The following is a 141,704-nucleotide window of genomic DNA, read 5'->3' on the forward strand; positions in this document are numbered from 1 at the left end:
ATAAATATATATGATGTATTTTGGGGGTAATTAAGGGAAAGATTGTTACAAAATTTGGTGAAATTACATACTCGACGATCATTTTCTTTACTGTCAGACAGCTTAGTTATACTTTTATTCCAAACCCTTAGTTTATAAATTGAGTTAAAAATACGTCTCCATTTTAATTAATTAATTAATTAGTTTAACCAGATTTATAGATTTGCGTTAATTATCCTTGTGATGTCAGTAGAAAATGATACTTAACCGTTAACATCGATAATTAGATTGAAATAAATGTATTTTATTAATTTCTTAAGATAAATTATATTTGTAGTACCAAAATGTAAAAGTTTCACTCATTTTCATTAAAAAAAATGCATAAATCCAGGATCCATATAAAAGAATAATTTTTTTAATGTGAACTCTATTTTTTTTTTCAAATTGAGTAGTAAGAGTTTGGACATTTTAGGGTTGTATTTAGTATTACTCAATTTTTAAATCTGTAAGCTAGACATAGTTATAGGATATGCAAATCTCGTGTACTCCATTTGATAAAAATTGGAGTCTATTATTAAAAAAATAATATTTTTATATAAATTTTTTATTTATCTGATTTTTTTTCAAAAGAAATGTGTGAAGTTTATGCAGGTTGGTAAATATTATTTGTTTTTTAAATAAAGAATAATGTTAGATATAATTTTATAATGTATAAGTTATATATATATTTATTAAAGAAATAAAATTTATTATTAAAAAATAATTTTTTTATATAAATATCAAATTTATTTATTAAAATAAAGATACAAAATTTATTTTAAGAGTATGTTTGGATCTCAAATTTATTATTATAATTTTTTTAAATTTTAATATAAAATATAATAAATAATTTAATTTTTTTTAATTTTAAAATAATATAAAAAATAATATTTTAATAATATTTTATCATTTCATTGATGAACTCGAATCAATCCAATCTCTCAACGCGTAGAAATGATATTTTCTAAATAATAGAGGTGCGGACCATTGGGGTCATCCCAGAATAAGCCGGTGCTGGAACGCGCAGTTGTACAGCTCGCCACTTTGCCAGCAGGATCCACTCGTACGAGTTTTATGTCTAAGCATTTACACGGGAGGAAGTTTATTTTAATGATAAATTAAGGCCGTTTCGTTTTCCAATACCTACCTGCGACCTACGCAAGGTCTGCGAATACGTCTCAGATTTCCCCTCCCTAATTGCCCCAAAATATCCTTACCGACCCCACAATCTCTAGCCACCCTTCACCCACAACGGATACGTAATAACTACCAAAACCAATGGCATTAAAGTAAAGTAAACACCGTAATATCACTGATAGCGACCACAGCCTATGGCCCTTTTAAATTCCCCCAACACTTGTCTTGTCGGACATCTTTCCAATCCTTGTCCTTTTTGGTCTTTTCATCTGCATCTCTCTCTCTCTCTTTCCTCTGCAACTCTGCTTGCTTATTTTGTTTTTCTTCGCCCCTCGTGCTCTGTTCTGGCTCTCTCTCTCTCTCTCGAACGCCAAGACCAAAGCCATTCAAGATTTCTGCTCCAAAACCCAACTCTCAAACCGGACGGGAAAAAAAATCTGAAGTAGAGGTAAAGAAAGATCCGAGGGATATGTTTTTGTTCTTCCTCTTCTTCTAGTTCTACTTCAAGTTCCTTCGTATGGTAACGTAAAGGTTTGGCTACGAAGCTTCGTAACCGACTTCATTTATTGCATTGTTTATATATTTTTATTCATTTCTTTTGCAATTAATTTTACTTCCGGATTGGATGATCTTCCATTATTTATTGCCCGTTTCAACAAAGGAAGATTCGTAATGGGTTTTAGCAATAATAATGATAATTATTATAATATTTCTTTTCGGTTGAGAATATCTGGAATAAATAAGGGTTTTCCCAGGGTTTTAGGCGCGTTTTTCTTTTGAGGCGAAGGTTTGTGCTTTTCACATCTTTCACGACAAAGTCTATCAACGCCTCTTTATTTATGGTTCTTCCATTATTTTATGGGTACAAAACTATTTTTTCTAGAGTTTTTAATATTTCTTCATGTTTTTATTCTGTGACTCAATACTTTTCCGTTTCGATTCTTACCCAAACGAAGAGTTTTGTTCTTGTCTCTGTATCTGTTTTTTTTTTCCGTGTTTTGTGGAGTATCTTGCTTCTGTCTGTGGAGGTTCTGTTTATTCTGGATTATTTTTCTGTGGCCGAAATTTCTTGTTTCTGGTTTTGATGTTTTTTGTCTATGGGGTTTAGTTGCAGGGTCGTAGAGGTTGCCGTTCGAGGATCGTTGTGGAGTTGTTTTCGCTCTGTTTTCTTGAGCTTTAAAGTTTTCTATGAAGAGAAGTCGATAAAAATATTTTCTTCGTGCAATTTTTCGTGATACTTTTTAAGGTACGGTAAATTTCCTCGGTATTTTATGTCAACGGTTTTCATTGGTCAATATAATTTTTGGACTATGATGTTTGGACCAGCGGTCTGGTTTGTGTTGAGATTTATCTCCGGTGAGTTGCATGCCATTCTCTAAAGTGGGTTCTTGCCATTCTGGCAGCATGTGAAAGGGATTGACCAATAAGGAATATAGGAAATATATGTTTAATATATTGGGGGGTCTTACTTGCTGGTTAAAGCAATTATGCAAGTATGGGTGCATAACATAAAAAAGAAGAAACATTATTAAACAATTGGGCACTAGCTGCTGATCCTTCTTAGCTGTGTCGAAATACATGGCCATGGCATTAGCCATCATAGGGGATTGATTATATCACTAAAACGATGCTAGAAAATTGTTGGCCTAGACCCTAATGATTGGATCAAGTGGCAAGGGCCTTAGGCCTTGTTTGGATTCAGGAATCATCTCATTTAATCTAATCATTACAATTTTTCCAAATTCCTAAACAAAATACAATAAAAAATTCAACTTTTTCAAATCTCAAAACAAAAAGAATATTAAAAATTGATATTCTACCAATATTTTATTGAACTTTTAACTGTTATTTCATCTCAACTCACCATAAAAACCTCCCGTAGTCTTTGGTCCGTGCGATGTGAATGGCTCTGTAGTTTAACCAGGTAATAAACATGTTGTGTTTGCACGGCCTTCGGGGTTCCTCATCATAAAAAAAAAACTGTTGGCCTAGCATAGGGTTTGGTGCTCTAAACTGGTCATGAAATAATTTCTTGTTCTATAAGGACCGGGATAAGAAGTGGGTAGAGGATAAAGGTGCATATATAATTGTACATTTTGGTGATGAAGCTGGAGATGCATTCTCAGTTTGTTATCAGGACAACAATGCTCATGAAGGGATTTTGTGTCTGTTGCCCGTTGGATTATGGCTTCTGTGTCAAGTGCAGTGGCTCAAATCTTGACAAAACTTACTGCTACTCGTATCCAAAGGACGTGAAAACCTTTGGATTTAGAATGGTTCTGTGAAGTTTATGGGAACTGATATTTCAGCATTTTCTTTTAAAAGTGTTTTCATACTGCTTTTACATGATGGGATCTATATAGGACCCACCATGTGAGAGGGGTGGGTGTGGATATCCAAAATGGGTGCTGAAATAGCCCGTTGTGTGGTAAATAAGGTCTAGACGAGTACTCATAAAAAAGGGTCTAGATGAGTGGAAATATTTCTGCCACAGAGTACTCATGGGGCCACATTATTTTTACAAAATCATGATTGGTGAGATAAATGCTCCTATCCAGATATTCATTTTTATGGCCCCCCTCCCCTGGTCCATGGAAATTACTTGGTACCTGATCTTTTTGTCTTAAGCGTGCAAACTCTAGGAATCCTATGGGATTTCATCAGACAAATGTGACTGTTTTTTTAAATAGTTTTTTGTCGAGGAATGACTACATTTTACCATGCTCGATTGATTATGTTGGTAAATGTTTCTTTTGATCCATTTTTCGTAAAATGCATATCATATCTATATGGTGCTAGAAAATGATGAGAAAATAACCCCAAGGGCTTAGGTCTTTGTGCTATGCTCTATCTAGGTCCAAGGTTCAAATCCATGGGTGCAAACAATTTATAGGAGACACATTTCCTTAGTGAACAGCCGATGATTTATCTGATTCATATGATGGGGACACATTACATGGATCTGGGGTTTAACCGGGTTAAAAACTTGTTGTGCTTGCACGGTCTCCTGATTTCCTTGTCATAAAAAAAAATAGTGAGAAAATGGGCTCACATTTTTCATGAAATGTAGAAGAACTTATGTGCAGGTAAATAGTATCAAAGTTATGCCATGACAATCATCAAGCATGAATGAGTTAGTGATGTGAAAGAAATTTCTCAATTAGGTAGATCAACTCAAGATGATAGACTCAACTAGTCATTTTTTTTAAAGAAAAAAGAAACAACAATATTTTTGAAATTCCTTTTTCTTCTTATTGTTATTTGAAAAAAAAAAAAAGGAATCCTCACAAGAGTAAACATGTTTCCCTTACTTTCCTTTTGTTTGTATACGCTGGAACCCTTGTCCAGATAATAATTGAAGATTCCGTCAGGATTGGTAGGTAGTCATCTAGGTTTAAACTCTCGACTTTGCTGCCCTGACCAAATAAAAAGACCTATTTGACCCTTAAATCTTACAAGGGTATTTGTATATGATAAAATATTCCATGTCTGAACATTTGGACTATTTTTATGCTATGGAGGCTGTTAGGTGGACGTTGTTGGTTCTTAATATCAGGCTTGATTTGACCCAAGGATGAGTGACACAGGAGACAGGAGAAATAAAAAATAAATAGTAATCTCCTCCAAATACTTCTATTTTTTTCTATTGTATATTAGCTTCTGCAGCAATTTTTCGTTAACAACGCATGCCTCTAGTGTTCAGTTGCGCAACATTTAGACCTTTGAACCTTAAGCTTGTCTTTTGAGTGTGTCTTTGAATCTTTCCTCCCTATCTATTTCATTCTGGTCCTTCTTTTCGGTTTAATTTACTTTTTCCTGCGTCAGAATCCACTTTTCTACTCTTTTGAAAAGACTGCAAATTGGAAAATCTTGAGAAAATTCCATCCTCCATTGATGGCCTAGATCTAAGTCTAAAGCATATTACTTTACTTTTCTCTTTTGATCTGCGCCCATCATTGTCTCAAATTCATTTTGGCTACTTTAACTTTATATATTTTCATTTTCTCATTCCCTCTCTTCGTCAATTCCATCCTTTGAGACATTCTGCAGATGGATTCTGTTAAATCATTGGACGTGAATCCTGCTAAGGGTAAACTGGCACGCACCTTTGCTAAAGTTCTTCAGCTTCGAGTGGCAACTGGAGTTGCCCCGGTTGATGGAAATCTGAAGGTTAAGCCCCAAGAAAAGATCAAGAAAGACTGGAATGTTGGCAAGAGTGCAGCCCGAACGGGTAGTCGGTCTCTGCCTTTCGATAATGAAGAGGAGCTAGAGAATAAGGTGGCCTTGCAAGCTCTTCTTGCCAAACTGTTTGCTACCATTTCATCCGTTAAAGCTGCGTATGCTCAGCTACAGTATTCTCAGTCTCCTTATGATGCTGATGGGATTCAAGCTGCTGATCAAATGGTAGTCTCAGAGTTGAAGAATTTGTCGAAATTTAAGCTGAGTTACTTGAAGAGACAGTTTGATCCTTCATCAGAGACTGCAATGCTTTCAGCTGAAATTCAGGAGCAAAAGAGTGTTTTGAAAACCTATGAAATAATGGGGAAGAAATTGGATTCTCAGCTGAGGCTCAAAGATTCTGAACTTATATTTCTGAGAGAGAAATTGGAGGAAGCCACTAAACAGAACAGGTTACTTGATAAGAGATTGAACCAAAGTGGGCAGTTATATGTGCTCGACAATCTTCACCATTCAGGCTTGACTCCTACTCATCTTGTAACAGTTCTCCGGCATGCAGTTAAGTCCATTCGAAGTTTCGTCAGGCTGATGGTGGAGGAGATGAAATCTGCTGGTTGGGATATTGATGCAGCAGCAAATGCCATTGAACCGGGTGTGGTTTATCTGAAAGATGATCACAAATGCTTCGTGTTCGAGTCCTTCGTTTGTAAGCAAATGTTCGAGGCTTTCAATTATCCAAACTTCTCTCTTCCAGACAAGCCTTTGCCAGATAAAAGGCAGGAGCACCAACTGTTTTTTAGGCTGTTCATGGACATGAAATCTGGGAAACCAAAGGAGTTTCTTGAGCAGAATCCCAAGTCAAAGTTTTCAAAATTTTGTCGTGTTAAGTACTTGCAACTCGTTAATCCCAAGTTGGAATCATCTTTGTTTGGTAATTTGAATCAAAGAAACCTCGTGAAAGCCGGGGAATTTCCAAACACCACATTCTTTGCTTCATTCGCTGAAATGGCAAAGCGAGTTTGGCTGTTACACTGCCTGGCCTTCTCTTTCGAGCCCGAGGCCTCAGTCTTTCAAGTTAACAAGGGATGTCGATTTTCAGAAGTGTACATGGAAAGTGTAGCCGATGAAGCATTCCTTTCATCGGATGACACACCAGAATCCGATCCACGGGTAGCTTTCACAGTTGTTCCGGGGTTCAGGATAGATAAAACTGTTATACAATGCCAGGTCTATCTCTCTCAATTTCAAACCAAGGTACCCAAAGAGCAAGCAAAGGTTTGAGATGTTCGTCCATTAGTGTGAAATGGCATGTCTGGTAGCTGCGGGGTTGTCGGTGTTGTGGGGGCGGCGTCCGACTTGATTAACCTTCAGGCTGGTTGTCTATTTATTTTTCGTTTATTTTGGTGGCCATTTCGAAAAGGAAACCGCGTGAACCGTTGGTGTTTGAGGACGACAGCCTTTTGGAACTCTGTTAACTTTTGTAATTCAAGGACACACCCCTCCAATTTTGTTAATATTAGGCTAGAAACACGGATTGTCCAGCTGTTTCTCCATCATTACCAGACATCTCATGATGTAATATTATGTACATAATGATAAATAGGTACACGAGGTTTTCATATATTACCCAGCTTTTCAATTCTCCTGTCTCTTCTTCATTTATCTTTATAGCCATTTTCTAAAGTTTTTTCAGGATTCGACGCTTGGCCATGTATGGCAGCTGGTAAGAGATGCTTTGGATGACAGTTTTTGCAGCCAATAATTAAAAAAAAAAAAAAAAAAGTTTTTTACAGTTTTTTTAAAATGAGAGAAAGACTTGCATATAAAGTGAATTTTTTTTTTTATTATAATTTATAAGATTTGAATATATATTTTTTTTAAGGAAAATGTTGTGTAATTAAGAAAAAATTATAAAAAATTTACTTTTCTTTAATTATTAATATGTTGAAAATTATGAAATTTAAAATTTAAAATAAATTTGACAAAATAAATTTTATAAATAAAATTATAAATATATATATTCCTATTTATTTTTTTAAAAAGACCACATGATAACACCCACGAGCTAACCCTTATAGCTTTCATAAATTTGACTTTGAGGTGATAGCCTATGCTATGGGGTCATATATGATTTTAGACTAGTGATGATTTTTTTTTGTTTTTCTTTATGATAACTTGAGGATTGAGATATCGACAATCTAACTGAGCTGATGAAGGAATCATATGGAAACATTGGAAAGTATCATTTTCTTTGAAAATTGGAAGTCTGTGTTTACTGTTGTGTGTATCATTCATGAAAACTTTTTTTCATCAGTCATTATTCATTATTCCATATCCAACACTTTATGAAATACATTTACATACCCTATGATGACTACTTGGCAGAGGTTGAAAACCGCAATATATATGTGAAAATATTGCATTATTGTTTCTAATTCTATCATTTGAGAAAGGCAAGCTGAATATAAATGAATGGGTAGGAGATACATTAGACAAATACATTTTTCACTGTTTTCAAATGGCGCACTTGATTATAACAATACGTGAGGCTCGCACGCAAGAATACTCATAACGAGTTGAGATGAGATAAAAGGGAAAGTGTCGGAAATATACACGTACAAAGTATATATATCGGACCCCCCCATCATGTGGTGCTTAATTTCTCTAATAAATTCTGGCAGTGAAGGAGGGACATGCATGTGTGTGATATGGCAAATGTACAACCTTTCTTTGTAAGGAAGAAAATGAATAATATATATATATATATAATTATATATGTATGGGCAGTTGCAGCATTAATAACTGGAAGAAAGTGGTCCAGAATATATATATATGTACTGTTTGGGATGCATGCATGGTCTTGGTTACCAGTGAATTGGAGATCACTCTGCAGGGGGCAAAAGACGAGAAACAGATCAGGGGTGGTAGATTTAAATCACTATCAATGCAAAGTCTGATCTAAAGACTAGCTACTAGCTTCCAGCTTCATATATACTAGAATATTAATGTGACTTTTGAGTTTATTTGAAGTTGCAGCGCCTTTAGGACCACATGCTATATATAACATATATATATGGTAATTTTGTCATTTACGTCAGTCATATTATTTTCCTCTAGGAAAGAGAGAAAGGGTACTGTACTTTTTGCTGATGTGGCACCCTAGATTTTTTTCTCTCGAATTTAAAAGGCGAGTAGGGTTGTCGCATGGCCCAAGCCGCAAGTCCTATGGCTTTGATGGTGGTGGGGCAAGGTGGTGCTACTAGGGGTTCTGGTCAGTGCAAGACGGCGAGTTTGGAGGTACGGTTGGGGCGTGCGTATAGAGCTTCTTCTAGAATGGGTTTTGTGGATATTCTGGTGGCTCGGCCTCAAGTGCTGCCTAAGGTTGACATTTCAATCAGGGAACCACGGTTTTCAAATGGCAAGATTTTTTTCTCTTCTCCAGAGCAGAGATCAAATAGTTGGTAGAACCGTTTCGTTTCTCAGTGGTATTGAAATTCTTGTGAAGAAGGCCTTCTCTGGATCATGTGCACGGATTCATTAAAAAACGATGGGAATTGCGATTTATGTCTATCGTCGGTTAGCTGAAGAGCCCTCGGAATATTCTCGTCCGGTTATCCAATGAAGAGGATTTTATCAGTGTAATGGCTCGGGGTAATTTGGATATTGCGGGGGTTCCTTATCGAACATTTCATTGGATGTCGGAATTTGCTGAAGAGGAAAATTCACCTTTGGTTTCGGTTTGGCTATCTTTTTCGAGTTTTTCACCGAATTTTTTTCATGAGTCGATGTTGAGGACTATTGGTGAGGGTTTTGGGCGATATTTGAAGCGAGACAATACAACGGCAACGGCGTATGTGACTCATGTCAAATACTTGTCTTTATGAACAAAAATGTGTGTAACTATTATTGTATATCCAGACACCTCAACTTCCGTCGAATCTCTAGCGAAAGTTGAGAGCGTCACATATTGCTTCTTTAGAAGCATACTAATTAAATTAGTTTTATCATCCTCCTTGTTTAGCACAAGTCTTGTTAATATAAATTATATGACTAAACTCGATCTCTTTTCATCAAATAAGAATTTTGAAATAATTGATAATTTAATATGGTATCAAGATAAAAATATAGAATTTGAAACTTCATGTTGTATAGTTGAATGAATTCCTATTCCCCCGACGGGATATATATATATAGGGGGATAAAAAATAATAATAAGATTATTAGTTAAAATTAGATAAAATAAGATGAGATGAAATGAACAATTCTAATATTCCAAGTACTTCTACTTTGAGAACTAGATCAAGTCGTTCCTTATTGCATGCATGGATGATGTTTTGTACAAGTTTAAGGCTGCTGATCTCTTGAATAAAGTCAACCTTCCTTCCCCCTAAAAAGAAGAGCAATGTATCATGCCAAAAAGCGAAAAAGACGCACGTTGAAATTCTACTCATCATTTTAATTATTGTATTGTATGAGGTGATATTAAATAATTAAAAATTATTTATTATATGTTATTAATAAATTTATTATTTAATATCACATCATCAAATAATAAAAAAATAAATAATAAATACATTTTCTCTTTATTAAGACGTTGATGTTTACGTATGTTCATCTTCTAATTAAGACCTGTTTCAATCAATTCTATATATTATGCTGCTAAAATTCCATCTCATCATCCTACTAAATTTAGGTACTACGCATGTAAAATTAAGAACTCATCATTCTTAAAAGCCTATCATTAAGCTGCGTCCATGTTCCAAATTTAGCTTTATAACTTATAAGTAAGCAATTGAGCTCATCTAAATTGAATTCAAATTTAATCTTAATCCAATATTCAAACACACAACTCCCAATTCACTAAGAGCATTCTCATTTGGTTCTCTACAAATTTTTCTATAATTTAGCTAAAAATCACATTTATTAAAATTTTTTCCTGAATTTTACTCATCTTTCAAAAACTTTATACATCTATTTTCTTATTTTCTTTTCTATTCTATTAAAATAATATTTATCTATTCTTTCTTTATTACTTTTTTCTCACTTGTATTTATTAACTACTCAATATTTTTTCTTATGTTTTGAATTATTAGTTTAGTGAATATTTAAAAAAATTAAATAATTTTTTTGCAGAATGATAATATTTTTAAAATTAATTTTTTTTATATTTTTTTAATTTTTTTAATTATTTAAATTATTTTAAAAATTATTATTTAAAACTATAACAATTATGAATATGATAAAAAGTGTAGATGATTGGAAGAATAATTTATTTTATTTATTAGAATAAAATATTGATAAAAAATAATTTAGGAGATGAATAGTAATTTCCTATATTTGAGGAATTATTGTTCATTCCCTAAACCTTTCTTTAAAATAAGAATTTGTAAATATGTAAAGGGGATTTTAACCAAAACCCTAAAATTTTTCTCAAATTATAGGGAAAATGTACCTTTGTGGTACCAACTGGGAATGCTCTAAACATACTCAACTCAAGACCTATACACATGGGATCCATAATATTTTTCAACTGAACACCTCTTTACACGAGGGACCTACAAAATTTTTCAACTTTCTATAAATATATATAAACTCATTTTAACATCCAAACACATACAAATTCATTTTAGATGAACCCTACAAAACTCACTCTACCAATCTCAACTTATTACTATTTATAAAGAACTCAACTCAATATCCAAACACAACCTAATTCTCTCTCTCTCAATATATATACGTACATGGCATATCTTATTGTACACACGCACACATCTTCAATTCTTCATCATATTCTTTTATTAATACCTTGGTTAAGTGAAAATTGAAGGCTTGATATATAGCTTATAATAAATAAATAAATAACAGTTATCTTTGCATCGAGCATTAGTAGTGGACTTAACAATATTTGGCTAGAGAATTCACTTTTATAAATTTAGCTAACCAATTCTTTTCAACAACAAAAAATAGCAGACTCTCTAAATCAATCACTATTCTATTAAAATATTGATTTTGACCTTTTTATTTATTTTAGTTCTAATTATAATTTGGATATATATTCGTTATTATAAAAGTATACATTAATTTTCTAACATTCATCTTATTTCTAACGGATATAATTTTCTAACGATTTTTTTTTTTTACAATAGTCGTATTCTTTCAATTGATATATTTTTTCAACGGCTATATTTTTCCAACGGTCATATATTCACAACGGATATATTTTTTCTGCATTATTTTTGCCCAGAAGGAACAGCAAGCAGCAGGAAGAGAATGTTTATGGTGAAAAGTCAGCTGATTTTGCTAGTGAATAAACTTTAGGCTGAAATTACTGTTCATTTATTGAGTCTATTATATTGAATTTTAAGTTGAGTCTACTACCAGTACTCTTAATCAATAAAAAAATTACTTATCCTAAAATAGAAAAACTGCTTTTGCACACCCAAAATCATTTTTTGTATAAATGCTAACGGATATATTTAAATATTTTCTTCATGATTCCGCCAAGATCGGTCTCTTTTTTAGTTGGGACACAATCGATACATGAATCGGATTTTGGAGGGATTTTATTGATCAGCTATTGCAAACAAAGGATCAGCAATATATAACTGATCATGCTAGGTCTGGATGGATCAAGCCAGGAGAGTGAGTATGTATGTATATATATATATATATAATATTATAAGTCGACATTTTTTGAAGCTTAAGGATGCTGCATACTGCAGGCAGGCCAGCTGGCAGCTATTTTAATTTACTTAAAAAGGAAAAGGTTTAAGCACCATTATTGTTGACCTTTCCATCTCTGTTTTAAATTTATTTTACTCAATCTGAGATAATAACAATTAAATGGGTCTGCTCAGTCAACTTCAAATTATCGCAAAAAATTAAATAAAAAACGCAGTTAATTATTTTGCTAATACCAGGATTACCATTTTTGTGATATGTGAGATGAGATAAGATTATATGATAGATGTATTCAACATGGTACGTAATCGAACTGTCATGGTCATGATCTGATTGATCATGATGGTGTTTTTAATTTGTGGAAGTTGATTTCGGTTTTTGTTTACTTTTTCATACCGTTTCATGAGTAAATGCATGGAGATCTTTCAAGCTAGCGCAAGTAACATCCTTTTTCTTTCTGAGCAAACAATATTTCTAAGAGCAGGGAAAGTTATAATACATAATACATATGGCTAGCTATGGTATTCTTCTTCAAGATAAGCTCTAACATATGGAGAAGATCAAGAAAAGTCTCTGATTAATTGCCAATTCCAGGACTCGGAACTGACTGCGTTAATATACGATCCATGGCATGATCATGATGAGCAAAGAGCTTTTCATTGATAGCCATTAATGCATCATGATGATCAGTACTACCCTTTTCACCTGATGATGAATGTGGGCTATATCCCTTGGGAAGTGCTCCTGAAACGATGCCATCATCCAAAGAAGACACCTGATCCGGTATCGAGACACGCAAAATGTTCCGACCATCCATGGATGGCAAATGGATAACAAAAACAAAGAGGCTGATGAAGAAAATAGAGCTCAAACGAGCCATGTTGAGAGCAGGTAAAGTAGGAGGTAAGGTTGATGAAATTATGCAAAGAAGGTAGGGAAATTAGGTGTTGGATGGCAAATTGGTGGGATATGGCCTATTTATAAACATGCAAACTTGGGAGAAAAAGGGAGAGAGAGAGAGAGAGAGAGAGAGAGAGAGAGAGAAGCGTGAGGGAAAAGTTAGTCGGCCAATGCAAACATGTTTGAAACTGATATAAAGGAATATTTTTGTAGAATTTTGCAGGAAAACCTCTACTTTACAAATTAATGACTAGTGGAAGGTGTGTTAGGTACGTATGAACTAAGCCGCCGGCCTTCGTTTCATAGCATTTCCCCGCACCTTACACTGTCATCACTCCATAACTCTGCATACATGGAAGAAAGCTTACTCAAGTCCTTTAATTTCTTTCTGCATGTACGTACATTCCAAGAGCATTCAAGCACTCAACTTAGGTGGAAGACCACGATTTTGGTTTGGTCTTATAGACATGTTGTTTTCACTTGTTGGAGGAAGGTTTACTGATTCAATGGATAGCAGTGTAAGCAAACGAAAGCCTTGAAAATGACAATAAACAGTGCTACTTTTTAGTGGTGCCATTTTGTTGGTTGCGTCTGAGGTTTCACAAGTCGAGAACCCTACTCATGTTAAGTGTGACAGAAAGCATCTCAATGTTGTTCCTTTGACAGCCCTCCAGGCATCTACCCTTGATGCGACAGCAAGCATCTCATGAATGTCCTAAAATTGCATTGATTTATTAAAATTGCATGCTGTTTAGAGTTTACCAAGAATATAACAATCTTTCCCCATCCAAACTTGATGCATGTTTAGAATCTCTCGTATCAAATGAATGCAGTTCAGAAGATAAAGTCAATGACCCTCCTAATTTATGTATGATCCATATATATGATCGAATAAATAAATCACTACCCAACAAAAGAAAATAAATTTTATAAATCTGTCTGTTCAACTTATAACCAGACACTCGTATTAAGATATGATCTTTAATGTGTACTGTGACATGAGCCATCCTAGTTGGTGGAAAATAGTATTAATTGTATGGTTACCAGATTTTTAAGAAAGGATAGGACAAACAAATTAGACAGGGGCATTCGAGATCGGGTCAAACCATTAATGATCTAAGAGAAATTATAGTTGCAGTAATGAGTGTGCAAATACCGTATAATCATTTTGAAAAAAATGAATAAATACGAGACCCATATGAAAAAAATTAATTTTTTAATAGTGAATCTTATTATTTTTCAAAATGACTGTACAATACTTACATACTCCACGATTGTATGTAGCATTATACTTTATCTAAAGACTTCATGAATGTCTGAATTATATGTATATATACAGATTCAACGCACGAAGAGTGGCGCTTTTGAACTGGGACACCATTGATGCTTTTGTGCCACGTGATAGAGTACCCCATGGGAAGGGAAAAGAAAGCCACCGGAACCTTTCATGTGTTGGCTTCTATAATTTAGGACAAGTGTGATGTAACCCCAAGACCCACCACTGTATCTTTTTAATTCCCAGCTAGCTAGATATATATTATAACAATTTAATTTATTGCAAAAGGCAATGATCGATCATGCATGCTAATCTAGAGACTTTCTTGCCTGCATGTGTGATGCAAAGGAAGATAGTGGCGGGGTGCATATATAAGATGAGTAACGGTGAAAAGCCTAAAAAAGTGTTAAGTTTTTAGATCAGAGGTTGGAAATGCCAACAAAGATTTCTGGGGTTTTTGTTTTTTTCTGGGCAAGTGCCTCCGAGGATTCAATTGCACTTCGACCACAAGCCATATTTGGTATCTGGATCGCAATGGAGTTATGGGTTTGCATGTTCACTTCACTTGGATTTACAGACATCACAGGTGCAAGAAAATTTTGAGCACAGATCACCAGGAAGATTTGTTCTTTGTTGTAAAATAATGGCGAGTTCAAAAATATGGAAAAGCATCTTGGCCTAGAAACAAAAACAGAGTAAATTAAGAGGAACGATGTATGTATCTATTTCATCAAACGCATGCTGAGAAATCATAAATGGGAACCATCTAGTATCTTGGCAGAGCCGCATGGAGAAATAATCAAGACTCAAAATAATAGTATTTACATTGTATTGTAATTTCAAGTGCTACTTCAACCACAAATTCTGAGTAACTTAAGATATTTCACCGAACAAAAAGGCAGATTCTTCATTTCGTTCCAAGTCTTTTTTAACTCCAAAAACCAACCAGATTACCAATCAAATCATTTCAATCCGACCTATTCTGTAGAGTCCCCTCCTTCCCCTCCTCTCTCTCTCTCTCTCTCTCTCTCTACCCGCAAGGATATTCCCATCGCTCGTCCCAAGCCTCCCATGTACAAACATTGCAAACTTGTTCATTCAATTGCCTAAGTGAAGAAGACGAGAACGAATAAGATGATAAACAGAACCACCAAGAATAATATCATCATAAACTGGCCCTTTGCACCAGCTTTTTTCATGACCATAGCCACCTTTTTCTGCAAAGAGATGATAAAAATCACATTTTCACCTCTTATTACATAATAGTATGTTGAAATAACCAATTTGTTAAAATTTAGCAAATGAGATCATATTTAATCTGAAACTTGTTTTCAATTGACTGGTACGAATCAATCTTGCAAAAATTGAAAATAAACAATATAGTTCAGACTTATTACAGAGGCTCACCTGAACAAAATCAAGGCGATTTGATGTACTGTCCATTTCCATACCCAAATCATCTACAATTTTCTCCTGGGGCACCCAAAGACTACCATTTAGTCCAACAAATCATCAAAAAAACAAATGACACCTCAATGAGGGTGACAAAACAGTTAATTAACACGTTACTGATAGTCTGAAAAATGTCACTGTTGCATAATGTTATCTTTGACATCATTTTCTGCCAGTAAAACTGTGAAAAAATCCCTTACCTGTGCAAGAAGCTCTTCATGTATGGTAAGCCCAACACCTCCAATTCTCTGCACACTTGCACTAAGTTCATCTAATTCCTCATCCTGCTGCCTGCAATCAACAATTGACAAGGATACAAAATCAAGAACAGTCAAGATACAAAGTACATAGCATGTTTCTCGGTATATAGCACAGATCTACCCCAAGAGGTTTCTCAGTTAAAACTATCAATATCTTTTATAAAACGTACAAATATTATGAAAATAGTAACAACTAGATAGCATTAGGAATCCAAACGCATCGCCCACAGCGGAGTAAAAATGATAACAACAGACCCTTCTTCAAAAAATTCCCAAGGAATAAGCTATAAAAGCAATATCTTGATTTTGTTTTCTCCAACAACTGGCTAGTTGTGGTAACATCATCCTCACTAATTTAAGGATCAAAACTAAATGTTACATGCTAATTAGACTTTATAATATTTTGACAACCTGCTTATCAAAAAATAATATTTTGAAAACCCTAAGAAGAGTCAGAAATTTCTTATCTACGTTGTTAAATTGCAACACATAACATATATGTTCCTTATTAACCAACACACAAACAAGCCAACCGACATAAAGAATGAAGTTCTGTAAATAAAACCCCCCAAGTTTGAAAGACAACACATAGATATCAAGCTTAATATGTTAGCATGAGCCTGTGTGGGGAAGGAAAAAGAAATAAACAATAATGCTACTTTATCAGAAGCAGCTGTCTATCAGATTCTGATGATATGAGATCATCATTATCTACAGCAGTGTAGTGGTTAGATCTATCCTTCGGGTGCGAATCTGGCATCCTCATTAGTTCTCGACGCATTACACTCGCACTAGTAGTGCCAGTCCCATTTGATTCCTTCCCAGCTTCTACTGCTCTCTTCATGGAGCCCACCTAATAAGTAGTCCAATAATTTAGCCACACACACATAAAGCCAAAAGCTTGTAATGCGATACAGTATATTATCTAAACTATTCCTCTGGTTAGGAAAGGAATAAAAACCATTGCTTCTAATAAATCAACCAAGCAACTGTTTACCTTGTGATTTGTGTGAAAAAAGCATAGCCATTGTAGCTAAAGCCCAGTTTATTGGGTAATATTATAAAGAGTGCACTTGTCAATCTACAAGAATTCTTATTACTAAACACAGCATCTCCACTCCCCAACAATATAGTTCAACAGTTGATACCTGCGTACGAGCAGTGCTGGTCCATCTTCTTCGTTTTTCAAGTTCCACTTCATCAATGCCATACCAGGATGGATCCCTAGCTGCCACAGCAATTGCTTTGTCCAATTCATCCACCTTCCTATCAAGAAAGCAGGCTCTCAATAGTTGCATACTGAGGCTAATTTGATGAACAAATGCCAAAACTCATCTAAAAAGATCCGCCGTGAGTGGACTCAATAACAGACCCTTAATTGAAAATGAAATAGCAAGGGTTTAATGCAGGTTGAGATCACATCAGAATAATAAGGAAATGTGTTAAATTTATACACCATGCAATCTTCTCACTGACTCATTGCAGGGTAAATAGCATAATGGAAACATCTTGTTGATCTTTCACAGAATAATAGAAGAGGTAAAATCAGTATGTTAAATGTGGTTGTTCTAAAATTACCTGCCACTCAATGCTCTCACAACCAGCAAGCAGTTCCTTTGCGAGATGTACTTGGTCTCCAGCATCAGAAGGAATACGCTCCCATTGGTGAAAAGTAGACCGCAACTTATCAATCTAACCAGGAATGTAATCAAATAGTCAGACAACTAATATATCTTAAGAAACTCCTAATGCCACCATCTACAAAGTCCAAAACAAAAATAAAAACCAAATCTAAAAGTGATGATAAGCAACTATCTATCATTATCACAGCACTGATCAGAGGAATGAACAGCAATGCTACGAAAAATGCAATTCAAACCAACCCATGAATAAACCATAACAGTAACAACAAAAATAGAGCACCCTATTTCAACTCCAATCTTTGCTCCATCGTCCCATTGTATTTACACGCTTCTAGTAATCCACAATATGTGGTAAACACATCAAAAGTGGAGTTGAATTGGGGCAGAAGGAATATATCAGAACCACCAAAATGCGAAGTAATAGGTGGCAGATGATGTCAAATGCTATATATCATGGAAATATCAAGAAGTAGTAGTAAAAACACAAAAGTCACCAAGTGCTCACGTATACCGAATAAGACATGCTATTGACTGAAAATAAAACTTTCTTTGCTAAATGCTCCTTCAAATCATAATCAATTCACCAACAAACTTACAGATTCTTGAATCTCCTCTTTCACTACATAGAATGGATCTTGGGCAGAAGGCATCTTGTAATATATAACAGCAAATAACCTATACATGTCCATAAACAGACTTCCATCAGCAAGAATACAAATAGACATATGTATACTTTGGAATTGACCATCCATAAAGATCTTACACCCATAAGTAAAACAAATAACTAGATATAGAATAACGGAAAATTTCGTGGAAGAGGAGTGTACTGATTCTTAATCGGAGAAATGGTGGGTTTTTCCTAAAACCAAAAATTTGAGATCTCCAGCATTAAAATTTCATGTAATTTCAAAGATAGACAAGGAACTAATGAAATCGTTAGCAAGCCTATCTCGCCAAATCAGCTAAACACTGCAAGATACTGAGATTGACTGGCACAATTAGAAGCAGCCGGTCCACTTTTCAGTTATGGCTTTGAGGGCCAGATTCTTTGGAAATGCCCAAATACACACGAATAATTCGAGATCTTTGGATACCTTTAAGCCATATCAGGCTAACATATGATTTTTTTAGGCTGACAGAGAAGCAAACTTCGCAAAATTTCGAATCAGAGACCCCAAGATTGAATCTTTCGAGATCAACTACTGAGAAAAAAAATATATATTTTGAGATCTATTATTCTAAGAGTAATTAAGACAAGCATTGAAAAGTGATAAAAGAAAATCAGTAATAATAATTAGGATAAAATATCAGCGAACCAAATGACGACCAAAAGTACCGAGATCCTGTAATTTTATGAAAAGATTAGAAAATCGTAAAAAGGAAAATTAACAGTAAAATAAAAAAACGACCTGAGAGAAATGGGTTGTCCGGACTGGCCTGAAAAGTGGAGGGCTGAGGCGGAGGCGGAGTCGTCCGGGAAGAAAAAGGAAAGTTCTTCTCTCTTTTTAATTTCCCCAAAAAAAAATCTTCGGAGATGGGAATAATACTGTCGGAGCGAGAGAATGACCGACCGGTTTTCGTTAGGGAAAAAAAAATATTATTAACTGATCAAATATATTTCGATTTTATAATTTGTAATTGTTCAATCGATTTTATATCTTTTATATTCTAAAAGGCAATACCAATATGAATTATGTTATATGTCTAATCGTATTATTTATTACGTGACTACATGGAAATATTAGACTTACTATTCTTTTATTATTATTTTTTAATTTATTTCGATCGACCAATATAATCATATCATTTTATTAAAAATAAATATCTTACTAAATTTATAGAGACATTTTATAAAAATAATTTTATAAATTGATATCGTTAATACTATATTTATTTTATAATAAAAATAATTTTATAATCTAATGCACCACAATATTAATAAATCTTATTTTGTGAGATTTTATTATGAACTAAACTTTTCTCTAAAAATAATTTTAACATTACATAAATAAATTTTATTTTATTTAAAAAATGATTTAACTTATGCCTCTCTTATAATTTTTTTATAATTATATATTAAATCAAAATTTGTCAACATATTTATATTGATTGATTATAAAATGAATAATAGTAAATTCATTTACTTTTTTTTAATGATTATTCCTTACGCATCCCCTGGTCTTAAAAAAAAAAAGACTGATTCTTGGGATTAGTACACATAGGTGAGCCAAGAGGCATTAGAAAAAGTATCCCAATATTGCAAGGCCTTTGGAACCCTGAAAACCAGATAAAAAGAGCCATTGTGTTAGAAAACTAGCTAAAAATGATATCACTGTTTATCAGAGAAAACTCAGTAAAGGCAGATAAGTTGGTATAACTCTCCAATTGATTCTACTTGGATAATGGTTCCACAGACGAACTAGCATAGCCTTGAAATTTCCAAAGACAGCTAAAACTGCTATAACTATTGATACAATAGTTCAAACGGAGATTTCCATAGCTAAAACACTTCAAAAATGGAGATTTTGGGCTGCTTGCAATGAGAGATGAAATGAAAATGGAAAAGGAATTCCAACTCAGCATCTAAAGCAAACTGAGTAATCCAAGTAATGCCATTTCTCCACTGGCCAAACTTGGGATTTTGATGGCGAGATATAGCCTTGGAAAGCTTTAATACAGCATTCGAATACGCATGATGACAGAGTCACTTTGCTTCAGTGCAGCCAATTATTGAGTGGCACAAAGACATGAACTGCCAGTCTCAACGAAACTAGTCTTTATGGGATCGGGAAGCACACCTTCAATTGAACAAAATTCACTCTCAACTGTTCACAGTCTAAAATTACGTTATCACCAAAGTGTCAACAACCTTGGAGGAATTTGACAGCTTTTCTTTCTTACACGCCATCAAAACCATTATCCTCCAGGTATCTACATCAACGAGATTTCCTTTTCCCAGACTATTCAAAACAGTTAATGGCAACTCCAAATTACATTCCTGAAATAATCCATCTACGAGTTTATTAATGCTTGCACTGCGAGGTGCAAAGCCCTTGAAGATCATCTCCTCTAGAATAAACGCAGCTTCCTTAAACTGCTTCCAATGACATAGCCCATCAAAAAGTGTCCGGTATGACACCACATCAGGAGTACACCCACGTCTTGGCAAATCTTCGAGCAAATCTCTTGCTTCAATCCATTTACCCTCCTTACATAACCCACCAATTATTACATTATAACTAACAACATCCGGCTTACACCCCTTCTCCACCATCTCATCCAAGATTCTAAATGCTGATTCAAAATCCTTCTCCTTACAAAACCCATTAATCATAGCATTGTAAGTCACAGTATCAGGCTTACACCCAAGCTCTTTCATTTCCTCCAAGATCCCAAAAGCCTCTTCCTTCCTGCCAGCCTTAAAAAGCGCATTAATTAAACTAGAATAAACCACCGAATCCAATTTCAACTCATTTCTCACCATCTCCTCCTTAAGCTTAAATGCCGAACTCAATTCGTCAATCCCACAAAGCCCTCTAATCAATGATGTATACACATACGCATTAGGCTTAACACCATAAACGCACACCATATCCTCTTTCAACTGAAAAGCTTCTTTCAACCTAAAATTCATGCAGAGCTGATACATCAAAGTCCCAAACGTCACCACATTTGGAAAAACACCCCTTCTTTGCATTTCATCAAACACGTTCCACGCATCATCCAAACTGCCAATCCGACAACAAGCATGGATCAATATATTATATGTACAAGCGTCCGGGGTCCCGTCTTTATAAATACCGAGAAAAGTTTCTCTCACTTTCTCAAACTCTCCACACCTCAACAGTGCGTTCAACAGCGAATTAGCCGATTTCACGGTCCGCTTGCAACGGTAACCGGTAATTGATTCAAATGTCTGTATAGCACGGTCGGGGAGGTTGGCGCGGCCGTAGAAGGAGATGACATTGCAGAAGATGATTTCGCCGGGAGCGAAGCGGGTCTCCTGTTTAAGTTGGTGGAGTATTTGCTCCATTTCGTCGAACATCTTGGCGCGACCGAGCTTGGTGATAATGAGGTCGTAGGAAAGGAGGGAGTAGCGCAAGGGCTTCTTGGGATTAAAGTTAGGGTTAGGGTTTCGGAAGAGTTGGAGAGCGAGGGTGGGGTCCTTTTGGAGACGGAGGAGGGAGGAGAGCCTAAAGGGAGAGATGGGTTTTGGAGGCTTCATCTTCTTCGGGGGATGGGGTAAAGTGGCATATCGATATTAGTATGCGTTCGCTATGGGGTGCTCACGGGGGCAAGCAGCAATTTTTACTCTCAATAGTTTCGGGTTTCGACGCTTTTCTCTTCAATTAGATTGTTCTATCCATGGCAAGCAACTTTTACAATTTGAGATCAGCCAGCCTCGAAGGGAGAAGGAAGAAGAGAGCTGTGTTTTAAGTGGATTAATCAGTTCAGACGTAGAGCTAGAGCATGCACGGTGTGCCTCGTAGTTTGGTCAATTACATTTGACTGAGTTCACCTCAGCCCAAATTTTCTACTTTTTGAAAAGTTGCGTTCATACGTGCTACGTAGAGATTATGATTCTGTTTGGATGTTGAAGTGAGTTGAGTTGAGGTAATAAAATATTATTAGAATATTATTTTTTAATATTATTATTATTTTGAGATTTGAAAAAATTAAATTGTTAATTATATTTTGTATTGAAATTTGAAAAAGTTGTAATGATGAGTTGAGATGAGTTTGGTAACCAAACGAAGTCATATTAAAAAAAAAAATTATAAAATGATATGATTTTATGTGATTATTTAATTTTTTTTATTATAAAAATAATTTTATAAATTGATATCTCATATTAAGTTATATTATTTTGTGATTTATTTTTGTATAATTTATTTATAATTAAAATATTTTTCTTCTATTTTTTGTATGTCCCTTCGATTTGGAGGATTTAAAAATAGTCATAGATGTTGTAGAGTTTATTTGATTATGAGTAATATTAAGTATAAGTCTTAAATAAATAAATTTTACATAAGTTATTTATAAAAATGTGAATCTCACTGTGGAGTCTATTTTTTTATAAAAGCTAATTGTGTAGAATTTATATATTTGATATTTGTATAAATTATTTCTCTTTTACAAGTATATCTATTCTACTTAAGTGCCTCGAAATCCAACTTATACAATAATTTTAAGGAATAATTTTTCCGCATTTATTGTCCAATAAATCTACTCTCATCGATTGTTGGGTCTTATTGAGTCTCGACAATTTTATTTTTAATTTTTTTTCAATTGTTTTTACTTAGTAATTAATGAATCATTTTTTAATAATATTATGAATTTTAATTTTTTTTTAAACTATTTAAGGGTATAAAAATATAATTTCTTAAAAAAAAAAAAAAAATTGCTCTTATCGGGACCCATCTCGTCCAGCCATATCTGCGAGGCTCGACATTTCAACTCTCAAGATTGAGCATGGGTTTGAGTACAACCGTGCAAGACGAAAACCACGCAGAGAAACCCAGGGTCCCAGAGTAATGCTTCGTAAACCTTTTTTAGCATTAGCTAATCTAACGAGAATTTAACTATTAAGTCAGTAAATTACTCATATTAAATTAACTATATTTTAAATATTTAGAACACACTATTCATTTATCAAATCTCTTTTATATTATTTCTTTCTCTCTCTTTTTAATATCAATTATTTCTCTCTCCATTTTAAATGACAATTGAAAAAATATAATTAGAATACAATTACTAATTAATATATAATATTATGAATAGTAAAATATGATAAAATAAAATAAATTCATAATTAAAAAAATTAAAATTTTTTTCAAAATTATTAATTACTCATTACTATATAATGAATAAATAGATAATCCAATTTGGAGATTTGATATGAATAGTCAAAGTTAAATTCATCTTATATTATTTTATTGTCATATAATGAAAAAATGGCTATTCCAATGTAAAAACTTATGTGAATGTAATAGCTAAATGCTAAATTCATCTTGCATTCATAAAAAATGTACTTTAACTTTAACTAATCCAATGAGAGTGCTCTAAGGAAGTCTGGTTTAAATTCAAAATTTACCTCAATTCATTTTAATTTATTTTATCTTATTATTATAATTTTTTAAATATTTACATAAAATATAATAAACAATTCAATTTTTTTAAATTTCAAAATAATTTTTTTAAATTATCACATAAAATATAATAAACAATTTAATTTTTATTCTATTATTCACAAATCATCTCAATTTATCTCAATTCATCTCTAAATCCAAACCATTCTATCTTTTTAATATTATATAGTGTATTTAAATATTTTATTTATTATTTTCTTTTAAATATTTTTTTAATATCTTTAATTATTAAAAAAATATATTATTTTAATAATAATCAATTTCTTAATTATTAAATAAAAAAATAAAATATATAGTAAATAAGTGGTTAGAAATAATAAATTTATCGTTATTCTAATCATAAAGACTTTTGCTAGATAAGTCGGTTTGTTAAGAAAATAGGACTCATTATAACTTCAAAAAATAAAACACATTTACAAATACATTTTCTTTATAAAGCGTGGTGTAAGGGGTAAAATATCCCTAGGCACCAGCCCAGCCCACCAAATACTCATTATTAGAATAAAAAAAAAAAAAAAAAAGGAGAAGAATGAGAGATAATGAAGGGATAGGAGAGAGGAGTGTCTCAAGGGAAAAATGTGAACAGTATCGAGAGAAAATAAGAAAGGAAGAGGTAGTTAGACATGCAAAGGGAATGAGCCATATCTCACCGCTGCAGGTAGGCATGCAGAAAGAGAAATCAGATAAAAAGGAGACTTGGCTTCTTCTTTATCAGCTTCTTCAACTTGGCGAAGAAAGTTCTAGCGAGAACCATCTTCTCAAATAAGTAAATTTTCAATTTCTATTTTATAATAAGAAATAAAAGACTATAAGAGACTGTAAATTAGTTATGTTATAGTAGATTTTTTCTCTCTAAATACTCATGGACGTAGGCATTATGTTAAACTACATAAATTTGTGTTTCTCAATCTATTTATTTTTCTTACATTTGTTTTCTATACACTGTCATAGATGTATGCATCTACACCGTACGGCCGCACCAAATCATTGTCGGAGGTTCCAAACCACACTGATCGAAGCTCAAATTGTCTTAACGGTTCGAAAATGACTATTTCTACTCTATTGGCCTGTTGTGTGATTTTTTAGGCATTAATACATGGTTTAAATGATTGGTTGGATAAAAGTCTTGATCAAGAGGAAAATGAAATATTTATAATTCTTTAGTAACTTTTTTTAAATGTAAAAAAAATTAAAATTATGCTTAATAAAATAACACAATTATATCGTTAAATGAATTAGCTGAAAAATAGTTTGGGATTCGGTCTCTTTTGGAAATCTTACTATCGGAGATTGCACATTCAGTGTTTGACTAGTGGTCTCACTAAGTGTATAAATCAAGGTTACAACGATCGGAAGAAGAATTTATCTACAAAAATAAAGGCGGTTCTGCCTTTGGATCTTAAATGACACCTTTTGCGGTAAGGAGTATGGAGTCTGGACACTCAAAAAGCGCCAACGACTCTCCGGTCTGGAATTGGCAGAAAAACCCAGTCTGTATTCCCTTTTTCTAGCATGCATGCCGACCATGTCTGCTGATGGGTCGTTTTACCATTCAAACATACCGAACGCGCGACTTTATATACAATAGGGAACATGCGCATGAAACACTTGAAAAGAGAGACGAATTAATATCGATCAAAGCAAGCTTAAAATAAAGAAGAACGACAGCATATACAGTACGTGGATCCGCATGTAAGGATAGATGGTCTTCATCCATACAAGTCCTATAAGTACTACGTGCATCGCAAATCGTATAACCTAGCTCTGAGATTGGAAGAGTAAACGATCGAGCTGAACCAGAACATTTTATATATGCAACTTGTACCCCCTTCAATTCATTGCTTGGATCTTTTATCTTTTAATCCTAAGTTCAGGAATATTAGAAGGGAATAGCACGAATCTATCAGAGTCCTATAAAACAATCTGTCCAACTTTGAATTACCCAAAAGTTGGGGAGGGAATCTATTTCAAGTTTAGGTCAGACAAAAGAAGAGTGTGATCATGAGTTAGAACCGTTGATTTCAGAGACCTGCTGTATCCAGAACTTATGACGCAAAAGCAGATTCATAGCAGCAAAGCCAGACTGAAATTCGCTTTGCAGGCTAGCATATTGCAGAGTATGTCTGGCAGACATGTCATTCTAATTTCTATCCATTCATGGCTACGGGATAGTTAAAATCTCAAGACCAAGAACACAAGATTCAAATACGTATATTGATTATATTATGATGACAACAGTACAAGAACTACGGGTCAGTACTTGCAGAAATGAGAGACCCGATATATCAGAGGTTCTATTTTGATTTGAAACGTACTTTTGGGATTTGCTTTTGTTTTCTTTGGACAATTATATTTATAACTTAAGTTTGTAGATTGCTGGAATGCGTATCTCTATCTCTTTACTTACGGCGTTCGCTAAGTGGGGGATATTACACAGAGACAAAACATGGCTTTGTCGGTATAAATATCATTGATTCTGAATTTGTGAGGGTGGTACCAAGGTTGTCTTCAAGAGCACCAAAAGGCCTGAAAAAGAAAGAAAAGCATCCCGACATACATTGTCTTTAGAGTAGTACTTGATGCGTTCAATATATATATATGCAAAATCTTATCCCTAAATACAAGGAAAAAAAAAATAGAGAGAGAATAAATAAATTAAACGAAAGAGTGAGAGATCAAGGCCCCAGTTTTAACCAAAGTCAAATGCTAGTTGAAATTATAAAAGTAATCGATTGATTTTTTATTTATTTTTACTTAATAGTTAAGAAAATGAATATTAATAAATTGATATTTTTTCTTTATTTTTTAAAAATATATAAAAAAGTGTATTTACACTTATCGATTGAATTCTTCGATTGATTATCGCACTGCAGGTAGCACTATCCTTAACCAAATGCAATATTCATTAGATAAAAAGGAAGAAGAAAAGGAGAAAATATATAATTAGCAACGCACACGTACAAATTAGGCACAATTGCCCTATATATAGTGGAGGAAAGTACTTACAAAATTGAAACAAAATATGCGTGTCCTCCATGCCTTCTTTGCATTCTTCAGTTTTGAGAATATCACATCTTTGGAACATATTTTAGCTGGTGCTTCGACCAAAAACACCCTACGCTGTATTGGAGGAGACCACAAACCACTCTTCTCATAATCAAAGTCATATTGCGATGCATCAAAGAACTTCCCTAGCAGCCTCTCGGATACTGATTTCGAAACCATTTGAACACTACTCGGACTTGATGTGGAGGAAGTTTCCTTCAGAGACGAAGCTGGAGAAGAGCCTTCAAAGATGGTCATTGATAGACCTCGAGGAACACAATGGAGAGACGATAAGGGGCCGAGATCAGAGAGAGAAAGGTCTAGTAGACACAAAAGCTCAGAGGTTTCCGATAAGGATAAACATAAGAGGGTGGAAACGCGGAGAGTAATATGGTGGGGACGAGGGTGCCATGCATCTTATATATATTATTATAGATGGGACCACAGTTCATTATACGTCTTTTTTCCCTCTGAAGCTAGCTGAATATGGTACCGTTACTAGAAAAATATACCTTTTGATGAACAGAAGGGATTTGAAGATCGAACCACCTTTGAACTGTCGTTAGGAAAGCAAATCCATTCGAATTTTGAATTGATTAAGGTATCATTTGATGGACATGAAGTCATGCATGGGGTCGGTCTCCATGCACGGAACCCTACATCCTTAGTCATACATGTATACAACACAGAATTAGCAAATGTTGGTTTAGTCTATTTCTAGCAAAGGACGTTACCAATATTAAAACTTTAGGCCACTTTACACCGTAAAAAGACATATGCAATAGATAGACAGTGTCATAACGCGTTTGGAAAATCTTTATACACTACTACTAGTACTACTGATAGCAGTACACTCGACAGGGACCATGTCTAGTAAAACGAACAACGTTAATTTGAATCTCTTCATTCCCTTCTCATGTTGGAGTTAATTAAACACCCACTCGGGAGAGAAAAATAAAATAAAATAAAATAAATTGCATGACAAATGAAAAGATCATGAGACTAACACCATCGTTTAATAAACTTTCGTAAGAATTAATTACTGCAGATTATAAGAAGGGATGGGTTTCACGGGGATTCAATTTGGAAGTCTTGGAGGCAGTCCTACGAAATCTGGCAACGATCCAAGAGCAGGATTAATCTCTACATGGGTTTGAATCAAGGTGTTAATTTGTTATGTATCTACTCCTTAATTTCAACGAAAGATAACGTATTTTAGTTTGTCATTGCTTCACACCTAAAAAGAAAATGAGTTACATGATATGGTTATACTTATAGGTAATTAATTAGCAAGTTCATTTTCTCAAGTTGCGAGAAATGGCTAGGTAGTTATATGGGATCCATTTGCTTAATTAGGACCTAGCTTAAATTCTGCTTTACAAAGATACCAACTTTTTTTTCCCAATTACATTATATTGAACTTGAATGTGATTCTCATTTTTTTTTTTTCCCATTTTAAAGATTAGATTTATCTAATTCAAAATTATAAGAACATTTTTTTTAGTTAAGGTCGGTTTGAATACATAAACTATCTCATTTCATTATTATATTTTTATCAAATTCTCATATAAAATATAATAAATAATTTAAAATTTATAAATTTTAAAATAATAATAATATTATAAAATAATATTTTATTTTATTTTTAATTTTTATTTAAAATTATTTCATCTCATTTTATTGTACCAAATTTTTAGTAGATTTGAATTTCTAATTTTGGATAGTATTAAGTCCGGATTAGCAGAAAAAATTCCAATCATGTGAAAGCAAATGATCTAGTATGTCAAACTTTTGGTTTGACCTATTTCCCATCGAAATTTGGATGTTTCCCACTTCGCATATCCCTTTTACCGACGTTTACCCTCGCATGATAATCTCCGGCTCTTTTCGAAAACATTTTCTCGCTTCCCACTTCCGAGTACTGACTACATCCCACCGAAAGCCTCGCTTGCCTGCAAATCTCTCTCTCACGCGCGCCCATTTGTTCGAAGAATAAAGCTTTGGAGCTAGCCAACAATGGCGGGGGACAGAGCTGACGACGACTATGACTACCTCTTCAAGGTGGTCTTGATTGGGGACTCGGGCGTGGGCAAGTCGAATCTGCTGTCCAGGTTCACCAAGAACGAGTTCAACCTCGAGTCTAAGTCCACCATTGGCGTCGAGTTTGCCACTCGCACCTTGAACGTCGATGGCAAGGTTATCAAGGCTCAGATTTGGGACACTGCTGGCCAGGAAAGGTACTTGTTTCTTCTCCAACCCTGTCTTTTCCCATGTGGGTTTCTCTTATTTTAGCTTCTTGATTGATGGGTATGTTGGATTTGTATAGCTATGGGTGTCATACTTATAAAAAAAGCTTTGAATGCCATCTTAATTGGTTGCTCAGTTACTTCTTGGTTCTTTTCTTGGCTGGGATGCAAATGACGTATTTTTTACTAAATTTTAGGCAGAGATTTAAATCTCCTATCATGGATTTGTTTCAATGAAGGTATTCTTTCTCTTTAAAATCTAATTTTCCGTTTGTAAATAATTGCCCTAGTAGTTGTTTACTTCTGAAGCTGTGGGTGTTTTCTTCGGATTGGGCATATTTACTTATCCTTTAACATGCTAAATGAAGATCATATATGGGTCTGAAAGCGAGACGGGTTTTTAACGTACTGTATGATAGTGTTCAACTTCATCAACTTTGAATTTTCTTAATCCGGGTGACGCGCTCTCTCTTTTCTCAGAAGGCGCTTTTTAGTTCCGAGTTGCTCCCCAAGAGGTTAAAACCTCGACTCATGGAATCCCGTTCTTCCTGGTCTAGATCTGTAAAGAGGTGCCGTTAACTAACTTAGGTACAGGTATTATAAATGGGCTGTTTCAAAGGAAATAATTGTTCACACACTGCGTGACAACCCGACTGGAAGGGGGAGTTGCACATTGTCCTCTTCAGGTGCATCGAGTTCGGATATGTTGTTTGAAATATTGCATCAGTGGTTGTGTTTGTTTGACGGCTTAAGGAGTTAAAAGCGTCTAACAAAACTACATGCATGAATTAACAATGTTAAGCTAGTGGGTGAAAGCCACTTTTTAGTATTTGAGTCATAAGTTTTTCTACTTTCCTTTGTGGCTTTGGTGTCCTCAGATTTGATACGTTTGTTTGGAAGATGGACTGATGGATTGATCGACAGGAGGATAACAAGTTGGTTGTCGGTTAATTTTGAAATTATGAAAGGGAAGCAAATTAGCAAGAGTCAACCTTAAAGTAGATGCTACTTGTCAAGGCCAATTGGTCAGCTGTTGAAATGTCACTATATGAAACTCTTATTGCAAGTATAAAGTTAACAATATTACTAGTTTACAAGTGGAAACAAAGTTTAAAGGATTACCCTAACTATTTTTGCAAGATTTGGATTGTAGCCTGAATTTGTAGTTACCATGGAATTCCTGATTGTGTAGACTCTGGGTTTAGATTATGAAGGCATTAAGCGGTATGTGCTGAGTCCTCTACGGAGTGAATAATACATCAATTTGGCTTTCACAAATAATCGTGGAGAGTGCTAATTATGACTAATTCTTTTTGGGATATCAAACAAATGTGGCTAGTGGCTACCGTGTCCATGGTTGTAAAGTGTAAATGGTAGGTGTTCTGTAAAGATAGATTGATGGAAGAATATTGAGTTTTCTTGATGAGCCTGAGACAAAGGGAGTAAGGTACGTACTGGCAGGGAAGGTGGGCTTGGGAAGTAGAAGTTGAATTTGTCTTAGGTGCATGAAGATACACACTTTTCTGTATCTTTTTCATTCATATCTTCAGTAAGTGCAATTTTTAGTCTTGGTGTTTATATATTAACCCTATCTCGATAAGGATTTTATTCTGTTAACATTTAGTGAACCATCGTGCCTTGTTAAGACACTTCAAAGACCTTTTAATCAGATACAAGTAACGCCAGTTTATTTTGTTTAGTGTGCCAAATGCTGATTATTGTTGACACCATCTGAATCATAATCTTGATACCTTTACCCTCGCAGATTAGATGTTATATTTCCATTTGCCTTCTTGACTTTATAGGTATCGTGCCATCACCAGTGCGTACTATCGTGGAGCAGTAGGTGCACTCCTTGTGTATGACATCACTCGTCATGCAACATTTGAGAACGTTGACAGATGGCTGAAGGAGTTGAGAGGCCACACAGATTCAAACATCGCCATGATGCTTGTTGGGAACAAATCTGATCTTCGCCACCTAGTAGCTGTTTCAACAGAGGAAGGGAAATCCTATGCTGAAAAGGAATCACTTTATTTCATGGAGACTTCAGCACTGGAGGCAGTAAATGTAGAAAATGCTTTCGCTGAAGTTCTGACTCAAATCTACCACACAGCAAGCAAGAAGCAAATGGAAGGAGGAGAAAATGGAGATGCTTCATCTGTTCCAGCCAAAGGAGAACAAATAAATATCAAAGATGACAAATATGGTTTGAAAAAACTTGGCTGCTGTTCAAGTTAGAAATTATGGGCTGGACTGGGCTTCTTGTATTGTGTATTATTTTAAGAGAGATACAAACTAGTAACAACCAGAAAAAGGAAATTCTGTCGGGATATTAAACTTTGTTTGTTAAACCACGGTGCATGGGATGTAGACGCAGAATAGGCGCATCACATGGCTTGGCTTTCCTGTCCATCTTTCTTTTAGATCTATTACAATGTTTTTTTTGTTTGAAGTTTCCTGAGCAGAATTTGCTAAAAGCTGTGCTGCTAGCCTGCTATGTTTCCTCTGTTTTCTACAGTTCTCTGGTATGTATAAGCTACATATGCTTCTGAAAAGATTTTACATTTCCTATATTTTTTTCGTAGGTGGTGTTGGTCGGTTGAAAGCAATTTCCAAAGAACTTTTATGCCAAAATGATTCTTTTTGCCCCTTTTGTGTGAGAGAGAACAAACCAGATGAGTGCTACAACTATAAATGGATTATACAAAATAAATTTTACAGATTAACGTGATTTTATGTGATTTGTCAGTTTGTAATCTAATAAATTACATCAAGCCACGTCAGTTTGTGAGAGATTACTTTTTATAATTTTCTAATGACTAAAATATTTCTCATACTAATAATCCCAAGACTCCATAAACTTCATTTTGTGGGAATGAACTCTCTATCTCGTGCGAACGCATCCATACACAAATAGTTGTACTTCCTAAAACTCTCCATGTGGCATGTACACGCAAATGCCATAATGCAAACAAAGTTGCAAATTTCCAACTGGTTGCGAGAGAGTTGTCTGCCTATCAGCTCCAATTATTGGCAAATATGCTAGAAATATGGCAACAGCCAAGAGAACGGTGAACCAATCTAATCGAAGAGTTCTGTTATTTATAAATCAATAAGTAAGCATATTAAATATTAAAGTTTTTCTATTTTAATTGATATATTAAATTTTCATATTACTAAAATGTTTAATTTATTAATGAACAAAATTTTAATTTATAAATAAATTGTTGATGCCGGAAAAATTGTACAACAGGCCGGAATGAGAGAAATAGTTGTTATAGGTCCATTGCTGACTTGAGCCTTAATTAGTGTTGTTTAGAGCCCTCGGCAATGTTTCGGTGCGGTTGTACGGTGTTGATGCGTGTGTCTATGGCAATAAATGGAAAACAAGTGCAGAGGAAATAAGAGTAAGGGACACACAGATTTACATGGTTCAGCATGTTGCTTATGTCTACGGGTATTTGAGGAGAGAAAATTCACTATAATATATTTATTTACAGTCTCTCATTTCTCGTTATATAAACAAGATTGTAGCTCTTCCTACTGAATAAAAGGTATTCCTTGAGAGGTTGTTAAAGAAGAAAAAGAAGATGAAGAGAGCTTGTTGGTCATCTAGTCCCTTGCTTTTATCACCTTCTCTATTGCGTGCGTGTACTTGCCTTGATATGACCGGTCCCTTTGCATGTCTATCAGCAGAAGTGAGGCCTTACCCTTGTCGTGTATGAGCATCCTTTATTTTTTCTATTTTTTGTTGACACCCTTCCCTTACTCTCTTCACCTATGGTACTCTCTTGTCTCCTACTCCCCTCCTCACCATTTTGTCCTCTAGTGTAGCTTGGTGAGTTGGGCCAAGCCTTTAGTGGGCCGGATGTTTTATCCTCCACATAAACCTTTTTATATAATTCATCAAAATCTAAAGGGTGAGTATTTAAAGAAAAATAATATATACACACAGTTATTTATATAATTATATTTTAAATGAAAATTATTTTGGAAAATAAAATAATTTTTTATAAATACTCTTATTATAAAATATGATTATATAAAGAAAGAAAAATATTTGCATCAGCCTACTATTCATCACACACTCAACACACTTAGTGTATTGAGATTTAAAAAAAAAAAAAAAAAATTTAAATGCATGGTGTGTGAAGTGTGTAGGCTGATGCATAGAATTACCCATATAAAGAATTACAAACAAAAATTATGCATGTATTATTAATCAATACTTGAAAAATATAAAAAAGTGGAAGACATTACCAAATCCGAACCTCCCGCTCATTTGAGTGTCCCCGCCCTCTAAATAAAGTTATAAACCCCTAAATCGATCTTCTTCCTCTTCTTCTGTACAGTCTCGGTGACTCACACAGTCGCACTCCCCTTCTCCGTATTCAATTTTCTCAGTGAGAGAGAGAAAAAATAAATAATTAGTTAAAAAAAATGAGAGAGGAAGAGATAGAGAAGCTCAGGGGAGTGGTGCGGGACTGCGTGAGCAAGCACCTCTACTCCTCGGCCATTTTCTTCGCCGACAAAGTGGCGGCCTTCACCAAAGACCCCGCCGACATCTACATGCAGGCCCAGGCTCTCTTCCTCGGCCGCCACTTCCGCCGCGCCTTCCACCTCCTCAACGCCTCTCAGATCGTTCTCCGCGACCTTCGCTTCCGCTATCTCGCCGCCAAATGCCTCGTATTCTTCTTTCCCCCTATTTATCTCGCCGCCAAATCCTCGTGCCTCTTGGTTATGCTTTGTTTCGTTTTGATAATTTGATTTATTCGTATATGTGGTCATTAGGAGGAACTGAAGGAGTGGGACCAATGCCTCTTAATGCTCGGCGATGCCAAAGTGGATGAACATGGAAACGTGTTTGACACAAAGGACTCTAATGTCATGTACCTCGATAAAGATGGGGAGGACCGTGAGATAAATGTAAACACTTCTTCCGTCCCTTTATTTCTTTTGCCATGTCTAATTTAATTTGATCAGATTTATGTCCGTACAAAATATCCGTCCATTCGACACCAATGTGCTTGATCAAGAAGCAATTATACTGCGAAATGCAGCTCAAATTAAAAAAAAAAAAAAAAAAAAAAAAAAACCTCTGTTTTCTGTGATTTATAAACTGTTTTGGAGTGCTAATCATTACGAGGTTTGAATACAGTAAGCTGATCTTTCAATCTTGTGACAGATATCTTCAGCTATATGCTTTCTAAGAGGTAAAGCATATGAAGCCTCGGACAACCGTGCCCAATCTCGACTGTGGTTAGTGTCTCGTGGAATTTTGCTCAATCATCTAATGATTCGAGGTCTTTTATTATAAATATAAAATGAAACGTTTTTTTTTTTTTTTATTGCCATTTACTTTTACTAGCTTTAGAATTGTTATTGAATCTTGATAAGTGTGACTTTGACTGGAAAGAACTATTATGTTGGTTGAAGATTTCTTTAATTTTTTCTATTTGTTATGTTTTCAGGTACAAAGCCGCTGTCAAAGCTGATCCTTTATGTTATGAGGTACCTGTCAACCATTATAAATTTTAGTTTCTCTGTTGATGTACAAGATCTACTCCCAAGAGAATATTAGCTTCTTCTTTGACCTATGTAATTTTATTTGAAGAAGGTGCACACTTCAAACATGTTCAGGATTTTCAAGCAACTCGTAAATTGCTTCTGCCTTAGTGATCATTAACAGCTTCATATCTTTTTGCTACTCGTTTTTTCTATAGTTATGGAGCTCTTTATATTAAATTGATAGTATAATCATATTTTTCTTGTGGTTGTATCTATCCCAGGCTTTGGAGCGGCTTATTGAAAATCACATGCTGACTTGTGAGGAAGGTTAGAAGTCTTCAAGCTTTTTTTTTGTCATTTATGCATGCTGCTGTAGAGAAATGAATCCAGTTAGTATGAAACCGGATTTCTGCATTCTAATGCATCTGTACTTTAGTTTTGGTCTGATTTATTTTTGTCACTTGTTCTGGCATTGGATCAATCCGCTAAGTTTCCGTTTTGTTGCATCTGGATTCCTTCAAATAGCCATCTACTTTGGTTGAGATGATCCATTTCTTTAACTTTTGATTTGCTGCTGAATCTCAGAGGCAAGTTTACTCTCATCATTGCAAATTGGTCCTGAAGACGGATGGCTCTTGTCTTTCTATTCATGTTTAATAAAGAAGGTAAGCAAAGAATTAGTCCAAATGTAAAAACATGTCAAATACCTCTGACTAGTTCACTTTTGTTCTCTTATTGTTACATTGATTAAGGATTATTTTGCCATATGAAATCTTTGGTTCTGTTCTTTGATTACCCAGTATGACAAAGAAAATGTTGTAGAAGCCAAATTCAGGGAACTTGAAAAAGAAAGTTGTATTAGTGACCCTTCCGATCCATCTGTCGTGCGTACACTAAAATCCAACACTGATCTTTTGGCCTGCAAGGCTGAATACTACCATCAATGCGGGGAATATCAAAAATGTTTTGAACTAACATCTGTGTAAGTTGTTTCCACTGGTTTGGAACTAGTGCTAAGATGAATTCACAAGGTTTCTTTATTCAACCTGAGCTTTAGCATATGCATTACAGACTACTTGAAAAAGACCCTTTCCATCTGAAAAGTACCTTGGTGCATTTAGCAGCAGCCATGGAGCTTGGACATTCAAACGAGCTTTATCTTATGGCATGCAATTTAGTGAAGGACTATCCTCAAAAGTAAGTGTGGCTTTTATTATTGACTCCTCTACTGCTTTAGGCCTCGTTTGTTTTCACATATGAGATGAGATGAGTTGAGATTAATATTAAAAATTGAATAAAATATTGTTAGAATATATTTTTTTAATATTATTTTCGTTTTGGGATTTGAAAAGGTTGAATTGTTTATTTTATTTTGTGTGGGAATTTGGGAAAGTTGTAATGATTAAATGAGATGTTGAGAGGAGTTGTGAAAATAAACGAGGCCTTAATGTCTTGGAATATTTAGATATGATGATACTCTTGGGTTGAAATTTGAGGCGTTTTATCACACTTTCTGACATTGTCATCACCCACAACTCAGCATGGGATATTTTGCATATCACTAAGATTAAGGTATCTCAGGAAGTATGAGAATCTACAATAAAAGGCAGAAAAATAGTTTTGGCTTTCTCTTCCCCCCACATACCATTCACCCAAAAAACCAGAAAGTAATAAAGAAAAAACGTGAAATAGTGTGGTTTCAAGTTCATCGATATTGAATTATTGGTTCTCAAATTACCTTGGAAGTAGATGCTTTGAGTAGCAACAGTCATTACTCATTCAGGACTTTTTTTCTTTTTTAGGGCTTTATCATGGTTTGCTGTTGGTTGCTACTACTATTGCATCAAGAAGTATGACCAATCACGCCGTTATTTCAGGTAGACCACAAATGTTATAACAGGGACCCGATCTATATTGTCTTACTCAATTGCTGCCTTATCTCTGTTAGATGTTTAAACTGAAGTTTGTTGGTTTTCTAGTATAAGATTGGATCACAATTATAAAACCTTGTATGTTTGAAAGTATGGTATTCTGAGTTTATTACATTGTCGTTCCTCTATTTGTTATCCACCCTGCCTGAGAAAATAGGCTAGAAACATTCTTGAACTGCAATATTGGTTTCATTTACCGTCCTTATAATGCTTAAATTCCCAATTAATTTTTTATATTCTTTGTGGTCAATGGCCTGCACATTTTGGTTAGGCTTTTGACTGCAATGGTCTCCTAAGTGTATTTGATCTTTTTAATTTTCTCCAAATATGTGGGAATTTGTTTTCTTAATTGTGCACTTGATTGCTTGGAAATGTTCGATGCATCCATTAATGATGTTGTTTTGTAGCTAATTATTAGTTTTTTCTATTATATCAGGTAATATAATATTACAAGAGGATTGGTAAAATCCTTTGTGATATGCTTATTACAATAATATTCTTTAACATCTGCCATCTGTTAATTCATTTTATGAAGTTTAAGTGATTGTATTACTGAAGCTGAATTATTAGTCCTTGTTATACTCTACAGCAAGGCTACAAGTCTAGATGGAACATTTCCACCTGCTTGGATAGGTTATGGAAATGCATATGCTGCTAAAGATGAGGGTGATCAAGCAATGTCAGCATATCGAACTGCTGCTCGTTTATTTCCAGGGTATTGTGTTGTTCAATTTGACTCTTTTCAATGAATTATTATTGAACTATATTCTGCCACTTGACAGTAAATTGAAGAGTATCTTTGGACTGCGATTTCAGCTATACAGGCGTGACTTTTACTTTGTGTTTGATATGCTTTTAAGATTTTCCTTGTTTTCTCTAAAATTTCTTTAACAGTTTGTTTGTACATAAATGTAACTGCAGCTTCATATTATCCTTTATTCATCTTGCATTTTCACTTTTTAAAGTCCCAAAATCCTATGGACCATTCTCTGTAGTCAGTCTTGGCATTATCTTATCTTTTTTTTTTTTTTATGAATAAAAATTTTATTGAGACAAGTAACAAGGCAAAGCCAAGTACACAGGAAGTATACAAAAACTGAACCTATTACATGTTAGGAACGAGAAAAAGAAATAAGAAAATCATGGACACCAGTTTCATTCTTGGTATAAGACACCGTCTAGGCCGAATGGGGTTCATTCTTTTCCTTGGAAGAGTATTTTGAAGAGTAAGGTGCCATCAAAGGTTATGTTCTTTGGCTGGTCTGCTTCTTTAGGGAAGATTTTGACGTTGGTTAATCTCAGAAAGCGTGGATTAATTGTTTTGGATTGGTGTTTCTTATGCAAGAAATTTGGTGAATCAATGGATCATCTATTATTACACCGTGATGTGACCAGGTTGTTATAGAATGAAGTGTTCATTCAATAGGTGTGGTATGACTTGGGTGATGCCTTGGAGGGTGGTGGACCTTTTTGCTTGCTGGAGAGGTTCAAGGGGTAATGTGCAAATTGCCGCTGTTTGGAATATGATACCTTTATGCCTTATGTGGTGTATTTGGGTAGAGAGGAATGGTCAATGCTTTGAAGATAAGGAGCGCTCGGTAGATGAACTTAGATGTTTTTTCTTTAATTCCTTATTTCAATGGTGTCCATGTTTTTTCAGTTCCAAGAATGAACTGAAAACTTCTTGTTACCAGTAAGCATCCAGACCAACTTATCCCTCCTATCCCTCCCAAGCTGAGTAGCATACAATATACCAAACAATTCAGAAACAGCCCCCATTTCCCAATCATTCACAGATCTAGGAAAAAGAACATTCCACTGTGGAGATCCACTGGAACAATCCACAAACTCAGCCACGTAAGCATCCTGATTTTGAGAAATACAAAAAATATCTGGAAAAACAGAACAAAGAGCCCTACCACCACACCATGGATCATGCCAAAAACGAATTCTAGAGCCGTTCCCAACCACAAAGACGACATGTTTTACAAAAGCATCCCAACCTCTCCTAATATTTTTCCACGCCCCCACACCATAAGTACCTCTTACCTCCTTAGAACTCCACACCCCCCCAAGCCTTGGCATTATCTTAGGGTGAAGTTGTTTTGTAATACCTCAGAATGAGTATAAGAGGATGGCGAATGTGCCTGCATTGCGTGAGGAGGAGAAGTTCTTGCAATTTATAGTGATTTCAAAGTGCTCCAATTGTTTTATTTTTTCTTCAATAAGTAGAAGTATAACTTTATTGGTAGTAAAAGGCATGGCCCAAGTACACAAGAAGTATACACAGACTAGTCTTTTTTTAGTCTTTCCTTGGGTCGTTACATGTTTTCTCTTTAATTTGAGGATGTGTAACAGATTGACATGGTCACAGATTTTGCCTATTGTTGTTCATTTTTTATTTTATAAATTTTCTTTTATTTATAAATTGTTCCTTTACAGGTTAAGTGTTGATATTCACTTATTCCAGGTGTCATTTACCAACTTTGTACATTGGAATGGAGTATATGCGAACACACAGCTTTAAGCTTGCTGAACAGGTTATCAAGCCTCTTGTAAACATTGGAAAATTGTCCTTGTGGTTTTGATTTTCTTGCAAGAAATATGACATCTTACCATGTTGTTGCTAGAAGACTATCTTTGTGAACTTGTCTTGTGGAAGTTGCGGTTTAAGTTTGAGCAAGCTGCATACCTTTTTACCTGAAGTGATTTTGATAAACTTCTCCACTAAGTACTATCATAGAATTGGAAGTGTCGTATTATTGACTTTGAATTATTTATTGCATCCTCATCTCCATATTCAAGTAAGATTTATAGAATTCTATGAAATGTGTCCAAAAGAAAAAAAATAATAAAAATGAAGAAAAACTATGAAGTATACCATGCTTATACTTCAGAAGCTAAAACAGGTTCATATGCTTGTAATTTTACTTTTGTCTGGGTATTTGGTTGAAAAGAAGACATGGATTATGAAATAATAGATGTTACAACTCACTTGGTAGTTACTTTGTATTACTATTTCAATCATCGTATGCCATTGTGTTTCTTATTTTTTAAGCAGCATTGGTGGCTTCTCTATCCATGTATCCTCTTGATTATTGTTTTATTTAACTTTCAAATTTTTGATAGAGATATTTGCCTTCAGTTTTTTATGCAGGCCAAGACAATATGCCCTTCAGATCCGCTTGTTTATAATGAACTAGGTGTTGTTGCTTATCATATGAAAGAGTAAGCGTATTTTCCCTTCATGAAGAATGTCCCTCTCAAATTTATTGCATTATGTTCTTGTGAAATGTATTTGCATATAGCCTGTGTTACACATGTTTAAAGCTTTTAGTACATGTAACCCAATACCCTGTTTGATCGATATCAATGCAAAATAAAGCCCTTACAATATAGGTTGCTTCTTGACGAAATTAAAGTAGATAAAAGTTTTCTGATTTTCCAATCCTCAGAAATAGTAATAGTTGATGTTTAATTTTTAAAATTGACTCGTTTCAATGCTTCAGAGAAATGCTTCTTGGTAATGGATCAATTAAAACCCTTGTAATTTGTGCATCTTGTTATGGATACATTTTTTCTGATTTTGACCTGTATAATTTTGTACTTTGATCAGGTATAACAAAGCTGTGTGGTGGTTTGAGAAGACTTTGGCACACATTCCATCTCCTTTAAGTGAATTATGGGAACCAACCGTAGTTAATCTTGCCCATGCATACCGAAAATTAAAGTATGTGATTAAAATGGGTTGTTAGGACCGGTTGATATGATTTTGCTTGTACTAATAATGGAAACCCATGTATCAGGATGTACAATGAAGCAATTTCACAGTATGAGAAAGCACTCACATTAACTACAAGAAGTGTGAGCACTTATGCAGGCCTTGCATACACTTATCATTTACAGGTATCTCAGATTTTCCTATCCTCTTATGTTTCTCATTACTTTTTATCTTTTTTTTTTCCTCCTTAATTGATTGAATAACTTAGGTGAAAAGAACGAGTAAAAAAACCTCAGTGAGAAAAAGTGTACCACTTTTGTTGCCTTCTTTAAGGCCTTTAAATCAATGTTTTGAATACCTTACCGGATGGCGTACTGGTCAAGGCACTGAAACGAAATATTTTTATACCAGTACAGTTTCGTGTACCGTTTCGAAATAGTTGATATATGAATAAATTATATATATAAATATATATAAATTATATTTTAAAATAATAGTCTATATACGAATAAATTATATATAAATATATATATATTATAAATAGTCTAATCTAAATTGGGGGTCAAAAAATAAGCTTGTAGTTTGAAAAAATGAAAAAAAATTAAATTAAATTAAAGGCTGAAATATTAGTCGGTACAAGTCGAAATACAGGTCGATACAGGCCGAAATACAAGCCGATACGGCCGGTACCGTCCTGTACAGCCAGTATTTGAGCCAATACGAAACACCTAGGATACTTGTACCAGCCACTGGGCCGGTACGAAAAATTTCAGCTGTACCGGCCAGTACGGTACGAAATTTAAAACACTGCTTTAAATGCCCACCTCTAGAAGTAAGCGATCCGCAGATCAATCATCAGTAACAGAGCTGATGTTTGCATGCAACTTGGGAGAGCAACTGTTTCTAGTTGAAATCCTAGGATTAGTGTATCTACATGTTTTTGTATGTGTTAGGTGTTTTGTCAAGGTACAACGATGTTAATATTTCTGTTTCCATTTGACCTGCCTGCAGGATAACTTTACTGCAGCGATTACATATTATCACAAGGTGCGCAATCTGTGACGGATTATATTCACTAACTAGCTTTCATTTTAGGCACGACAAACACACCATTGTTAACACTTGGGTGTCCCTGAAAAATGTTTCTGCACTGTTTTGACTTAGTTGGTGTCTATTTAAACGAATATCTTTTTTAATGCCATAGTAAAAATACTTCAAAAATACCTAGAAAGTAATTTTATGAAAGTTTTTAAATATTCACTAACATTGTTTTTTTTTTTTTTTTGGTCGCATCTCTGGATATGAATATGTTGGGTTGGGTTATACATGATATGATAATTGTGTTTGCATGAAAGAAAAGATTGTATCAAGAAGTAGTAGTATGGCATTATAAACTCTGGTTTTGTTTTACTGATTTGAATTTGTTTCCATTTATGTCATGAAATCAGGCTCTATGGCTGAAATCCGATGATCAGTTCTGCACTGAAATGTTAAGTTTAGCTCTTGTAGATGAATGCAGCCGCGGCGTAGACCCCAAAATTGAATTTCGATGAAGTGAAGTTTTGGTTTGATGCTAATATTATTCTTTCTACTCTTTTGCTTGAAGCTAATATAAGCAGCAGTTAAAATGGATCCTATCCTGCTTTTATCATCAATTGTGATGCCCGTAACTGTGCAACATGTTGAAACAAATCTTCATGGCATGGCTTTACCCATGATATTCTTTCTTTTCTTGCATTACGTGGTATGACCTAAGCACAATCAAATTTCTCACAATTTAATAAAGATTGAGACCCGCAAAAAGACAATTGTCATAAAATCCACCAAAACCTATTAGTTCACAGATGACTCAGCCAAGCAACTGAAGTTACGTGAGTTCATCAAGGGAAAACATTGTTTTGTATTACCAAAAATGTCCTGTACATTGTAGCTTTCATCTTCTGACTGAATGCTATTCATTATTCTTAGTCTCTCTTAGGCCTAGCAATGTCAGAAAGATATTGATTCAGATGCAGACCGAACATCTTTGTCGAGAATGATTCGGTAACATGACGCCGGGCCTCTTTACCCATTATCTTTGCTATCTGAGGGTCCTGAACAAGTTTGGCCATGGCCGAAGAGAACTGCTGTGGGGTAGGATCACAAAGATATCCTGTCTCCCCATCCTTAATTGTCTCTACAGGTCCCCCACTGTTGCATGCAATTACAGGTTTATGAGCTGCCATTGCCTCCAGAGGAACAATCCCAAAATGCTCATCCTGCACTAAATGAACATTCACATATTAACCCTCTTTTTCTTTTCCAAATCTGATAAGTTTAAGGGGGCAAATGCCAATGATTGAACATAGATGCAATATACCAAATGCCACCGTACCTTTGGCGTATAGATTACACACAGGCATTGGGAGAGAAGTGCATTTCTTTCAGCTGTTGAGCATGATGTAATGAAGTTAACCCGGTGAGAAACTCCTTCCCTTTCTGCTAAACTTTTAAGCTCCTCCAAGTATTCAACATTCTCTTTCAGGCGTTTATCATACCCACCTACAATAATATATGTGGATGATTTATACTGCCCATAATTGCAAAAGACAATCAAGCTTCTGCCTTGTAAATGAGCAACTATGTGGGGGCTTCACGTATCTGAGCATACTATGATATGGTCAAGTTTCATCCAACATAATTATTTGGTTTTTACATAACCGGTAATAAGCATGGCTCGGCTCCATTACTCCATTTTATAGAAAATTCCTAATTTACCAGTAATAAGTAATCTGCAGCATGTAGATTTCACCATGCACAAAAATGCCTAACATAAAAGCCCAACCCCGTATAGTGTACGTCTAAACAGGATGATCCACAAACAAAGATAGTAACATGCCTCTCATGTTCAACTACAGAGAGTCTAACTGCTATACTGAGGATTACAGCAGCTATATGGAAACCCAGTGCTGAAAATTTCATTGCAAGACAACTATACTTCAAATTGGTCACTACTACACAATTAGTCTTAGTTAAAGAACACAATGTGGCCTCAGCATAAATAAGGTGGTGATGAACAGAAGGTACTCACTCAAAGGCATTAAATAAATAGTGTGAACTCACAAAATCATTCGCGACTTGCCTGCAATGGTCAATGAAGCATCATCCAGGTTATGATTTTGGAAGACATCTCCTTCAGGTGTGTGAAGCATAGCAAAAGCTGAAATTGCCAATTCTATATTCTTTTTTCTTTCGAATCGGTTGATTGAAAGAAAATTCAACCTAGACAAAAAATGACAATGCAAATAAGAATCGGATTACTAAGCTTATGCTGGGGGGTAAAAACAAGGTAATAGAAAGGTCTACACGTAGCACTCTATGCCCAAAACTAGAAGATACCACGAGATATACAAATATGTGGTTACTTAGTTGAATGGGGTTCATCAAACTGATCGACATTAACTGCTGGATACAGAACAGCTGGCCGAATTCCTCGAGTATGAAGATGCTTGAATGTATTTGCAAAGGTAGATGCAGTAAATCTGCTATTAACAAGTATCATATCTGCCATTCCTGGACTCCCCCAAAAGCAAAGAAAAGAAATGGTATGATTATAATGCACAAGGATAAATTGAGGTTGTGGGGATAATTTACAAGAGCAGCAAAAGTCAAGACATGGAATCAAACCAGTGGTTATTTCTTCTATTAAATCAATTGGTTTCCTATAAATCCTCCTGAGAACAGTAGAGTGTTGAGCGAGCAGAAGATCTGGAAAATGACAATAGAACACAACCTGGGAAAAAGAGTGTAGTGCATGAGACAGCTGTGATGCCAGGGCATCCAGGTAGCAGTTTATATGAAAGAAGTATAAATACCTTTATTGACGTTTTAAGTTTCAGTATTGGAATAACAACAGAAACCTGATCTACTAGTACAACATCGAAGGATGGCCACATGAACAGCACACAAAGAGCAACAAAAATGCACCGCAGATATGCACATAGAGCATGAAAACGGTAGAAAACATGCCGGGGCAGGAAGGCACCATACACAGTAACTATAAAGGAACCTGGACAACCAGTGAAAATTTTGTATATATAAGAACACTAGATGCAGATAATCATGATAAAATACCGAGCATCAATTTCCATCTATAGAAGTTGTAACTATGCTTAATGTTATTCCCAAAAATTATTATTGTTATTCTAGTATATTTTTGTTGGATCTTCAAAACAAGGCACCTCACAACATGCATACATGTACATAAACACATTCGTATGCACATATCGATATCTATACATAAATCTTATTTGGCACACTGCATATTGGGGGCCATGTAGAATAAATTATCCACATTTAATGTTTGGCACAACCATAGGATCGGAGATATTAATTCCTTTGGATTTTTAATCCTCCACATGGAGGTAAATGGTATTCTTATTTATGACTAGTGGAGATAATAATATGGATATCTTGTTGGTTGCCTAAAAATTGAAATGATCCCCTTGATGTCACCACCAACAATCTCAAGATTGCAGCTGGCCACTCAATCTTGCCACCATACTCAACTGCCAGCCTCTCAAGCTAACAATCAACTGCAAACTGCAGCCTGTTCAAGTTTGCACGTCAAACCAATTTCCAGTAATGCTTCTTTCATAATTATCATTCCACAGCTGATAAATTAAGCTTATAAGTCTGCAGCCTTCCAGTCTTGATGAATGCCTAGAATATCTATTTAAATACACTACATGCATCCTTTTTATTATTGATAAGTAGAAAAAATTAATTAAAAGGTACAATCCAAGTACACAAGATGTATACAAGAAAGACACCCATCTAAAAGGAGAGAAAGATATAAGCAAGAATAAGACAGAAAAATAACAAACTAAAAAAAAAAAACAGAGAAGCCCGAAAAGGTAACTCACCGGCAAGAGTTTCCTCAAAACATCGAGTTATGTCATGGTGTGCAGTGAAAATATGGACATTGTGCCCATGAGATGCAAGTTCAACGGCTGCATCAACAATTAATCTTTCAGCTCCACCTACAGATTATGGGAAGGTACCCACATGACAAACTAAATAATATAAGGTTTCAACAATAACTGAAATAGGCAAGAACATCTCCATTGTGCACAGGCAGGTTTGCAACAAATTCACAAATGATGAACTACGCCAAAATTAACGTTTATTTGATAAATTAATAGCCCATCTGGTTGTACATCTGCTTGGTTTGATTTTTTATTGTCTTTTCAATTTTTAGACAACCACAGTTTCTAGGGTTGATGTTGTTTTCTTTAAAAACTCTGAACACGCGATTTCTGATTGTTGTAAAACCATGGGAGTTCAATCTATGCTTTCAAAGAAAAGCTACAAAAGCAAGTGAATGTATTTCACATCGACAATTTCCAATACCAACACCACCACCTCCTTTCTCATTACAAACTCCACAACCTCCACCAACCCCATTGATTCCATGGCATGGGCAATGTCAACTGCCTTCCAAACCCTCTTCATTCCAAGAGTCATGCAAAACTGTTTCCTAATTTTAGAACTAAGAAAAGTGTTATTGTCTATTCCCACATTGAATCTTGCTTCTATATCAAAATTCGCAAAATGCTTCTTAGACTCAAAACACGACCCCCGTCTCACCACATTGCTTTGGCCGAAAAATCTACACACCAAAGTCTTGACATTTCAATTCCAATAATTCAAGTAAGTCGGTGAAAATGAGAAGCTAGCAAAAATCACATTTCCTTTGCTACGATATGAATAGTAGCACTCGAAGTTTTTGCAGCAGGAAAAAATTTTAAAAACAGCAGCCACGACGACCAGTCTGATTGCCGCGAAATGGAATGAGTCAATTTACTCGGCAGCCATAAAGAGCCAAATCCAAAACATCCCGATTGCCTAGTGGGTTCTTCACCAGTTCGGATTTTTGTGTACATGAAGAGCCAATTGATCGAGCAACCAAACCAATTACCCCGATTTATCTTAAAGAATAAAAGAGAAAACAAGAGAGAAGGAGAGATGAGAGCAGAAACGAGGGCATTTACCTATACCAAGATCCGGATGGATGATGGCTACGTTCAGTTTGGAGCTCCCCTCCTTTTTCTCCATGCTGCTTGCTTATTGATTCGATTGATTCGAGTTGAGATCCTGCAATAAAAATTGAAAAATTAGGTATTTCAAAGGAGCATTGTTATTTATAAGCCCATACACTACACATTAAATTTTTTTTATTTTTTTAAATTTTTTTTAAAGTTTTTTTTGATTTTATTATTCTTAAAATAATTGAATTATTCTACTCATAATCCATATACCACACATTTAGTAAGAGAATAAAATTAAAGAAATTATAAAAAGGTTGGTGTGTGGTGTATGAGACTTAGGAATAGAATTTTTCATTTCAAAGTACCAGTGACTTATTATTAAAATGATAGTATTTAATTTTTTTATTTTTAATAATTAAATAAGTAATTATTAATGTATTGAAATTTTGTGTACAGTCAAAATATATTTTTACAATCTTATATATTATATAAAATTATGTTAATTTTTAAATTTATTTTTGTAGGATGTTTTTTATAGCTAAAGGATTTCATTTTTCTTGAAGAATAATTGAATTTATCATCTTTAGTCAAAACTAATTTTTTAACTTTTATCAAAAAAGAAAAAAAAAAAACTAATTTTATAACCAATTTTAAATAGGCAAGCAGGGTCAGGTGCTGGGCATATTGTTCAGTTTCCTCTTTCTCGAGGGCAATCTATTAGGAAGCATCCCTAAGAGTGTGCTGCGATTTTCCGAGCAAGAGAGCGAGCGAGAGCAAGAGATATTACGGAAAGGAAACGCCATGACGGGAGAAGAGGTCGCGGGTCCTGCCGCCCCCAAGGTCCTCCGTCTGCTATATTTTGTCGGTGCTGGATGTAATATCTCATTTCCCTTTGTTTTCATTTGTTTATAATTGGACTTTTTTTTCAATCTTTGATTGGGTTTTGCTTTTGATCAACGTGTGATTCAGTCATTTGCACGGCTGCAATTAACAAGTGGCGGCAGCTGGAGCGTAAAGCAATGCTACAGAAGCAGCAGGGGAATCAATTGCCTGAAGATTCAGCAAACGCGGTGCAAAAGGCCGTCGATTAATTGTAAGTTTCTTTACTTTCTTTTCACCGTTAGAGTTTGATTAGGAGAAGAAGACGATGTTAAACTATGACGTATGTTATTGATTGGAGATTGTAATCTTCAAAACATGTAGCCTTTTCCGTTTCCTGATCCTTTTAATCGCCTTTTTTCAAGGAATAGGAAGAGGAAAATTGTTGTTGGGAGCATGTAAATGTTTCAATGCTTTCCATTGCTAGACTTCTTTGCTGAGCACATTCGAGTGTGGGTGCATATGCCATTCTAAACGGTTACATATACATGAGGAGAAGAGGAAAACGAATGTAGTACTTAAATTCACAACCATCATGGAATTTGAATTTGTCACAACTGCGAAATAAAGTATGTGATACAACCATGGAAGTAGAATCAAGTTGCCCTAATTTTCAGTTTGGCCAACTTAAAAGCTTCTATTGTGTTTACTTATAAAAAAAGAGCTTTAATTGTGTGGAGCTCACATACAACATCAAAGAGTCTTATATGGTCCTGAAGATCTATTTATTAGGAAGCTAGGGGTAAAATTATTTTTTATCTTGGTCATTATTTCGTAAGTTATGTCTAGTTTTGTAATGGGGGTATATTTGTAATGTTATGAGACTCCCAGTTAGCAATGGTATTCTTGTAACTAGTCGACTCTATAACTTTTGGAGAATTTCCCCAAGTATCCCCATCTGGCCACTAACCTTGATCTGTCATTGAAGTTTAATGTTTTCTCCAGAGATTTGGAATTTGGAAGTCACGAGGAACCTAGTTAATTGGCTTTATGAAAAAAGAAATGGTTTTTAAACCATGATAGAAGTTTAATGGAGATAAAAAAACCCTTTGTAAGCACCGTTAGAGTTGTGCTTACCGATGGTATTTTGTTCAAGAAAGTTGTAAAGAAAACTTGGGTCTGATTGTTCAACCAAAAGAAGCGATCTTGGAAACTTCTGTGGAAGCTTTGCAAGAGCCAGGGTCTGATGCTGAAGTTAAGGATGTCAGAGGGCGAGCAAGAAAATACTGATGCCATAGGAAAGGTTGATGAGACTGAGGATTCATGACAAGACACAGTGGATTACAAAAGGGGAAGATATGGACTATCTTGAATGCTAACAAGTTGAGAGCAAGGACGAAAATGAGATTGGTTTTCCCGGTACAGATAAATTCAAGAAGGGTTGTGTGTTATGATCATGAGGGTTAAAGGTTTAACCAAATTAGTATCTAGCAGTCCTAGAACTTTTGGGTCAATGGTTAGATTTTTAATAATTGGTATCAGAGCAAGGTAGGCCTGCACATTGGCCCTCCCAACGACTGTTTTGGCCCGACCCGACTTGGCCCTCAAGCATGGGAATTGAAGACTAGCCCGACCTAGACCATTCGGGTCGGGTGAAAACTAGCAGGTTTTTTTTTTTTTTTTTCAAATCACTGTATTTTAAAAAAAAATTATCATTTGAGGACTTTTATCAAACACCGGCTGTACATCCATTTTCTCGTGACTTCCATCATTTTGTTTAATTTCTTCTTCACCATTTACGTTATAAACAGACTTTAATACATTAAAAGGGAAGATTTCTAACAAAAAAAAAAATTACTGAAGAAAATCAAAAAAGTCTAATACTGCACATACGAAAAAATACCGAAAAATTTTCAGTTCACTTTTGAGATCGAAGAGAAACATAAGCACATATAGCATTCCAGAGTAAGAAGGAATCCCACTTTTCAAAAACATTCTTATGTGGAAGAAGAAATAGACCCAAATTCGACAACCACATCCTTGGAAAACAATACTGCACCAAAAACACAGTAACAATCATCTCCGGTGAAGAATCAGTAAAATATCCCTTCTCAACATCTAATCCTTCTTCAGCTGCTAACATCTCAACCTGGTTCTGGACCCGGTCTGCCCCAATTTGATTCGGCTCTAAGAGCATGCAAGCTATCTCGGTTGAGTCCTCACCATGAACCAAGCCCAGTGTTTGCATCGTTGGGAGGCCGCCTCCTCAAGCACTCACTGTGCGAGCGATCCTTTGAGCAGCTGAAACACCTGTGGATATGATGGGTATGTTGTACAATGCCACCCATGGGCGTGCCCCAATCATTGTGATGCCTCTTGCTTGAGAAACCATGTTTGGGCCTTCATCAGGATTCTCTGAAAGTATTTCAGGTGTGGTCCATCCTGCCCACTGGTTTCCCATGAAGTTGGGCCGGTAAAATCCAAGCTCTCGTCTGATGGTGTCCAGAGCCTTGCCTGTCGGGTGTAGGGAGGGATGGTCGGGATTTGAGGGACTCGAAATGACGGTCGAGATTGGTGTGGAGATAGTCAGGAGGAACGTGGGACATGTGGGAGTTGAGAGAGAGCTTAAGAAGCAACTCGTCCTGCGCTACTTTAAGTAGCTCTTCAACCTTATTCTCCTCTTCGTTTTTAATTACTATCCTCTTAACTCTTCTCCGTCTTCTTCCATCTATTGGGTCAAGAAATATTAGGATGAAAATCGCGTTTCGTTGGAGTTCGACTTTGTTCAACCCAATATGTATATTTTGACCCGATGACTCGTCTTTGACGGGTTGATCGGGGCGGGTTGTTCGAACGGATTAAGCCCAAGCCATATATGCACAGGCCTAGAGCAGGGATCATGTCACGAGTTCAAGTCACGAATGAGGCGACCTATAAGCTGAATTAAAATGTTTTGGTATTATGTATGAGCATAGTGTCAAGTCATTGAATACTGATAGATAAGTGAAGCTGCTAAAAGGGAAATGGCTACCACCAGATCAGTGTTGATAGAGTGGGCGTCGTGGACGTTGAATTTGAAAGCGTGATGAAATGTTATGATTCTAAGGGTTAAATGTTTAACTAAATTAGTATCCAACAGACCTAGGGCATTTTGATCAATAGTTGAGTCTTTAACATGTTAAGAGCAAGGATAAAAATGAGATTGGTTTTCCGCTACAGAAAAATTCAAGAAGGGTTGTGACTTTGAAAACTCATTTGGCCATAGATTTTCTCAATACATAAGTTATTTTTAATTTTTAGTGGCAGGTAGATCTGTAACTTTTTGCAACTTCCATGAATAAAGGGTTTTGGGGTAAATGAGTATGAGTCTAGAACTTTTGTTTTCTTGTCAAATTAGGAGTCTTGGTCCTAATAGGTTAACTGTCAATGAGTTTATGTAAATATGCAATATACGCAATTCAGCTCTTGGATTAAATTTCATGAACACCCTTTTAGTTGGATTGAAACACCTTCCCCCGAAGCTCTTTTCAAGTTTTTAACCAAAAACAAGAGATTGGTCAAAACTTTTCAATTCATCTCATTTCATCTAATCATTATAACTTTATTAAATTCTCACACAAAATAAATAAACAATTCAATTTTTTTAAATCTCAAAACAAAAATATATATTTTATTTAATATTTAACTTTCATCTCATCTCATCTACAAAAATAAACGTGATTTAAAATTTTTTTATTCAATGACTCAGTATTTCTCTGACATTCAACAAATTAGTTGGATCCATAAAAATGATTAAATGATATTTGATGTGTTTCTCAAGTCATGATCTGTGTTTCAGAGAGTTAGGTGTTTGTTTCACAAATGATATGCCTGTGATAACGACAATGGTAATTCGGGATAATATTGAGAATATAGTAGGCATTATTTTCACCTCTCTCTCTGTGTTTTCTATGTTCCGAACTAACTACTTAATGTGTCATTAATCATTTGTTCTGATTGGTTCCTCCCCCCATCATGATGCTGCCTATAAAATTAAAGTTCGTTGCCTGCAATGCATTGCAAGCATGTCCCCTTACAATAGAATAGTACCATTGCGTACGCTAAGCGTTGAGAAAATGTTTTAACGCTTGAGGCTTAATTCTTGCTCGCGTCGTGCAGAGTGCCCATCCACTTTGTTTTCCACAGTCAGGCCAGCAATAATCGTCCGTTTAGAAATAGAAATAGAAATAGAAATAGTTTTATTTTATTTTATTATTATAATTTTTTTTAAATTTATATATAAAATATAATAAATAATTTAATTTTTTTAAATCTTAAGATAATAATAATATTAAAAAAAATAATATTTTAACAATATTTTATTTAATTTTAATCTAAAATCATCTAATCTCATCTTACTATCCAAATAAACCTTAATCTTATTTCTTCTTTTGTATGCTGATGAAATTTAAAAAAATTAAATTATTTATTATATTTTATATGAAAATTTAAAATATTAGATATCTCTTAATCCAAACAAAGCCTAAGATAGACTTTAATGGATCTCACATTATTTAAGGTTGAAATAAATGCACATTATTTACAAATATATGACATTAATCGTTAAATCGGAATGATAGAATGTTCATGTGAAATATAAAGTATTAAGATGAAAGAATAAAAATAAAAATTATATATTATCCTCCAATTGAGACAATATGATAGAATACTTCCTCGTTTGATTATGTAATTTAGATAAGATAAGATGTTTTATTAAAAATTAAAAATTGAATTATTTATTATATTTTATATAAAAATTAAAAAAAAAATTATAATAATTATATAAAATAAAATGAGATAATTTAATTTTATAAAAATAAAAAAAGAAAAATCAGCCAACCGCAGAGTTGTTACTTTTTTAAAAAATAAAAATAAAAAATAGAGAACATCTCATCTCTCCATCAACGTGTCGGCACCGCGGCTCTCAATAAAGGCAAGGCCACCTTTCCCGGCCACCCTTCCACACCATCTTCGTCTCTTTTCAAACAGTAGGAGTTAGCTAGCCACCCTCAACCCCACCAGGATGAGTAGCTTCACCAACTTCTACGAAACCTGGTTCGACCACCTGCGCCAGCTGTTGAACCAGCTCTCCGCATCCCCAAGACCCCCCTCCACCCCCGACCAGCAACGCGATCTCGTCCACCTCGTCCGCAAGGTTATGTCCCACTACTCTGATTACTACCGGGTCAAATCCCTCGCAGCACATCGCGACGTCGTCTCGGTCATCGCTGCCCCCTGGGCCACCTCGCTCGAGCGGTCACTCCGCTGGATCGGAGGGTGGCGCCCCACCACCGCCTTTCACCTCGTCTACACCGAATCCTCCATTCGCTTTGAGTCCCACATGGTCGATATCCTCCGCGGACTGAGCACTGGCGACCTCGGCGATCTGTCCCCCTCTCAGTTCCGCCTAATCAGCGACTTACAGTGTGAAACAGTAAACTATTTCATTTTCCACAAGTGTCTTCTACGTCCGTCCTCAATGTTAGAAAGGGAATTGATATTTGCATTCGTCAAGATTTACGTTAAAAAAAAAAATTTAATAGTAAATTTTATTTTTTTTCAAATTGAACTGTGGTTACTCTTATACTGTAGATAGCATTATTTGATATTTAGTTCTAATAATTATGACCATTTTACAAATAAACAACATTTTTTATTTTTATTTTTATTTTCTCTAGCTATTAAGATTAAAAAAATATTTTAATCATAAATAAATTATATAAAAATAATCTCATAAATTGATATAATTTAATATAATTCGTTAAATTATAAAATAGATATAACGGAACAAATAAAATAATATCAATTATATAAAATTATTTTTATATAATTCGTTTATGAATATAACAGTCAATTATTTGGTTTAATATCAAATAGGGGAACAAAAAGCAAGTGAAGATCACAATAAAGGATTAAATAAGAAATATGAGAACTAAATTACTACCAAAGAAAAAAAAGATCAAGGACCCATTTTTAACCAAAATATATTAAATGCTATAATTTATCCTGATTTTATTAATTATTTAAAGAATAAGGAAATATAATTTAATGTATTTTTTTTGGCAATAATAGGTAACGGAAGAAAATGCAATAACGGATGAGCTATCAGAGTGGCAGGATGGCGCGAGTGAGTTCCTTGTCGAGATTGCAAACATGGAGGAGAAGATCGGACGGCTGATTTGCGTTATAGAAAAGGCTGATGATCTACGGCTGAGAACGGTGCAGAGGTTAGTGGAGTTGCTGACGCCACATCAGGCTGTGGAGTTCTTCATTGCAGCCGCTGAGTTGCAGTTTGGTATCCGTGGTTGGGGAATAAATCAGGACCGTCGGCGTACCAACGGTGATTAAGGCATGGTAGTTGTACTTTGGTTTTCACCCAAGAGACACAAGACCAACTCCTTTCTGTGTTTGGTTTTCAAATTTTAATCAATAATATTAAACCTCGTTTGTTGTAATTTATGTTTATTGTGTGATTCAAAAATTAATTCAAATGATTTTAAATGAGTTGAATAAAATATTATTGTAATATTATTTTTTAATATTATTATTATTGATTTAAAAAAATAAAATTATTTGTTATATTTTATATAATAATTTATAATAGTTATAATAATTTAATGAGATGAATTTTCAATCTAAATTATGGCTCATTGTATTCATAAAAAGAAAAATTAAATAATAATATTTTTATATAAAATGATATGATCAACTTTTACGTCATGTTTGATTTGTCGATAAAAAAAAGTTATAGATAAATTTATTTATACGTATATAAATAAATAAATAAATAACAAATAGATACAATTTTTATTAATTAATTGACGGAAAAGTTTTGTTTTCCGTTAAATTAAGTAATTGAATTTCACTTAAAATGAACCGACCAATGTATGTATAAATAATATTAAGTATAAATTTTAAATAAATAAATATCGTATAAATTTTTATAAAATAATAGATTTTATTAATAAATAATAATAATTTTTTTTTACACATTCTTTTAGATCAAATCAATTTGTTTACAATAAGTTATATAAAACTAAATCATTTATCACGTAATCATGCCGACGTTGGAATTTGCGAGGTATTTAGGCTTTGCTCCGGCTGGAGAAACATGTCGGGAAAATGCTAGGATCCGCTGGGAGCTCGCTTAAATTTTTTGTTTTATTTAATAATTAAGAAAGTATTTTAATAATATTATAATTTGTTTAAAAATATATATTTAAAAGTGTTAAAAAATAATGTGAAAAAATAATTTTGTTATTTATTATTTCTATACACCACATTTTTATTTTATTTTTATTTTTTATTTTTTTAAATTATTAAATTTTTTAACCTATCATTTATATATTATATATTTAATAAATAAAGAATAAATATGATGTGAGAAAACGAGGAACAGAATTTTTCGTGAAAAAGAAAAAGAAAAAAAAAACTTAAAATGACTAGCGAGATCCCAGCGGTGAGACCCACCCTTGTCGTGCTTGTTTCGTACTTTTACGCGTCCTCGCACGCTCTGCGGGAGCATGCATGGTGACACCTGGGTTTTCTCAAAGAGCACGCGTCGCCATGAACACGAGCCAAGACAGATTGTATAAAAAGCATGCAGATGAAGTTGACCAATCGATTGAAATCTTGGTCGAAATCCTCATAATTCAAAGGAAAAGGCTGAAATTATTATTTTTATTTAATAATTAAGAAAGATATTTTAAATATATAAATATTTTGATTTTTTTTTTTAAATATTTAAATATATAAAAAATTATAAAAATAAGTAACGGTAACAATGAGGAAAAAAGCTTGCATACGAATGTGTTTAAAACTCAATTTCACATCCAGCTAATAGATGAAAGACACGTAGGCACTTTAAAAAAACTCAATTTGAACTCGCGTACACCGAATGCATGCTCTTCCTCTCCCATTTTTGCACTTTATGATTTCTTCATAAAGGAAAAAATAAAAATAACTCATCTTTGCGCTTGAGTGGGGAGGAAGACACATTCGGAGGGAGGGAGAGCATCTTTCGGTGTATGCGGGTTCAAATTGAATTATTTTAGGAGACGTTTGGATTCGTAAGTCATCTCAGCTCATCTCAATTCATCTCAACCCATCTCACTATTATTTATTACTATTTAGCAATTTTAATTCACAAATTTTACTACTATTCACAACTCATTTCATTACTATTCACAATCCATCTCAACTCATCTCAAATCATCTCAAGTCATCTTCGAATCCAAACGTCTCCTAGAGTGTTTACGTATTGATCATCTGTTAGCGGATATAAAATTAAATTTTAAACCCATCCGATTGCTAGCTTTTCCCAACAATAAGCGGTGCTCCTTGGTTTTCCCAACAATTGCGACCGCTCTGAAATGCAAGGGAAAAATGAAAGACAGCAGTACTACGACACTTGGATTTCTCTAGGTGCTACAAGTGTCGTGATCGAGTTTCTACTTCAGGAAAATAAAACAGACAAATGAATTTGCTTTCGAGGGTTTCGTGAATGAGTGATGGTAGACTTATGTAATTATTTTATAATTTATTTTTTAATCAATTAATAAAATTATGTCACTTTATTAAAAATAAATTTTAATATTATAAAACTACCATTTATTTCATTCTAATATCTAAGTTAGTTTATCAAAATTCATGTAAAATTTATCTTTTTTTTTTGTGTCATATTAAGCATAGAATACTACAATTGAGACATTAAATAAATTTTTTTTGCTCAATGAAATTTAGAGGATAAATCATCTCTACTATTTTTCTTATAAATTATCAATTTTAAATGATTTTTCTTATATTTTCACTTTGAATTCTATATTAAAAAAATTAATATTAAATAATAAAAACTTTGAGTGCCAATGTTAATAGTTTATTATTTCTCCTAATCTTAATTTTAATTTAATTTTAGTAGGGCCACATATTTGAAAATAGATAATAAACAGAAATTATACAGAGTCCAGGAGTTATAGGAAAAAATTAGAGAGATACATTTCTATGTATATTGAAATTTTACAAAGTTTTAGAAATCATATGGGATTAAGAAAATTATAAATAAAAAAAATGGAGGGGAGAATTTCTATATACATGGAATTATAAATAAAATTTAGGGATTGTTTTAAATTATAAAAAAAAAAAAAAAAAAAATTTGGAGGGGGCCATGGCCCCTTCGAGCTCTATGTAGATCCGTCACTGAAAATAGTTGTAAGATGTTATCATTTTCTTTAGTCGAATAGCCTGGTTAGCTGAGGGGAAAAAATGAGAAATACTTTCAATACAAAAAGAAATTATATAAAATGTAAATTAGTCGTGGTTTGATATGATACATTAAATTGTAAAATTATTTTTATCATAATATGATATATTATATTATAAAATTATTTTTAACGTAAAGTAAATTTAACGGATCAATTTATAAATTTATTTTTATATTATCAGTTTGTGTTTGTAACCCTTTTCAAATAAAATCAAAGATAAAAAGCTACTACGAATGTTTAAATATTGAGTCCCTTTTACTGATCTTTCCCTCTCGAGACTTTGACTGCGGGTCGGGTCTGCATCGTTGCATTGGTCATCCATTTTATTTTGTTGACTTGGGTTGGTGGACGAAAGGCACGAGTAGTACTCAATAAGCATATTTGGTTCGTATTTGCTTTTATTTTTCTATAATTTCCATAGTCTCCTCACGTGTTTTGAGAACTTATATTCAAAATAAAGGAAACAAAAAAGAGTTCCTGATCGTGTACCCAACATGTTCAAAGTTAGAAGTTTAAGCTTCATGGCACGAATTATAAAAAGAAGCTCTCCTTTATTTGTTGCATGAGACTTGTCACGTGTTTAAGCTTCAATATTTAATAAAGTATTTATATGATATAATTTGATTTATAAAATAAATTTTAAATTTTAAATTTTATAAATTAAAACTTAACATTTAAATAAAATAAACGGCGTGTTTTATCCGCGAATGTTACGTGTGAATTAAACAAATTGCATGTACTTACGATGCCGTAAAACATTTTAGTATGTAAAAGGAGTTGTTTTCGCCGCTGTCTATTTAAATAGGTTGGAACTATAAAATCCCATCGACCCTCTCGTTCCTTCTTTTGTTCTTGATTTATAGAGACATGTAACCATTATTTGGCTTCTCTAGAAAATAGAAGCTTTGGGTTCACTTTCTTGCAAGGATGTGACAAGTTATGTGGAGTACTCTGAATTCTGCCTCGCACACCACAAAGGAGGCCGCCCCAATACAGCTAAAACATGAAACTAGAGCCACGTCGATTCGGCATATCACTCTGTTCATGAAAACCAGTACAATCATTGTCCTCTCAAGGTTTTTGCCGAAATAAAAACGAAAACACACGCCACTTATTTTTTATTTTTTTACAACCAAGAATCTTTAATTTAAAATATAATTATTGTATAAAGAGTCCTTAAAAAATGTTATATATATATATATATTTTTCCTAATCAAGCATGCTTTTATAAATAGGAAGAAAATTACAAGTTAGTAAGATGAAGATTTTTTCCGCTATCAATATGTAAAATACAATAAGGTAGTTCTTCTACGTGCATGCTACCAAACACAATGTTGGTTGCTACGCATTGTGCCATTGAGTGCGCACATCAATTTTGAGATCAATCTATTTTTCTAATGCTATAGTCGTTATGATTTTTCAACACTTGAGCTTAAGTAATGAGATTAATTTGCCAAACAATTAATTCGCCTTGATTTGCCGAAATCAAGAGTTGTGCCGGTGCGTCTCCTTCTAGGATTGTTGAAGCCTTTTTAATTGTTCTGTCATTTTTATTGCAAGCTTTGCTGCCTGAACTTCTACTATGACGGGAATTGTGGCAGCATTTTTTTCTATCTATATTTCTAAAATATTTCCTTTTGAGTCTCGACTCACCACTGAATTTGTCGAGAAATAATCTTTTATTACAGTATTAAAAGATATGCTTATTTGATATTTAGATGGAACCTGTCATTTCTGTGATTGACTTAATTTCGACTTTCCTTATTCAAATAATAATGCATGACTACATTTTCAAGAGTTGACTTGAAATTTACATTGAACGTTTCATCGACTTAATTTCGACTTTCCTTATTCAAATAATAATGCATGACTACATTTTCAAGAGTTGACTTGTGAATTTACATTGAACATTTACATTGAACGTTTCATCGACTTAATTTCGACTTTCCTTATTCAAATAATAATGCATGACTACATTTTCAAGAGTTGACTTGTGAATTTACATTGAACGTTTCATCGACTTAATTTCGACTTTCCTTATTCAAATAATAATGCATGACTACATTTTCAAGAGTTGACGTGTGAATTTACATTGAACGTTTCATCTACTCTTTATGTTTTTGGTTGGATTCTAAGAATGGAAAATTCAAACTTCTATCTATGTTTCTTCTACACCGACGTTTGACCTCGTATATATACAACCATTTTAGGGGTTGTATTGACCTCAATATACTGAGAAAATACGACATCTTTTTCCCATAAAGAATAAAGTAATCCATGCTAATCAAGTGGTCATAAGTAAACTTCGACTTTAAGGAGGCGTTTCGACCTAATTGACAATTAAGGGAAGGTTGGATGACTGAAACTTCTCTAATCCCAACTCTATTAGGTTATATTGATATTTTTGCACCTCCAAATTATTATTATTATTATTTTCAGTTTACTTTCTAAACTATTCAAATTGGTAATTTTTACCATCTACTTGATTATTAATATCGATAAAATAAAATAAAAAGATACGCGGCATAATCTTAAGAAATATATATGTGATTTGTAAAAAAATAATGATAAAGCACTATTTTTAAAATATTTTTTTATTATAAAGTACCCTCTATTTAAAACATATATATAAGAATATTTGTGATTTTACCATTTTTCAAAAAGTAATGATTTTTTTTTTATGATATTTGGAGATTTTTAGTAGTTTATGATGTAAATTGAAAAAAAAAATGTTAATATTAAGTGGATAAAGAGAGATATAAAATTACAAATTGATATTACTCGATATATATATATATAATAAAATGAATTTATAACTTAATATATATTGTATCAAACCGCATAAATTTATAATGTATATTTTTAGAAAAATTATAGATATAAAAAAGTAATATCATATATTTTTAAATAGTGTATAAGGTTTGAGGCTTTTGTACAGTAACATTCATATTTTTAATAATTATCTTTATATAATTCCCCAGTACTCTTAAAAACATTGAATACAAGTACTCTTCTAAAAATGAATTCCAATAGAAACTTGTCCCGAAACTCATTCCATTAATACATTTTGTCAAGAGGGAGGTGGGGGTTTATAAGCCAAGTTTTTCATTTAGAGAATCAAGTCATATACTATCAGGCTATCAATCTTTTACCTGTTAAGAGTTATTTTATTAATACGAAGACATGCTTTTTACATCGTTGTAAATGTAGGATTTGATTTATAAAAATATTTAATGACTAATACTAGATATAATTTTAGAGTGTGTAAGTTTCGTATATTCTATTTAAAAAAAAATAGATTTATCATTAAAAAAAAATTAACATGGATCTTAAATTTATTTATTTATTTTTAAAAAAATGCACGAAATTTATACAATTTAAGAATACAAATATTATTTATAAAACTTTCACACCACGCTCGTACCATACTTTTATCCCACTATAAACATCATGTTTTTATTCTATTTTAATTTGTTTGAAAAAAAAATAAATAATGAAAAAAAAATAGCACAAAATTGTAATACTCAAAATTTTCATAATAGCATTATCCCAATGCTCGTTTAAACTATACGCAGCCAAAAACCCCCCAAAAATATGCGAGGTTAAACTATACGCAGCCAAGGTCAGATACGTAATTTCGAAAGCGAGTTTAAACATAAATATCAGATTATAGACACCGTAGATTACACGATCCTACACGTTTGCTAGTTTATTATTTGAGACCGATTCCAGTCATCCAACGCTCGAGTTTCCCTTCGAGCGAAACCTGTCCTTATTATCGTTCTTTCGCTCGCCCGTCATCTTCTACTTCTCACGAATTCGTAACTTTATCATTTTTCTTTTCTATTTCATCTTTTCGATCTGCTCGGGGGAAAAACTCTCCGCTTCTCTCTCTCTCTCTCTCTCTCTCTCTGCGCGTGAGTTTGCCCCAAAGCGATGTCACTGAGGAGGTCCATTTTCTCTCGTAGATTCTCTAAGTCATTCAAGGAACTGAACGAGAAGAGTGGGCGCGTTCGCGACTCGGATGAGGACGCGGTTGGCTCGGGGTCTGGGCGGGGAGGAGGGGCGGCAGGCCAGCCCGAAGGCTCATGGGCCGGAATGCTCCCGGAGCTACTGGTGGAGATCATTCAGCGGGTGGAGAGGAGCGAGGGCCACTGGCCCCTCCGCCAAAACGTCGTCTCTTGTGCCTGCGTCTGCAAGCGGTGGAGACAGATCACCAAAGAAATCGTTCGGTCCCCTTCTCTCACTGGCTTAATCACCTTCCCTTCTTGCCTCAAACAGGTCCTCCTTCTCCTTAGAATTATCACTGCTTTCCTCTGTTCCTTTTTTTCCCTTTGAAATTCTCGGATGCATGCTTCATTGGAACTTTTTAAAACTGGGCATTTTGATTAATACATTGATACGAACGTATGGGTTCTACCGATTGGAATTGGAAAAAAGGCCGAGACAAGATCAGGGGATGATCGCTTCCTCTTTATGCCTTTTCCATACGTATCCATACCACCCTTTTATAAGAGAGCTTTCAGCTTATTTCGGAAAGTAATTGTAAGAATCTCGCCTAATAATGAAGAGATTGCAGTATCACGGAAGTATCATACTTTTTAAGTTATTTTTTGATGTTGTTGTTTATTTGGGTGTAAGAATTGAATACCTTTTCATTTAGCTGAAAAATTATTTTTTTATTGGGTGTTTCAAACATTGACAAGATTTGAAAACTTCTTATGTTTTTAAATTGATTTCTCCAAAAAATTTGAACCTTAGGCACAAGGAATAAAGGAATCATACAATTTCTTGTTAATTGTTCAGTAGTTTTTTTTTTTTGATAAGTAATTGTTCGGTAGTTATCGTGTCATTATTTCTATCCACCAAATATTACCATGCGACAAAGCTGTCTTCGATTTGGAACAAAGACCTGTTTTTTAAACATAGTCTCAGAAAGACTACAAATAAATAAAAAAAAAAGCCAATTTATTGAGTTCTCGGGATGATTGTTTCTTCAACGTGATATAAGAAAGTACAAGGGAAGATTTTGTTCTTGCCACTGCACATGCGATGCTTGTTTCGTTCATCCTTTTGATGGGAGATGGTTTTGCAGATGGAGTTGCTCGTGGTTTGTTTATTTAGGCAGGTCTCATTTAGATAATGAAAGTGTTTCATGTCGTGTCATCTCATCATTACAACGTTTTTAAATTTTCACACAAAATATAATAAACAATTCAACTTTTTCAAATCCCAAAACAATAATAATAATAATAAATAATATTCTAACAATATTTTATTCAACTTTCAACTTTTATCTAAAATCATCTCATCTCATCTCATCTTATCTCACTATCCAAACCGCACCTTAGTGTCCCGATTTATATTTTGGGTCTGATGACATTTATTTGTCGATGAAGTTTTGATGATATTTGGGGTTGGTGGTCTTATTATTATTTTTTAAATGCAGCCGGGACCGCGTGACCTTCCACACCAATGCCTTATAAAACGGAACAAGAAGACTTCAACTTTTTACCTTTATCTCGCCCTTACTCCATGTAAGTATATATTAGTGGAATAACTTTCTAACTTGTAAAAAACAAAGTGGACTAACTTTCTATAAGATGTAATAGGCATGATAATCAAGTTTCTGATTACAATTATGTTCTATGCTTCCTCTGAAGTTATGTTATTTTTTACTTGAGAACTTTGACAGGTATGTCACTGAAACCAAAATCAAAGGGCTATATCTCAATTGTCTAAGTGTTAGGTTTTTTTGGCTAGATGTCATACCTGCAAGTTGACTTACAGCTCAGTAGGGACAAATGGGGGGACAACTGCATTCTGCATAACTCCCCTCTTGAGTTGACTTGACTGCTTCCGAGTCTGGCCCGTTCCAGAGTAGTTATAAAGTTACTTTCTTCCCTTCCAGATTAGTTATAAAGTTACTTTCTTCCCTTTATTTGTCTTACGTATTAGTGGATGTGGGCTTTCCATGTGGGTTAACTTCAAATATATTGGTCTTTTAATATTTCGAATTGAACTCCCTCTAATTCCCATTTTTGGGTATTATTACACAGCCAAACATAACTCAGAAAAGATTTTTACCTTATTTGAATGTGTTCTATGGATAGAACAAATTGTTTTGTGCTATCAAGTGGAGTTTTTTGGTGTCTGAAAGTATGTGATAAAACATTTAAACAAATGAGAATGTAAAATTGTGAAGATATTGGGAAAAAAATCTAGGATTTGTTAGTATTTGATTGTGATTTTTGGTTTGCTAAAGCTAGAGCTAAGATTTAACCCACTGCTGGAAAATTCAACCATTTTCTCAAACAGCTTCAACCTCGTTGAATCCATAAACACCTTGATTCTTTTGCCTTATATTCCTATATTGCTTTATGTCTCAATAGAGTTTTTCTCATTTCCTCTTCCTGGCAGCATTCACAGATAAGGGGAAGTTTCTCCTGGCAGCACGGAGGTATAGGAATGGTGCTCACACTGAGTATATTATATCACTCGATGCTGATGACCTATCACAAGGGAGTAATGCTTACGTTGGAAAGTTAAGGTGAGATATTCTTATTTAAGAAGAGGCATTTTCTGATTTGGCATGTATATTTGTGCACGTGCGCGTGTTAATTTCCTGTACTACAACCATCGTTACCTGCAGGATGTCTTTAAATTATTTTTGTGCCATGTGAAAAGGATTTTGATGTCTGGTTTCAGTTAGAATTCTTGTTGTTCGAAGGATCTGTCAAGTAATAAGAAAAAAATTATTACCGTACCCTCAATATTTTGTTTGCATTCTCATATGATTTGAAATGTGTTGTAGCTCGGACTTTCTTGGCACGAATTTTGCAATCTATGATAGCCAGCCACCACACAGTGGTGCAAAACCCTCAAGCAGCAGAGGCAGCCGCCGTTTTGCAAGCAAGCAAATTAGCCCCCAAGTTCCAGCTGGCAACTTTGAGATAGGGCAGGTGTCTTACAAATTCAACCTTTTGAAACCTAGAGGTCCAAGGAGAATGGCTTGTTCACTGAAGTGCTCATCACAAGGAGAAACTGCCTATGACAAGTCTCTAGACAACTCCAAGATGAAGAAACCTGAATCTGCTGCTTCCGGAAATACAATTTTGAGGAACAAAGCTCCTAGGTGGCATGAGCATTTGCAGTGCTGGTGTTTAAATTTCCATGGTCGGGTGACAGTAGCATCAGTGAAGAATTTTCAACTGGTTGCAATCTTAGATCAAAGTCAACCGGGAGGAAAAGGAAACGAGGAAACAGTTCTCCTTCAGTTTGGGAAAGTAGGGGATGATACCTTCACCATGGATTACAGGCAGCCTTTGTCAGCTTTTCAGGCATTTGCAATTTGCCTAACAAGCTTCGGTACGAAACTGGCGTGCGAGTAGTATATTCTGCTGTTAATATGTATGTTTTATTCAAACACTTGGCACCGTGAATGTTTTCGAATTTTCTAAGCTTTATACCACTATCTATAGGTTTGAGTAGCCTGGGGTTTTTGTACATCATGTTGCTAATTTGTGATTATGACATGATTTCAGCTTGAAATTATTTGTAACCCAAACAAACGTAGTGCAGGAAGAATGTTGGTTTTTTTAATATAATATAAATTGTATATTATGAAATAATTATTTGAATGTGGGCTTAAAGATTGACAGCTCTTTGTTCTCATTCTCTATTTTTTATTTTTGTTTTGAGTTTTCTTCTTCATTGTTGGAATAATGAAGCTGCGCCCATATTGAGATAAGAGGATGAAGCAGGAGTCTGCAGGCAAGTGGAAGGAAAGTAAGTAAAAGCTTGGGGTGAGGTTTATTGCTATCAAGATCCTTGTCTGTAGGGTTCCCTGTCCATGGCAAAAGGCCTCTTTTGTTGCCTTTGAAATCATGCACTTCTATTCTACGTGTTAAGAGTTGGTTTGGATACTAAATGAGATGAGTTTCTTATATAATTATTATAATTTTTTTAAATTTTTATACAAAATATAATAAATAATATAATAATACTTTATTTTATTTCTTCTCATCTGTTAAACTAAACAACGAGACCTAGAACACAGTTGATGAAGACTAGTGGAAATATACAAGTTGCAGCCCCACGTAGTGGACCAAGATCCGAGTCCCTTATTTGAGTCCCAAGTCAGAATTGGCAGCTGAGATAATAGAAGCAGATTTTCAGAGTAGAAAGTGATTGTTTGCCGGCAAAGGTGACAACTCTCAGATTGAGATGGGGTGAGTGCGTGGAACTTTTTTTTGGCGAGCACGGCTACGCATCAACGGCACTTTCAGCACATTATAATTATTATTATTATTATTATTATTTTTTAAACTCAACAACACTAAGGGTGAGTTTGGATCTCATCTCAACTCATCTCAATTCATCATTACAATTTTTTTAAATCACAATACAAAATATAATAAATAATTTTAATTTTTTCAAATTTTAAAATAACAATAATATTAAAAAATAATATTCTAATAATATTTTATCATCTCAACTCAACTCATTTCAACATCCAAATACAACCTAAATGTGTTGAGGCTTACATCAACAGTATGTTGATGTAAGTAATTTCTATTTTTTGACTACGCCATGCAACGAAATATAGAAGAAATTCTATATATAATTGCGAAGTTTATAAATATCGCATAATTATTTAAAAAAAAAAAAAATTTATTATTAAAAAATTTATTTTTTTATTTTCATATAAATTTTATATTTTATTATTTTTTTTCAAAATGATTGATAATTTCAAATATTTTTATCAACAGAGAAAACCCAGCCGCCAAAGTTGAAGTCCCTTGGAATGCACGCAATTCGAGTCCTAGACTCCTAGTATCATTTTTATTTTTTTTAAATGAAAATTTTCTTGTGGATTATAAAGAATGAATAATGCTATTCTACATTTGCAAATTTTTATTCATTTACATTTTATCATTATTCCTCTCATGATAATAGAGAATAAACTAATTACTCAATTAATTTGAATTTTAAGAGAATATAGAGTTATTATCCTCTAATTTAGTATTTACAATGCATTTTGTTATGCAAAATAACATATGACATGCTCGAATGTACAATAACTCATTTTTTTTTTTTCAGTTTCAATTGTTAACCAAAATTCTACTCACCCAATTCAATTTAGTTATAGGAAGAACTAGAAAAAGATTTACATGCATTTATAATATGCATAAATTAAATAAAAAAATCACGAATTAAAAAACTTAAATAAAAAAATCACGAATTAAAAAAATTAAATAAAAAAATCCTTTGACAAGTAGGATGTGCAATTGAGTTTTGTTAGGAGTGACATAAAGTAAGGAAAAAATATTGAGAAATGATTTAGTTATAAAAAGATATTATAAAAGTCTAACGTACTATAAGTCTATTTTAATTTGTGAATTTATTTTTTAAAAAGATGATAGCCATTGAAAAATTGTACACTTGTTTTGTACCGAATTTTAATTTTTTTTATATTTCATGTTTAAGGAAGTATTTTTTAATAATTTTATGATTTTTTTATTTTGAAAAATGTTTAAATGGGTTTAAAAAATGTTTGAAAAAATAGGAAAAACAGAATTTACACTGTTCATATTAAAAAAAAAGTTATAGAAATTTATGTGGCACTAACACCACACTTATTTCTATAAAATCTTTTTATATATGTAATAATCTGAAAAACATTTATTTTCCCCTCAATTTTATTTCTTTAACCAATCGGTCCAATGGCAGCAAAAGTTGGAAAGCCTTTGCAAAACAAAGGCTAACACGGCTAGGCCTGAAACCCGACCAGTAGAACACGGGTCTGAACCCGACCCGGAATGTAGCCCGTGAACCAGATCTGACCCGACCCATACTGTTCAGGTTGGGTCGAATTATAACACAGCATTCACCACTAAGACTTGGGTTGACGATTTTAGAGATTACAGAGAACAACACATGATAAATGTGAACTATTAAGCACCGCATCTTGTTCAACTTGACAACAAAAAATTTTAGATCTAATCAATAGGAAGTAAAAACCGGAAACTATTTAATTAATTTGAAAAAAATAAAAAAAATCCAAAATATGAAAGTTTGCAATCATGGTGGGATGATGAGCAATGATGAGACTTGTTCATAATTAGAATCTTGTAGCCTCGTGCATAATTAAATCTTGTTTATCAATTAAGAAATGTTAATGGTGGGATGATGAGCAAATAAGTTGAATATAGATAGTATTACAAAACACAATACAAATGTTCATTACAAAAGATCTTGCAATTCATAATTACATCAATTTTTTTTTTCATCTACTGGGCTAAATTAAAGTAGCAATTATATTAATACAAATATGAAATACATCACTGATCATCGTAAGAGCATAATCCCAACCTACTCCATCACTTCACCAAGAAAAATATATCATTTCCTTTCCCGTTTCAGAGATTTCAACTCTCACTTGAATGTTTATCTATAAAAAAAACAAGAGTTAAATCAATACATTATATTTTCACAACTCAAAATCGAACATAAGTGCACCAGAAATAAAAGCTAGTTTTCTCTAAAATGCTATAAGAATGCGGAAATGGTTTGACAAATAATTGCAAAGCTTGAGCCATTTTCAAGCCCCTAACACAAGTGATTATATATAAATTATCGAATTTGTCTTTTTTTTTTATAAATCTTTTCATATTATCCTGTAATCTTAGAATATTCTAGATAGAGCTTTTGTGTAATTTCAAGATATTGAATGATATAAATGCGCATATATTACAATTAACTCTTCCAATCTACCACCACATTGTTAAATACACCACTGAACTTTAGATTATTATCTAATTAAAGTTTCAATTTAAACTTGCTCCGTATTGAAGTTTAAAACAAGAGGGGCTACAAACTATTTGGTGAAATGCCTCAAAGGGCGTATGATATTAATTTGGAGCAAAGTGTTGTCACTGGTTTTGAATATCTGGAGGCTTACCTGGAGGTACAGCTGTCTAATGCTGTTATTCATCCAAATCGCAAAAATCCGAGACACTAAGAGCTAGAGAGAGGCAAGGGAGAGGGATCCTCACCTGAGAAGGCGCCGTTGAACGGTGTCCACACCGCAGGAGGCGTGACGTGGAGGAGAGCGGATGCTCGGCCTGGGTTCAATAGGAGGGGGCTTCTAGATGACAAAAATTCTCGAGGAATGGACAAAACCGTTTGAGTTAGGGTCTTTGTGAATGAGATTTGGAAGAAGGGTGCAGAACGGATGAGGGAGAAGGTGAAGGGTGTGGAAATGGATGAAGGAGAAGAGAAGGGGAAGGGGAAGGGTGTGGGAGGAGATGCATATGAAAGGGTTAGGGTTTCAATTTCACTTTAGTAAATGGATTCAAAATTTCAAAATCCTGCTACATACCCATTTTGATGTTGCCTTATACCTCAAATCCGCACCGTTTCACTTGTCATATTGGATAGGTGCGCATCTGAATGTGCAAATCGCCTGTAACAAGAAATTTTCGCTTATTATATGTTGACCCGATGAACCCGTTTTTATTCTGGCTAGGCGAATTGGTTAGTCGGACGGATCGGGCTCAAAGTCCTAAACACGGCACGATCTGACCTGTTTAAATCTATTTATGTAAATAAATTGAACATATATGAAATTAACATCTAATTAAGTTTAATATAATTTTATATAAATATTAAAATTACAATATTTATAAAAAATATAAAACTAATTACAAGTTCAAAATTACAATTCTAATAATTTTATTTTTAAGTATAAAGGTATAATTGTAACTTTAAATTTCTTAACGGATTATAACGAGTCAAAATGAATTGACCTGTTATTAACTTGTTAAACAATCGTATCTTAATAGTTAATTGCTTAATAGGTCAATAAGTTTTAACTTGAATTTATTAAAATTAAAATTAAATTTATTATTATCGTGTGTTGATGTTGGTGTTAGATTAACGTATTGTGTATGTAGTGCCACCCAACAGGGGTGTGGGCGCGTCTCTCTCTCTCTCTCTCTCTCTCTCTCACTTTATGCTAACAGTCTCCAGACTCTGCTTCTTACCCCGCCCGTTGAACCTCCCCCAAAACCCCGATTCTCCACTGATCTTCCAGAAACGTTTCTCTCGCTTCCGCTTCCAAAACCCGAAACGTTTTTATTTCTTCTCCTTCAAAAAACCGCCAATGCCGCCTCGTCGTCCTCCTCCTTCCCATATTGTCGCCGAGTATGCGAAGTCGGACCGGTCCTCGTGCAAGAAGTGCGCGAAAGCGATCATCAAGAAGGCTCTCAGGGTGGGGATAGTGAGCCGGGACGCGCGAGGATTCGACATGACCAAATGGCACCACTTGGATTGCTTTCCGGTTGGAGCGGCCGCGGTCTGCTCGGCCGAGGCGATTAAGGGGTTCGAGGCTTTGCAGGTTTGGTTGGGTTTTGGAAATTAGGGATCAGGGTTTAGAGTTTTTCTTTGTATGGTGCTTGGTTTCTATGGATTTTCTTCTATTAAATGTTTGCTTTTATGTTTGTGTTTACAGAGTAGTGATCAGGAAGCGCTGGAGAAGTCGTTGGTTAGATGTGATGACTCCGTGGGTAATGGAGAGGTATGAGTTGATTCTTTTGATATAGTTCGTAAAATGTGCAAGGAAAACATATTATATAGGAGACGTGAAAATGTGCTTCATCGTATGGCATGGAGCTCTTATACGCTGCTGATTTTGGTCCATGCAATAGATGTGTTCAATTTGCATACTTTCTCACTTCCCATGTACTATTAGCCTCCTTTCGCTTTCTCTTTCTGTTAGGTATCATAAAAACTAAATGAATTACTACCAGAAGCCATTGGAAATTTGGAGTATTAGTGAATTTGCATTTCGTTTGTTTAAAATCCCTCTGTAACGTATGCTTCATGTCTGGCTGATTTGGAGTGACCTGGTCTTTTAGGCTTCGTTTGGATGATAGAAGCAGCTCAGCTCAGTTCAAATTTGAACCGAGTCTGCCATCCAAACAAACTTTGAGCTGAGTTTTCGTCTGTTTCAACTCATTTCATACTGTAGATAGACTTGACACATTGATCACTGTCGTATGAAGTGCCTGCTTTGGAAAAAGGAAGCTGCCAAAATCAATTGAAATGAGAAAGTCCATTGTTTTGTCAGAACTTGTCATAAATATGATTACTTGGGCAGTGGGCTTGTAAGAATGGGTACTAATGTACTGTAAATTGCCGGTTTTAGCCACGCGCAAGTTTAGAATTACTGTTGGCTGTGCAGGAGACAACTGACACATAAACAGTATATCTATGGTGGGCCCCAATTTTTTCACAACTTCCTATAAATATATTTAAACTCATCTTAACATCCAAACACATATAAACTCATATTAAGGAGACCCCACAAAACCCACTCAACCATCTCAACTCACTACTATTCATAAAGAATTCAGCTAGCTGAGCTCAACTCAACATCCAAACGCAGCCTTAGTAACTTCTGCCATGGCTCTGTGTTCTTTTCGCTCCCTTTTGTTTTCCACTTGTAGCTTCATACTTCGTGTGCCTGTCACTTTCCTGGACGGAGGTAAATATGTCAGTGCCTTTTATAAGTTGTGCAAATCTGTCATTATATTAAGGGGTTAAGATTATATAGAGTAAAAGCCTTAAGTCTACTATCATCACTGTATTTAGCTAGTGCCTTGGCATTAGTTTTTGTTGTTTCGTTAACAGGTTCATAAAGGAGATGACGATGATGATGGAGAAAATGAACTAAAAGAAAGGGATGCAAAGAAAGCCAAGGTAGCAAAATTATCTTTTTAAGTGGATGATTATTAATTGGTTTCATTGATTGGGTATATACATCTCATTTTGATGGAACTATAATCTTATGTTATTTACAATATATAGACAGATCAGCTGTACTAATAAGAATGTTGTTAATGGATCCCTAGCGTCAGATGGTTGCAACTTGCAATTACAGTTACTAAACTCATTTTTGTGCTGAAAGTCGTGCTTCCAAGGAAGCTCTTTTTCAAAATTTGAAGGTTATATCTTTGATGTGTGATTCCTAAAGCATAGGTTGGTGTAGCTTCTTTTGATATTTTACTTCCTATCTTAAGCATTCAGCCTTTGATGCGTTGAGACTCGTGCCAACCTGACATTGATTGTTTATTTCAGACTTTATTATCATATGTTGTTCCTGAACAGTGTTTTTCAATATTCTTTGATTGCCTTTTCATTATCTAGCGGTTAATTTGTTAATATAAATTTTTGTCACTATTGCTTGCAGTTATCTACATCTGATGGGGAAGCTAATTTAGATATAGCCTTCTCAGTTTCCAGCGTCAAGAACATGTACAAAGTATGGTCAAATTCCATTGTTCTTTTCTCTGGTTAATAATTTAATGACTTTGGAACATCTTGTTTGTCAGAGTAGGTATTGATTGCAGTAGTAAGATATGTATAAATATGGATGCTTGTATATGCATTAATACACACACACATATGTTGTATCATCATAACAACCCTTTTTCTTGCATACTTATACCACCTACTAAACTTTGTAATGTTTAGTTGATGTTATTGTTGTTATTATTTATTCATTATTATTTATATTTAGGATGCTACACTTCAACCAAAATGGAAGGCATTCAACACAATCATATATCTTGAACAGGTGAGTTTATATTTTTAATTTGTCTCTGTAAGTTGCTTGGTTGTTACCAGAAAGAGTACAGAGTTTTTGAATTTTTATTCAATACATTAATGATCAAGGATCTGCATCAGATTAAAGCAAAGTACTATTACTCCAACAAACAAATGAAGTGTGAAATTTATATTTTTTTTTCCTTTTCAAGTTCGATTGTGAATAGTTCAGCTCAGAGATTGGTCAAAGCAAGCTGGTTCCTCCACTTTTTACTGTTTACTGACGTACATTTATTTTACTGCTGTAATTGGCAGTTTGATTCCTTGAAAATTTAATTACCCGGAAAACATTGTGGAAAAACTCACTATGTTGCACATGCAAGTTTTAAGTCTTGCACACATGTATTTGTATGGTTTTGATCTATAGCTTATCAAATATTATGATTCAGCACGAAAGCAGTGCTTTTAGCTTCTTATATAAAGCATTTTACTTTCTGCAGGATGATGGTCTTCACGATTCAAACAAAATTGCGGCATTTGATTTTGATGGAACCCTTGCCAAAACATCTGTGAAGAGGTATAGCAGTATATAATGTTTGAGGCTTTTATATTGAATAGCATTTTTCCGGGTTTCATAAAAGTATTCTTTGAATCACGACTCATCTCACCTAGAGTCAACTGTTACCTGAATTTTTTGATAAAAAAACCTAATATGCTCTTCTGCTTTCAGAGTAGGTGCAGATGCTTGGTCCCTTATGTATCCTTCAGTCCCTGATAAGCTACAGTGCTTGTACAATGATGGCTACAAACTGGTTTGTTTCGTTTTTTAATTAAACCTAGTTGAAATATATTGAGGGTAATTTAATATCATGATTTTATGTTTGGATCCTCAACTCCTCTCAACTCATTTCAACTCATCATTACAACTTTTTCAAATTCCAACACAAAATATAATAAACAATTCAACTTTTTCAAATTTCAAAATAATAATAATATTAAAAAATAATATTTTAACAATATTTTATCATCTTAACTCAACTTAACTCAGTTCAACATCCAAACGTAGCCTAACTCCTATTTCAAGTCCCATTATAAACCATGGAATTTTGTTTTTCTTGGATCAAATTCCCATCAAAAGTGGCCACAAGTAATTGTCACTGATCAGATTGGTTATATGCCAAGTACTCATAGTAGCATTTCCTGAAACCTGTTGCTACAATTTACCCTTTTTATTCAAATGTAGTATGATTCTTACACTTTGTCACAGTAACCTTTACTTTGTTCAATTGTGTGGGTTCTTAGTCTTCCTTTTTAATCATCAAGAATATTACCATCAGGTAATTTTCACTAATGAATCAAATATTGAGCGCTGGAAGAAAAAGAGACAGGTTGCCGTGGACTCAAAAATTGGACGCCTCAACAATTTTATCAAGAAAGTGAAGGTACCAATGCAGGTAGTCAGGATGACAGTTTTGCATTTGTCTTTGGGTCAGTAAAACAAGCCCATTTGTGTAACAACTGTGAAATTATCTTTCATTGAAACTCTATTGTCATTCTTGGGAGATCCCAAGATGTTAAGTATGTCCTTATTTGATAATCGCTGCATTTGGTGCCTGGAAAAAAAGATAATTCAGTTGCTTTTTTTTTTTAGCTCACAATTCAAAGTGATTTTTTACGAGGAGTTGGCAATCAAATAATCTCGCTTTGAAATCAGATATTTAACTTATTAAGGTTATCTGTTTGTCCTGTCTTGACATTTGAATTTCAGTAAACTGGCACTTCATAAACGGTAGGTTTTTTCTTCTCTGCATGCCTGTTGCTGCTATTTTTTTTCTCATGCTATGCTTTATCAAATCCCAAAGTCTTTTAAGGCTGGTTTGGTTACACAAAACCAAACTATCCCATCTCATCTTATATAATCATTACAACTTTCCCAAACTCTCACACAAAATATAATAAACAATTTAACATTTTCAAATCCCAAAACAAAAATAATATTAAAAAAGAATATTCTAACAATATTTTATTCAACTTTCAATAAAACATCTCATCTCATCTAAACTGCGTAACCAAACAAGGCGTGGCTGAAAAATACATATAGACATGTTTCCAGTCAGATGATCTTTGCCATCTGGCTTGTGACTCTTGTATTTTTTTTGGACAAATGTTAAGAGCTTGATTAAGCCTTAGAAAAATATTTCAAGAACTGGCAAGCTTGAAATACAAGATCAAGTAAAGGCTTGATGATTTCCACTCAAGCATGCATAGCTTTTCATGTAATTGTTCGTTCATAGGGATTGAGTTTCTGGATCATCTATTGATGGGTGCGTTTTTAAAATTTAATTGTTTTGGCAACAGGTTCTTTATTAATCTTTGGCCTTGGACTTTCTTTTATGCATTGTTATCATAAATACGGACATTTACAAAAAGAAATGGCACTTCAGTGAGGGCCCTAATCTATTGCTTGTTAAAGTTCCTAGTGGAATAATGATTTGGTTAGGCTAATGTGAAAAATATCCAGTAAATATGAAAGTTGACTTGCAATGCTTTTTGTGCAGGTCTTTATAGCTTGTGGGTTTGGTGAATCTTCTGGTCAAGCAGCAGATGCATTTCGTAAACCCAAACCAGGAATGTGGCATATTATGGAGAAGCACTTCAACTCTGGCATTTCCATTGATATGGATCAGTTATTTCTTCCTTCCCTCTGTTTATTTGCCTGGTTTTGGTTTCCAGTATTCTCAACATGAACAAATTCTCCGAACTACCTTCTTCATTTTTCTGTTGAATATAGCTGGATGCCTGTTTTCGTAATGTTTAAAAGGGATCTGTGTTGTAGATCCTTTTATGTTGGTGATGCAGCTGGGAGACTGAATGATCACAGTGATGCTGATATTAAATTTGCACAGGTAAATATTTTTTCGATTAATCTTTGTATTGTTTTTATATGCTAGTTTCTTATGGGATATTGTGTTCAGTGTTTTCAGAACCAAAATTTTCTTCTCACCTGCAAGTTGCATAATGTTTGTTGCAGATTAATGAAATTTACGCACTACATTCTCAACAATACTACTCCTATGTGGTTCATTTTAAAACAAGTTTTTCATATGGATTTCAGATTGGAAAATTTGCTATGGTTTCATGGTAGCTTGAAAGCTTCCTTAATTTCAGAGCAGGAAACTTCCATTTCCTTTGCTATGAATAATTAATTTACGGAACCAATGCTTTCTTAGGTATATCCTATCTATATGAAAAATATTCAGTATTTGGATGTCAGCAAGGCTAGTAAACTATCGGTTTCCTAATGTGCTGTGGCCTGGATCTCAGTCAGCATTAGATATAATAAGGTGGGTAAATGCCCATAAAAACCCCAGGTTGAAGAATGTTTATTCTCAAATTTTTCTTTGCTGTTGCAGGCCGTTGGTTTGAAATTTCATGTCCCTGAGGAGTACTTTGTTGCGTGAGGAAATTAGTGGCCAGTGCCTTCTTAAGGCTTATGATCAGTTTCTCGTTGGCAGTAAATACTGGACCGATTAGCCACGATCTTGAATTTTAACTGTTTGTTTCCCCGCACATTTCCTAGTCACTTATATGTTGATGCTTGTATAATTAAGTAGAATAACAGTTTCCCTCCATCGATTCCTCTCTCTCTCTCTCTCTCTCTGAAATCTAGGGCTGACCCACTTTGTATTCTGATTTATCTATCAGTAAATGGTTGTCCAGGAGAATCTAGACCGAACTGGACAGTTTGATGACTGGTCTAATGCATTAAAGCAATTTTTTTTTTCCCAGCTCGAACCTCATACAAACGATGCATTTTGTGGTTTCATCATGTATGCTTTTAACTAAGAAAGCATCAAGGGCTCAGTTATTCACCGACCCTTGGAGCCCACTTCAGATATATAATATATTAGTGGAGCAGTATGTACTGGGCTCAACAAATGGAAGGAAATAACCATGATTTGTTTGCTTTCATACACCAAAATAAGCGTCTATTCATTTTGGTCTGTGCGCCCGTGTATGTATATCCTTTCTTGATAGCCAGCACTATCAGCGGGAATGATTTTTGCATGTGAATCTCGCCGTAATACTCTCTCTCTCTCTCTCTCTCTCTAAAAAGAACTTACAGGAAAATATCTTAACATTGCACAGATCCTCTTACAGTCACCAAGACGACACACATTTGCGAAAAATCCTTTTACAGGCACCAAGACAATACACATTTTCAGTGATTCATGTACGATATGGTCTGTTTCAAGTTCTCAAAAGCTGCTACCCTGGTTTAGTAATGAACCAAATACAGTCTTTAAACCATTTATAAAACCGCTCATCTATGGCTTCTACATCAAATGCTTGAAGCCTCGGCAACAAAATCACCATCCACAATTCCATGCCTCACCAAAACAATCTCCTTCACAAGATTTCTGTAACTGAACGGTCTTATTGCTGCTCGCAAGAATAGCTCCGGAGGAATCTTGGTCTTCCTGATCCTTCTCCTCCATCGACCAACCCCCGCATACTTCCATTCCTGTGGACTCACTTTTGGCCATTTGCCCCTCAAAGCTGTTTCATCCCCGTCATCTTCTGCAACTTTCTCTTCCCCTTTCTGCTCAACAACGTTTGTTCCTTCTCCCTTTTGCTGTGCTTCTTCCATTGTCCTCAACTGCTGCTTGTAGAACTCAGTAGACACTTCCATACTCCGTTTGGCCAACTTCTCCATTGCATCGGCGCTGCTTGATGCATTTCGAAATTCCTCCCAGAACTTCTTATCCTCTTCTCCCCTCGAATCATTCTTATCCTCTTCTCCCCTCAAATCATCTTCTTCGCTACCTGGTTCGTCATCTCCAAATTCTTCGTCTTCCATGTCCATGACTACATTATCTTCCTCTTCATCATCCTCTTCGCCACCCTCTTCATCATCATCATCATCATCATTATCATCATTGTCATCATCCTCAATCCAATCCACTATCTCAGTCTCACCGGCATTACCACCACTGGAGTCCTCATCATCATCCGGGGCATCACACCCCAACTCCATCTCCTCCAATTTTGCCTTCCACTCCTTGGTATACGGATGCAACAATCGCGTTGGATGATTGTTCAACAAAAATGCCAAACACTCGGACTTCCTCTCGTCACTCAACCTTTCATACGCCTTCACCACATCATCCACAAACGCCTTCGGATTCGACCTCACAATCTTACACAACCCACCGAAATAGGTACACAGCTCCAAACTCCCATCCTCATTCCTCACCTCGAACAAAAATTTCCTTTCCGTGCTCGGATCCAGCAGTGGTATCAGCCCCTTAAAAAACTCCTCCTGGGGCTCAAACCTGCACTGATAAACCGGCCTCTTCACGTATATGATATCCGGCCTCATCCACGCCGCGCATTGGGTTATCAATGCCCTCGCCTTATTCCCGAACCTACCCATCAGACTCCACTTATCCAACCTCCCTTTCCCACCTTCCACCACGACCTCAGACACCAAAGTCCATTGCTGCCAAGGCAGTTCGTTTATCCTCCACCTGGGGTGCCTCACAAACACCCAGAAATGCTTACACCCTTTACTCTCATCCATTTCATTCAATCTTTTCCCATAATCCGAAGCCATCTCGAATTGCTCTATCTTCTCCCACTCTTCCTGGTCCCTCACTTCGCTAATCAAGGTCACTCGCTCGTCCGAGAAGCGCCCGCGAATTGGGTCCCCGACGACAACGCCGCGCCAGGAGTAGGGACCAAACTCACCATACTTGTACCAGTCATAGGGGTGGCGCAGTCTGGGGTCGTCTTTTTCCATGAAACGAACCATCCGGTCGTAGCCAAGGCCGATCTCCTGGAGCTCGTCCTCGGTGAAGTTATCGGCGTGGTTGCTGTTCTTGGGGTTCTTGTGGAGGCGGTAGAAGCGAGACTCTGCGAGCTTTTTGCTCTTCTGCCGCGCGCCTTCCTTCACAGCCCGCCGGAACTCCGCGTTGCCCTCGATTCGGCCGGGAGGCGACCCAGCGGGCTTCTTCTTCTTGCTCCGGCCGGCCAAGCAGCGGACGAAGGGGGGGTTTCGGGGGGTATTGATACGAAGAGGGCTTGCAAAGGCGGGTCTGAGAGATGGGCATCGTAGAAGGAAAAGAGGAAAAGATGGGTTCAGGGTTTTAGATAGTGAGAGGTTTTGAGGAGTCTGCATTTTTTAAGAAAATGGACTAGTGGAAGGGAGGGACTGTCTTCTCTTCTTCTTCTTTATAATTTATATTTGTAGGACTCGAAAAAACGGTGTCGTCTGCTCACAGACAGAGAGGGGTTACAACACTTTAAAACGTTGCGTTTCGAAGAATATAAAAGTTCTGTTACTTCCTTCGTGTAGTAGTTTCTTCTGCAACATGCGAACGACTCCGATCTAATCAATGGCGAAGCGGAGCCAAACGACGGAGCTGGGATGCATCGCGTGCGAGGAGCTGAGCCAGGTCGGGGCTGGAAAGGAAGGGTGGCTCGTGGACGACCCGAACCTTCTCTGCGCTCTCGACACCCATGCCCTCGCGCTCGCCAACAGGTCCCTTATCCTCGTTCTCGGATGGTCCGATTCCGATGGTCACCGTATCAAGATCGTGCCCGATCTCTCCCCCATCGAGGCGGAGCACATCACCGCCATTGAGTGGTTAGTGTTCGACGAAATTAGGGTGGTTGTGGCCGGGACCTCTTGCGGATATTTGCTGATTTACTCTCTGGGTGGCCATTTGATTCACAAACAGGTGAATGAATTAGCTAATATTTGGTTTTTGATTGTTTCTTTTCTTTTTGTCCTATTTACATTTAAGTTCTTTCGTTGGCGAGACGGAGCTGGGCATTTATTGGGATGATAGATAATTTGTAGGTTTATTCAATTCTACTTTCTTCGCAACCTATCCGGAAAAATATCTATTTGTGCCAAATTACTCTGGCTCCAATGGCATCTCCTTCTGCACTAATCGATGATAATGGGGAAATATTGAATTTATTGAGAATCTGTGTAAATCAAATTTGTCAAATTTCTTATGTGAATCTTATTTTTGTGCATGTCATTGATCATCAGTGGTCTACGGACTTCTTTTCTCTTTTTGGAGTCTACGGACTTGTTGAGTTCGACATACTTTTGAGCTTAAACTGGAAACTCATAATTAATTTGTCTACGTGCAGCTGATATATCCTGGAAGAATTCTGAAGATAAGAGTTCGAGGAACAAAGAGAGATTTGACCCAAGACGCATCCTCAGAGGAGGTTTGTGTTGTTATGCCTGGTGTAGTTGCTCGTTATGATGGTTCTGATATTCAGGTAGATTATACTATTTTTTGCCAAGCTAGAAAGATTTTCAAAGTGATTACATCTTTTAGCATAAACTATTACGTGCTCTCTCATTAATTATGAAAGTTTTGTGGTAATTAACATGAATTAAATGAGTTAGTTCTTGGTTTTGGTGGATTTCTAGGAGAAAATAATAAGCTCCTATTTAGTGATTACTGTGAAAGTTCTCGGTTGTCTCCTAAATATCCTTGTTATACTCTGAGAGTCATTGGATTCTGTCCTCTAGGGATCCTGCTTAATTATGACTCATAACTTTCTTGATATCTAGAGTATGCTGCACCGATGGTTTCAAGAAACACATACTCAGTTTTGGGATCAGAAACCGAAAAAACGAGATTTAGAGGCCCCAGAAACTCCTTATGGGAGATTACCTTTCCAGTTATGGAATGTTAGCAAGTATGGTAGTTGTGCTGATGCTGCTATCACTGGCACAATGCCCCCACCACTGATGGAACTCCAGGTACAGTTTCTTTCTTTAGAAGCTGTGTTGATGGGTTAAGATACTGTTTAGCTAACCAAGATTATTATATGTGTTGGGACGTATAAAAAGCAATATTATGTTTGTTGGTTTCTAAAACATGTTATGATAGCTGAGCTGCACTACTGTGCCGCTTGTAGCTTACCGCTGCAAGTGACCGCTAGTGTAAAAGTAGTGTTTTTTTTTTATTCATTTTTAGATATTTTAAAAAATATAAAAAAATACATCAATACATTAAAAATTACTTCCTTAATCATTAAAAAAAATAAAACAAAATTCACTGAGCAGTCAAACGGAGCGGTAAGTATTTGGTGGCAGAGTAGTTTTTTTCTATGATACTTTCATGTTGTGTTGCTACCTTTCTGGCACAGCAATACTTCTGAAGTTATTCTGGTATTTGAATTCAGCTGGTTTTATTGTTGGGCAGTCAAGTCAACGCTATTACTGTGCTGTCACTATTGGAGAGGATGCTGTGATTTCAGCATTCAGGTAGTGATGGGATTTCTTGCTATATAATGTTTGCTTGTTTTATTGTTATTTCCTATATATATTTTATTGACTAAGTTCTATTTCAACCTATAAAAGGCTTTCTGAAGACAAAAGCAGGTCTCTAGTGGGAGCAATTTTATCAAAAGTCGTGCCTGCAACATTTTCGACAATAGCTTCGTTTTCTAAATTGATTTGGCGGAGTGAACAAACTTCACCAAGAAAATCAGATGTGAAGCCTCAACCATTTGCTCGAGGTAGAATTATTGATTTCATTTCTAATTTTGTTACTGTGACTATGCCTATATACTATCATCAATAAAATTATTATTTATCGATAAAAAATTGGTTATGGTTATGGTAGTTGCTTTATACTAAAATAAAGTAATCGAAGGAAGCGGTTGATGAAACATATAATAATTTATTTCGCATTATTTTGCAGTTTGAAAATACGTAATTGTGCATGTACACATGCATCTATGGATATATAGATGTGCTCATATATTTGTGTGCATATAGTACACATGCTAGTACATGCAAGACATAGTGTTAAGAATGGGTAAGAAGGGAAAAATAAAACACAACAAAGTTAACAATGACTGTAAGGCAGGGAGGGAGGGTGCCAATATGCTAAATAGAGAACTGGGCTAGCTACATATTTTAGTGGGCCTACTTGGAGTGGCTTGAGGGAGGGAGGGTCCCAATGCATTGGGTTGGCTGCATACTTTAGTGGGCGTAGTCTTTTGGTTTTTGATAAAAATGTCTCAATATGCTTGACGATGCTCTTATGGTTAAAATAGCAATAATAATGGAAAGGTTTTCTCCACGAGGATGCTCTTATGGTGCTAACCGAACAACATGGACATGGTGCAGTGCATCCATTCTTGTTCATTTATTCAATTTTTTAGGTGAAAATTTTATGATATAATCTATCACCAGTTGATTGTGATTGGAATTGTTATTGAATTGCCATTATGTTTCCTGTAAGGTACCACTTGTTTTCAAGTGTCTACAATTTGTTTTTTGAGAAATGATATTTGCAAGTCTAGGGTGTGCAAGCCCCACACACTTCCTTTGAAAAAGTGGGTAAATTTGAGACCCACATGAAAAAAAAAATCATTTTTTAATAGTGGACCCCACGTTTTTTCAAAGGGAGTGCGTGGGGCTTTTAGGATTGTATCTAGCATTTACTTTATTTGTTTTTGTTTTTTTCCTGATAAGTCACTTGTTTTCAACTGTCTACAAATTTCTCTTGCCTCATTGATTGGGAACGTGATTTGTGGCAGCTTCTCCTTTGACGTGTTTAAAAGATCATCCTAGGAAGGGTGAGAAGCTGACCCTATCACCTAGCGGTACATTGGCCGCAATTACAGATTCACTTGGTCGCATATTACTCTTAGACACGCAGGCACTTGTGGTGGTGCGGTTATGGAAGGTTCTCCCTTGGCATTCCTAACTCGTAATGTTATTTCTGGTGTAATCTGTTCTCCCAAACAGTGGATTTAAATTGATTTTCAGGGATATCGTGATGCTTGCTGCCTGTTCATGGAGATGCTAGTCAATAGAGACACTACAGCACCGAGTTCCAGTTATTATGAACCTGTGAAGAGCGATTACTGTCTGTGCTTGGCTATTCATGCACCTCGAAAAGGAATTATTGAGGTACATTCCTTTTCCTCTTTCCTCTCATGGAAGTATGCTTTTGCTATATTTGAGCCATTCATTGTTGCTTATTGATGGAGGTATCTTGCAATTCTAGCTGGAAGAACTTGCATATTGGTTAAGATAAGTCAGTATGTATTGAGGGAAGAAATAAAGATAAAATTCCATAATATGTATTGATGGTTGGAAATTTTGTGACATTATAAAGCTGTCTGGGAATGGTTTTTCCAAATGATCTTAATCCTAAAACGAGAAACAAGATGCCTTTACTGAGCTCTTCCAACTCAAGCAGTTCACCATCAATACAGTGTTCTATGAAAATTTTCAGATCAGTTCCTGAGTATATTTTCTCTGGTGTGGACTTACTGCAGATCTGGCAGATGAGAACTGGACCTCGGCTTCGAATTATTCAATGTGTTAAAGGTGCTAAAATACTGCAACCAACTTACAGATTTGGATCATCTATGACCTCTCCTTATGTCCCCTTGGAGGTTTTCCTGTTGAATGGGGATTCTGGTCAAATATCAGTTCTGAATCGAACCCTTAATTAATTGATTTGTAAATAGTATAAGCATTTTTTTTTCAATTCCTGATATTTATTTGCCCTAGGAAAGTGATAATTTTTCTGACTGCTATTCAATTCTGCCCTTCATCCCCTCATTTGAGTTGTAAAAAGTAAAAGCATTTAAAAAAAAAAAAAATACATCCTCATTTGATTTTTATTTTTGATTAAGTTATGTTGTTGCATAGATTGTTATATTGTTGTGAGGTTATTCTGGGAGAGATGAAAATAATTTTATGACATGGTGATTGAATTGTTAATTGCAAGAAATCCTTCAAAATTAAGTAGGATTGCCAGCTCACACATAACCATCATAAGAAAAATCTAGATATGAAAGTTTTTTGGTGACGCCATTTACAAGGAAAAGTAACATCGAAAACATTATTCAGACAACTTTACACGCATGATATAGGATGTACCTCGAAATAAACCAGCTATTCAACATCTGTCTTTTGTTTTTTCTATTTCTGTTTTATTTATTAGTTTTATGTTTGGCCTTTTCCCCCTTCCATACCACGCCAGACTTTGACAATACCCATTGGCCTATATAAAGGATATAGATTATGGTATCCAAAGATTCGCTTCCAAGTCAAGCTTGTTTGGTACCATAAGAGATTCCATCCAATTCGAAAAGAGAGGAAAGCTGTTTCTCCTCTGGCCTAAATAATCTATCAATTTGTTAAACCAAAATAAGTGCATCTTGCTCCTTAAAGCATTGTTTTTTACTCCAAATAGGGATGACACCCCAGGAAAAAGAATATAAAAAACCCACGTTTATTTGCCCACGGAAAATATAAAAGAAAACCAATAGTCCATCACAACTACAACCAATGGCTTTCTCCTGTCTTTCCCCTCTTCCTCTCTCCCTCTTTCTTCTCCTCCTTCTCCACCAACCTTTCTTCTCCACAGCCAATCTCCACAAAACCAGTCTCCTCAGAGCAGAGTTTCTTTCCCACAGCACACCCATCAAGGATACCCCTCCGACTCGCTTCTTTGAAGTAACCAAGCCCATCGAACTCCCCAAATCCAAGCCTTGCTCTTACCTCGTCCTCCAACATGATTTTGGCTACACTTATGGCAAACCCCCGGTTCTTGCAAACTATACCCCTCCCTCACACTGCCCATCTGAAAAATTCTCCAAGATTGTCTTTGAATGGAATGCAACATGTAAAGGCCGGCAATTCGACCGCATCTTCGGCGTTTGGCTCGGTGGGGTCGAGCTTCTTCGTAGCTGCACGGCAGAGCCGAGGGCTACCGGGATTGTTTGGAGTGTTGAGAAGGACATTACTAGGTATTATTCGCTGCTTATGAAGAATCAAACACTTGCTGTTTATCTTGGTAATCTGGTTGATAATACTTATACTGGGGTGTACCATGTGAATATAACCATTCGTTTTTATCCTGCTGAAAAGAAGTTCAATAGTTACGGGTCGAACTCCGATAGCTCTGTGTCCGAGTATCATTCCCCGGCCGATTTGATCTTGCCCTTTTCGCGAGACCTGCCGTTGAATGATGGGCTGTGGTTTGAGGTTGAGAATTCCACGGATATTGCGTTGAAGAAATTCAACATTCCTCGAAATGCTTATAGGGCTGTGTTGGAGGTCTATGTTTCATTTCATGAAAATGATGAATTTTGGTATTCGAATCCTCCGAACGAGTACATTGAGGCCAATAATCTTACTGGTACGCCCGGAAATGGACCTTTCAGGGAGGTTGTGGTTAGTCTTGATGGTGAGGTTGTTGGTGCAATTTGGCCTTTTACTGTGATTTATACCGGAGGGATCAATCCTCTCTTGTGGAGACCCATTACTGGCATTGGATCGTTCAATCTCCCATCTTATAATATTGAAATCACGCCATTTTTAGGGAAGATATTGGATGGAGAGGTCCATGAGTTCGGATTTAGTGTATCAAATGCCTTGAATGTTTGGTACATAGATGCAAATTTGCATCTTTGGTTGGACAGCAAGAGCACAAAAGTAACAGGGGAGCTTTTAAAGCACAATAGCTTGCCTCTTGTTTTTTCCATGGAATCTGATTTTAAGGGTTTAAATGGAACGTTTTTTACTAGTGTAAGCAGGTCCATATCATCAAGTGGATGGGTCAAGTCTTCCCATGGGACTTTCACAACCAACTGGATTCAAAACCTAAGTTACAGTAATTCAATGGTGATGGGGAACAATGGGAATTTGCAGCTTGTGAATCAAACCACCCATTTCAACGACAGTGTCCATGCAAAGATGCCATCCTCTTCTGTTTACTCATCGGAATCGCACAAAAAATTTACCCTTTATTTATACTCCAACTACTTGGATCAAGGAAATGGAACTTCTTTTTCTCTTGCAAATATCACATTGGGATTTAATGAGAAGAAGTCCGAGGCTGTTGGCTCTGATTTATCAAAGAGCTCTCTCGAAAATGTGCAGAATGGGCAGGGCTATATTGCTGTAAAGAACCACTTGGTTTTCAGAGGATTGGGCAGTACACAACAAGTGTACAAATATGATGGCAACAATTTCTGTTACTTCAGAAATGTGAGCAGCTCGAACTATACCATTCTGTACGATAAAGTGGGAAACACGTGCAAAGGAAGAACAAAGTCTCATTTAAATTTTGGTTTAAGCAGCCGGCAGCCTTTCCGTGCACGAAGGCCTTTTCTAGCACCCAGTTTTCTTGATAACAGTAAAGGAACTTAGATTGTTCGTCTTGGTTGATTCTGCAATTTGCTCCATAAAATAACTCCTTTTATATGATATTCCTGGGAATTCCTGCTACCGGTACCACAAATGAAATGTAAGTGTATTGTAGTTTGTAATCATTAAGAATTTAAGAAGACCGACTTGTGGATATTCTTGTGATTTGCTATTAAGTTATCTGCATTAAATCCCGGTTTTGTTTTCCAAGAGATGGTGAACACCTTCTTTACTAATCTGACTTCAAATATTCAGGCAAATTTCCATGCTGTGTATGATGAGGTACACTATTTTGATATTTTTTTCTTCGAAATTTGTTAATTAATGTCTAATTGTAAGCTGTCTATTCATTATATGAGCTCAAACCTAATAATTTTTTATTTTTAACTTGAACTATGTCATTCTTTCCGTTGATGCATTATATTATTCTTGCGACACGATTTTGCTTAATTATTTAAATGCTGTACTTATGATGCTCATTTCTTATATGAATTTTACTTATCAGAAAGATGCTCACATTTTATTGCTTGAGACTAGATAACTTGATAAAATTAAATAAACACTATTATTTTTTAGATAAATTTGTGAGAGAAATTTGATAAACTACAAAACTCTGTCATGACATGAATAATATAGAAAAAACAGTTCTAAACTTCGGTTTGGCAAGTATATTGAGTAGAATACATGTAATTCATGCTGTTTTTCTTTTCACCATATGAACCACTGAACCAATGGAGAGGTTCCTGAATATGACTATACTTATGTAGGGTGCTCAAGGGGATCCGCACGTATACTTGTTTCATATGAGATTTACCATATATAGCCAGTATGCTTTCAGAACTTCTATGTTCTTGTAATAGGCGAGTTGTTCAGGTAACAAAACCTTCTTATTCTGTTGATTTGTGCTTTGTGTTCATCAAATCTTAAACTCTCGCAGATGGATGCTCACTTTTATTGCACATTTTTTTAAGGGAAATACTCTAGCCACAAATGGATTACATAAAAATAATCCCACAAATTGATGTGGCATGATGTGGTTTGTTAGATTGTAAAGTTACTTTTATTGTAAAGTAGATCTAATGGACTACATGAAGTCACGTCAGTTTATGAGATTACTTTTATGTAATCTCTTTGTGGTTGTAGCAGTACTCTTTTATTAAAAGGTGCAAAGATTGCTTAATTTCTATTTACTAATTACAGTGAAACTAAGTAAATCTTGTTAGAAGTGTATAATTGTGCTATGCAAATTAGTCAAATGACTAATTTAGAAAATAGAAAGAATGTTTTCTGAATGCTTAGTTTACTCCTAGTGTCCGAATGGCTTATATTCCTACTGTTGTTAGAGTACAACCAACGAGAAGTTTGCTTTACATGCTCATACGTCAGCTTGAAGCACCTACCTTGAGGAAACTAGAGTGACAAGAATAGTCATACGTGACTTGAAGAATGTGGTTCATTTTCATCCTTTAACTGATTCCCGGTCTCGTTTAGATCCTTTGATTCTGTGTTGAAAGAGTCTAGAGACTAGATTGTTGTCAACCTCACTCCATGATGGTTATATCTTACTATGCCAATACACCCTGCAGTCACAAAAGATGGAGCTAATTCTGAAAAGCCAACTGAAGGAGCTACATCCTCTTGTGGGTACTTGGCAGTTGAAGATTATTGTTCTGATCTGAAACAAACTGTACTGTCATTTGATGGGAGAAAACTGGTAATTGAGTTTGTAAGCAGTTTCCAGACAACATCTTACCTTTAGTACAACTATTAATGCTAACCAAGTGACACACTGGAGCCATGGGTCATCAAAGAGGTAGAATACCCTCTCCTCCCCTCCCCTTCACTATGCACGGCCAATGAACTCCTTGCTTCAATCCATTCTCTCACTTTTGGGCAAGGGCTGATGGTAGCTGTGGTAGTAATGTCACGGAGCCCGCCGACCAACCCGAGGTGTTGTTCTGGAAAGTCATCTAAGGACATTAAACGTAATTCTAGAAGAGCGTTTCCAAGAAAAAAAAAAGATTGAAAAAATCCGGAGTCTTGGCAGTTCAAGTGAGAGTTTATTAGCCTAGTTGTTTATTTTTATGAATGGGATCAAGTAATTCCCCATTTCTTTCAATATATTCTTGAGCCATATTTACCTTTCTTCCTGTAGAATTCGCATCTCAATCCTATGCAGGTTTGGATGAGAATGTGAGTGCATGATGGTCAATACCTGAAACTGATACCCATGCAGTCTGGTATATAAAATTTTGGTTTTTGGACTCAGTTTCATTTGCACTACACAACAGATAATGAGGATGGCAATGCAGAGAAATTAGAGAATGGACTTTATTAACAGTACAAGAATATGTATCGTATTCTGCTATATTATGGAGTGCAAGTTTGCATTATTATTTTTTGGGAATTGTTCAAAGTTTTAGCTGTGTTTGGATGTTGAACTAAGTTGAGATGATAAAATATTATAAGAATATTATTTTTTAATATTATTATTATTTTTGGATTTGAAAAAGTTGAATTGTTTATTATATTTTGTATTGGAATTTGAAAAAGTTATAATGACAAGTTGAGATGACTTGATGATACAAATGTATTTCCAACATTTGCTTATGAAGTTCAAGAATAATCACTCTCACGTTGATCCAATTCTATTCAACTTCATCAACCCATTTCACAAAAAATATACTTTCGTTTGTTGGACTCAAAATTAGCATAAAGTCGAGGGTCCAAATTGTCAGTATAAATGACCCAAGCTTTTTTTTCTTCTAAGAAACATCCTCCAATTAGTTCAAAAGTTTGTCCCATCTTCATTAAATATGTAAGAATCATTAAATATGTAAGAAGCATATGTTATTTTTTCATAGCTTCAATGAACAGATCTGCAACTAAATTTGTTCAAGGAATAAACAACAATTTATAATCTAAATTGTTAAAAAACATGCAATTCTTAAGAGATATTTAAATATGGGAAATGCTTTAACCATAAAGAGATTCTATAAAAATAAACTAATAAATTATTGTGATTTGATGCGGTGTATAAAATTATAAAAATATTTTTATTGTAAAATAGATCTAATGTATTGTATGAAGTTATGTGAATTTATAGGTTTATTTTTATAAATTCTCTTCATGGCTCTAGTATTTTTATAAATATATTTTATTGATTGAGATTGAGAAAGTTTTTAAAGCCCAAGTTGAAAGAAAATCCAGTCTGGGTCTCGTTTGGATGCAAAAATACTTTTAACTCATCTTATTTAATCATTACAATTTTTTTAAATTTTTATACAAAATATAATAAATAATTTAATTTTTTTAAATTTTAAAATAATAATAATATTAAAAAATAATATTCTAATAATATTTTATTCAACTCATCTAAAATCATCTCATCTCACGTCACTGTCTAATTGAGTGTTAAAAAAAGTTGAGATCAAAATGTGGTAACGCATAGAGAACATCAATCTGATTTTCTTTATTAATAAATATCAAAATGATCAAATCTACCATAATAGTATGTTAAATTTTCTCAATGTTGTTTTCCAAATGGGTTTCACTATTTTTTTTTAAGTTGGTGTAGGGGTTTTCGAACTCAGACTTCATTTTAGAGGTTAGGAGATATGCGAATCAGGCAATTGGGCTCTGGTTGGGTTTCACTAGTTTGATGGGCGTGGCCGCGTGTGGGTCTATTCTTGATTTCTTTCTACCCTCCATATTCTGATCACTATAAATATACGCAGTTGACACGGTTTTGACAGAGAGATAAGAAAACCTCTCTCACTCTCGTCCGAAGGTTTCTCAGAAATGGGCTTCTCTTCCCCAACCAGGTCATCTCTCTCTCTCTCTCTCTCTCTCTCTGTTGTTTAATTTTTTCTCGTTTTGGAATTCTGAATTTTCTTTTCGGTGTACATGCAGTATGGTCTGCTCTTCTCTGGGATGGAAATCTTCAAGCTTGTTTGTTCACTTGGGGTTAAACTCTAGCTCTCCCAGTGGAGCTCTCTTTTCTCCCAGAAGAAAATGCCCAACTAACAAGTTCCGTGTAGCATGCTCTTCTTCTCCTGGTTTGTTCGCTTTTCCTCTGATATATACGTATATGTTCTTAAAACCATGGGTCTCTGTCTGAGAATGGGTTTCTTTTTTCTTTTTCTTTTTTTTTTTTTGGTGAAATTGGTGCATGCATTATGGTTGGCAATGGGTTTTTATTGAACGCATAGAAATTCAATCGGTAGCAATTCTCAAAAAACAATATCAAATTATGCTTTTCACTACTTGTTTGGAAGTTAGAGTTGTGTTATCCTTTCCCCCGCCCCCTTTTATTTACTGTAGTATATAGAAAGAACTATGTCTATTATGTGTGAGAACTTTTGTGCTTTGGAATTTCAAAATTCTGCCATATAGAAATTTAAAAATTAAAAAGGACAGGCAAAAGTTAGAATAATTTATGAAATGATTTTCGACAAATGGAATTATCCTTAGTCATTTTTGTTTTTGGTATAGGCTAGAGAAATCAATTTCCTTGATAATCTCCTGGATTAAAGAGCACTAGAAATGCATGTCTTTGAAAATTAATAAGAAAGAAATGGGAGATGGAAAATAGGAGAGGGCATTTAAAAATGGCTTCTATTGCCTTTTTTTTATAAGAAGAATTTTTTAATCCACATAATTAGGCAAAGCCCAAGTATACATGAAGTATACAAGAGAAAAACCTAATTACAAGCTAATTGCTGTGAAAAGCAGCATAAAAGTCATTAAAGCTAGTCCCATTCAATACAATGGCAGAAGCCCAAGATAACAAAGTATGGAAGAAAAAATCTCTAAACCTTCCCATCGAACGTACCCTATTATCAAAACAGCGACCATTACTCTCATTCCAAGTACACCACATTAGGCATAATGACACCATCTTCCAAATGGCCACGATTTGACGATTTTCCCGGATTCCTCTCCAACATGAAAATAAATCCACCACCCTCCTAGGCATTACCCAAGCAATATCAAGACTAGTAAAGATTTCATCCCATAAAGCATTAGCCACATCACAATGAAGAAAAAGGTGGTCCACCGATTCTCCATTTCTTTTACACATAAAACACCAATCCGTAATGATGATAGTCAGAATTTTCCCATGGGAGGCCAGCCAACCAAAGAAAGCAACCTTGAGAGGTACTTTGCTTCTTCAAATGTTCTTCCAAGGGAAATCAATAGAAGAATGGGATGACATTACCTTATAAAAGGATCTGACTGAAAAGTTCTTATTTCCCGAGTGAATCCAAAGCAACCTATCCTCCCCTCCAGCCTTTAAACTCAGTGCATATAACACTAAAAAATTCAGTGATGTCCCCCCCACTTCCCAATCCTGAAGTGCTATTTAATAATGTTACCAAGTGACTGGTGTGGAAATTAAATCTGTGCTTTTTACATATTGAAGTGTTAGAAAAAATTGTAGTGGAAATGGAGTTATATTATTGTTTTGAGTGAGGCTAGGAGCCGGACGCGGTGAATTGAGGAGATTTACACACTCCAATATCACTTTGACACGTCTATATTTCAAGAGGAGAAAAAAATAACTGCCCTCACATAAGTAAAGCCCATACAACCCCTCACCCCCTGTCTTCTCTCTCATTCCCCCCTCTCACTCTCTCCGATGCCGAACATCTGCTCTGCTCTCTCTCCTCAAACCAGCCGAAGCTCACTTCCTCTTACCCTTCAATCTCTCTCCCCGCAAGCCAGCCCCATATCATCCCGAGATTCACAACCAGATTCACAAAGCTTGTACACAATCAGATTCAACACTAAATATTGACTCACCAATTTGTCAGATATTACAGGAAAAAGCATTATACGGATGAGGATATGGACATTCAGTAATTCTATCCAGCAGAGACCCAGCCAAATTCAGTTCTGGCACTCAGCTGCATAGCTAGAGTTTAGTCATGTGGCTTCAAATTTCTCTGCTGCAATTTTTTTAACAGCAAAAGCACAGCAAAAGTAAGGAAAAAATATCTCATATATAAGAGAAGGCCTAACAGGACACAAAAGATTTTAGCACGTTTCTAGAAAACAAGTTCTTAACATCAGCATATAAATCAAACATCAGCGTATAGACCAAATGCAAGTTTTCTTTTTCTGCAAACATCAGCATATAGATAAAGTGATCTTCGGCAGATCGACTGAGGGGCTTGAGAGTTTCGGGCTTGAGAGTTTTGGATGTGATGATGGGCGTGAGAGTCTCGGGATGCGATGGGCGATGACTTGCAGGGAGAGAGACTGAGGGGTGAGAGAAAGCGAGCTTCAGCTAGCTTGAGGAGGGAGGGAGGGAGGGAGGGAGCGGTTCTATTTTCCTCCTCTTGAAATACAGACGTGTCAACATATTATTGGAGGGTGTAAATCTCCTATATTCAACAGGTCCGGTTTGAAGTTAAACTCCATTGTTTTATAGCTGCTACACGTCTCAATTACACATTATGTTGTGTTTGGTGTTTTATGAATCTCTGAAACTTTGTCAGTGGTTAATAAATATTTGTTGCATCAGTGTAGAATTCTTAAGTTTTATTGGCATAGCATGTGGCTGGAATGGAACTTGGAAATTATGTCATGCTCAGAACCTTGGCTTCTCTTCACATCAGACACCACTATCTGTTATGCTATCAAGGAGCCCCTAACAAATGCTTTATTTCCTCTTGGATTAGTTGGGACTTTGTTCTTGGACACCCGGTGCCAATAAAAAAAAAAAACAAATGCTTTATCGTAAAACAATGAACTCAGTTCTTACAGTGTCTGACCGAGGATTCATGATTACTTTACCTGTTGCGTTCATGCTTAGGCTGACTATACATGCGGGGACAACCATCACATCTTACTTATATTTCCAGATCCGCTCTTGGTTAAGGCTGCAAGAGGAGATCCTGTAAGTCGGCCTCCAGCATGGATGATGCGCCAGGCTGGAAGGTATATGGCTGTTTATAGAAAGCTTGCAGAGAGGTATCCATCCTTCAGAGAGAGGTCAGAGACAACTGATCTCATTGTTAAAATATCTTTGCAGCCTTGGGAAGCGTTCCGTCCTGATGGAGTTATTATTTTCTCTGACATACTGACCCCTCTACCTGCCTTTGGTGTCCCATTTGACATAGAAGAAATAAGGGGTCCTGTTATCCAGTCACCGATTCGTTCTGAAGAGGCACTGAAGGCTTTGCATCCTATTGACTTGGAGAAACTTCATTTTGTTGGAGAATCCCTTAGGATATTACGACGGGAGGTAACTTCTAGATTCATAACATGTCTCTAAAGAATGCCAACTTTTCTGTTTAAAAGTGGTTTTAAATGACACAAATTTGTACTATTTATTACTAGTCTTGCTTCTCTTCAACTATTTATTTATTCTTTTACGTAGGTTGGTGGACATGCTGCTGTTTTAGGTTTTGTAGGAGCACCTTGGACAATAGCTACTTATATAGTGGAAGGGGGTACAACACGCGCATATACAAACATAAAAACCATGTGCCACACTGCCCCACATGTATTGAGGTCTCTTCTTTCTCATCTGACACGGGCAATATCAGACTACATTATTTTCCAAGTAGAGTCTGGGGCACATTGCATACAAATTTTTGACTCATGGGGTGGACAACTACCGCCTTATATGTGGGAACGCTGGTCAAGGCCTTATATTGAAGAGGTGAGTTGGAATGGCTTTAGTTTCACTGTTGTAGTTATGGATGGAAGTAATTGTGTTAATCTGGGCACTACATATTTTTTTTACACAACTCTATAATACCATTTTTTTAGAAAGTAATAACTAAAATCCACTAATTAACTGGAAACAGAGCTTTTCTGCCACCCCCCGCCCCTGTTTATGAATATTGTAGAGCCCAATGCATAACATATGAAAAGTGAATCATTGACCAGAACATCATTTCTTCCTATCTATATTACTTTTCGTATTGATGAAATGTGTTGTATATATTACATTGGACACTTTTATCCTTATTTATATTTGACAAAATTGCAGTATTCCTAATGCTTTATACTTCTCACAATTGCTTCTTTGTCCTTTCCATCCATTGGTTTTCTGAAAGTGCAGATTGTAAGTGAAGTAAAGAATAAATGTCCTCAAACACCACTTGTTCTTTACATTAACGGAAATGGTGGTCTTCTTGAGCGCCTTAAAGGAACTGGCGTTGATGTAATTGGGCTTGACTGGACAGTGGATATGGAAGATGGAAGGAAACGATTGGGTAGGGAGATCAGTGTACAGGGCAATGTTGACCCTGCTTGCTTATTTTCTCCTCTTCCTGCTCTGACTGAAGAAATTCAAAGGTTTGCTGGACAACTTTCTTATCAAATTTGTTTAATTTGTAACTCCTTGTGGACTGCTCTTGACTTTGACCCATCTTTGACCTTTAGTATGTTCTCACCCCAGGCTTTTTCATGTTGTCGTTTATTGCGTAAATTTTATATAGATTTGACCTCTCCACTCATTCAAGAAATAAGAGGCGGATAGCCAATATATAGTCATGCGAATTGGTGGGGGGATGGAATGGAATTGTTATCCCACAGGGTAGATAATATTTTATGAAAAAAGTTTGCATAAACGAAAAATTCTGAATGCCACTTACCTGACTCTGCTAGCATGGATTGGTGGAATTTTTTGTTGTTGCAGTCAAAATGACTAGTGTAATAGGGACAACATGATTGGTGGACCTTTTTTTTTTTTTTAATCATAATTACGTGTAGCTTTGCAACTTTAAAAAAATGAAGCCTGCTTGCATTACTTGTATGATGAGATTTTCAAGATGTTTGGCTGGGCTGTCATAAACTTGTTATTGTTGAAATTAAATTTAGAAGTGATTTTCAAACTTTTATAGTTCAACCCTGAAAACTTTTTTTTTCAGGGTTGTGAGTCGTGCAGGTCAAAGGGGACACATTCTTAATTTAGGACATGGTGTTCTTGTGGGGACGCCTGAGGAAGCCGTTGCGCATTTTTTTGAGGTTGCAAGAAGCTTGAACTTCGATACTCTTTCTCGAGATCAGGAAGTGGAGGATACCAAATTGGTAGTCTGAGGATAGTGGTAATTAAGAACAGGCCAACTATTTTGTTTTATCAATTGGATTTTTGATGATCACAGCTTGTTCTTTCCGAATGCATGCATGCTTTATCTCAGTTTAGCTTGGTAGATGAGAGCTTGCTTTAAGAGGTTCTGTACATTCTTGCGGAGCTAATTAGTTAAGAGTTTGTTGTTGTATCTGTTATGTATGATTCTTGGGTTGATTTAATAAATCTCTATTTCCTTTTTCATCTGTTACCTTTGCATTTACTCTTTTTTCTATTTTTATTTTTGGTTTCTAATCAAACTGTCAACCCAATATTGTTCGAAACAAAACGACGTAAGTGTCTAAGCAAACATCAACCAATATTGGTTGAAACATTACAGTCCACCATTCTTCTCGCCTGTCTAAATCTTACAAGCAATTTTGTAAAATGTCGTACTTTTAATACCATCAATACACAGTTCAGACCAGAAGTATAGTTCATTCTAGTTTTTATATCCATTTTCTGGTCAGAATATTCTCATGACTGCTGTAATGCTTTCGTTAGATTCTTGAGTGCCTTGTCGAATGAGATAAACCCCATGAACCAGAATTCATGGCCATCCCTTGTGGCTATCTGGATGTACTTCTCTGAAGGGTTCAAGTTGTTAGCAGAAGGATTGACTGCTGCCAACTGATCAAGCTGCACAACAATCTAGATGTAGACCCAAAACATTAAAAGTTGAAGTTAATATATTTGGACGAGGACTCAAATGAGACTGCATCATCATTGAGTGAAAAAAAAAAAAAGACTGTTACATCTATAAAAGAATTATACAAAAATAATTCTATAAATTGATGTGATTTCATCTGATTCGTTAGATCTATTTTATAATAAAAGTAATTTTACAATCTGATGAATCACATCAAACTATATTAATTTGTAAGCTTGTTTTTCTATAATCATTTTATGGTTAGAATATTTCAAAAAAAGAAACTACCTTGTAGTACATCCTCTCCGACTGCCCTGTGGGTGAATGATAAGATATAGCCAAATCACTGCAAAAGGCAACCCTTTTATTGGATAAGTAGAGTGTCCCAATCACAGGTCCAGTGGAAGTCGATAAATAGCAGGCATATGACTTTAAGAGCTTCTCTCCTGCCAATACATTAAATGCTTTCTGGAACATATGGTCATGGCCATCGGCAAGTAACCTTGTCCCCTGAGCAAGCCTTGCCATTGCTGCATCCGCGAGACTAGGACTAGTTCGGACTGTGCATGGTAAAAGTACTAAATTACTTGTCTGACTCAAAATGTATTGACAAATGCTAGGCCTGTAAAGAAAATTATATATATATATATATATATATAAAGAAGTTTACAAGATGTGCTTGACATACCACATGAAACTACGGTTTGTATTTCTCTATACATGTAGAACAAACATTTTTCAATGCTTATATAATTGAGATAATATGTAGAAGTAAAGGATAAAAGTGAAGAATGCAAAATCGATCCTCAGATATTTTCAGCTAATTATTACTGCAGTTCAATTATTCTAGTGTTGGAAAGTAGAAACTTCAATGGCAGCTCCTGCAATTTATTTATACAAAGCATCAATTTCAAATCTTGAGGTGATCAGTGTGGTGATGATGCATTCATATCACTCACTGCTTGGAATTTGTACAAAGCATTAATTTGTATATATATATATTATACTTTCATTTCATCCCAGTACCGAGATGATTCTGTTTATCAACCATAAGACGGGTTCTGATGCTTCATTGAAATTTATTTATTTATCCATCAATGGTGATTCAAGACGGCACGAGCTGCTCTCAAAAACACCAAAAAGGCTTTAAAACAGACAAAGACAAAGACCAAGGCAATTACCCAGTTCATACATATATCACTCATGTATAGCTTGATAGACGGATAGACAGAGAAAGATGACAAATAGGCAACTGCATGGGCTAGAAGACGAACTTTCTTCTCTATGATTTCTCGAAATAGGCAAAAAAAAAAAAAAAAAACCCAGCTATAGGTCACAAAAAAAAAAAAAAAAACGAAATTAAATTTATAGATGAAAACTCACGGTGATGCCAGAAGTTGCCGGCCATGGCCTCTGCTCTTTTAGTGACATCGTCGACCCTCTTTCCATACCTATTCAACGTGTCAAGTATCGTATCCGTCGGACCTGCAGCAGCACCAGGGACCAATATATCGTTTAATTATCAGTTACGAATAAAAAACCAAGAAAATCTAAAATCATGATCTATATAGATATGCAAAAATATGAGTACGGCTGTAATAAAACTATATATATATATTATTCAGTACTGCACTACTCACGCCTGAAGCCAGATGCAGACGATGTTGCTGGCACAAGGGAGATGTTGATATAAGGGTTAGGTTGGGGGTGGCTGTTGATAGGGGTGGAGTACTCTGTTCTTATAATGGGGACCCGTGTATCGTTATTCATTTTGCTGTACGTTGTTCTAGATCTTCTTTCTTTCTCCTCCTCCTCCTCCTCCTCCTCTCTGATTCTTTGGGTTAATATGGTGTTTTTTGGTGGTCCACATGAGAGAAGAATCTGCGTCTAGTTTACTTACGTGAAAACTGATCACAAGAGAATCCAAGTAAAGGTCCGTGTTTATCTCTGTGAGACCAGAATATTGATGCTGATGATCAGGGAAGCTGATCCGAAGAACAGAACCACATCATGAAATGCCAGCGCGATCTTTCGGCAAAAGCCAAAAAGCAGACTCGTCGGTGGAAGATTTAGATCGATCATAGCGATTCCAAAAAAATGAATATGTTCTCTAGCTAAGGAGAGATCACTTTTCAACTAGGACATCGTTCTCCATTCCAAAAGAGAATAGATTAATAATAATAATATAAAAAAAGAGGTTGAATTCTAGCTGGTCATAGATCATATTAATTAAGGATCAACAAGCTGTATACGATCAGTACATAAAAAAAAAAAAGGCTCAAATTAAGCTTCTTAATGGGGCTTAGTTAATCCATTTTTACACATTATTGTAAATACTGTCAAGTTGATTTTACCTTTTAGTCCTTACTAAATACTTTAGTCACTTTGTTTAGCTAATTCTGTTTTAGTCTTTTACTATCAGTTAGTTAGACTCAATTGTATATAAATAGAAGGGTAAGTCGATGTATTTCTTCAAGCAGAATAGTATCAGATTTGATTTCTTTTGTCAACTTCAATCTTCTTTGTCTTCTTGATTGAAGTTGTATCATGGTATCAGAAGAATAATAACCTAGGGTTTTGCTTTGAAATCCTCTACAAGATTTGAATTTTCGCTGCAAGAATGGAAGCTCCTTCTTCTTCCTCCTCTGTTTTGTCAAATATAGAAGATTCCAGTCCATATCATCTCCAAAATGGAGATTCTCCTGGATCGATTTTGGTTTCAAATTTGCTCACAGGAGACAATTATAACAGTTGGTTTCGATCAATGGAAATGGCTTTGAAGGCCAAGAACAAAATCGGTTTCATTAATGGTGCAATTACTCAGCCAATTGAAACAAATTCTTCATATGCTAAATGGGATAGATGTAATAGCATGGTGTTATCATGGATCCTTAATTCCGTGGTCAGACATATTGGAGAAACCATTGTATATGCAAAAACTGCCAAAAATATGTGGGATGAGTTGAAGCATCAATTCTCTCAAGGCAATGGACCAAGAATTTTCCAGTTGCAAAAACAACTTTCTTCTTTGTCTCAAGATCAAATCTCGGTGAGTGTTTATTATCGAAAGTTCAAGTGCTTATGGGATGAACTCATGAACTATAATCAGATGCCTTGTTGTACATGTGCTGCATCTAAAAACTGTACTTGTGGAGCTGCTCGTTTGTTTGTAGAATATCAAAAACGTCAACATGTAATCATGTTTCTTATGGGACTAAATGAAGAATTTGCTCATGTTAGGGGCTAGATTTTACTACTGGAACCCTTACCATCTATTACTAAAGTTTTCTCTTTAATCATTCAAGAAGAGAAACAAAGAGAAGTTGGCTCTATGGGAAGAGTAGCGTTTGAACCTAATGTAGCCTTCATGAACAAAAGAGTTGAAGGTTTGAAGGTTAATACTGGAAAGCAGCAATACAGAAAAGAAAAACTATTGTGCACTCACTGTTGAATGACCAATCACACAGTGGACAAGTGCTACAAATTACAGGGATATCCTCCAAGTTACAAACAAAAAGGGAAAGTTTCATTAGCAAATCAAGTAATTGTCCAATCCTTGAGTACACCTTTTGATCAAAATTGCATGTCTTTCTCTCAAGAAGAGTATCAGCAACTATTAGCATTAATTCGACCACAACCAACTGAGTCACCCAACAACACTCATCAGGCAAGTAATGTACTATCAACATCCAATCTGCCTTCATTCTCAGGTAAGATAGTTTGTCATTCAACCTTTCCATCCATGAAAAATGAGAATTTAACATCATTCTCTAGCACCTGGATCATAGATATAGGTGCTACAGACCGTATTGTTCATTCTATAAATCTTTTCACCTCAATTACTCGAGTTCTCAATACATTTGTCAAATTACCAAATGGAGAAAATGTTACAGTAACACATCTTGGTACTGTCAATTTATCAGAAGGTTTAGTTTTGAAAGATGTTTTATGTATTCCTAGTTTTGCATATAATATTTTTTCAGTAACTAAACTTACATCTGATCAGAAATGTTGCTTTATTTTTTTGCCTGAGATTTGCTATATACAGGGCCTTATCCCATGGAAGATGATTGGGAAGGGTAGAAGGGCAGCTGGCCTTTATCTTATGTAACAATCATCAGACAGTACAGTTGCTACTTCCATACTTTCACCTAGTGTAAATTCTGCTTATCACTTGTGGCACAATAGACTAGGTCATCCCTCATCCTTGAGGTTATTGTTCCTTTTTAAGTCAATTCCAAATTTCACTTTCAATAAATCTGTACATGAACGTCACTGTACAATCTGCCCATTAGCAAAGCAAAAACGATTATCATTTCCAGTTCACTCTTATAAACCTAGTTCAATTTTTCATTTAATTCATTGTGATATATGGGGTCTATTTTCAGTACCTACTCATGATGGTTTCAAGATTTTCTTAACAATTGTTGATGATCATTCTAGATCAACTTGGGTTTACTTAATGAAATCTAAATCTGAAGTTAAACATATTCTTATAGCATTTTATAATATGGTCTATACACAGTTTCAACAGAAAATAAAATGCATAAGAACAGACAATGGTCTAGAATTTCAAATGAGAGAATTTTTTCATTCCAAAGGAATTATACACCAAACTTCTTGCGTTGAGACTCAACAAAATTCCATAGTTGAGAGGAAACATCAACATCTCTTGAATGTGGCAAGGCTTTAAGATTTCAATAAAATATTCCTTTAAATTTTTGAGGAGAATGTATTTTAACAGCAACTCACATTATTAATCATATACCATCCCATATTCTTGAAAATAAATCACCACAGCAGATTCTTTATGGTGATACTCATTCTTATAATCATTTTAAAGTGTTTGGTTGCCTATGTTATGCTTCTACCTTAAGCAATAACAGATCAAAATTTTCTCCTACAGCTAGAAAGTGTGCATTTGTTGGTTATGCTTTTGGAACAAAAGGATACAAGTTGTATGATTTGAACTCTCATAATTTTTTTGTTTCTCGAGATGTAGTCTTTTATGAGCATTTTTTTCCCTTTCAGAATATAGATTCTTCCCAACAGACTTGCATATCATCTGAGTTGGTATTACCTAATTCCATTTCAGACCATATATCACAATCATCAAACATTCCAGATGATTTGTCAAATAATTCCAATGATATCTCAGATTCTATTACATCTTCACCAGCATCCTCACCCTCTTCAAACCAAATTCCAAATATTCCTCCATTACAAGATACAAATCATTTTCCTCCTCTTAGAAGGTCTACTAGACAACACAAAGTTCCTGACTATTTGCAAAATTATCATTGCAATTTAGCCTCTTCAGCAGCCTCTACCTCTACCACATCATCTCTTGGATCATCTGATATGACTTCAGGTAATAAATACAGCATTTCTGAATTTTTATCATATGAACATTTATCTCATTTTCATAAAGTTTTTAGCATCTCCATTTCATCTCAAAAAGATCCTGATTTTTACCACCAAACTATTAAGCATTCTCATTGGAGAGATGCTATGTCCATTGAATTAGCTGCCTTAGAATCAAATGATACCTGGACTCTCATTGAACATCCACAAGATAAAAATCCTATCGGTTGTAAGTGGGTATATAAAACTAAGTTTAATGTTGATGGCTCAATTGAGAGACATAAGGCAAGACTAGTTGCCAAGGGTTATACTCAAAGGGAAGGGCTTGACTACTTCGAAACTTTTTTTCCAGTTGTAAAAATGGTGACAGTGAGGTGTTTCTTATCCTTGGCAGCAATTCATAGTTGGCATCTAGTGCATTTGGATGTGAATAATGCTTTCATTTATGGTGATTTGGATGAAACAGTTTACATGAGACCTCCACCTGGGTATCTTAGAAAGGGGGACACTCAAGTTTGCAAGCTACAAAAATCCTTATATGGATTAAAACAGGCCTCTAGGCAATGGAACTCAAAGTTCACTGCAGCCTTGGTTGAGTTGGGGTTTGTTCAGTCTAAATCTAACTATTCATTGTTCACAAAGAAAACAGATGATTATTTTGTGGCTCTTTTAGTGTATGTGGATGATATCCTACTGGCCAGTAGTGATCTCTCTGTTGTTCAGAATATCAAGCAGTCTTTGAGTACATTTTTCAATCTAAAGGATTTAGGTCCTATCAAGTATTTCTTAGGAATGGAAATAGCTCGATCCAAAAAGGACATTTCTATATGCCAGAGAAAATATGCACTAGAATTGATAGCTGATGTTGGTTTATTGGCTTCTAAGCCAGTGAATTTTCCTATGGATTCCCATTGCAGACTTTCTAAGTTTGATGGAAAATTGCTTGAAGACACAACTGCCTATAGAAGGCTTATAGGCAAGTTATTGTACCTTACTCATACCAGGCCAGATATTACCTACTCGGTTCATTATTTGAGTCAATTTTTAGAATCACCTCGTGTTCCTCACATGCAAGCAGCACTCAAAATAGTTAGATATGTCAAGATGGCACCAGGTTAAGGCATTTTCCTTTCAGCTTCATCTAGAATTCATTTGAAAGCATTTGCTGATTCGGATTGGGCAAGTTGCCCTGATACAAGAAGATCTTTCTCTGGCTATTGCGTTTTCCTTGGTGATTCTTTAGTTTCTTGGAAATCCAAGAAGCAAACCACTGTCTCCAGGTCTTCTGCAGAGGCTGAATATAGATCCATGGCATATGCAGTTTGTGAATTAACTTGGTTAAAGTCATTGCTCACTGATTTTCATCAGCTTCATTCTAAACCTTCCTTATTATTTTGTGACAACCAAGTTGCACTTCATATTGCAGCTAATCCCGTTTATCATGAGACAACAAAACATATTGAATTAGATTGTCACCTCATTAGAGAGAACATTCAAGCTGGTTTGCTCAGAACACTGCATGTCTCATCTTCTCATCAACTTGCAGATTTATTAACCAAGCCTCTCGATTCTAATGCTTTTCATTCCTTGTTATGCAAGATGAATATTCACAACATCTATCATTCATCTTAAGGGGGACTATTGTAAATATTGTCAAGTTAATTTTACCTTTTAGTCCTTACTAAATACTTTAGTCACTTTGTTTAGTTAATTCTGTTTTAGTCTTTTACTATCAGTTAGTTAGACTCAATTGTATATAAATAGAAGGGTAAGTCGATGTATTTCTTCAAGCAGAATAATATCATATTTGATTTCTTTTGTCAACTTCAATCTTCTTTATCTTCTTGATTGAAGTTGTATCACACATCATTATAATTATTAAAAAAATTCTATTTCACTACCCATTTTTGCAATCATTTAATGTCACATTAGATAATGATGACCCAAAAAAAAAAAAAAAAGTGTATAACATTTCTCTATTTTTAATTTAGCACTTCTGAGGCTTTGCTTTTGACAAAAGTACTAGGTATTGTGCTGATAAGGATCCAAAAATATACCAGAGCTTTTGGATAATGCGAGTTTGAGAAGTTGGGCTCTCTAAAGTTCAGATCACTAAGAATTAATTAGAGAAATGTTTTAATTATAAAGTGATTATACAAAAATAATCTCACAAATCGATATATCTTGATGTGGTCTATCAGATTGTAAAATTACTTTTATTGTAATGCAGATATGACTGTTCAAATGAAGTCACGTAAATTTTTGGGATTACTTTTGTATAATCTATTTGTGGCTGTAGCACTTATCATCAAGAATTAATTAAGACAAGATGATGACCGGAAATTGATTTTATTTCAGTTTTATTTATTTTTTAATAAAGACAATTTCTAACAAGTTTGGGGCGCACATGATGGGCGGCATTCCCTCCTTAATTGGTTTGCATGCATCATGTTATGGTCAGACGTTACATATATGACCTTGATAATCATGTATAATTTGTCACCAAAAGAAAAATCGCATATAATTAAGAAATTAATCGATCTCTGGATCATCTCTCAAATGTGTTTTTCTCTTAGCTAGGGTGAGGATTATAGAGGGTAGAGTCGTAATTGATCATCATGATCACGAATTAATAATATAACTGTACGTACGTGTAAATTATAAGCTCGATCGATCGTAAATTTATAAGCAAGCATTACTTACGATATAATATCAGTATTAGTAGTACTTGAGGCAATTATATCATTTTTGTTGTGCGCGCTCATGTAGTAGTACTGTTTATGGCCTTCCAACATCAATTAAAGAATTAATATAAGAGCTTAATTAATTAGATCATCGATCTAATATGTATATTATATGCAGGACCTAAATGATATAATATGGTTGGAAATTAAAGCTAATTTGAGAGATCATTTTACAAACCCATTTAATATATATATATATATATATATATATATATATATATTGCATTTGATTAATTTGGAGCTAGCTGATTGATCGATCATATATAGTATATATATAGTATATATATATGGATTAAAATATATACATATATATAATCTTATTTCAAACAAGAAACTAAATAATTTGCTGGCCAGCTGGTAGCTTAATTTCCACCAATCTTAATTCCCTCATGTGCAATTCAATCAATACTCTCAATTACAGATCAAGGAATTGTACAAAGATATATATACATATATATATGTATAAGATATATGTATTTCTCTGTGTAATTTCGAAAGAGTTTGGAAACTAATTGATCGGTTATATACATATATGTATCTCATAATAAATGAAATGAGTGATCACGATTATATATATATATATATATATATATATATATATATATAGGCTTTCCGTTCCCATGATTTTTCTCAAATGGTTTTGTTTTGTTTTTAATTTGCAGATCGATCTTGGCCGGGTTCTTGGTCGAGCGAGCTGGGATCATCAGGATTAAATTAACAACATTTTTGTACGAAATTAATGTGAGATTGGTCATGTGAATATGCATGTATATATTGCTAGCGCGCATGACTTGTGTGCCATATATGCACGTACGTTAATAATATATTGATTATTTACTAATTAAAACAAAATGCAATATTAAATAAGTAGATAGGGTTTAATTAGGAAATGATGAAGCATATTATATCAGATTTTCCAACGTCCCGCAGCCACGGCGCCCCAAAAAGCGGCCAGCGTGCTGATGCGATTATATTTATATATAGGGTTAGGCAATGATCAGGAAAAATCTAAGGCGCAGCAGCTAAGGTATGATAATGGGAGTACTGTTGATCACTGCTTTAAATTAAACGTCGGCTAATTTATTCTCAAAAACCCTAGGGAAAGTTTTAGAGATACAGATCAGTGGAAGAAGATGATATATATAGATCATCATGATCCGGCCTTGACCTAGCTAATATGAGAAAACCTTGGATCCGGTCCGTCCATCCACTCCTAATAAACAGCCCACTAATAATTAAGTGACACGTAGCTTTTCACCAAAATTATCATGTGGATGCACAGCAACAGATTCCCACTAGAGAAGAACAAATGAGAGAAAGAGAGACGGAAACTGCGGTCAGTCTTTAGCATGAATAGAAAACTGCTCCAACCTTTTAATTCCTTCTCTCAAACTTCTCTCTCTACGTTCAAAGATTCTCAAATCTCTCCTCCTATGTCCGTTCGTGCTAAATTTCTCTCGAAATATCATCTTTTTTGTTTCCGTCTCTACCTTCAATTTCTCTCAGATTCTCACACATTCATCCTCCAACTTCTTGATTTTAGGAAGAGCCAGAGAGAGTGACCTACAGATCTGAGTTAAACTTTTTTTTTTGCTTCATGTGCGTGAGATTTGTGGTGAGTGGGAATCCTTTGGTGTGGTTTTCATAGGATGCTCACCATTGTGCTTTTTTTTTTTTTTTTTTTGGTGTATGAAAAGATAGAAGAGAGGAAGCTTGCGGTGGGGTTGCTTGTTTCCCTGAGCTATAGGTAGCAGTGGCACTATGGCGGAGGAAGCTTGCAGGATTGTCGTGCATAAAAAGAAATTGTGCTTTGTTTTTTAAGAGCAAAAATAGAGGTTTGTTAGGTGGTTGGGACACGACATCTGGGCTATTTTCATCTCAGCAGCAATTTTTTTTTTTTTTTTGTGGCAAGGGGTGGTGGCACACGATGTGCCTTTGGGCTGCTATGATGGTGGTTATAATTGCTAGGTGGGTTCGTAGTGCACTAGTCTTTCTCTCTATGTGTGTGTGTGCACAATGGCTTCTATATTCAAGATTGATGTGGAGGGGCTATTGTGGGTTCTATCATGGAGGATGAAACTCATAGTGTGGAGGATGGCAGCGGAGGAGTAGATATTGAGGGTGGTGGAACTGATATTGCTATATTTTTTTTTCTATTTTGAGAGTTATACCGTATAAATAAGTCTATTGTTGGTTTGGTGAAATTTTTGACGTGGCAGCAGATGAAATGAAGTGTTATATGCACATAATCGGTCGGACAACTTAAAAGCGGAACTCAGCTAATATATATATATATATATATATATATATATATATAAAAGAACTTCGACAGCTCGGATCCGCCCATCTTTTATATAAATATATATATATACACCGTAGCACTGCTAATATCTAGCAGCTAGCTAGCCCATATATATAATACTGCACATGATTTCAATTAATTAAACCCATCCTTAATTAATATATATATATATATATATATATACATGATTTCAACGACGTTTCTCATGATTAACCAGCTTCGCTATCTAAATTGCTCTGATCTCCAGCATTAGTACTTGCAGACCTAATTCCTATTTCTTGAATGCAGTGTGTCATGCAGTGTGCGCATGTGTGTGTATAGTTGCCTAGCTACACGGTCGATCCCATTAGGATTATTAATGATCTAATAATAATAAAAAAATTGTTTCAAAGAAAAAAACAACCCAGTCCTTATTTTGAGTACTACTTCTGTTTTGCAGTAAACAAGCCGATTTCAGACTTGTAAATATACCAGTACTGGAGAATATTAAATAATCCTATCGAGTTGGAGGATCCTGCATGTAAACTCGTCCCCTAGCTAGCCTGGCTATACATACGTACATACATACATATACATACACGTACACATATATATAGATATATATATATATATATATATATCTGATTAATTAGTATAGCCTTGATCAGATGAAAAGAACCAATAAAATATCTAAATCAGTGACCTTTATTCCCTTAAATATGAGTGGTCAAATTAATGGTTCTTATTTGCCCCAAGACTCTGATCATCTCTCTCTTCTGATCACATGTTTCTCCATTTGCCTCCATGAATTCACCCGTTCCAAGGCGCTAGCTTTACCTCTATTGATCAGTCGTTTCAAACTCGATCAGTGTGGATGTACATGTACATGATGACCCTCTGGACTTAGCTAGGGCTCCACCAAACAACTTATTTTTCAGTAGTTCTCTCCCTATATAGCTAGCTCTCTCTCTCTCTCTCTCTCTCTCTCACACACACACACACACACCTTATAATTATTATTTCCAGTGCTCATGAAGACAAGCTAAATTAACTGCATGCAGTGATCATTAAATACTTGACTCGATTGACTTGATTATAACCCATGTGTACATGTACTGATTAGTATATATATTAGTAATGGAAAACTATATATATATGCACAAAGGAACGTACAGGAATACACAGCTAACCAAACAGACATGGCTTATACTATATACTAGTGCTACTCATGAACACAAACAAAACCAAGTTGGGATCGAAAGACACCAAATTATTCAGATAAGTCCTCCTACCAGATGCAAAGAAACAAAGCAATAGGTCTAATATTGTCTGAAAACCTTCAAGATTGATGATAATCCTATGCTAGAAAACATATATACGAATAGTTCCAATGGATTTCAATGGGAGGAAAGACCCGGAAGAAAATATTGTTGCTGCATGGTGATAATTACTCAACAGCTAACTTTATGCCAAGGAGATCAACTAAGAGAAAGAATATGGTGTTGATGAATAAATATCCCACATTGTCTATGGAGAAGGTCTTGTGCATATTTACAAACAATGAACAATCCTCTCTTATAAAATCGGTTTTATGAGATGAGTTAGACCCATGAATTTCTTCATATGGAACAAAATGGTATTTATTCAATTGCTCGCCCTTGTAAAGTGGGAGTACTACTACGATCGAGGAGAAGATTTAGAATCTCATAGGAACAATTCAAAGGAGGAGCTATATATTGTTGTGTAATCTGAGAGATTGCAATATTTATATTTTGAATTAAGGACAATAAATATAACTCATTATTTATAAATTACTTGCAATTTTTTATTTTAAGTTTTGTTAAAGATTATGTGTTGGCCGCCATGCATGATAGATACATGCCGGTGGCCGAACATCACTGTTTCCCGGGTATTATAAGGATTCTTTAGTATATATAGGATCATGATGACTATACCACTATATTTTTGTTGGAATGCTAAGTATTTACATATGTATATGTACATGATGAGGGGGCAGCACTGCTATTTCAATCATCATAATGGTAATTAGATCTTAATTAATCCATGGTGTACATTAAGAGATACAGGCCGTTTAGGGTGTATATTGATTTTTTTTATAATCTGGGGTATCAAAAACTTGCATAATTTTCATGTGAAAAGTGTGTATATATAGTTCTCCCAATCTATCGGTTATATGTATAATATTCCCTAACCTTAAGCACCCAGCTTTTTCCTCTCTAATTGTACCCCTTTTTGTATTTCGAATTTCTCCTTATCGATCTTATAGCTTTGAGTTTAATTTCTATCATATATCGGTCATGATGATTACTCTACATTATTTTTCTTCTTCTCTTCAGCTAGCTAGCTAGCCATGGTAGAGCTAACAAGTTTCTACAAGATCCTTTTGCAAGCTAGTTAGACATTACATGCACGTGTATCTAAATCTTATGCATGACTTCATCTTGTTTTGCATCTAATTGCAAGAACTACTAGTACTCATGCTTCTATTTTGTATCTCCATATCTAGTTAAAAGTTTTTCAGAGTTAATTAGTTATCTCTTATGTGATGTATTGCTTAGTTTGTTATTTGAAAATTTCATTTTTATTGGGTGGTAATTAAGGATGTTGGAGAGGGTGGAAAAGGAGGCCACATACCTATTCTTTATTTGGTTTTGGACAAAGATGATCAAACCAAGGGTGTCTCAAGGGGGTCATGGCCCAAGAGCACAGGTGGGTGGCTCCCTAGTTTGCCCCCCACAGGTGGGCAGCTGCATTATTAGTCGATGGATCTGTAGGGGTGGGCAACTATGAGTGCCATCGACATAACGAAGAGGTTATAGCCGAGAAGGAGAGACTCAAATTGGGCATGCCATGAAGGAAAATTTGTTGGTGTGAGACGAGCAGTAATTTGTTGGGTGGCATTGATGGCTATTGGAACACTTTCAGAGGAAGAAGTGGCCATGGCGGAAGTAGGAAAAATAGGAAATACTCATTGGAGTTTGGAGGCTTTAGTCTGATACCATATAGAGTAGGAGACAAATGAAGAAAATGATTCACACACATTTACATTAGATGAAGAAGGTATAAATACAGATTTGAAAAACTTAAGTTGTTCCTAAACTTATGCTAACGTATAGCAACTTAGGTGCTATATATACAAGAAAGAATGAGCTGGACAGATTTCCTTAACAAGCTTACCAAAAGAAATTCAATGAGTCTGATGCAATTACAATTGCTGGTGAAGATTTTTTGCATGATTAGTAGTTGTCCTTATAAAAGGGACATGGCCGAGGAAGGTGTAGGAGGGGCCATGGCCTTCCAGGTCTACTAAATAGGTCTTTCCCTGATTCTAGATCTATTATGGAGATGTGTTGATTATCAAGGCTAACTATTTAAACTATTTACCCATCCCACTTATAATAGGTTTTCATGAAGATAAACATTAATAATTCATTCATATTCTACAGGATTTGTATGCTTAATCATAAGATTAGTTAGGTATCTTAGGACAAATTAGCAAATTTCATTTAGATGAAGGGAGGGGCCTAATATTGAGTCTAAAGATCATAATCTTAGACTAGACTGACATGATGAATATTAGCCCTAAGATCTCAAGAGATTAATTAGGGGTTGTTTGGGAAGTTAGATGAGATGAGTTCTCTAAAAACTTCTCATAATTTTCTTTCCAAACATCATTAATCCAATACAAAATACTTTTTCAAATTCAAATCTTCAACTTTTTCATCTAATCAATATCTAATCATTACAATTTTTTCAAACTTTCAAACAAAACATAAAAAAGTACAACTTTTTTAAATTTCAAAATAAAAAATAATTTTTAAATAATTTTTTAACTTTATAATATTTTTATTCAAATTTTTATCTCTCATTTTTCAAAACTCAATAAAATATATTAACTCAAATAATTTCATTATTATTCACAAACCATTTCACTACTAATATTCATGAAATTCACATCTCATCTTATTAATTCTCCAAACATGCCGGTAATTTTCATCATGAAGTAGTACTATATAGTGTTGATGCCAACCCAAAAATCCCTATTAATATTTGAAGGGAGGATGATATTATATATATATATATATATGAGTTTTGCTATGTACAAATAAGGTTGCGTACTAATCTGTGTACTAATGCTGTTGTCTTCATATTCTAAATTCAAATTAGCACTGTTTTCAATAAAGTCTACTTTCTGACTAATCATATTGAATGAATGCGCGTATTAGTGCGCATGGTTGCTTACAACTATATTTTTCTTATATATATATATATATATATATTTCTATACTGATCAGGAAATTAATGGTGCTTTTTATACTATGATCTCTCACATGATTGATTTCACTAAGAGCGAGGGAATACCGATCTTGCTCGTGTGGAAGTAACAGCATGCAATACCCAATGGTCTGAAAAGATAGATTATATTTTATTGAGGAAATCGAGGGAAATCTCTTGTTGGGTCAAAGATATTATGTAATTATTGAAAAGGTCAAAGAGGAATCCAATGATATTAAGGTTACCAGATAACATTATATATATATATATATATATATATAGATATGAAGATGTGGGACATCACATTATTATTAGTGGACAATATTATCACTGGAATCAGCTTCTTGGCGAAATAAAAATATATCAACCAGTCTTGTTGCTCATTGTGATGAATATTCGATTGGCATACAATCATAGTCCTGATCAATTAATCACAGAAAAAAAAAAAAAATATATATATATATATATATAATATTAATTTGCAAAAAAAAAAATCATCCTTTGTTTTGATTTTAGGTCCATATATATACACGTACTAAATAAAACAATCAAAAGTTCTTGGATGAAAACGGCATATATAGCTATTATATATTCATGATCTACATGATCACATGCAGGCAAGTTAATTAGCGCATGAGTACTGATTTATATACCAGCAATATTGTTAATGCAATTAAAGCTAGCTAGCTATGATATTGATGATCATGAATATATACTTGCAAAAGGATATATAGAATTTATGCAATATTGAAAAACACAAGCATATATATATATATATTGGGAGATAATTCGTCACGGTATAATATTTACTTACATTTGAGCATTAATTGATAATGTGCTGAGCATTAAAATACAAAAAAAAAAAGTGGATAAAGTAGATCAGGAACTTACCAGATGATCATGATCATTACGTTCGTACGTACGTACGTTTTTCTCTTCATAAGTTCCAGCTATAATTCTGATCATTCACACAATTAACACAGTGCTTGAGCTATAAAATAGTACATCGAAGGGCTTCATGATCCATGGAAGAGTTGATGATGATCATTATATATATATATATATTGCAATCCGGTATATATATTAATAGAGCTTCAAAACATATAGCAGTACTGCTTCAGGAATTGAAGATTGATTATTTTAGGAACCTGAAATGAGTAAGATCAATTGTTTGGAAATTAATGGGTGAATATACATAAGATCGACATTAATATAAAGCTGCGGATGAGATCAGTAAAAAAATTAGCAATGCAGCACTGAGAATTTGAGCAATTTGCATGTGTTGCTATATATATATATATATATATATATATATATATATATATATTTCGGAGATGATGATCATGATCATAATTTGTGATTACTTTTGAAGTGTTGAATTGCGCATTTCTGCATGCAGTACGTATATATGATGTGCATGCTTAGAAATTAATACATACATAAATTATCTCCATTCCTGTGATCAATTAATAGTGTCACATGAACTAGCTCACATCTGATATATGACCAGCCAATCATAAAGGAATAAATTAAGACCCATCTATATATATATATATATATATATATTTATATTATATACAAACAAACATAAACTGCATATATATTATATAATATTTGTATAATAATAATAATAATAGGAAGCCATTAGCTAGCAGCCTAGCACTAATCTAATGCAGACAAGACAGCCCGATATATAGATCATGATATTATGTACAGAACTCAATCGTATATATATAGCAATTTTCCAAAGAAAAGGACATGCATATAGATCAGTACTAGATTATCATCAGATCAAGATAAAACTAGAAACAAAAGAAAATTATTATAAATAAGAGCCAGGACAACAAGATGAACAGGCACGTTGGTTTATAATTAATGATCTTACTGTGCTGAGATAATTTTCGACTAGGACAATTTTATTGAGAATATTATGCCAAGTAATTATAAGTACTAGCTCATTGACCAAGAGTGATCTGATCAGTGTGCGCTCTTGTTGCCTTCATTTTTACTCGAACTAGGTAAACATTTATATACGGCAATGATAAGATATATGTTAATATATACACACATGACGTGCAGTACATATACATATATGATATATCAAACATCTGCGAGCATGATCTCTGCGCACAGATCAGTTCTAAATTAAGGAGTTAGAACCGTAAAAAAAGCAAACTTGTTAATGTGAATTGTTAAATTTGAAAAACACGAAAAAAGAAAACTGTAATTTTGCATGAGATCATCGGAGAGAGGGAGAGAGATCGGATCGATCAGATCATAACTTAATTCCCGTACGTTAGCAGATCATATCATTGCATATATCTAATATTGGCACCAATGTTAAGGTAAATTAGTTTCTGGGTACTGTTATAATGTCATTAATTTGGACTGTAAGTAATAAAGAACTACGCAAATTAGGGTTTAAAACCCTTGGCCTAGGGTTTGTTATGGAAGGAACGAGATGCTGATCTTAGGATGAATACACTGTAGCCAATAAAATATTTATCTCATTCTTTTGTATTTTATGAACTTTTCCTCCACGAACGACGATCTCTTGAGCTAGCTGGAAAGGTCTGCGAATTAATTAAACTAATTGGGTTACAAAACTTATAATCTATTATATTCTGTATCATGATCATCATGTATTTTGTCCTATTTTCAGATCCAGTTTTCTAAACAGTTGCATATCATTAAGCTAAGAGGAAAAATTACCCATTTTCTTGGGACAAGCAACGGAACCCAGCTGATCATTACTGTGTAGGAAAGTTGGAGTTATCATCGTTGGCTTTCATCAGATTTCTTTTCTTCTTTTTCTTCTTATAAGGGATTCCCCGAGCCTTGGCTTGGGAGTCTCTCACCTCACGCAAGTAAACTCGGATAGCACCACTTGCAAAGGGGTTTGTCTCAGGCAAGCCACCATTTTCTTCATAAGCAGCTCTAAGCCGGCCGATGAGAGCGTCTAGGCTGCCCCATGCTTGTCTAAGTGGGCAAATGCAAGGGCCAGGGGGCTCAGGCTGCCCAAAGAAGACACAACCTTGTAAGTGCACCTTAGTCTTTCCAAACTGATCCAGGTATCGCAGGAACTCAAGAACATGACTGGAGTTGCACTGTGAAAGTGCCACTGGGGGTCTTTGGTTCCTTAGATACTGACCAAAAGTGTTCCAATCCCGCCTTTTCTGTGATTCATAGCGGCTCAGGGGATGTGGCTGTTGCAGTTGATCACCGCGGCCACCACTGCCACCAGCAGCTGAAGTAGAAGATCTTGATGATGAGCCTTCTGCTGCATCTTTTCCTTTGTTGCTGGACATCATGAGGGCTAGCTAGCTGCAAAAATAGAGTTCCAAACAGTCTCTCTTACAGCGAGAAAGCTGGGGGGGTAATGTATAAGGAAGAAGAGAGAAAAAAAAAAAATTTAGTGGGGCGAAAAAAAATTGAAAATCACATCATGGGGCTAGTGAGGAGACATATTAAAGTGCTTTAGCTCCTCTTTTTCTTCCCTCTCGCATTATTTTCTTGCTTTAATGGTGATATTACCCTTAAGTATACTTCTTTATTCTTATATTTATTATTATGCTTCCATCACCCAGCCAATCACCATCGAGTACATTAGCGTAATTAATACTATGGTTTGAAATATATATATGGTCAGTGGTGAGTTTATCATAATTAAACTAGTGCTATATAACCTGAGTTAGCTAGGGTAGGTTGGGAATTACTAATTTTAGGACTTACCAATTTTGGGAAGCAAAAATGGACGGCATAGATTCCTTTCTTACCTACATTAGAAAAATGGATTTCGGGATATTGATGATCAACAGGAAATCATCACTATCTGATTTATTGTCTCATGTCAAAGGCATGTGGCTTGATTGATATAACTCCTACCTCCAAAATCCAATAAAAAAAAAATTCATCATCTCGTGATATTGTGATTGGCCTCTAAATTAAGATTAGCTCGAGAAAAAAAAATATTTTGGCCAGGGATGGATGGAACTTAATTCTAAATTAAGGAAGATCAAGGATGGCACCTTCTGATCGTTAGTTTAAGAAATCTGTTCTCGTAACTTTAATTTGAAAATAAAGATAGACCCTTTTATTTCATTTTAATTTGGAAAACAATTGGAAATGATCAAGAACGACTTCAAAAAGTCATAGGAGTACAGTACTGATCTTCATTGAACTGCAGGGATCATCAGTTTCTAGTTGATCTTGATCTTCCTTTTGCTTTCGTATGATTTTTTTTTTTGTATCAATATTCCATATAACTCTTGTCATAAATCGTTGCATTTTGAGCATTTACTTTAGGCCGTGACATGCATCTTGGTCGTCGCATTTCCCCGAAGGATTATATACGTGAAATGTATATATCATGTATGCTATATATCTTGGATAGACGACGTTATTAGTTATGCTTTTTTTTTTTTTTTTTTTTTTGTAATTAATGATAAGTAGCATGCAAAAAAGTCAGGAGAAAAAAAAAAAGAAAAGAAAAAAAAAAGAAAAAGAGTAGCAGAAGGACAGATCCTCTTCAGATTGCATCTTTCTTAATTAGGCCTTTACTTTCACAAAACTTTTATCTCATCTCAACTCATTTCATCTATTCATTACAAATTTTTCAGATTTTTATACAAAATAAAATAAACAATACAACTTTTTCAAATTCTAAAATAAAAATAATATTAAAAAAATATATTCTAACAATATTTTAAATCATCTCATCTGCGAAAACAAACTACGACCTAATCATATATATGTAAGGCTTCAAGTATACGATTAGAAGCTCTCTCTCTCTCTCTCTCTCTCTCTCTCTCTCTATATATATATATATATATATATAAAAGACGTGATCAAATAGAGTTAAGTGGGTTTCTATTTTTTATTTTTTTGGGTTCAATTTTGCTGTTTTAATTAGCTGTCGATCATTTCCTACATCAATCTACATTCATAAAGAGTGAGTTAATCAATAAAGGGAATGGTTTAATTATGTCCAGTACGTGCGCATATATATATATGAGTAACACTACATGCAGTCGTGGAATATGTAAGTGTCATGTAGTCGTTTTGAAAAAAGAGTGGGATAAAATACTATTAAAAAATTAATTTTTTTCATGTGGATCTCGTATTTATTCACTTTTTTTAAAATAATTGTACGGCGCTTACGTACTCACGACTGTAATTATCATTTCTATATATATATAAAGGTACAAGACAGGCCAATTAAATTAATTAGTATGTTAATAAAATACTTTTTTTTTTTCAAATTAAGTCCATTAAGTACTCCCCCAAGAGGAAAAAAAAAAAAAGAAGAAGAAGGAAAGAAGATCGGCCTACATAGCCTAATTTACCTCAGTAAGTGTAGCAATTCACTTCAAATTGGCATTAATTAATTAATTTCTCAAAAAGGTCTGTCAAGATGAGTCTGTTAATTAGGACAATTTTTGGGCAATGTCTGATTTCAAGTGCAAGTCCAAACTTATAATTAACTCTTAATTAAGAAAGTGAATACATATTTCAAATATTAGAAAATTGCAATGATTCAAAACACAATCCTAATCTCCTAGGTTGAGCAATTTGATATTGACATATATATATATATATAGAGAGGTAGCTAGATAGGGAAAGTTAGCTAGCTAGCTAGGCACATACGTACGTACATTATTATATATTGATCTAGATATATAACTTGGTTGACCCTCGAAAATTTTTAAACCATTTGAGTGCTGTCCAGTAGCAAGGCTCCACACAAGCAGTCCTAAACAAGATCGCCCCCACGTGGCTCACTACGACTGGGTTGTCATAGTCTGTCGTACTGGATTTGTCCCCCATCTGTAACATTTTTTTCTCTATGTGAAAGCCACCAGGACCATCACTAGCACAGTGAATCTCAGTACTGCTAATAATGCTTAGTGATACTAATTAATATTCCTAGTGAAGAAAAGTAGTACTATTATAAGTGCTTGCTAGTGATGTTTTTGTTGTTGCATGCGCGCCCTTCTGGTTTCCTTTATCCTTCGGCCTGGCTTTTGGACCTTTTACCATAACTTACATACATTACATATGATTTCAGATGCATACTCCTGAAGTAGTTTCCAAAATTACAGTGACATTTCAATTTCTTTTCGGTTGCATGCATGCATGCATGCATGTAGTTTTGGGTTTCGTATATTAATTCTTCAAAAGCTACCACATCTGGTAGGTGACAATGGTCGAACAGTTCATAATTTGGCGTGTTCATATATATATATATATATATAGAGAGAGAGAGAGAGAGAGAGAGAGAGAGAGAGAGAGAGAGAGATTAGAAGCAAACATATCAGATGTCGTGTGCATCAAACGACAGATCATCATAACTATACAGTTATCCTGAGCTGTCGACGTTTGATCGAGTTGTAAGATGTAGATGATTGTGTATGGAGGGAATTCAATCCTTTACCTGTTCTACCACTGTCGTTAGATCGTGTTGTCATCATTAGTATTTGATTTGGTGAAAAGAAAATTATTTTATATATTCCCTGCAGCTTTTGTTTAAAAGTAATATGCTTTTCACAACAACGTTGTCACAATCAGTGAATCAGAACAATGTTTTATCAATTGATCAAATTTCTCAAATGATTTTATTAATATGGCAGATAAGTTTTATATTTTTATTCTTTAAGCTCTTTTTAACTTTTTGTACAGTACCATATTTATATTTAGAAAGAAAACAAAATCTTTTGAAACTGAAATCCGACTTATAATATAGCTATTTTTTTTTCTAATTTAAAAATGGCAAGGAGAGGGCCGGGCCATATATTAGAGGTTATAATTAACCCTCCACCTTGCTACTAACTATGCATGATCGTTGCTAAAAAATAGAAACAAAGTGTAGAAGAGATGTTTGCATAAATGCTTCACATATACAAATTTCCTTTATGAGTACAAATTTCCTTGGTGGACACCTCAGCACGTGAGCCTTCTAGAATTATCTGCAATATTCCATCTGCATCTGTTAGACGTGCTGCTGCCTTGGAGTGTGGCTGTTAGCATCTTGTTGTGAAGTAGTTATATGGAGAGTGATGTTGCCTTTAGCATCTTGCTATGAGGCAATTATATGGTGAGCCTTAATAGCCCCCCTCGACTCAAGTTGCACTGCAAGGATTGTGAGGCTTGAGTGGAGAAGAGTGAATCTTGTTGTGGATAGTGGCTTGGTGAGAATATCAGCAATTTGGTCCTTGCTTGAGACAAATGAGACTTTGAAAGTTTTTGCAGCAACACGGTCCCTCACAAACTGATAATCAAGATCAACATGTTTAGTTCTAGAGTGTAAAACTGGGTTAATAGAAAGATAGGTAGCACCAATATTATCACACCACAAGTTTGGAGGATCAATGAGAAAAATGCATAATTCCTTTAACAATGATTGTAACCATAAAATTTCACATGCAATATTGGCCACAACTTTGTATTCGGCCTCTGTGGAGAATCAAGCTATGGTGGGCTGCTTCTTAGAGCCCCATGAAACAAGATGCGAGCCAAAATAAACACAAAATCTACCGGTGGATTTTCGATCATCGAGGTAGCTAGCCCAATCAGCATCCGAGAAAGCATTAAGTTTTAAAGATGAAGCAGTAGAGAAGTAAAGTCCAAAGGAAGTGGTAAGTCGAAGATAACATAAGATCTGCTTGACAGATTGTAAATGAGGAACACGGGGATAGTGTATGTATTGGCAAACTTTATTTACAGTGAATGAGATGTCAGGTCGAGTGAAGGCAAGGTATTGGAGGTTGTCTACAACGCTATGATAGAGGTGAGGATCCTAAAAGGAATATCCTTCAAGAGCAGTGAGTTTGGCTGAAGTGGTCATAGAAGTGGACACGGGCTTTGAATTTTGCATGTTTGTTCTGGCTAACAGATCAGTAATGTAACGTGTTTGTGACATGAACAGACCAGTAGAGCTACGAGTAACCTCAACACCTAAAAAATAATTAAGGGTACATGGATCTTTGACGGGAGAGGCAGATCAAAGAGCAAAGATAAAATCATTAATCAAATCAAGATTAGAAGCTGTAACGATAGTATCATCAACATAAATTAAAACATAAATGGAGGCAGACATGGTGGACAAAATAAACAAGAAAGAATTTGAAATTGAACTATGAAACCCTAAAGACAAAAATTTCGAACTTAACTTTGAGAACCAACCCCTAGGGGCTTATTTCAAACCATAGATAGATTTACGTAATTTACAAACATGCTAAGGAAAGTTAGGATTCACAAACCCAGTTGGTTGACTCGTGAAGATGGTCTCCTCTAGATCACCATGTAAGAAGGCATTTTGGATGTACAGCTGATGAAGAGGCCAACGACATGTAAAGGCAATAGAAATAAGAAGTCGAACAGTGACTGGTTTGACAATGGGGCTAAAGGTCTCTGTGTAGTCAAGACTAGCTTGCTTATGAAAACCCTTGGCCACAAGTCAAGTTTTACGGTGTTCAAGGGTTCCGTCAACTCACCGCTTGGTCTTGAGAACCCATTTGGATCCCAGAATGTTAAGGTGCAATGTAAATGGAACTAAATCTCAGGTGTGATTGTGAATGAGGGCTTGAAATTCACTGACATTGTAGCACGCCACTCGGGATATTTCGAGACTTCGATGTAGGAGAGTGGTCGTTCTTCAAGAACGGATTAAGATGAAGAGACCGTGAGGGAGGCCGACGGGTTTAGAGCAGACGTAGGGGAAGATGGCTCATTTGATGGAATATGGCTCGCTGGATTACTGTGTGAATGTAGAAAGGGAGGTCATTTTGAAGGAGGCTAGGGTATTGTGTCATCAGATCGGAGGAGGGGGTAGCAACTGTTAGTTTCGGAACGGGTAAGCTTGAGATGGGCATTGAGGAGTGGCGTGGGTGAGGGAGTTGGTAAAGCCGAAGGGGAAGATGAAGTGCAGAGCTCAAGAGGGTTGGAGGATACTCGATCTTGCGGCGTAGGGGAGGAGAAAGATGACTAAAACTTGGGTAGCGTAAATGAAGTGGATTGGATGAGATCTAAGGTGACGGGCTGAACAGTGGGCTTTAGAGAGGGGACAGGCCTAGTAGTGAGGTGTATGGGTAACAAGAACGGAATGGAAGGCAAGGTGGACTGATTTGTTGGGCTGGGTGTGGCAACAAATGGAAAACATTGTTCATTGAAATGCACATCACAAGAAATATAAGTCAGGCTCGATGGGATATGAAGACAATTGTAGCCTTTATAGTCCAAACTATAGCCCATAAAAACACAAAATTGAGAATGAAACTCCATTTTATGACGATTAAAAGGGCCAACGGAACAAGCCAAAAATTCTCAAAAAAGAGTAATCTGGACGATGATGAGATAAAGTTTGGAATGGAGAACTATTATGTAAGATAGGTGTGGGCATGCGGTTGATGAGAAATATCGTAGTCTGAAATGCTTCAACCCAATATTTATGGGGACTAGAGGAATGAGCAAGGAGAGAGAGACTGGTTTCAACAATGTGACGGTGACGTCACTCAATACTACCATTTTGTGCATGTGAGTAAGGACATGTAATTCGATGTGAGATACCAAAATTTTTAAGTAAAACGTGGAGTGATGGAAATTCTCCTCCCTAATCCGTTTGAATGGAAATGACATTGGACAAAAAAGTATTATTCACATAATGAAGAAAAGCAAGAAATATAGTAGACATCAGACTTAGCACGCAAAGGAAAAAACCATATATATTTTGAAAAGTCATCTACAGTTGAGAGATAAAACCTAGAACTATTAGAAGACAGCACAAGCGTCGGTCCCCAAACATCAAGAAATAAAAGCTAAAATGGAGTATATGAACGGGAGGGTGAGGAAGGGCATGTGATTTGGCTTGGGCGCATGCAGCACAAAAGGAGAGGGTAGTTTTGGTATGAATAGGTAATTGATATTTTTGTATGGTGAGTGCAATAATATGAGGAGAGGGGTGACCTAAACGGTAATCTCATAGTTAAGAAGAAGTTCTTTCACCAGTAAGGGCTTGATGTGGTGGTTGTGCAGGAGAGGAAATAGTCGAGGCCTCAACATTAGATGAAAGAACATAAAGGTCGTTCCCAATGGAACTCTAAAGAATCACCTCCCGAGTATGCAGATCCTTCACAAAGAAAACAGAAGAGTGAAACTCAAAAAATACAAAATTATCCAAACAAAATTGATGAACAGATAATAAGTTGCACATAATTAAAAGAACATGAAAAAGATTGCAAAGAAGAAATTTTCCAAAATGTGTGATAAGATGAGTGGAGCCAGTATTTTGAATGGGAAGTGTGGAATCATCTCCAATGCTCACTTGATCAGGACCTTGATAAAGGGGAAGAATCTAAATTAAGATTAGAAAAGTCAGCGATGAAGTGATTGGTGGCGGCAGTATCGAAAAACCAGTTGGTGTAAGGGACAGATGAAGATGGAATAGCAATATAATGAGCTTAAAGAGACAGTGGGGTTGAGGACTGATACGAGTGATTAAACCGATGATAACACGACAAAGTCGTGTGACTCGGTTTGTGACAAACCTGACTTGTGGGTCTGGAAGAATAGGTATTAGGAAAAAAATTTGGATAGGAAGAAGGAGCACAACTAGAAGCTTTACCATGCCTTAACCCACGGCCACGACTTCTAAAGGATGGAAAGAAAGAATGCAAAGGAGTAGTGATAATGGTGTTAGCGGCAAGTGGAGTATTGGAGAGAAGAGAAGAGGTGTGATGAGTTAATCTAGACTCATGATTGAGAAGATAGCTGAAAATTTGGGAAGAGGAAAGGGGATCTGGCCAAGTGGTGATGGAGGTAACTAAGGATTCATAATTTGACCCAAAACCAGCAAAAAGATAGATGGTAAATTCAGAAGGGGAGAGTGGCTGTCCAACGACACTAAGGGAGCTTGTTAGGGCTTTGGCTTTGTGAAAATAGTCAGTGATAGACTCTGATCCTTTCGTTAGGGTAGCTAATTGATATTGGGTTTGCATAATATGAGCTAATGTTTGAGCTGAAAAGAGACTATGGAGAGTTGTCCAGACCTTGTGTGAGGTAGAACATTTAAGGACTTGGGACAAAACCATGTTTGTAAGAGAAGAGTTTATGGCCGAGAGAATGAGCTGATCTTGGAGAACCCAATTCTGGTGGTCGGAATTTTCTGTGCCATCTATGGTGGGAGGCGGCATGGGTATGGAACCATCTACATAACCTATGAGTTGATGACCTTTGAGTAAGGGAAGGACTTGGGCTTTCCAAAGGAGATAGTTGTCAATGTTGAGTTCTACTGTAACAAGGTGGGTGGCCAAATTGATAATGGTGGGGGTGACGAACGATGGTGAGATTTTGTCTGGTTCCATGATTACTTGGATGAAGAATTGGACATGAGTCATTTTTATGGCTTTGATGCCATGCTAAAAAACAGAAACAAAGTGTAGAAGAGACGTTTGCATAAATGCTTCATAGAGACAAATTTCCGTTATGAGTACATTCGTAGCAATGGATTTTCCTGAATACAAAGGTCTAAAAATACTTGACATTTATAGACAATTCTCAATAAGTATTTCACATTCTTGGAAGACACCTTAGCACTGTGAGTCTTCTAGAATTATCTGCAATAATCGTGATAGCATCGCTACCTGTTAGAGAAATTCTCCAGGTATAAATGATTAAATGGACTAAGATGGAGAAAGAGGAACCCTTGGGCATTCTTTCTAAACGAACTTAGTCAGAGCTTGTAATGCCTTGATAGAAAATTCAAGTCACATGACTTATACTTTAAAATGACTAGTCAATGATATAATTGAAGTCATATTAAAATATTATAAAGAGTAAGAACTTCTAATTTTTAAATAATGTGAGATCCGATATATTAGTATCTAAGTACACTTATCACTTATCAAAATATACAGGGTCCATTGACAATGAATATATGATCTACTTTAATATATTCCACTATATTATTCACCTCTTTTTCATGTTCATTTTCTAATTTTTGAGGGGTAAGAAATTAAATTGAATTAAAAGCCATGATATCTTTGCCCCCCAAAAAAAAAAAAAAACCTTTATATCTTGTCCACAGTGCATGCATGTGGTGGCTACTTAAAATCAGTCCAATAATTTTGTTCGTGCGTAGGAGGTACGTCGATCGAGCTGTAATCCTCTTCTAACAAGCTGATCGATTAAAACTCCTCTCTCTTCACATGTGTCAAATCTCAAACTTACTAATCTTTAGGAGAAGATTGTGTTTGGTTTTTGCGCGAATATGTCGGACAAATCATGCCTTATGTTTCAAAAATATTGGACCAATTAGACACATTGCCGGATCTTTGTTTACTTCTAGTTCCTGCATATAATATGCCAATTTATCATTATTTTATAAGAATATATAACCTTGTTAAACTACGAAAAATTGTAAAGTATCAACGACAATATTAGTTGTCTACAAGAAAAATGAGCTTTTGTGACCAATTTATTACAATTAAAAGACTATTTGTAACCAATTTTAATTACAAATAGTCATTTTGCTGGAATTAACTGGTAACAAATAAGCAGTTTTAATCTTGTAGCATGTGTTGACGTCGGTAGGCCAGTGAATCAAGACATATATATATATATATATATATATATATATTGGAACTTTTCGTAGTTTAGGGTGCAAATTGCAAAAAAAGAAAAATCATAATTAATTATGATACGAATTAATTGAAGAATATAAGAAAATATTAGTGATTTAAAATGAAAAATCATGTCCTGATCGTCCAATATATATATTATCAAAACTGTTGGATCGCGACACAAGCACACTCAAAGCTTTTAATGGATCTTGGTAGATCTATTTTCATATTAATTTCACGTGGAAAGGTCTTTCATTATTAATATAATTATCATATATAGTGATTGCAGACGTGCATTTTTTCTTTTTTTTGGTTGAAAAGCTTTTAATCATCTAACTTGATTTGATTAGACCACTAATAATGGAATCTATAATATATTCATGACCATAAATTAATAACGTTAACATCGTTTTGTCATGAAAACCTTGATTTACTCATCCAAATCGTGGCATCATGTGATATATCATGGAAATGAAGTTTCAATTAATCAAGTGATAGAGATCATTTCGTAGTGAGCAAACTAAATAAAGATTAACTATAAATTGATTAGTTGGTCATGCATAGTATATATACATGATCAATGAAACTTCGATAATTAGAGAAAGCTAGAGAAAGTCTAATTAGTGGCTATATATATATATATATATATATATATAGCCACTAATTAGACTTTCTCTAGCTTTCTCTAATTATCGAAGTTTCATTGATCATGTAGAGTAGCACTATTTAAAGAACAAGATCACCAGCTAGCATAGATCTATTAATTTGCGGCGAGAATACCTACTTTATTTTTGAAATAGGTTGCCGCAAAAAGTCATTTATTTTGTAAAACATCTAGATTAATTAGCTAAAAGTTTATTAAGCAGTGTGCGTGTATAATATATATATATATATATATATATATATATATATATATATATATGAGGCTTGATAGGTATAAGCGGTTTGGTGAACTAAATCGCGTATCAACAGTCACAGTTTTTTTTATTGAAAAAAAATATATGAACAAAAAAAATTGATATAAGAAGATGGTCTTTTGTCTCACGAGAATTTCGTCTTCAATTCGCATTGTTTCATTAAACGGATGTCTTACATTTAACATCAGTATGTAGTTTGGTGTCCAAAATCACTTGCAAAAAGACTTTTCATATATAAATATATATATATATATATATATATATATCTATATAACTGCTAGCTAGCTAGTGATCAATATCGATTGAAAAAAGATTCATTCAAATTCTTACATAAATTTGAGGATCTCGAATAAGAGAAAAATATATTAAGTGGGTTCTACAGTATTATTACTATTGTATGAATTTTTTAATCAGCATCAAATATTCAATAAATATCCTAAAACTTATTCAATGCGTGTGTGTATATCGATCGATCATGATTAGTTTCATATCAATCTTAAAATTAGACCAACCTACATCCGTAGATTTAACAAAATTAAGCACGTAATTAGCAATGTAACACTTGCTAGCAAAGCACTCAGCTTGTAATTGGAGCACCAAAGCATCGCATATATATTATTGTCCCATGCATGCATGAGGCCAGAGTTGGACTGTTTGGATAGTGGAATGAGATGAATTAAGATGGTTTGTAAATAATAGTAAGATTATTAGTTAAAATTAGATGAGATGAGATAGTTTCATCTCACCTTTGTATCCAAACGGACCTATAATGTACGTCTTGATTCATGCACCAAAAGTTAAAAGATATGGATACGAGTGCAGTCATAAACATAATCTTGGAACATACACATATAATTAAAAACCATTTGCTAATTATTTTTTGGGCTATGAAAAAGTTAATGTACGTATTTATTAGGGCTGTAAATGAACCAGTCTGTTCGATAGTCTGCTCGACACTCGCTCAGTTAAACTCGAATCAAACTCAACTCATGAAAAAAAAAAAAACTCATTCATGAAAGCAGATACCTGCTCGATTTGTAAATGAAACATACCCGACAAAACTCGACTAGACTCGTCTAAGGCTCGTTAAGGTCCGCTCGTTTATAATCGAGTCAACTCCTTAGCTCAACTCGATTAAAACTCATTCATATATTGATAAAAATATACATACACCTATGTATATATCCATATATATATATATGTATTAGCTATTAATATAAGCATACTACTTTTATAATTAAATATATAATATGCAATCTAATTACTTATGTCTATATAGTGAATATACTTCATAGGTATATTTTATAATTTGTATAATAATTAGTCGATAAAATTTAATAATGTCATATACTAGTATGTGGGAACCATATATGAAATAACTATATGCTATCATATTAAATGTATATATGAATAATATATGTAGCCATATAATATATTTTTATTTTGGATAAATATCAACTAGTTAAATATTAATTATTTTTAAAATTTTTAAAATTTTATAATTCAATAGAGGTTCTACTTGTTCGTTGTATAAATTCAATATTAGATCTTTTATTTATTTATTTCATTTATTAATTATTAATTATTAAATCTTATTCAAAAAATAAATAAAAAATAAACAATTTTAGCTCAACTCGACTCGAACTCGTTTCACAGAGTTAGCTTATCGAGTCGAGATTGAACAAAGAATATAAAAAATAAAAAATAAATTCGAGCTCAAGTATTTTGAGTCAAACCGAGCTCCGCAAGCCAAAAAGGGACTCGCTCGGCTCGATTACAGCCCTAGTATTTATGAAGCATATATAGTACATGAGATTGACGTTCCCACGCAATTTTGCATTGAATTTAAAATGAAATATGTAAGAGAGAGGAGGTGGGGATTCCAACAAAAACCTCATTCTAATCAATATATATTATATAAGAAAAAAGATATTTGTAACCATGAATTATATAACTATCACGTAATCATTTTAAAAAAATGAATAAAATATGATACCTATATGAAAAAAATTAATTTTTTAATAATAAACTCTACTCTTATTTAAAATAATTATACAGTATTTACACACTTCACGATTATATGTAGAATTACTCATTATAAAAGTCCACGCAAATACATGAGGTACATACATTAACAACAAAGCATTTATATCAACATAAAATTAAGGCTAGAATCCTTCTTTATTATCATCTACTTTTTAATTTATAATAACTTAAAATAGAAAAACAAAAATCAAAATCAAAAGTAAAAAAAAAAAAAAACATTGGTGAGGCAGTCCGGGCCCCCCTGGCCCCCCCTTTGGATTCGTCGATCAGTGTAGGCAATGGCTGCAGTGACAGCAGCAGCATCACGGTGATGGAGACCAATAAAACAATTTATTTGCGTCAACTTGGCCAACAATCCCGCACGTCGTTTGGTTCTTGAGGCTTGAGAGGAGACGACTACCGGCCCATTGCAATAATTGAAAGGAAATGATTACTACACCCGACTAGGCAATATATAAATATATATTTTTTTTTATTTTTTCCCTTTAATATTTTTTTTTCTTTTTATTCAAGAAAATAATGTCAACATCATAATTTTAAATTATTAATATATTTTTTTAATTTTTTCAATAGAATTTTGGGCAGTGAAAACTTATTTTATTGCAGAAGAAAAAGGTAATAATCCAACTTTATCGTCCAAATCTGACAGATATGAGATTCGGCAGAAATGTATTATTAATGAATCGAAAAGGCTTAATGCACCAAATGATTGGGGTTCGTCCATTGCACAACACTCATTAATGTTAATGACGAACAATCTGTTTCCACCTCTTATACTATATGTTTTTAATATTTTTTCCTTATATTTAATAACCTGCCGCCTTTATTTTTTCATCTTCTTTACTAAGAGAAATATTTTAATTATAAAAAAATTTTATAAAAATAAATTTATAAATTTACCATACATTATATTAAAAAATTATTTTTTTATAAAATAAATTTAATATATTATATTAATTTATAAATTTATTTTTATTTAAGTAACATTTCTTTACATGAAGATTCTCCCTCGGAGTTTTTTTTTTTTTTTTTTTTCCTTCGTACTGTACTTTTGCCCTTGTGTGGTAAATGGAGTTATATTCATGGGTCATGATCACTTTTATTTTAAGACTTTTTTTTCCTTTTTGAGTCAGCATGATCATCTTATAGAAAGTGTTGATTTTGGGGCACTGAGCACCTAACCTCAATTGGTTTATTGAAAGTATACTTGTCACTCACAAGTTATTCTATTATTATATAATGAATTGTCAAAGCACGTCCTCTATTTTATTGAGATAACAAGACTTAATTTATAAGATGATTTAATTTTAAATTTTTTTAGCAAATCAAATGTTGCCACGTCAATAAAATGAAAGTCGTGCTTTATACATCGGCTTCCAAATAGAAAATTTTTTTTATATAACTAATATATTATTATGATGGTAAATAATTCTCTATAATATAAAGAGGTTTAATTTACAAAAAAGAAAATTCAAGAGTAAAAAACTGGAGGTGGGAATTATCTACATCGAATATAATTAATAACGAGAAATATTATTTTTCTTCATAAATTTTTTCATCCCTATTTTCATAAACTGATTTGTTGCATTGTAAATAAATCTTGATTGAACTATAGAATAGTTTACAAGTAAATATAGACAAATCCGCGAGAAGGCACCGTCGAGGGATGGGTCCAGTATAGAGTGTCCATGCTGCATTCTGCAAATTGGGCTTTGTTCCAAGCTTTTCCAACATTACCAGAAGAGTGAGCCTATGGGCTATGAGACTGGAATTACAATGTATGTATGGATCATGATAAAAATATATAAGTTCGACGAGCCTTAATGCTGATGATGGAACAACAGTGATAAAAGATCTTATATGTACTGTAATAGCAAATGATAAATAGAAAATATTAGTGGAGTCCCTTCAAGTTACTGTTCAAAGTTACTATTCAATTATTTTTATTTTTTTATTTAATAGTTAAAAAAGTGAATATTAATGAAATTGTGTATTTTTTTTAATCATTAAGAATATTAAAAAATTGTTAAAAAAATGAAGGGAAAAAAAAATATAGACTAGGGGTCGCTAGAGGCCCGCTAGCACTGTCCATTATAAATTAACTTGTAAACTTTTTTTTTTATTGATATATCAAAGACACTATTGATGTGGAAGTATGTCACATCATCTTACATAAAAAAATATTGGTACCTTGACTCTTTTTATAAAGATATAAAATTGGCATCAACCTCTGTTTAGGATCATCCAAAATATACTATAATAAAATGATAAAAATGTCATCACAACAAAACTCATTTCCCTCTCATTTCACACATTTTATTTTTTAAATTCCTATATCTCCTCTCCCGTTGCCCGTCCTCCCCCCACCCCCTGCCTGAATTCCAAATAGTACCGGGCGGGCTTTGAGAAAGAGCTAATGAAGGAGTGAGAGAGCTAATGAGAGAGATAGAGAGAGAGAGAGAGAGGTGGAGGGCAAGACAGAGAGAGCGAGAGAGAGGTGGAGGGTATCTTTGAATAGATGATTTGTTTAGGCCACATATAAACAGCACCAGCAACATTTGTTCGCTTTCTGTACCAAAATAGTACTAGCAACAATCATGCGCTCAAAGTATTTCATGCCTAAATATCACAAAAGCTAACCATTTAATTCTCCTATGAGAATCAGCTATTTAATTCTTTTAAGAAAAGTTTCAATAAATATGTGATCAATAGCTATCTAAATGCAACTCGATTAGTGCCAAGAGATGAATCTATACCTCGATCAACTCCACTTTTCATTTGTCAATTAGATCAACAACCCCAGGTTGGATAATATCAGTGAAGCGAATCTAAGATTCTATGTTGGGATTCCTACTATGTGAATTCAATATGTTTAGCAGAGTCATATTACAAATATTATCTTCTAGTCTCTAAACGAAGAGAGAATATTGATAGAAAGCTACCACGCTACTTAAGAGGATCCTTATATTCTATAACTTTTGAGAGTTACTATCACTAATGGTACACCTTAACTCAAAGGTATACTCCCACTAGTTGTTGAATTACTCCCACTATTTTCAACGATCTTATATAAAAAGAATTTTGAAAATATTAAGGTTAAGGTAATGTGGAATGAAACGTGATGAAAACGTTTTTTCAAAAAATAAGTGTTACAAGAACCCACAATTCCCCACTCTCGCCGAAAATATGAGTAATTTTCTTAACTCAACTAAAAAATGATTAAGCTTAGATCCTCTCAATTTTTAATAGAATTCACGCTTTCACAAAATAGTCACTCGGTCTTTCTCAAAAGCGAATGAACTCGATCTAAGGACGACAAATCAGAATTAGGACTGCAACCCCATATTACATCAACACAAGTGTGATGTAATAACTATTTTGCGCCATAATTCATTTATAATACCATTCTCAGCAAGTTAATAAACTGCGAGATAATTATTCTCATCATATAACTCATACGATTGTGATTTCGAAAAATTTTTAATTGAAAAATATATTTTCATAAAAAAAAATTTTGGATCGCATTTATATGATGAAACAACATATTTAATATCAAAATCCTTAGTGTACATGTATAGGAACTTTCACATAGAAAATGCTCATATTGTTTTTTTCTCTTTGACTCTACTAAACCAACGAGAGATATCTCATTAGCGAGAAAATCTTCAATTTCTCAAGCTTCACACCCATCATCCTATGCCTCCATGGCATATTTTAGTATATCATTTCCCCACCCGAGAAATAATATCACTAAGTCAATGAGTGACAATCCAATTTCCAAACCTCTAGGAATTCTCACTAACACTACTATTTTCAATAAGTCTTAAATCAAATTAGGTATAGACTTCACAAATATCGCATTAAAAGCGCTAATTTTTTTTTTTGAAGAAATTAAAAGCGCTAATTAAAACATCGTTTTGTGCAATAAATGCAGTATGTGACGTTTTAGCTGCTAACTAGCGATATATCCTTATTTCTTGTATATTCAATATTTTTCATATTCTTCAATCCACTATAGGAGAGAAAAGAAAAACTTTGCGACCTAAAACCTATATTGCATCAATGCAACTACGAGCAAGATTTTTAGGCTTAATTTAAGTCGTACATAATTATTCAGACTTTTGTCACAGTTACCATGTAAACCTCCAAGGTGCTTGGTATTATTACTCTCAAGGAGTGCTCCAAAGTTTATATATCTGCAAAAACCTATTTGTTCTCGCTAGAGATAAATAAAACTTGAGCAATATTACCAGTGCTAGTACCACATAGAGGTGCATTGATAAAAACTTTGAAGAAATGAATGTGCCAATCAAGAATGTCATCAACACTCATGCACACTCAAATTCTAATGTCCTTACTTGCCAAACTTACTAGCAAGCAAGTAAAGAGGGTATATTCTTATCTGTGAGTTAATCTAAGTTACTTGAAGATTATAATGTTTAAGCTCAAATATAGGAGCAATTAATCTTTGCGTTACAAAAACAACATGCAACTTCTGTTATTACCCACAAGATTCAAAAGCAAAATAATGGTTTAGCTCTATCTGACAGTTGATCCCATCAACTTCTATAAAAATTGTAGTGCATGCGTCCTACGCGCACTTCCAATTTTACTCTAGACCTTTTAGAGGTTTCACAATAATGATGGTCTAAGACAATCTGACACTCGCAATAATCTTTATTTGTTTCCAACTACTGCTCATGGAGGAGATTAATGTGATGATTAAGTCGTATAAATAATCTATATGATTTCTTTATGGTTATCTCAAAGTTACTAAACTATGCGCATCTAATTGCACACACATTTAAGAAATTTTCCGCGTTAATCTAAGTCAGAACAAAAATAATTAATACACGTCACAAGATTAAAAATTCGCTAAGCTTCATAATCATCTCTTACGCCTCAATGTTTAATTATTAATTTATAACTTAATTTTTGCGCAAATTTATATCGTATAGGAGATTAATTCTAAATCAATCTCAATCATATTCCCACTAGGATAAATAATTTACTGAGTCAGTCACATGTAAAAAAAAAAAATTCTTCCTAGATCGAAGAAATCAATTTGAGTCAATTATAAGCATGGACTAATCAAACTCGGGTTACTTAATCCTCTAGTTTATCACATTCTAAAAATTGAATACTAATTTTTAAAAAAAAAAGTCTAACGATACAAGTGATAAATAAGCTCACAATTACATGCAATCACAATACATGTACAAAAAATAATCACATCACATTTCATCCAAATAATTATTATTTACCAAAAAATAATAATCCAAACAATTTATAACATAAAATAAAATGCCTAACAAATGCAATAAAATATGACATCATAATATCAGGACATGCATGTATTCAATAAGCACATGCAAAAATATATTTCAGAAAAATAAATATATTATGCCACAATTACATGCTGAATTAGTAAATAAAATCAGCACACACCAATAATAAGCTCTAGTCCAATGGTTAAGCTTATAGCCCTTGTGTGTGAGGTCTTGGGTTCAAAACACCACCCCAAGCATTTTGTCAAAAGTCACTGTTTTTAGAAAGCCAATGGGCCGCACCCCCTTGGGCGCCCAACTGCAAAGCGAGTTTGTGCCTGCTGGGCTCACAACCCAATCCACAAGCACTCTTAACAGGATATGATACGGGCCGGATTTTTTTAAAAAAGATGGCCTAAAACAGTATAAGCCTAAAACAGATAACTAAAACTGTTTTTGTTTTGTTGGAAAAAAAAACATGGGCCAAGCCGAAAAGCTTTATTTATTAAAAAACAACCCATTTGTTTTACAGCCCACAACCCATTTCACCCTGTAGCCTCCAGCCCGTATAGATGAAAATAAACAAAAACAACTTTTTCACTGTTCTTCTTCCTCCTCCCCATCGGTTACAGAGTAACGGAAGGGAAAAAAAATAGCATGTGTAACCGCCGCCGCCACCCTTTCAAACCTCACTCCGGAGAGCTCCTACCTTCCTTCGCCGCTCACTGGTACAAGCAGCGGCTTGTGGTGCTACCACTCGTTAGCACTGCCTCTTTTTGGCATCCACCGCTGCACTGAGTGTTGAATGGCCATGCTCCTCTGTGCGCAGCAGAGCTCACAGCACCTCTATGGTGCGTGCTGCTCTGCGTACAGTAGAGGACAGCGCCTCCTTGGAAGAGCGCGCCACTCTTCTTGCAGCAGAATGCACTGCTCTCCGTGGTGCGCGTAGCCCTTAGCTAAACACGGTGCAACACATCGTGTCTTCAACATGGGTGAGCGCTGCACCCCAGTGCAGGTGGTTGTACCGACGGTGCACGCTGCACTATGGTGTTGTAGCACTACTTGTCACGCAGCACCTGGTGCGACGTTGCTTGTTGCGCAACACCACAGCTGATGCGCAACATCTCCGTTAGCGCAGCGCCCAGCAACTAGTGCAACACTGTGTTGGACTGGTGCTCGAAGGTCAGCGGGGCATGGGTGTGCATCGCACCATGAGCCCCACCCTAGACGACAGTTCTAGTCACAACTAGGTGCTCATCGCACCTCCAGGTTAAGCATATTTGACTACCCACTTGAACAGATGTGCAACTGCTCAACAATGGCACGATGGAAACCCATCACCTGTGGTGATTGCACCACTGAAGCAGTGAACACGACGCAGCACCCATTCGATGAGCGTCGCTGCCTCCTGCGGTGCTAGCAGCACTTGGATCACATGGAGCAGCGTGTAGATCAACTGAACTCCACGTGCACGGGTCCTTGTTGATTCAAGTGGGTGGTTGCAGCCAATCCACAGCGGCACTACCACTGTAACGGCCAACCTCAGCAGTCATGTTACATACAATCGTGCATGGAAAAAAAAAATTTCACGTAAATGAAATACAACATGCACATCAAAAAACAAATCGAGAACAACCGATTGGGCTTTGATACCAATGTTAGAAACACTAGATCAAAATACACAGTGGAAGCGATATTACCTTATCGTAAATATATAGGATCTAGTGCGGTTGTTCCACAGATTCTTCGTCGTCGTCGTCGTCGTCGTTCATCCGGAATCTCCCGTATCGATGGTGGAGTGTGCTACGTGGCAATACCAGAGCAACACCTACATATTCCACAACTTAAATGCCGGAACTAGCGATAATCATTTGAGAGAGAGATTTATTGTTTGTGATGCAAGTGTCATCCAAAGGGTAGATGGGCTATTTACATAGCCCCTCTCAGTGTAACCCTCGATTGGCCCTTAATGGCCAGTCATTAAATCTCATAAAGTGATTTAAGAATCACTTCATAATCATCAAGAGAATGTGAAGGAGTAATCACTACGAGTGCCCCTTTATTACAAAAAAGAAATAGGATATTGGTATTTTTTAAATAAAAAGAAATAAAGGAAAATGATATCATTTTTCTCAAGAAAAAGTCTTCTTTTGGCGATTTTGTGCACCCACGCGCACCGAAGATGACATGGAATGGGGGTTAATGAAACGGAGCGCATGGGTGATGGAGTCTTGAATGGGCCAGGGCCGATAACCGAAGAAGCTCTCCCGCATTTGATGGAGCCGAGAAAGCTGTAGAGAAAAGTAGAAATTATTCATGATGTGGATGTGGACGTGGATCAAACCGTAAAACTAATTTATAAGGATTCGAATCAGTTTTAGCATATGCTAAGGAAATGAAAGGTCTGTATTTTCCGAGCCGACAACCCACATATCACATTCTTTTTCCGATATAAGTGGATCTTCAATTCATTTCAGTCAAACACGCCTTCAAAAAATCAGTCCAAAACGCATGCATGCCTTACTTTCCCCAAAGTAGGCACTAATATTTCAAAAAATCTGAATATATATATATATATATATATATTTATAGTAATAATGTATTGATTTGTCGTAAATGCTACAAGGCATTAAAATGGTACATGGGATTTCAATATTTATTTTAGAACCAAAAAAAAAAAAAAAAAAGAATTCCTAAACCCTTTTTTTTTTTTTGTCATATTCAGATAAATAAATTAACAACTATTCAAATTTAAGATAGATTAGAATGAGAAATGAGTTCCCCAAATTAGATATGTGTATCAAGAAAGAGATTGCATATATATGAACTAAGAGTCATAACATTTTAAAATTTTAAGCGAGGAGATATAAATTATATTATTTAATTCATAATTTAACAATAATTTCGATCCATTAATTAAAATCTTGTAGAACTATTTCAAGCTACCAATCAACTCCAAGTAATTTTCTTATCTATGCCATGTTAAAATATGGATAATAATTTTTAGGTAATGCCGAATACTCCTTTTGTCTGAAAGCAAAGTTAAAGATTTCTCACGCTTTTTTGTTAAATAGCAATGCATTTAGGGGAGGTTTGGATACAAAAATTCTTTTATCTCATCTCATCTCATCTTCTCTAATCATTATAATATATTTAAATTCTCATTTAAAATATAATAAATAATTTAATTTTTTCAAATCTTAAAATAATAATAATATTAAAAAATAATATTTTAATAATATTTTATTCAATTTATAACTTTTATCTCAATTCATCTCATTTTAATTTACTATACTAACCCTTCCTTAATAATTATTAGAGAAATCCTTAATTCTCCTAATTTTGGCCCAAAAAACTTGAGTCGAGCTCAGATGCATGCATGGACATTTGCATCATTGTGAGTGTCAGCTTCGTATCATATAATATTAAATTTGGGAGACAAAGGGGTCAGTTCTAAGATCTGAGAGCTTTTTTATGTATTTTTTATTTCCAAATAACCTATCTCATGGGTGATAAGTCATTCAACATAAATTAAGGTGTAGGTAGCACCTACCTAGAATAATTCAAATAGCTTATCACCTTTCCTTATCAATTTAATTCAAATAGAAAGAAAAAAAGGGTCGAATCGAAGGGCTCGCTTGAAAATTGCAAAAAATAAAAAAAACAAAAATAAAACAAAACAAACAACTAAAGACTACTTATAATGTAATCCTTTGTTCCTGATTTCATTAATTTTTACACTTCTTTTCCTCTTTACTTTTCAATATAAGCGGCTATAAAAGGATGGAGCTTACTTCTCGAGAGACTTTGGTAACAATGTCAAAAACAATTTACTTTTTCAGTGTTATTTATTTATTAGTTATTATCGGAGAGCGTGAGACAAATGTTTGGCCGACATCAGAATTTGTATTAAAGAATTTACTATAAAAATAAATTATAAGTGTACATAACATTTCTTGACCAACAAATCATAGGTTACTAGTTATCTAGTGAGTAAGAACTCCTTGCAATTTGGTAGAGAAGTAAAATTCAGAAATCAACGCCTAAAATCCAAAAGCCAAGCATTCTTCTGACTTGCCTATTGTAACATTCAGAAATAAAAACCTCCAAAATAAAACATATATAGAGTACAGACCCCCAAATAATTCTCAGGTTTCTTCATAAATGTCTGACCCATCAGCAATCACAAGAATTAGGGCATTCTACATACATATTCATATGAAATAACAAATGTAAAACCAAACCATTTAAATAGTAGAGAGGGCGACGATGATGGACAGGGAGAACGACAATGATGGCTAATTCAAAACGGACGAAACTTGGTGGGCAACACCTGGTGTGATGTTGTGCGACAGTCTAGAGGGCGTCTATGAGCTTACATAGTAAAACACTATGTTTTCAACTAAACATAACCCAACTCTTTTTTTTTTTTTCACTTAGGTTACTGGCTTTTATCACCTATGATGAGTTTCATAAAATTAACTTATGGAATGCTGAGGTGGTCCTTGTCTATTGGAGATAAAGCCCCAAAAACAAAATGTCTAAATGCTTAATAAATGCTTGAAAGCATACTTCATTCGTTTGTTTATCTATATAGACAGGTGAGATTTGGGAAGAGAGAGCATTGCTCAAGTTGGGTGTTTTTGAAAATAGGCAGTGCAATGTGTAAAGATGCAAACTAGTGGTATTGGGGTTATATATAGAATGTTTACTAATTCTCTTATAGTTTTAAGATTGTTTTATGTAAGTTTCAAATGAAATGCATGAGGCCATTAAGAGCATGATCTCCAACTATATTCTCTACTTCATGTAAACTATGATAAAGATACGATGCTTGACTTGTAAAAAACAAATGAGTTTACGAGATTAAAAAGAAATAGGATATTGGTATTTTTTAAATAAAAAGAAATAAAGGAACAGTGCCGATAAAGCTGTAGAGAAAAGTAGAAATTATTGATGACGTGGATGTGGATCAAACCATAAAACTAATTTACAAGGATTCGAATCAGTTTTAGCATATGCTAAGGAAATGAAAGGTCTGTATTTTCCTTCCCAAAAGAAGCCGACAACCGACATATGACATTCTTTTTCCGAGATTAGGTGGATCTGCCATTCATTTCAGTCAAACACGCCTTCTTCCCTGATCAGTCCAAAACGCACTAATATTTCAAAAAATTTGAATATATATATATATATATATATTTATAGTAATAATGTATTGATTTGTCGTAAATACTACAAGGCATTAAAATGGTACATGAAATTTCAAATTTTATTTTAGGACTTTTTTTTGTCATATTCAGTTAAATAAATTAACAACTATTCAAATTTAAGATAGATTAAAATGAGAAATGAATTCCCCAAATTAGATATATGTATCAAGAAATAGACTGCATATGAACTGAGAATCATAATTATAAAATCATCGTTTATTTTAAAAACTTAAACTGACGATAAGAAATAGATTTTATTATTTAAAATATACTTTAACAATAACTTTGATCCATTAAATCTTGTATAACTATTTCAAGCTACAAATCAACTCCAAGTATTTTTCTTATCTATGCTATATTAAAACATGGATAATAATTTTCAGGACAAAATGTCGAATACTCCTTTGCTGAAAGCAGAGTTAATGATTTTCATGCTGTCACATAGCAACACATTTAATAATTATTAAAGAATTTTAAAAAAAAATTATTTGAGAAAGATGAATTATATGCATCAATCACTGTTCACTTTTACGCTTCATATCTATAATTTTTTTTTATAAAATATAAGAGTATTTTTTATAAAATGTGAATAGTCACTTGTTAAAAGAATTTTTTTTTAAAGAAAAATCGTTAATTCTCCTAATTTTGGCCCAAAAAACTTGAGTCGAGCTCATATGCATGGAAATTTGCATCGTTGTAGGTGTCAGCTTCGTATCATATAATATTAAGAGTGATGCTAGAGCCACCGCTGAAGCCACCGCTGGCTCTAGCATATGTTTTTCTATGTATTTTTTTATAATTAATTTTATATAGATGTTTTTAACAATTTTAAATATTTAAAAAAATAAAATAAAATTATAATATTATTAAAAAACACTTCCTTAATCATGAAGTAAAAAAAATTATTAAAAAAATACTTCCTTAATCATGAAGTAAAATAAAAAAAATAATTTTTTTTTACTTCATGATTAAGGAAGTATTTTTTAATAATATTATAATTTTTTAAATTTATTTTTTAATATTTAAAATTATTAAAAACATTTATATAAAATTAATTGTAAAAAAATACATAAAAAACACATAATAAAACTAGCGTTGACTCCCAACAGGAGCCACCAGCTGTGCCTCTATCATTTTCTTAATATTAAATTTGGGAGACAAAGGGGTCAGTTCTCAGATCTGAGAGTTATTTTTATGTATTTTTTATGAATAAATATAGATAGAAGCCACTATTAGGAACATCCATTTTGTACACATGATGTGGCATCATCTAGACTACACATCTCCTCAAGTGAGTGTTGGGAACAATCAACTAGAAACAGCCACGCAGTGAGTGCAAAATGTGCACTGTTATAATGGCTTCTCTCTAGCATTACTCATTTTTTATTTCCAAATAACCTATCTCATGGGTGATAAGTCATTCAACATAAATTAAGGTGCAGGTACCACCGACCTATAATAATTCCAATAGCTTATCACCTTTCCTTATCAATTTACGTCAATAACAATGACATTAAGGAGGATAAAAAGGGTCGAATCGAAGGGCTTGCTTGAAAATTGTCAAACAAAAAAAAAAAACAAACAGAACCGTCAATAATGTGAGCTTTTAGCCCAAAAGATAGAGGGACGGTGCATGGGACCTGTCACAAGAAACAAAGATCAATTCACGACACTTGTTTAATAGTTTTAGCAATAATGTATATTTTTTAAATGGAAAGTCTTATAATTATTTGCATAGAAAAAAAAAAATAGTCAATAAGTATATTTAAAAGTGATTTTAATATTCCAAGCTAGGCCGGCGTGAACGTTATAATGGATGCTTGTCTCTCTGCCATACCTTATTCCATCCTAATTCATCAATTCTTTTTTTTTTTTTTTTTTTTGGGAAAAGTCCATCCAAAATGGGTACCTAAAATACATAAGATTTATTTCATATTAAATCAATACTTATTTTAAAAATTTTTAAAAATAATTATGTAAATTGTACCAACACTGATCAGTATATAAATAAACACAACTGCTGCCAGTTATTTTTTGTTAAAATAAGTTTATTTTTATTACAAATAACACGTTTTAAATGTTTAAAGAAGAAGGAAAACAAAAAAAACGGAGGACCGCTTTGCATGATGAAGAAGGCAGCGCAGGCACCAATTTGAGTACGCAAGACATGACGAGTTCCAGGATCAAACCACAAGCATGACATCTAGCTAGATGTTAGCTAGACATGCTGTCAAAATGGACCCCCAAGTCACATGCAAGCATGCATGCGTGGGTTACTTCACTTGGTGCATATACGTACATCCTATGCATGAATTTCCCCTATAAAATCTTGTATTAAAAAAACAAAATTATTTAGGGTATGTCAATAGTTTGGTTTTATATCGTTCTCACCATAAACTTCCATAGCTAGGGAGAGTTGACTCTGAAACCTTCTAGATGTAAAGAATAAAATAAAAATATCAAAGAGGTAGAGAGATCAGGATATTGCAGCCATGGTTTCTTTGATGAGAACTTCTACAGTCATAAAAAAAAATTATATAAAAATAAATTCACAAACTGACATTACTTTATAGGATTCATTAGATCTACTTCACAATAAAAATAAATTTATAATATGACGTATTACATCAAGTCACATCAGTTTGTGATTTATTTTTGTGGACAACGGCTGGTGTGGTGTTGTGTGACAGACTAGAGGGTGTCTATGGGCTTACATAGTAAAACACTATGTTTTCAACTAAGCATAACCCAACTCTTTTTTTTGTTTTTTTCACTTATCACTAGCTATTATAATCTATGATGAGTTTCATAAAATTAACTTATGGAATGCTGAGGTGGTCCTCGTCTATTGGAGATAAAGCCCCAAAAACAAAATGTCTAAATGCTTAATAAATGCTTGAAAGCATACTTCATACGTTTGTTTATCTATAGACAGGTGAGATTTGGAGAGAGCATTGCTCAAGTTGGGGTGTTTTTCAGAATAGGCAGTGCAATGTGTAAAGATGCAAACTAGTGGTATCGGGCTTATATATAGAATGGTTGCTAATTCTTTGGGCCTTACAGTTTTAAGCTTGTTTTATATAATGTCTTGTCTGTTTTTGCAAATGTAATGAGATGAATTAAGATTAAAATTAAACATTGAATATAATATTATTATAATTTATTTTTTAATATTATTTTTGTTTTTAAATTTAAAAAAGTTGAATTGTTTATTTTATTTTATGTATAAATTTGATAAAATTGTAATGATTAAATGAGATAAATTGAAATGAATTGTAAAACTAAAAGAGGCTTACGTTTCAAGGGAAATGCATGTTGCCATTAAAGAGCATGATCTCCAACTATATTCTCTACTTCATGTAAACCATGATAAAGATACGATGCTTGACTTAAAAAAAAATATGACTTTACAAGATTAAAAAGAAATAGGATATTGGTATTGTTTAAATAAAAAATAAATAAAGGAACAGTGCCGATAAAGCTGTAGAGAAAAGTAGAAATTATTCATGATGTGGATGTGGATCAAACTATAAAATTGTAAGCTTTATCAGGTACAAGCAGTTTTGACACATTAAATTATGTATCGACGTTGATATGATTTTTTTATTTAAAAAAAATAAAAAAAATTTAAAAGAATAAAAGGTTATATGTCTCGTGAAAATTATTTATATTTTTAATTTCTACCATTTTATTAAATGAATATCTTATATGTCAATATTAATATATGATTTGTTGTGTAAACTCGTTTGCACTAAGAATTTTACTAAAATGTAATTTATAAGGATTCGAATCAGTTTTAGCATATGCTAAGGAAATGAAAGGTCTGTATTTTCCGAGCCGACAACCATCACTTTCTTTTTCCGAGGTAAGTGGATCTGCAATTCATTTCAGTCAAACATGCCTTCTTCCCGATCAGTCCAAAACACATGCATTACTTTCCCCAAAGTAGGCACTCATATTCAAAAAATCTGAATATATATATATATATATATTTATAGTAATAATGTATTGATTTGTCGTAAATGCTACAAGGCATTAAAATGGTACATGGAATTTCAATATTTACTTTAGAACAAAAAAAAAAAAGAATTCCTAGACTTTGTTTTTGTCATATTCCGTTAAATAAATTAACAACTATTCAAATTTAAGATAGATTAGAATAAGAAATGAGTTCTCCAAATTAGATACGTGTATAAATTAAGAAAGAGACTGCATATATATGAACTAAGAGTCATAACTGTAAAATTACTATTTATTTTAAAATTTTTAATTGACGATAAGAAATATTTAAAATATATCTCGTAGAACTATTTCAAGCCCAATCAACTCCAAGTATTTTTCTTATCTATGTCATATTAAAATATGGATAATAATTTTCAGGACAAAATGTTGAATATTTTTTTGTTTGTCTGGTTTGGATATACAAAACCATCTCATTATATCATTATAATTTTTTTAAATTATCACATAAAATATAATAAATAATTAAATTATTTTAAATTATAAAATAAAAATTATATTTAAAAAGTATATTCTAACATGATTTTATTTAATTTGTATAAACAAACGAGAACTCAAAGCAGAGTTAAAGATTTCCCGCGCCTTTTTGTCACGTAGCAACACATTTAATAATTATTAGAGAAATCCTTAAATTCTCCTAATTTTGGCCCAAAAAACTTGAGTCGAGCTCAGATGCATGCATGGACATTTGCATCGTTGTGAGTGTCAGCTTCGTATCATATAATATTAAATTTGGGAGACAAAGGGGTCAGTTCTAAGATTTGAGAGCTTTTTTATGTATTTTAATAACCTATCTCATTAGTGATAAGTCCTTAAACATAAATTAAGGTGTACGTACGTAGCCCCTACCTATAATAATTCAAATAGCTTATCACCTTTCCTTATCAATTAATTTACGTCAATATATAACGATGACGTTAAGGAGGAAAAAAAAAGGGTCGAATCGAAGGGCTTGCTTGAAAATTGCAAAAAAAACAACTAAAGTCTACTTATAATGTAATCCTTTGTTCGTGATTTCATTAATTTTTACACTTCTTTTCGGCTTTACTTTTCAATATAAGTCTTATAATTATTTGCATAGAAAAAAAAAAATAGTCAATATGTATATTTAAAAGTGATTTTAATATTCCAAGCTAGGCCGGCGTGCATGATGAAGAAGGCAGCAGGCACCAATTTGAGTACGCAAGACATGACGAGTTGCTGGACCAAACCACAACAAGCATGTCATCTAGCTAGGTGTTAGCTAGAAATGCTTGTCAAAATGGACACCAAAACCGCATGCATGCGTGGGTTACTTGACTTGGTGCATATACGTACATCCTATGCATGCCCCCATGTGTTGACTTTCTCACTCATATAATTCAGAAGTCTGCTGCATGAATTTCCCCTTTTAATTATTTAGGGTATGTCAATAGTTTGGTTTTATATCGTTCTCACCATAGCTACAACGATAAACTTCCATAGCTAGGGCCGGAGAGTGGACTCTGAAACCTTCTAGATGTAAAAAATAAAATAAAAATATCAAAGAAATAGATTGCAGACAGGGTTTTTTTTTTTATGAGAACTACATACAAAATATTATATAAAAATAATTTCATAAATTGATATAATTTTATAAGATTCATTAGATATATTTTACAATAAAAATAATTTTATAATCTAACGTATCACATCAAATTATATCAATTTATAATTTACTTTTATGTAATCATTTTGTAACTAAAATATTTTACTTCTTTAATTACTGCATATATTTGTTTGATGATTACTTGTAGGAAAATTAATATGATTTTTTTAAGACCAATGATAATAATAAAGTGAAGTAAAGCATGAAAGAAAGAAACTCCCTTAATTTAAAGAGTAATTGATCTATATATAACAGTAAAGAGCATAAATGACGCGTAATAGCTTAAAAAAAAAGGTAAAATATACTATTAAAAATTAATTTTTTTTTTATATAAATCTCATATTTTATTATTATTTTTTTAAATAATTACGAGACGATTGTACAATTTACGATTATAAATATATTTTCTCCAATTTAAAATGAAAATGTTTATCAATTTACACATAATGTCGCCACAATTGATGCCGACACTGTAGATCTATATATTGCTACTTTAATTCAAGTGAGTGATTGGAAAGAAGACGAAAGGAACATCCCATCAATCACTTGGAAGGCTGTAACGTTCTCGACACGAGATCATGAGTCACGGAAACGCTATGTATTTCACTCATTTTGTTTGACTAGGCTGTTTGGATACAAATAACATTCCATCCCAACCCTTCTCATTTCAATTAATAATTTTATTATTATTTACAAATTATTTCAATTCATCACATATTTTCTTTTTATTCAAAAGGATTCTTAATAACTTGAAAATTTCTCCTACTTTAATAAATAAATCCTTACTTATGTGGTATGTTTTAAGCTGCCATTATTTTTTTAATCATTTAAAATATATCACATTAATAATAGTATAATTCAATATATCCAAGTTTGGCGATCGGGTATTTATAATTAAATAGCTAATAATGATAGATTTAATAACATCTAGATTGATTGATTTCTTTTTTTTTAAACAAAAGTAAATTAAACCATGCAATTGTACGCTGTGATTCAAACTTCATCCTGACTACTTAATTGGTAACCATGCACTCGGTTCTACAAAATTATAGCCTCAATTTTTGTTGTTACCGTTATCGCTTTTGGTAGAAAATGATATTGTATGAAAAACAAAACTAATAAACTATATATGAGAAAGCGAATTGGGATCTATAGATCAGGTCATGATCACAGTAATAATTGCAATTAAGGATATATAATAAAATACAGTCTCAATAAAAATATATGAGACGAAACGAAAACAGAAAGGGAGCACCTTATCCGACAATTATTTCATTTAAAAAAATAAAAAAAGATTATTTTAATTGATGATTGTCAAAAATAAATCTCAAGTGGGCACTAAATTTCATTTTTCAAATAAAATATATTCCATTAAAAGTGCATAAGCCTTCTATTTTTTATTTTGATACATGAAGAACAGGAGATTCGATTCTTGATTTTTAATTTTTTAATAAAAAAT

The 141,704-nt window shown here is 34.4% G+C and overlaps 17 protein-coding genes across 32 annotated transcripts; 10 read left to right on the plus strand and 7 right to left on the minus strand.

Annotated features, from left to right (window-relative positions):
• The first annotated feature begins 1,355 nt into the window (after positions 1-1,355).
• Positions 1,356-6,973, plus strand: LOC109012073 (protein GRAVITROPIC IN THE LIGHT 1). Of its 4 annotated transcripts, none has more exons than XM_018993529.2 (3): positions 1,356-1,603; positions 2,264-2,401; positions 5,206-6,973. In XM_018993529.2, exon 3 carries the CDS (start codon positions 5,206-5,208, stop codon positions 6,613-6,615), a length of 1,410 nt encoding a protein of 469 aa, XP_018849074.1. In that variant the 5' UTR covers positions 1,356-1,603; positions 2,264-2,401; the 3' UTR covers positions 6,616-6,973. The 4 variants fall into 4 exon arrangements, with proteins under 4 accessions (XP_018849074.1, XP_018849100.1, XP_018849083.1 ...); XM_018993538.2 differs by having other exon boundaries at positions 1,475-1,686; XM_018993546.2 differs by having other exon boundaries at positions 1,499-1,603; positions 2,270-2,401.
• An 8,099-nt stretch (positions 6,974-15,072) lies between these two features.
• Positions 15,073-19,140, minus strand: LOC109012090 (syntaxin-61-like). Of its 3 annotated transcripts, none has more exons than XM_035687870.1 (8): positions 18,956-19,140; positions 18,143-18,221; positions 17,482-17,595; positions 17,052-17,169; positions 16,563-16,756; positions 15,844-15,934; positions 15,599-15,664; positions 15,073-15,408 (listed from the first exon to the last, which is right to left on the minus strand). In XM_035687870.1, exons 3-8 carry the CDS (start codon positions 17,544-17,546, stop codon positions 15,298-15,300), a joined length of 645 nt encoding a protein of 214 aa, XP_035543763.1. In that variant the 5' UTR covers positions 17,547-17,595; positions 18,143-18,221; positions 18,956-19,140; the 3' UTR covers positions 15,073-15,297. The 3 variants fall into 3 exon arrangements, with proteins under 3 accessions (XP_035543763.1, XP_035543761.1, XP_035543762.1); XM_035687868.1 differs by having other exon boundaries at positions 17,052-17,165; positions 18,956-19,136; XM_035687869.1 differs by lacking the exon at positions 18,956-19,140 and adding an exon at positions 18,641-18,753 and having other exon boundaries at positions 17,052-17,165.
• Positions 19,141-19,881: 741 nt separating this feature from the next.
• On the minus strand, positions 19,882-22,075 carry LOC109012117 (putative pentatricopeptide repeat-containing protein At1g53330). The gene has a single exon (XM_018993620.2). It carries the CDS (start codon positions 21,769-21,771, stop codon positions 20,389-20,391), a length of 1,383 nt encoding a protein of 460 aa, XP_018849165.1. The 5' UTR covers positions 21,772-22,075; the 3' UTR covers positions 19,882-20,388.
• A 3,815-nt stretch (positions 22,076-25,890) lies between these two features.
• Positions 25,891-27,126, minus strand: LOC109010663. Its single transcript, XM_018991562.2, has 2 exons — positions 26,702-27,126; positions 25,891-26,221 (listed from the first exon to the last, which is right to left on the minus strand). Exons 1-2 carry the CDS (start codon positions 26,996-26,998, stop codon positions 26,204-26,206), a joined length of 315 nt encoding a protein of 104 aa, XP_018847107.1. The 5' UTR covers positions 26,999-27,126; the 3' UTR covers positions 25,891-26,203.
• Positions 27,127-28,550: 1,424 nt separating this feature from the next.
• On the plus strand, positions 28,551-31,560 carry LOC109012125 (ras-related protein RABA1b-like). The gene is made up of 2 exons (XM_018993629.2): positions 28,551-28,977; positions 30,792-31,560. Exons 1-2 carry the CDS (start codon positions 28,757-28,759, stop codon positions 31,225-31,227), a joined length of 657 nt encoding a protein of 218 aa, XP_018849174.2. The 5' UTR covers positions 28,551-28,756; the 3' UTR covers positions 31,228-31,560.
• Positions 31,561-33,279: 1,719 nt separating this feature from the next.
• On the plus strand, positions 33,280-41,886 carry LOC109012132 (anaphase-promoting complex subunit 6). The gene is made up of 16 exons (XM_018993640.2): positions 33,280-33,675; positions 33,781-33,915; positions 34,175-34,248; positions 34,461-34,500; positions 34,779-34,824; positions 35,083-35,162; positions 35,298-35,479; positions 35,569-35,694; positions 36,300-36,374; positions 37,018-37,143; positions 38,899-38,968; positions 39,574-39,656; positions 40,045-40,158; positions 40,235-40,334; positions 41,161-41,196; positions 41,598-41,886. Exons 1-16 carry the CDS (start codon positions 33,430-33,432, stop codon positions 41,700-41,702), a joined length of 1,638 nt encoding a protein of 545 aa, XP_018849185.2. The 5' UTR covers positions 33,280-33,429; the 3' UTR covers positions 41,703-41,886.
• Positions 41,887-41,936: 50 nt separating this feature from the next.
• On the minus strand, positions 41,937-46,306 carry LOC109012141 (alpha-1,3/1,6-mannosyltransferase ALG2). Of its 2 annotated transcripts, none has more exons than XM_018993650.2 (8): positions 46,182-46,306; positions 45,054-45,170; positions 44,004-44,197; positions 43,816-43,921; positions 43,554-43,701; positions 43,271-43,410; positions 42,524-42,690; positions 41,937-42,407 (listed from the first exon to the last, which is right to left on the minus strand). In XM_018993650.2, exons 1-8 carry the CDS (start codon positions 46,243-46,245, stop codon positions 42,114-42,116), a joined length of 1,230 nt encoding a protein of 409 aa, XP_018849195.1. In that variant the 5' UTR covers positions 46,246-46,306; the 3' UTR covers positions 41,937-42,113. The 2 variants fall into 2 exon arrangements, with proteins under 2 accessions (XP_018849195.1, XP_018849203.1); XM_018993658.2 differs by having other exon boundaries at positions 45,054-45,140; positions 46,182-46,298.
• A 539-nt stretch (positions 46,307-46,845) lies between these two features.
• Positions 46,846-48,002, plus strand: LOC109012164. 4 transcript variants are annotated; one of them, XM_035686144.1, is made up of 3 exons: positions 46,846-47,052; positions 47,148-47,271; positions 47,986-48,002. In XM_035686144.1, exons 1-2 carry the CDS (start codon positions 46,980-46,982, stop codon positions 47,267-47,269), a joined length of 195 nt encoding a protein of 64 aa, XP_035542037.1. In that variant the 5' UTR covers positions 46,846-46,979; the 3' UTR covers positions 47,270-47,271; positions 47,986-48,002. The 4 variants fall into 4 exon arrangements, with proteins under 4 accessions (XP_035542037.1, XP_018849234.1, XP_018849240.1 ...); XM_018993689.2 differs by lacking the exon at positions 47,986-48,002 and adding an exon at positions 47,423-47,590; XM_018993695.2 differs by lacking the exon at positions 47,986-48,002 and adding an exon at positions 47,429-47,590.
• Positions 48,003-51,951: 3,949 nt separating this feature from the next.
• On the plus strand, positions 51,952-53,494 carry LOC109012157 (protein DELAY OF GERMINATION 1). Its single transcript, XM_018993670.2, has 2 exons — positions 51,952-52,470; positions 53,109-53,494. The coding sequence occupies exons 1-2, from the start codon at positions 52,060-52,062 to the stop codon at positions 53,382-53,384; spliced, it is 687 nt and encodes a 228-aa protein (XP_018849215.1). The 5' UTR covers positions 51,952-52,059; the 3' UTR covers positions 53,385-53,494.
• Positions 53,495-59,983: 6,489 nt separating this feature from the next.
• LOC109012185 (tubby-like F-box protein 7) lies at positions 59,984-63,903 on the plus strand. Its single transcript, XM_018993707.2, has 4 exons — positions 59,984-60,577; positions 61,746-61,833; positions 62,717-62,846; positions 63,111-63,903. Exons 1-4 carry the CDS (start codon positions 60,233-60,235, stop codon positions 63,685-63,687), a joined length of 1,140 nt encoding a protein of 379 aa, XP_018849252.1. The 5' UTR covers positions 59,984-60,232; the 3' UTR covers positions 63,688-63,903.
• Positions 63,904-68,253: 4,350 nt separating this feature from the next.
• On the plus strand, positions 68,254-74,692 carry LOC109012260 (polynucleotide 3'-phosphatase ZDP). Of its 2 annotated transcripts, none has more exons than XM_018993794.2 (11): positions 68,254-68,696; positions 68,811-68,876; positions 69,992-70,060; positions 70,551-70,622; positions 70,881-70,937; positions 71,407-71,483; positions 71,637-71,718; positions 72,244-72,360; positions 73,465-73,592; positions 73,743-73,812; positions 74,320-74,692. In XM_018993794.2, the coding sequence occupies exons 1-11, from the start codon at positions 68,313-68,315 to the stop codon at positions 74,365-74,367; spliced, it is 1,170 nt and encodes a 389-aa protein (XP_018849339.1). In that variant the 5' UTR covers positions 68,254-68,312; the 3' UTR covers positions 74,368-74,692. The 2 variants fall into 2 exon arrangements, with proteins under 2 accessions (XP_018849339.1, XP_018849346.1); XM_018993801.2 differs by having other exon boundaries at positions 68,270-68,696; positions 72,244-72,348.
• Positions 74,693-75,026: 334 nt separating this feature from the next.
• On the minus strand, positions 75,027-77,161 carry LOC109012214. The gene has a single exon (XM_018993746.2). The coding sequence runs from the start codon at positions 77,085-77,087 to the stop codon at positions 75,249-75,251; it is 1,839 nt and encodes a 612-aa protein (XP_018849291.1). The 5' UTR covers positions 77,088-77,161; the 3' UTR covers positions 75,027-75,248.
• Positions 77,162-77,220: 59 nt separating this feature from the next.
• LOC109012222 (rab3 GTPase-activating protein non-catalytic subunit) lies at positions 77,221-81,608 on the plus strand. 2 transcript variants are annotated; one of them, XM_018993758.2, is made up of 8 exons: positions 77,221-77,649; positions 78,074-78,208; positions 78,507-78,698; positions 79,144-79,205; positions 79,302-79,459; positions 80,489-80,637; positions 80,721-80,864; positions 81,236-81,608. In XM_018993758.2, exons 1-8 carry the CDS (start codon positions 77,305-77,307, stop codon positions 81,413-81,415), a joined length of 1,365 nt encoding a protein of 454 aa, XP_018849303.1. In that variant the 5' UTR covers positions 77,221-77,304; the 3' UTR covers positions 81,416-81,608. The 2 variants fall into 2 exon arrangements, with proteins under 2 accessions (XP_018849303.1, XP_018849310.1); XM_018993765.2 differs by having other exon boundaries at positions 78,074-78,154; positions 81,236-81,569.
• A 552-nt stretch (positions 81,609-82,160) lies between these two features.
• Positions 82,161-93,409, plus strand: LOC109012193 (peptide-N4-(N-acetyl-beta-glucosaminyl)asparagine amidase A). Of its 4 annotated transcripts, XM_035687769.1 has the most exons (10): positions 82,161-84,219; positions 84,375-84,401; positions 84,887-84,992; positions 87,857-87,943; positions 88,032-88,177; positions 90,989-91,118; positions 91,247-91,371; positions 91,507-91,791; positions 92,197-92,432; positions 93,008-93,409. In XM_035687769.1, the coding sequence occupies exon 1, from the start codon at positions 82,257-82,259 to the stop codon at positions 84,120-84,122; it is 1,866 nt and encodes a 621-aa protein (XP_035543662.1). In that variant the 5' UTR covers positions 82,161-82,256; the 3' UTR covers positions 84,123-84,219; positions 84,375-84,401; positions 84,887-84,992; positions 87,857-87,943; positions 88,032-88,177; positions 90,989-91,118; positions 91,247-91,371; positions 91,507-91,791; positions 92,197-92,432; positions 93,008-93,409. The 4 variants fall into 4 exon arrangements, with proteins under 4 accessions (XP_035543662.1, XP_035543663.1, XP_035543661.1 ...); XM_035687770.1 differs by lacking the exon at positions 84,375-84,401 and having other exon boundaries at positions 90,940-91,118; XM_035687768.1 differs by lacking the exon at positions 84,375-84,401.
• On the plus strand, positions 87,861-93,411 carry LOC109012237 (uroporphyrinogen decarboxylase 1, chloroplastic). 2 transcript variants are annotated; one of them, XM_018993777.2, is made up of 6 exons: positions 87,861-87,943; positions 88,032-88,177; positions 90,989-91,371; positions 91,507-91,791; positions 92,197-92,432; positions 93,008-93,411. In XM_018993777.2, the coding sequence occupies exons 1-6, from the start codon at positions 87,921-87,923 to the stop codon at positions 93,174-93,176; spliced, it is 1,242 nt and encodes a 413-aa protein (XP_018849322.1). In that variant the 5' UTR covers positions 87,861-87,920; the 3' UTR covers positions 93,177-93,411. The 2 variants fall into 2 exon arrangements, with proteins under 2 accessions (XP_018849322.1, XP_018849329.1); XM_018993784.2 differs by having other exon boundaries at positions 87,878-87,943; positions 90,940-91,371; positions 93,008-93,409.
• Positions 93,412-93,481: 70 nt separating this feature from the next.
• LOC109012271 (GEM-like protein 1) lies at positions 93,482-95,983 on the minus strand. The gene is made up of 4 exons (XM_018993808.2): positions 95,497-95,983; positions 95,240-95,341; positions 94,145-94,416; positions 93,482-93,858 (listed from the first exon to the last, which is right to left on the minus strand). The coding sequence occupies exons 1-4, from the start codon at positions 95,624-95,626 to the stop codon at positions 93,685-93,687; spliced, it is 678 nt and encodes a 225-aa protein (XP_018849353.1). The 5' UTR covers positions 95,627-95,983; the 3' UTR covers positions 93,482-93,684.
• Positions 95,984-109,288: 13,305 nt separating this feature from the next.
• Positions 109,289-112,053, minus strand: LOC109012278 (protein LIGHT-DEPENDENT SHORT HYPOCOTYLS 10-like). Its single transcript, XM_018993819.2, has 2 exons — positions 111,254-112,053; positions 109,289-109,689 (listed from the first exon to the last, which is right to left on the minus strand). The coding sequence occupies exon 1, from the start codon at positions 111,850-111,852 to the stop codon at positions 111,292-111,294; it is 561 nt and encodes a 186-aa protein (XP_018849364.1). The 5' UTR covers positions 111,853-112,053; the 3' UTR covers positions 109,289-109,689; positions 111,254-111,291.
• Positions 112,054-141,704: the final 29,651 nt, after the last annotated feature.

Source organism: Juglans regia, chromosome 2 (genome assembly GCF_001411555.2).
Source record: "Juglans regia cultivar Chandler chromosome 2, Walnut 2.0, whole genome shotgun sequence".
NCBI classification, from domain to species: Eukaryota; Viridiplantae; Streptophyta; class Magnoliopsida; order Fagales; family Juglandaceae; genus Juglans; species Juglans regia.

Coding starts and splice junctions, on each gene's coding strand:
- LOC109012073 (XM_018993529.2), top strand. CDS start 5,206: ATGGATTCTGTTAAATCATTGGACGTGAATCCTGCTAAGGGTAAACTG.
- LOC109012090 (XM_035687868.1), bottom strand. CDS start 18,196: ATGCCTTCTGCCCAAGATCCATTCTATGTAGTGAAAGAGGAGATTCAA. Junction 17,596..18,142: donor AAGAGGAGATTCAAGAATCT/GTAAGTTTGTTG, acceptor ATTCCTGGTTAG/ATTGATAAGTTGCGGTCTAC. Junction 16,757..17,051: donor CCAGCACTGCTCGTACGCAG/GTATCAACTGTT, acceptor ACTACTTATTAG/GTGGGCTCCATGAAGAGAGC.
- LOC109012117 (XM_018993620.2), bottom strand. CDS start 21,771: ATGAAGCCTCCAAAACCCATCTCTCCCTTTAGGCTCTCCTCCCTCCTC.
- LOC109010663 (XM_018991562.2), bottom strand. CDS start 26,998: ATGACCATCTTTGAAGGCTCTTCTCCAGCTTCGTCTCTGAAGGAAACT.
- LOC109012125 (XM_018993629.2), top strand. CDS start 28,757: ATGGCGGGGGACAGAGCTGACGACGACTATGACTACCTCTTCAAGGTG. Junction 28,978..30,791: donor GACACTGCTGGCCAGGAAAG/GTACTTGTTTCT, acceptor TTGACTTTATAG/GTATCGTGCCATCACCAGTG.
- LOC109012132 (XM_018993640.2), top strand. CDS start 33,430: ATGAGAGAGGAAGAGATAGAGAAGCTCAGGGGAGTGGTGCGGGACTGC. Junction 34,825..35,082: donor CATGCTGACTTGTGAGGAAG/GTTAGAAGTCTT, acceptor GCTGAATCTCAG/AGGCAAGTTTACTCTCATCA. Junction 40,335..41,160: donor CATACACTTATCATTTACAG/GTATCTCAGATT, acceptor ACCTGCCTGCAG/GATAACTTTACTGCAGCGAT.
- LOC109012141 (XM_018993650.2), bottom strand. CDS start 46,245: ATGGAGAAAAAGGAGGGGAGCTCCAAACTGAACGTAGCCATCATCCAT. Junction 44,198..45,053: donor TTTTGAGGAAACTCTTGCCG/GTGAGTTACCTT, acceptor CTGGTTGTCCAG/GTTCCTTTATAGTTACTGTG. Junction 43,411..43,553: donor GATGAACCCCATTCAACTAA/GTAACCACATAT, acceptor TTTTTTGTCTAG/GTTGAATTTTCTTTCAATCA.
- LOC109012164 (XM_035686144.1), top strand. CDS start 46,980: ATGACGGGAGAAGAGGTCGCGGGTCCTGCCGCCCCCAAGGTCCTCCGT. Junction 47,053..47,147: donor ATATTTTGTCGGTGCTGGAT/GTAATATCTCAT, acceptor CGTGTGATTCAG/TCATTTGCACGGCTGCAATT.
- LOC109012157 (XM_018993670.2), top strand. CDS start 52,060: ATGAGTAGCTTCACCAACTTCTACGAAACCTGGTTCGACCACCTGCGC. Junction 52,471..53,108: donor GCGACTTACAGTGTGAAACA/GTAAACTATTTC, acceptor TGGCAATAATAG/GTAACGGAAGAAAATGCAAT.
- LOC109012185 (XM_018993707.2), top strand. CDS start 60,233: ATGTCACTGAGGAGGTCCATTTTCTCTCGTAGATTCTCTAAGTCATTC. Junction 60,578..61,745: donor TCCCTTCTTGCCTCAAACAG/GTCCTCCTTCTC, acceptor TTTTAAATGCAG/CCGGGACCGCGTGACCTTCC. Junction 61,834..62,716: donor TTATCTCGCCCTTACTCCAT/GTAAGTATATAT, acceptor TCTTCCTGGCAG/CATTCACAGATAAGGGGAAG.
- LOC109012260 (XM_018993794.2), top strand. CDS start 68,313: ATGCTAACAGTCTCCAGACTCTGCTTCTTACCCCGCCCGTTGAACCTC. Junction 70,623..70,880: donor GCGTCAAGAACATGTACAAA/GTATGGTCAAAT, acceptor ATTTATATTTAG/GATGCTACACTTCAACCAAA. Junction 71,484..71,636: donor GCCAAAACATCTGTGAAGAG/GTATAGCAGTAT, acceptor TTCTGCTTTCAG/AGTAGGTGCAGATGCTTGGT.
- LOC109012214 (XM_018993746.2), bottom strand. CDS start 77,087: ATGCAGACTCCTCAAAACCTCTCACTATCTAAAACCCTGAACCCATCT.
- LOC109012222 (XM_018993758.2), top strand. CDS start 77,305: ATGGCGAAGCGGAGCCAAACGACGGAGCTGGGATGCATCGCGTGCGAG. Junction 78,699..79,143: donor CACCACTGATGGAACTCCAG/GTACAGTTTCTT, acceptor ATTGTTGGGCAG/TCAAGTCAACGCTATTACTG. Junction 79,206..79,301: donor GCTGTGATTTCAGCATTCAG/GTAGTGATGGGA, acceptor AACCTATAAAAG/GCTTTCTGAAGACAAAAGCA.
- LOC109012193 (XM_035687769.1), top strand. CDS start 82,257: ATGGCTTTCTCCTGTCTTTCCCCTCTTCCTCTCTCCCTCTTTCTTCTC.
- LOC109012237 (XM_018993777.2), top strand. CDS start 87,921: ATGGGCTTCTCTTCCCCAACCAG. Junction 91,792..92,196: donor CAAGGCCTTATATTGAAGAG/GTGAGTTGGAAT, acceptor CTGAAAGTGCAG/ATTGTAAGTGAAGTAAAGAA. Junction 92,433..93,007: donor CTGACTGAAGAAATTCAAAG/GTTTGCTGGACA, acceptor TTTTTTTTTCAG/GGTTGTGAGTCGTGCAGGTC.
- LOC109012271 (XM_018993808.2), bottom strand. CDS start 95,626: ATGAATAACGATACACGGGTCCCCATTATAAGAACAGAGTACTCCACC. Junction 94,417..95,239: donor CGGCAACTTCTGGCATCACC/GTGAGTTTTCAT, acceptor TACCATGCACAG/TCCGAACTAGTCCTAGTCTC. Junction 93,859..94,144: donor CGGAGAGGATGTACTACAAG/GTAGTTTCTTTT, acceptor GTCTACATCTAG/ATTGTTGTGCAGCTTGATCA.
- LOC109012278 (XM_018993819.2), bottom strand. CDS start 111,852: ATGATGTCCAGCAACAAAGGAAAAGATGCAGCAGAAGGCTCATCATCA.